General features: G+C 43.3%; 2 protein-coding genes across 3 annotated transcripts in view; one reads left to right on the top strand and one right to left on the bottom strand.

The window, feature by feature from the left end:
• Positions 1 to 25787, bottom strand: part of SMIM14 (small integral membrane protein 14) — a 64905-nt gene extending 39118 nt beyond the window's left edge. Inside the window, exons 1-2 of one of the 2 annotated variants that reach the window (XM_077477621.1) lie at positions 25637 to 25787; positions 233 to 334 (exon numbers count right to left, since the gene is read on the bottom strand). In XM_077477621.1, the coding sequence (XP_077333747.1) occupies positions 233 to 307 (75 nt within the window). In that variant the 5' untranslated portion in view covers positions 308 to 334; positions 25637 to 25787. Of the gene's footprint in view, positions 1 to 232; positions 335 to 18451; positions 18470 to 25636 lie in introns of those variants that run through there. The other variant, XM_077477622.1, reaches the window with a different exon arrangement.
• A 26398-nt stretch (positions 25788 to 52185) lies between these two features.
• On the top strand, positions 52186 to 111128 carry UBE2K (ubiquitin conjugating enzyme E2 K). The gene is made up of 7 exons (XM_077477619.1): positions 52186 to 52427; positions 85448 to 85541; positions 90504 to 90562; positions 97695 to 97777; positions 99057 to 99156; positions 106225 to 106353; positions 108448 to 111128. Exons 1-7 carry the CDS (start codon positions 52365 to 52367, stop codon positions 108520 to 108522), a joined length of 603 nt encoding a protein of 200 aa, XP_077333745.1. The 5' UTR covers positions 52186 to 52364; the 3' UTR covers positions 108523 to 111128.
• Positions 111129 to 112567: the final 1439 nt, after the last annotated feature.

Genomic DNA, 112567 nt, shown 5'->3' with positions numbered 1-112567 from the left:
TATATATTTTTTTTTGTTTTTTTATTTACACTAGTAAACAAAAATGGCCAGAAAAGGCTTGGTCTTAAAGTGGTTAAGAAGTCATAGACTAATGCCTAGGCACTGATGGTATAGGGATCCTGAAGACTGCAAGGAATCTGAAGCAGCAAAACAGATTATCAATTAGCGTACATTGTGTATGAACCTGTAGGAAATAAACTAGGACAACAAAATCAGCCTGAGCAATACGTACCAGAGAAATCAGTCTTCGCATTGCATAGTTATGGGAGCAGATGCATTCACAGGGATCAAAATTGCCCTCTGCCATGTTCACTGTTCATATATGTATAGTTATCTAGGTAAAAGGAAAAAATAAATAAATACAGATTCTGGTCATAAACTGGAGAACACACACAAGAAACAAAAAACAAACAAAAAAACACTGTAAAGAGCCTCTTGTTCCCATGACAACTGAAATATTTGGATTTTTCTCATCACTTTCTGTATGGTGACCAAACACAAACAGAATGGGTGTGCCTCCCCATTGGCAACACAGATAGCAATAATAATCTTACAGGACACACACACACACCTTCTCAAGGGTAAAAGTAGTGAATGTACATTTTGAATAACAGTGTAAATTTGCTGTCCCCTCAAAATAACTCAACACAGCCATTAATGTCTAAACCGCTGGCAACAAAAGAGTACACCCCCAAGTGAAAATGTCCAAATTGGGCCCAAAGTGTGAATATTTTGTGTGGCCACCATTTTCCAGCACTGCCTTAACCCTCTTGGGCATGGAGTTCCCCAGAGCTTCACAGGTTGCCACTGGAGTCCTCTTCCACTCCTCCATGACACCACAGAGCAGGTGGATTTTGGAGACCTTACGCCCCTCCACCTTCCGTTTGAGGATGCCTCACAGATGCTCAATAGGGTTTAGGTCTGGAGACATGCTTGGCCAGTCCATCACCTTAACCTCTTTAGCAAGGCAGTGGTTGTCTTGGAGGTGTGTTTGGGGTCATTATGTTGGAATACTGCCCTGCAGCCCCGTCTCCAAAGGGAGGGGCTCATGCTCTGCTTCAGCAAGTCACAGTGGCATTCATGGTTCACTCAATGAACTGTAGCTCCAGTGTTGGCGGCACTCATGCAGCCCCAGGCCATGACACTCCCACCACCATGCTGGACTGTAGACAAGACTAACTTGTCTTTGTACTCCTCACCTGGTTTCCACCACATACGCTTGACATCTGAACCAAATAAGTTTATCTTGGTCTCATCAGACCACAGGATATGGTTCCAGTAATCCATGTCCTTAGTCTGCTTGTCTTCAGCAAACTGTTTGCAGACTCTCTTGTGCGTCATCTTTAGAAGAGGCTTCCTTCTGGGAGGACAGCCACGCAGACCAATTTGATGCAGTGTGCGGCGTATGTCAGTGCCCGGGCCAGGTTGACCCCCCACCCCTTCAACCGCTTCAGCAATGCTGACAGCACTCATAAGTCTATTTCCCAAAGACAACCTCTGGATATGACACTGAACACGTGTACTCAACTTCTTTGGTCGACCATGGCGAGGCCCGTTTTGAGTGGAATCTGTCCTGTTAAACTGCTGTATGGTCTTGGCCACCGTGCTGAAGCTCAGTTTTAGGGTCTTGGAAACCTTCTTGAAGCCTAGGCCATCTTTATGTAGAGCAACAATTTTTTTTTTTCAGATCCTCAGAGTTCTTTGCCATGAGGTTCCATGTTGAACTTCCAGTGACCAGTATGAGAGAATGAGAGCAATAACACCAAATTTAACACATCTGCTCCCCATTCACACCTGAGACCTTGTAACACTAAACGAGACATGAAACCAGGGAGGGAAAATGTCTAATTGGGCCCAATTTTGAAATATTCACTGAGCGGAACGGTTCGGGTCAGTACAGTTTGGAAAGGTTAGAATGGTCCGGCCTATTCAGGTGAGCGTTTCCACTGCAAGTCAGACCACCAGGGGCCATGCAGGGTTTAGAAAAAATGCTTTTGACGTGTGCATTGATGTTTCTGTCCACCAACCAGTGGAATGTATTGTGTGATGCCAGAAGCTGTGCCTTAACTGTACCGTACCATTTTCTATGGCCTCACATCTGAAGCAGGACCATGAATGGTGTGGTATGGTTTGGTTTTATGAGCCGCTCTCATAATGGAAACACTCAAAATAGCGTACCATACTGAACCAATCCGCTCAGTGGAAACGAGGCATTAGTGTACTCCTTTTCTTGCCAGCAGTTTAGACATTAATGGCTGTGTGTCGTGTTATTTTGAGGGGACAGCAAATTTACACAGTTTTAGAAGCTGTACACTCACTACTTTACATTGTAGAAAAAAAAGTGTCATGTCTTCACATGAAAAGATATTTTATTATATTTACAAAAATGGCAGGGGTGTACTCACTTGTGTGAGAATATGTATTACACACATACACCAAGTGGATGGAAGGGGGGTGGGGTGGGAATCCTACTAGCTCCATGCAGCACCCATCAAGTACTTCACCCACCTCCCTCTGACACACTCTTTTGAGGCAGCTTGCATTCTCTCATATTTCTCTTAATTGCTGTCATCTACCAGTCCCCTAAACCGGTATCAACCTTCCTTGATGACTTCACTGCCTGGCTACCCTACTTTCTCCTGAAATCTCCACAATTATTCTCAGTGACTTAAACATCCCGGTTTAATGTTAACACTACTATTGCTTATAATCTTCAGACTCATGCTCCCTCCAACGGCAAACACCCTTGACCTTGTCTTCTCCCATCTGTACACTCCGTGCAACCCAACAACTATCTCCCACTTTATGATCACTGCCTTATTAGTTTTGCTCTCTCTCCCAGTCTTCCACCTCCTCTCCCTCCAACCGCCTAACCGTTACCCATAGAAACCTTTGCCACCTTAACCCTTCTCTATGCTACTGATCACCTCCATGTTAAACTCTCACCTCTGTCCTGCCCCAACCTACCCACTTCCTTCTACAACAGCTCACTGTCTTCCTCTCTAGACAAGCTTGGCCCCCCATCACCACACGCAGAATCAGGCCCCGACTGCTAAAACCCTGGCAAACAGACACCAGAAGTGTCAGAAAACATAGCCGCGCTCTTGAGCGCCTGTGGCATAAGACGGTGTTCCAGGAAAACGTCAAACAATATAAATCTGGCCTCCTAAAATACTATTTCTACCTCCGCACTGCCAAAAAGACCTATTTTATCACACTCATTAACACCTTTCTCATCCAGTCCACGTCAACTCTTCTCCACCTAACACACTGTACTCTGTCTTCCACCCTCTAATTCACTCACTGCCCAGGAGATCACCAATCACGTCAAAAATAAGACTGATACAATTCAGGAGGAGATTTCCAATATGCAGAAACCTCTTCCACTCAACACCATGTCCACAGATGCAAATCATTACTTCCCTTATTCAACCCTGCTAGTATTAACGAGGTTGCTAAACTTTTACCGAACACCCATCCAACCACCTGCCCCCTGGAACCTGCTCCCTCGCAAATGTTACGCTCACCCTCTGGACTCAATTCTACACTCTCTAACTCACATTTTTCAACCTCTCCCTCTCTTGTGGCATCTTCCCAAACTCTCTAAAAACATGCTCTATTCACCCCCATACTTAAAAAGCCCCCACAGGACCCCACCCATCTTAACAACCTACACCCCATCTCCTTACTCATCTTCTCTTCCAAAACTTATTGAAAGACTGGTCTACAAACGACTGAGACTGACCACGAACAAACTTTTTGATCCCCTTCAGTCCGGATATCTCCCTCTCTCCACGGAAATTGCTCTCCTTAAAAACGCAAATGACCTACTAAAGGCTATTCTGCACTACTTCTCCTGGACCTCTGCCGTCTTTGACACAGTGGACGACCCTCTCCTCAAAAAAACTCCACTCAGTGACTGTATGCTGATGGTTTTCATCCTACCACTTCTTCAGTGTCACAACTCTTCCTCACTCCATCGGGGTTTCCCCAAGGTTCTGTTCTTGGGCATCTCCTTTTCTCAATCTACACAACCTCCCTGGGTCCGTTGATTGCCTCCCATGGCTTTCAATATCAGCTCTACACTGACGACACCCAAATCCATCTCTCCACCCCTAGATCTCTGCATTTGTCTCCTCACGCATCACCAACTTACTAACAGACATATCACCCTGGATGTCACATCACTTCCTCAAATGCAACCTATCCAAAACCGAGCTTGTGTAATTTCCTCTCCTACATGCCACTTCACCCGATTTCTGTCAAGATCAATGGCTCAACTATCAACTTGTCCCCCCCACACCAAGGTCCTAGATGTAATCCTGAACTCCAAACTAACCTTTCAGCCCCACATCTTATCACAATCTAAAATTTGCTGACTCAACCTTTGCAAGATCAAGAAAAGCCCCTTCCTGACAATCACCACAAAGCTTCTAATCCACTCCCTAGTCATCTCTTGCCTCGACTACTGCAACTACCTCCTTATTGGCTTACCTTCAAATAGGCTATCCCCACTTCAGTCCATCATGAACGCTACTGCCAGGCTTCCACCTCTCAAACTGCTCAGTGTCTGCTATAACCTTCTGCCAATCCCTCCATTGGCTGCCACTCAACTAAGATACTAAAAATAACTTGCAAAGCCACCCACAACCTGGCCCCCAGCTATATTACTAACCTAGTCTCAAAATACCAACCTAGTCATTCTCTTGGCTCCTCCCAAGACCTCCTGCTCTCTAACTCCCTTGTCAACTCATCCCGCTGCTCGCCTTCAGGACTTCTCCAGAGCCTCTCCCATCCTCTGGAATGCTCTACCCCAATCTCTCCAAATTTCTCCTACTTTGTCCACTTTCAGACAATCCCTGAAAACTCATCTCGTCAGAGAAGCCCATCTGGCACCCACCTAACAGCTGTACATTTATTTTCTCTATCAGCATATCTCCCAGAGTTATTACCTCTTTTATCTCTTGACCTTCCCTCTTAGATTGTAAACGAACAGGGCCCTCTGATTCCTACTGTTTTAAAGTGTATTGTATTTGTACTGTCTACCCTCAAGTTGTAAAGCGCTGCGTAAGCTGTTGGATAAAGTGACACAACTGAAATATTTAAAGACTGTTGTCCATGAAATCTAGACATTTCCAGAGCACCATATTCTGTGACTGTGGGAGAGAGGTACTTTCCTGTATGAGAGATTCAGCTCTAATATCCACAGCAAGACAGAATAGTGACAGCTGTACAGACATGACTGAAAGTGAAGATTTTGAACGATAGATACCAATATGCCACAGAGATGATGTTTACACCCTGGCAATTTTAACAAATTCCTCTGCCTGGAGTTCTGATTTATATTCAACTCCAACCACCATTCCTGGATACTGTAGGGAAGGGTTAGAACATCTATTGGGCTCTTAGTTGGGTCATTAGCTTACGCATTTGACTCAAGGGCCACAAAGCAAAATGGCAGGAAGAGAGGAATCTCTCCATCTGGGACACATACAGCAAGAAAAGTGTTCTAACCCATTTAAAATAAGTTGGCAGCCCACCTCAATGCAAATTAACACACTGAAAGTATAAGAGTTTCCTTGATGGTTAACTCAAACGCTAAAATGGGTCTACAAAGAAAAAAAAAAATAATAATAATTATATATTGCTGGATGATTAGAAGCATTCCTGCAACCTGAACAAAAGTGCCCAATATTTTTTGTACAAGATTAAATCCTGTATAGCGTGCTCCATTTAGTAGCTAAAAATGCGGTATATTTTCACATTGAGGCATTTCAGAAAACTATACCACATTTTGGCCACTAGATGGAGCCGACAATACAGAAACGAATCCATTACAGACAATATGAGATTCTTTCCTCCTGGATGCATTATTTTTTCTGACATTTGTTCAAATGTTTTATAAAACATACCACTTTGCTACTATGATAATCGTGGCCTCCAACACTAACCAGAGAAGAACTACAAGAAAATGTCCTTACCAAGTTAGGTGTCCGTTTAAGAAACTGAACAGCAGTGATCCTAAGGATCGCCGCTGATCTCAGTCCATTAACTGTTTATGAAACAGATGCCCCCGATCAGGTCTGCACACGTCCGACACAGAAAGGCCAGTTTACGAAGCTGCGATCTCAGTACTTCACTGGCAATTTGTGTCAGAATTCACCCTCCCCGACTCTTCAGCTCCGGTGGTGGGGAATGAGAGAGTGAAGAGAGATTTTCAGGGGAACTGAAGGGGAAGGAGGAAGATTGACCCCCCCCCCAGACAGTTACCATGCCCCTCATACATAAAAAAAAAAAAAAAAATTATAATTCATGGTAACTAGAAACGGAAGTGCCGTATTTCTGGACACGCTTGGTGAACTCCCCATATGTTACCATCTTTTGGACCTATCCAGGTGTCGGTTCCATCACTGTTCTGACACATGGTCTGGAGTCACAAGATCCGTTACTATATCCAGTGTAATATCCGTACAGTATTGTAACACCAGGAATCGAGGTGTTGTGAGCCTTTTTGACCCACTGCCGTACGGTATGTGTCCATCATATCTGGCAAGAGTACCCAACCTTCCATCTGAACCACTTTCAAGTGTACTTTGACATTCGACCGGTATATACAGATTTCATGCCAAAGTTCCATCTGGAGGTTGCTCCCCTTCAATGCACCTGCTTCTATTTGGCCACTTATGTTCACGGTTTGACTTTTGTGTTTTCTATTTGTTTTGAGGTTTTCATTTGAACATATCACGTATGTGTTACCGTGGGGGTTATTTAGGAAAGGCAAATCCACTTTGCACTACACATGTGCCCCTAGAAAGATCAATTTACAATGTTATTTCTCAAAACTTTTTATTTTTTGCCAGTAAAAAAAAGGATTTTAATAAAGTCTGCAAGGTATACAACTCAAACATTTTCTATTTATATATTGTGTGTTTTTAAAAGCAATCCAACCCCTTTCATGAAACAGCCTGCAAGAACTAGAAGACTATTTTAGGTTTCCACATCTTTCAGGCCCCATTCACAGAACATGCAAAAAACGGGCGTTGTGCTTGCAGAGCCATTCATTGTTAACCACTTGCCACCTGCCATATAGCAAAATGACAGCGGCAAAGTGTTTTAAATATCCTGACGTCGCCAGGATATCACGCCTCTATGCACCCCCGTGAGCGATTGTTGTTGCGGTGTGTCAGACTGACACACTGCAACACCGATCGAGATATCTACGTATGATGCAGGAGAGGGAGGGAGAGGAGGACTTTTTTTATTTTTATTTTTTTTTTTTTTATTTGTTTAGCAGAAAATACAAATCCCAGAGGTGATCAAATACCACCAAAAGAAAGCTCCATTTGTGGGAACAAAACAAAAATTTAGTTTGGGTACAGTGTTGCATGACCGCACAATTGTCAAAGTGCGACACTGCTGAAAGCTGAAAATTGGTCTGGGCAGGAAGGTGTATAAGAGCCTTGTATTGAAGTGGTTAATGGCACCCCAGACACATGAGAAATGCACCAAAAATATGCAAAGCTGTACACCCAAAAAGGCGCAGAAGCTTCTTCTGTGTTTGTTGCAGCCCATTCAAATGAATAGATGACTAGATATTATTATTATTCTTCAGGATTTATATAGCACCAACAGTTTGCGCAGCGCTTTACAATATGAGGGCAGACAGTACACTTACAATACAAATCAATACAGGAAGGATCAGAGGGCCCTGCTCGTTAGAGCTTACAATCATGAATGCAGCCTTATGGTAAAGAACCCTTTCCGTATATATTCAGGATAAACTTTTTTCCTCCAGATAATATACAGCATCCCTACGTCCTAGTGCTCCTGTAGTGGGACACAAATGATAGCCCTCATCCGCCACAATAATCCATACACATATGGGAAAGAAGGGGGAAGGTGGAAGGACGGAAGACCAAAATCTTTGCTCACTGAAGAGAAGAATTGTAGAATTTGCAATAGTCTCTCAAAGCAAAACTAGTAATAAACTCATCAAGTTTACAGCAGGCACGTTCGTATGGCAGAATGCCCCATACAGATTACACACCACCCTATACAGTGTGTTTGTTATTTTGTTGTATAAAACTAGATTAAAAAAAATAAAAAATGATTCCTTTAAGATGATCCCTCAACTGCAGTAGAACATTACAAGGAAACACTTGAGCAGATATAACAGGTTCTCCCAATGAGGAATGGATACGTGGATGAACCAGTCATTGTATTAAACAAACAACCAACTGGCCAAGGTTAATGTCATCTCATATGACTAACTTACAGCAATGAAGAGACACACCCCACAGCTGATCTCCCTACAAGAATTCAACTTTATGATGGAGAAAGTTTACCATTACAATAAATCCTAAAGTCCAAAGCCAGGCAAAAAAAAAAAAAAAAAAAACTGAGCTACGAATGGATTTGAACATACAATTGTGCTGCAATCATAATTTATTTAAAGCTTAAAATGTACTTTTAGAACAACAATTAATCTTTAACTCTAAGTGCTCATGCACACGGACGTTTTAAAAAAACTGGCTGCAAAGCTAGCTCCAATGCCTGGAAAAATTGTTGTTAAAAACGTGATTTTTACCGCGTTTTGCATTGGCGTTTTTGCGCGTTTTTTAGCGTTAGCGTTAAGTAGCGTTTTTTAAGAAACACATCTCTTGGCTATAGCACTCAGAAAACAAAGAAAATATGTTGAGCGTTTATGCGCGTTTTCCCGCGATTCACGTTTTTACAGCTCTAGTTCCACGCCACGGAACGCACTGGTCCTGGGTTTTTTTTACAGCTTAAAAACGCCTATGCCATTTGCAGCTCAAAAACGCCTAGGTGGGCATGAAGCCATAGACTAACATGGACAGCAGTTTTTAAGCTGCAAAAAAAAGCTCAAAAAAGTGGCTGTAAAAACATCCGTGTGCATGAGGCCTTAGCGCTCACGCACACTGCAGCTCAAAGAAGTGGCTCCTACAGGCTTTTGAGATCTTATTTTTTTCTGCCTGGAAAATCTCCTGCATGTTAACCAATCTTTCCCTACACACTATGGCTTTTTCAGGCATATGCTCTTACAGGCAAATCCCCACCCCAACTTGCATTTTGAAGAGGAGCTAGTGCCCCAAAGAGCTCAAAAATAAAAACGTTTGTTCCAGACTTGATTATACAGTGGTAAAAAAAAAAATTTAAAAAAAATTAAAAAAAAAACACAACATTAAAAGAAAGAAATTAAATCAAATCAACCAACACGCTTATGCTCAAAAAAGGAGCTTGAAGAAGCTCAAATAAAAATGTGCAAAAAAATAAATAAAAAAATAAAAATAAATAAAAAACACACCACACACACACACACAAGCTTCAAGCTGAAATAAAAGCTCAAATGCCTGGAAAAGCAGCTTGTTATTTTATAGGGGAAAACAACTTGGATAGTGATTATGGGATGCCCAACTTTACTTGAACAGATGAGGACAACTTCTTTCCTAGTACAAAGAAAAGATCCTGGACTGCTTTTTACTAGAAAGACCCATTCTCTTGGATCAGTGGTAAATTCCCTTACAGGCCAGGAGCTCTCAGCTCCCTTTGGAATAATACATACATAAAAAGTTTCCAGTAGCATCTCCTCCCAGCTCTACCACCTGCCGGTACTACCAGCTCACCCGGCCGCTCCAAAGATCTCCCAGGACGAGGCATAACCCTAAGTTCACACCTATGTTTTTAGTGCGTTTTGCACAGTCCATTTAACCACTTACGGACCGATCGCCATCGTTATACATCAGCACTTTGAAGAGGATTATCGTTATGGCAGCAGATGGCTACCATAACTCCGGTATCCTCTTCTACGGTCACTGTCCTCTTTTAGATAAAAGTGGTCTCTGTGGCTGATTCACCATGAGATCACAAAAAAAAAAATAAAATAAAAAAATAAATAAAAAAGGTGGGACCTCCTTCCGGTGGTCTCACCCACTTAACGGAGCCACTGGTAGCGGCGGAGACAATTGCATCCTCTACCCTGTTTGGCTAGCTGCCGAGTGAGGGGGAAAAAGGCCTCCACTCTGCTCCATAGCATTGACTGGCACAATGCTCTTACCACTTCACTACCCGTCCATGGTCATGACGTCCGCAGAGGGGGATCTCCCATCCTGGTCGCGTGTCATATGACGTCCCTGCTTTCTGGCGGTATGGGGGGGGATGCCCTGTGGGCAGTTTTGACTTTGCGGCCACCAGGTACTCGCAATCGTCATGGGTAGTTTTGAAGCGTTTGACTTTGCAGCCGCCAAGCACTCGCGATCGCTCGTGACAGAGCAGGAACACAGATCTGTGTGCAGGTTTACACTGCATGTGATGTCACATGGGGTGTAGGAAGAAGCTCCGAGTGATTATGCAGCCTCCTGGGATATCAGTAGTGTGCCATAGGAAGTCCTGATAACATATAGACAAGCACATAGCGAGTGTGCCGTAAATCAGGGGAGATCTGGGCATGCTCAGTGACATCATTCTAAAGAACAAGAAGGATTACAATAATACTAAGCAAGCAAGGAGATATGTACAAGCAGTGCTCATTAGGGTTTTTTGCCGATTTACATGGGACAAAGTTGTGGGGAGGGTTTACAACCACTTTAAGGGTTTGTTCAAACTTAGCTAAAATTTCTAACACTCAAACGCTCCTATAGCGCATGTATGGGCATCAATGAGATTTTTACAAGCATTAACACCCAACACACCCACACAGTAAAGTTAGCCCAATTTTTTTTGTATGTGAACGATTTTACGCTGAGTAAATATATACCAGTCTCATGCTTTAAAAAATTGTATACACATATAATGGCACCAAACTTCAGTACTTAAAAATCTCCATAGGTGACATTTTGAATATATAAATTTTTTTTTATTTTTTTAACACAGGTTACCAGTTTAGAGAGTTAGAGGAGGTCTAGCGCTAGAATTGTTGCACACGCTCTAACATACGTGGAGATTCCTCACATGTGTGGTTTGAATGGCATTTACATATGTGGGCAGGACTTGCATGTGCTTCTGAACGCAAGCTACCAGGGAACAGGGGCATTTTAATTTTAATTTTATTTTTACATTTTTTTGATCACTTTTAATCCTATTACAAAGAATGCAAACATCCCTTGTAATAGGAATTTATTGTGACAGGTACTCTTTATGGAGAGATGTGAGGTCAATAAAATCCCACATCTCTCCTCCAGGCTGGAAAGCATGAGATCGAGAAGAAAAAAAATAAAACCAATCTCATGCCGACAGCCGTGATCGCGGCTTTCTTTATGTCCAGGAACCCGGGCGTGATGTCATAACGTCGCGCCCGGGCCTCCGAAGGTCATAGAGATGACTGGTGACCATCTGGTCACCGAAAATATCTATCATCGTCTCCGGGCCCCAATGGCACGGGGGAGCCTGGAGAGGCACGAGGGAGCGACGACATCACCTCCCGTTGCCTATAAGAATGAGCAAGAGGCAGAACTGATGCTAGGATTGTTCTTATCGTGCACAGAATCGCCGGCTGGAAAGAATGATATCTGAATGATGCCTGTAGCTGCAGGTTTTTTAATATATATATATATATATATATATATATATATATATATATATATATATATATATATATATATATATATATATATATATATATATATATATATATATATATAGAAAGATAATGTTAGGCAGAGTAAATTGATACCAAACATGTTACGCTTGAAAATTTTACCCTCTCGTGGAATGGCGACAAACTTTTACCCTTAAAAATCTCTATGGATCACGTTTAAAAATTTCTACAGGTTACCAGTTTTGAGTTAAAGGAGCTCTAGGGCTAGAATTATTGCCCTCGCTCAACATGGTCAGCCGCGGATGAAAACCTCTCCATGCAAATACTGTTTATGGTACGTTGACTTATGCAAGTTGAGAGAATATAATTATCAGTTTACATAACTTTTGCCTAACCATGAATCCTTTGGTGCATGTGTGCATGCGTGGTTATTTTTTTTTTTTTATTTAGACCTATTTTTTGAGCTTTGTTGGTAAACTGAAGCGAGCTAGTCCATAAGAGGATTATGAAAATGGAATGTCACCGCTAAACATATGGTAAAAGCTCATGTGAAAACACATGCTCTTAATGCCAGTGTGAACCCAGCCTTTGTGTAAATATGAGATCTGGGGTCAAAAAGACCTCAGATCTCATATTCAAGAGGTCCTATCATGCTTTTTTTCCTATTACAAGGGATGTTTACATTCCTTGTAATAGGAATAAAAGTGACCCAAAAAATAAAATAAAAAACCTTAAAGCGTCCCGTTATGCTCGCGAGAAGTGAATGCATACGCGAGTAGTGCCCGCATATAAAAATGGTGTTCAAGCCCCACATGTGAGGTATTGCCGCAATCAGAGCGAGAGCAATAATTCTAGCCCTAGAGCTGCTCTAACTCAAAACTGGTAACCTGTAGAAATTTTTAAACGTGATCTATGGAGATTTTTAAGGGTAAAAGTTTGTCGCCATTCCACGAGATGGTGCAATTTTCAAGCGTAACATGTTTGGTATCAATTTACTCGGCCCAACATTATCTTTCACAATATAAAAAAATATATATTATTATTATTATTATACTATATAAAATTGGGCTAACTTTACGGTTTTCTTTTTTTAATAAAAAATAAATAAAAAAGTATTTTTTTACAAAAAAAAAAACTACCAACGAGTCATCAACTGGGTTCTCTGCTGACAGCTGAATTGGGAAGGAAGAAATTATATATATATATATATATATATATATATATATAAAAAATTGTATAGTTATATAGTTATATTCCGAGAGTCGGTTTTTGACAAGTCCTTTATTAAAATATAGCGCCGAGCCATATTCTCCCTGAGCGGTCTTCCTGCAAAAAAAAAAAAAAAAAAAAAAAGCCTCTCCTCCTGTTGCTGTCTTTCTCCATTGTGTTGTCGCCCGCTGGCCGGAATCTCTTATATAGCCATGGGGCGTGGCCATCTCATGAAGTCACCTTGTGACGGTAGACAGCCACAGAAGAGGACTTGTCGGGAAGAGGCCCTTGTCCCCATCAAAATGGGGGCAAGGTGCTGGGGGGGGTGGGGTGTGCTCGCTAGTCCCCTCCCCTTTCCTGCATACTTGGATAAGGGTCAGGTCTGGAATGGATTTTTTTTGGGGGGGGGGGGGGGGGGGGGCGCCCTACGCTATTTAAAAGAAATAAAAAAATTTGGCGTGCTGTTGCAGTTTGAATGACAAATTGCGTGGTCATACAAACGCTGTACCCAAACTAAAATTTTGGTAATTTACTTCCCACAAATAGAGCTTTCTTTTGGTAGTATTTGATCACCTTTTTTTTGGTTTAGCAAAAAAGTGTTTCTTCGTTTCGGTTATAAAATGTGGTTTTCTCCTTCACTGACGGGGACAGAAGAGGCGGTGTCTTGTAAAATAGTGTCCCCCATCAGATGCTGTCCCCTGCGTACTGCGCATGCGCAGTACACAGGAACACAGATTCCGAAAATTGCCGAGGACGAACGGCGCCTGCGCCGTGAGTCCAGGTTCTATCCCCACTATCCAAGTGGACATAGAGTTAGAATAAAAAAAGAGCTGAGCGGAGCGAAGCCGAGCCCGAAGCGTGGCGAGCCAAGCTCGCCCGCGAGGGGCCCTCTAAAATTCTTAACCCTATGTCCGCTTGGATAGTGGGGCTACCTCCTCCACTCACGGCGCAGGCGCCGTTCAACTTCGGAGTTTTTCCGAAGCTTCGGCTGCTCCGTACTGCGCATGCGCAGTACGGAGCGGACAGCATTTGATGGGCGGACTGTATTAGGCAGAACAGCGGCAACTGATGGGCACCAATAGGCAGCACTGATGGGTGGCACCAACAAGCGGCTGTGATGGGCACTGGCAGGTGGCATTGATGAGGTTTTGACAGGTGTTACTGTAGGGCACTGACTGGCACTGTGGTGGGCACTATATGGCACTTTATTGGGCACTGATAGGCGATCCTGAGGGGGCACTGACTGGGTACCTTTTTGGCACATCTGATGGGGCTGTGTTAATAATCAGCACAGACCTCCCCCGACAGGGAGAGTCACCGATCGGCTCTCCCTGTCTGCGCGAACCAAGGAATGCCGCTTACCGGCACTTCCTGGTTCACGTGATGATCAGCTGTGATTGGTCACAGCTGATCTAGTGGTAAGAAGTCTGACAGAGGCTTCTTAGCACAATCGGAGATGCAGAGTGTCAGACTGACACACATATGAAGCCCAGTCAGGATAACAGAACCACTTCCCGGCTGTCATATAGGCCGGGCGGGAAAAACAAAAAATAAAAAACCCCAAACAAACCACACCACATGAGGTTTTAAAGATGCACAGCAAAACGTGCCTGAAAAACGCTTCAAGCACAGCTGCATAGATGTGAAGCTAGACTAAAGCCGCGTACACACGTAGCGGACTATCCGGCGGACTTAGTAAAAAAGTATGATGTAAAAATAAGTATGATGTCACAGTCCCAGCATCCTCTGGGACTGACATCATACTGGGCGGGGACATCATCCGGTGATGTCCCTATATAAGTTGCCGCACGCCGTGTCCCAGTCATTGTGAGCAGAGAGAGCGACGAGGCAACATCTGAAGAGAAGAACAGAAGACGGCGACAGAAGACTGGTAAAAGAGCTAGAAGAAGGCGCGGTGGCCCGGCAAGAAGAACCGAAGAGGGGGACAAGACCCCCGAAGTCGGAAGAAGAGGGCAGCGTCAAAGAAGAAAGCCGGGCTCCTTCGCTAGCAAAAGAGCTAGCAGAAGATAGCTGAGGAGTCCAGCGAGAAGACCCCCAGAGCTGTGCAATAAACTATTGTAACCCTTGTGTGTTGTGTTTTTTTTACAGGTGAATGGGTAGGGGTACATTGTACCCCATACTCATTCACATAGGGTGGGGGGCCGGTATCCGGGGGCCCCCGGATTCCAATAAGCCCCCCCGCCCGCAGACCGGCAACCAACGGCCAGGGCTGTCGGGAAGAGGCCCTTGTCCTCATCAACATGGGGACAAGGTGCTTTGGGGTGGGGGGGGGGCGTGCGGCCCCCCCTTCCCCAAGGCACCCCCCATGTTGAGGGCACATGGCCTGGTACGGCTCAGGAGGGGGGTGCTCGCTCGCCACCCCCCCTTTCCTGGCCGGCCGGGTAGCGTGCTCGGACAAGGGTCTGATGTGGACCTGGGGGGGACCCCCACGCCGATTTTTCAGCATTAGGGTCCCCCTTTAAGTCCATACCATTAGACGGGGCCAGCGACGCCTTCTTCGCTGGCCCCGGCTACCTGGAGACGTGCTAAAAATGAGCAGACTTTTTTGCGGGTGGGAAAAGTCGGTTCATTTCAAAAGTACGGCGGACTGGCATACACACGGCTGGATTTCCCGCAGAAATGCGAGTCCGACGGAAAGATTGGAGTGCAAAACTTTCTAAGTCCGCCGTACTTTTGGGTAAAAAAAGTCCGCCGGAGGCTACACACAGAGGGATTTTCCACCGGATTGTTTGATCGTGTGTACGCGGCATAAAAAACATGGCCCTTTGAAAGCTTGCTACATTAGGCAGTTTCTCCCTTTGTGAATCCCAGGGTGTGCTGATGTACTCACTTTGTCCACCTTGTTCCCCTTCTGCTCCTAGGCAAGATTATTCTAAAACTGGACACTGAAAGGACCCACCTAGGCCACAGAGGGCCTCCTCATCACTCCATCTGCCACCCGACTCCCCTGCTGACCAGTCTCCGCCATATGTAAAGGCTGACCCAGCCACCCTGCCAAGCCCTTTGCTCTGGGATTGCCCAGATTCCCTCAGGTATGCAGATCAGGACCTCCTGGCCTCCGCCCACTAACTTCCAGAAGCTTCTCCAAACTCTTAGATCCAGGGGGAGGTACCAGAGACCTGCAGTAAAGAGTCATCCAGCCTGACCTGCAGTAACCCAACAGAATTACAGACTCACATTAAAAATAAAAATCCACACCTTACCAAGAGTCAAACCTAAATTTACCTACACTAAAAACACTAGTAGCACACTAGAGGGTGCTACACTACTGTCTAAAAATGTTGTAATTGATGCACATAATGCTTGACATAACCAAGTCAAGCATAGGTGACATGAGCACTGGGCAAAAATTGCCAGAATTTCAGATGAACTTTTACCATATGTTTAGCGGTGACATTCCATTTTCATAATCTTCTTTTATGGACTAGCTCGCTTCAGTTTACCAACAAAGCTCAAAAAATAGATCTAAATAAAAAATACCCCCCTCCACACACACAGGATTCATGGTTAGGCAAAGTTATGTAAACTGATAATTATATTTACTCTCAACTTGCATAAGTCAACGTACCATAAACAGTATTTGCATGGAGAGGTTTTCATCCGCGACTGACCATGTTTTAACTGCAACTTTTGAGCCACACAAAACTGATCAGCATTTGTTTCAGCACCGAAAAAAATAAAAAAATTTTTTCCCCCCCCCCTGATAGACCAGATAAATCCCACAAATTCTGCAACATTCACAAGTAGTTAGTTGTCAAACAATCAAACAAACTCAAAAAAGTTGTTAGATAGCTTAGTAAACCTTACATTTTACTTTTTAAACCACAGTCTTTAAAAACCATAGGCCCCTTTCACACAGGACGGATCAGTAATGATCCGCCCCGTGATGATCCGCTTGCTCAGCGGGGATCGCTCCGTTGTGCCCGCTGAGCCAGCAGATGACCGCCCTGTCAGCTCTCCGTTCTCCTCTATGGGGGAAATCGGATGAGCACGGACCGTCTGTCCATGTTCATCCGGTCCGCTCTGCAGATGGATAGAAAAATAGGATTTTCCTCAGTCTGCAGAATCGGACAATAGCAGAGGCAGACGATATTGGGTGTCTGCGGATGTTCATCCGCAGACACCCGCTATCCCATAGGGATGCATGTATGTCCGTATTTCATCCACAAATGGATGGATGAAATACGGACATACGGTCCGCATGTGTGAAAGGGGCCTAAGACTGCAAATAACGCAGGGTGGCAAGAAGGTTCTGTCTTAAAAGGGATTCTAAAGGCTGAAGGTTTTGGAACCTTCTGTGTGCTGCTCCCCCCACAGCCCAACCTCATGCTCACCTGAGCCCCCTCTCAATCCAGCGATGTACACAGGACCCTCGGCTGTTCCAGGTCTCGCTCTCCTCATTGCCTGAGACACAGTAGCAGGAGCCATTGCTCGTGATTGCTGTCAATCACAGCCAGTGAGGAGAGTACGGGGGATGGACCAAGCCACACCTCCATGTGTCTTATGGAAACAAAGCAGGGCTCGGGAGTGAGCACGCACTAGTGCCCCCATAGCAAGCAGGTTGCTCTCAGGGCACTGGTCAAGGGGAGGGAGGAGCCAGGTGCACCAGTGTCGGACTTGAGAAGAAGAGTATCGGGGCTGCTCTGTGCAAAACCACTAGACAGTGCAGGCAAGTATGACATGTTTGTTGTTATTTTCTTTATAAGCCTTTATCATCACTTTAATTATATGCCTTTAGATAATATTTACATTTTACTTGGAGATACAGTATCTCAGAAATGGGAGTACACCCTTTATAATTTAATCATTTACAAAAATGTGTATGTGTATGCGCGCGTGTGAGTGTGTGTAAGAGGGCAATGAGTTTGTGGACTCCTGACAGACCCTTCCATCTTTCATCCAGTGATGCACTGATGTTTCTGGATTCTGAGTCATATCCAAATCCACAGAGGATAAAAATAAACACATGTTCTATCACACAAAACCATCCTTAACCATTTCTGTGCTCGCTCTCCTATTAAATTGAAAGCCACCAAGTCAGGTTTTAAAATTAAAACTTCAGAGTAAAAAAAAACCCTTCTGCAGAATCACACTCAGGTTGGCCATGACAATCAAAAGCAATGCCACATCAACTACCTACGGGGCAACGATGAGGGTCTCATGCAAGTCAACATACTCATTTCTTTACACTAATGCCGTGTACACACGGTTGGAATTTCGGCCAGCAAAAAAAAAAAAAAAAAAGAGCTTTTCATCGGAAAATGCAACCGTGTGTATGCTCCATTGGAATATTGCTGGATGAATTTCCGCCAGAAAAAGATTGAGAGCAGGTTCTCAATTTTTTCAGACAGAAAAAAAGTTTCTAGTGGAAATTCCAATCGTGCGTATGCAAGGTCGACGTGCAAAAACTCAAGCATGCTTAGATTCAACTACGAGATGGAAGCTATTGGCTACTGGGTATTGAACTCTTTTCTAGTTCCGTCATACGTGTTGTACATCAACACATTCTGGTGGTCGGAATTTGGTGTGACCGTGTGTATGCAAGACAGCTTGAGCGAAATCCCATCAGGAAAACCATCAGAGCTTTTTCCGACCAAAATTCTGATCGTGTGTACACGGCATAAGATTTATTACTCGGAGTTGTCATCAATATCCTCTCTTCATTACCTGGTGAGTCAATGACCTGAAATAAAGATGTTCAGGTCAAGTGTTGAGATACCGGATATGCTTAAGCTTGTTTTGTGTGTGAGAGACTAACTAGTGAGCAAGAAAAAGGAGTCTTCAACAATACATACATAATCAAAGGCTTATCCCACATTTCTATTATAAGAGATTCATTTATGCCCATTTCCAGGCCAAAATAAAACTTCATCACCATTGTATGCTTACCAGAATCTGCCATCACATTTCCCCTTTAATGCTCCCTCAGTAATGTCATCACACCATGCAGGCTTCTGGTGCCTGAGAGGACCCCAACACTTTTTAACCCATCAATTAGTTGTAGGGGATGGTAAAGGAAGTAGGGTGACATTTACAGAGATCAGCTTTAACCTCAAAACAGCTGGCTTTCAATACAATCTCATGGTTACCAGATGTGGCTAAAATTGAACATACAAATAGTATATACACATGACAAGATCATGAACTGTACACATTGCATAATATGAAATATCTGTGGGTGTTCCATAGCCCTAAACGTCAAGGACACAAGGTTATTATACAAGATTTTGAATGTCAAAGTGAAGGCACAGTCATCTCTCATTTATGAGTAGAACTGTTCCTACAATAAAGTAGCTTTTGTTTATTAAATTGAATTTTTGCCATTAACCTCCCCAAATATACTTTTTTTCTAAAAAGGATTGCTGTAGAAAATTATATATAAATAAAATTTTTTTTATAATAAACACACATATTACTGGCATGATATACAAGAATTATATGTGCATAGGTTGCATTGTATTGTACTTTTTCAAGTACAAAATGTCCAGATCTTGTTTTGCTTTGATTAGTTTAGCCTAATTTCTTTCCTGGCAGTAATTTATGGAGATACAAAGTGAGTGCACCACAAATGCATTAACACACCTTAAAGTAGTATTAATGGCTTTACTTTTTTTTTTTAACCATAATGCATCCTAAGGATCCTGTAAAACCACCTGCTGTAAATTTGCATCCCTCTTGTTGCTTATAAATTTGTTTTTTCGTTGCAGGCTTCTGTTCCTGAAGGAGCAGCTTCCCCAAACTTCTATATAAAAGCACAGCAATCCTGTACTAGGGACAGCATAGGCTCTCTGATGTCAAACACTTGCTTGGGGAGGTAGTTCTATACCCTATGGCTGTAGGTGTCTCTGGTGAACCCTGTAAGAGCAAGGGGACAAATAACAGCTCAGCTATGCTGGCGGAGTTCCACAACCCCCCCGCTTCAGAATCACTGCCAATTTATTGCAATAGGCAGGAGCGTTTTGGGAGCACTTTATATAGCACTCCCAAACCGATGTAAAAGCATTCGGGCAGCATGGGAGGCAGTTTTCAGGCACCATTTCTAGCGCTAAAACACCTGAAAACTGCCTCTGTGTAAAAGGGGTTTAAATATAAGCTAAGAAATGGCATGCAGCCAATGTTTAAAGTGCACGCATGTATAAGTGCCTGCAGGAGATCAGCAGCACGGAGATGCAACAAATAAACAGGGCAAGAGTCTGGGGAAAAAATAAATAAATCCCAGAGTCCAGCTTTTATGGCATATTTGGGCATGATAAATACAGCGTTTATGTCAACACATCCATTGCTTGTAACATTTCATAGTCTTTCCCATATGTTAAAGCACACTGGGGGTTATTTACAAAAGGCAAATCCACTTTGCACTATAAGGGCAAAGTGCACTTGAAACTGTAGTCACTGTAGATTCGAAGGGGACATGCAAGGAAAAAAGAAAACAAACACAAAAAACACAACCTAACAAAAACAAACACGCATTTTAGCTCGCACATGATTGGATAATAAAATCAGCAGAGCTTCCCCTCATTTCAGATCTACCCCTCAGATTTACAGCAACTGCACTTCCAAGCGCACTTTGCACTTGTAGTGCAAAGTGGATTTACCTTCCGTAAAACAAATGTAAAACTCGCACTTTTAAAAAAAAAAAAAAAAAAAAAAAAAAACTTTCCACGCAAAAGGCTCAATTCACAGTTTTAAACACATGGTTAAAGTGAACCTCCCCCTTACACTAATGGTGGCAGATTAAATTGAAGTGTAATACATAATGCAAATAAACCACATTTAAGGGGTTAATAAACAAATTGTTGAATATACCTCATGCCTTGCAAGGGTTGCTAGCCCTCCCCCCCCCCCCTCCTGCAATGCAATCATCAAAGTCTATGCTCCTGGTATATTTTCCTATAGGGTGGCTTCGCCGCCATGCAGTGCGTTTCTCCCTCCTAATGTGCCCACTCTGATGTGCATTCTGCTGGTCAGGATTAGTCAGGCATGCGCAGTGTGGTGCAAGGACAAAGAAGGCCCCCTCAATGCTGACAGAGCAGATGCACATACACAGTATGGGCTGGACCGAGTGATCATGGGACATTAGCACCGATGCAGGTGGCATGCATGCCTAGGTGGGAGGTGGCATCACTCCCTGATCCATGCATTCGGGGGAAGCCACGCTCTGCAATCTGGAACCAGAGGCATTGAAGGGCACAGATTGTAGGTGGTTCAAACATATGTTCTAAATAATGTCCTGGGGAATGTTTCCTTGGTTAAATAGAATGCAGTCATGCAAGAAACTGGACACGTTTCCTACTACTTTGATGATTACTTGCCAAATTTGTTTCTACATACCTATTGTGCCTGTTCCCCTTCCAACCTGCATTGCCATCTTGGAGACATAATTGGTGACCAGCTTTTCCACATTTTCTCCGCTGGCTCACTGATAACAAATGCTGTAATTTGCAGGTGGTCAATGGCTGAGAGCGCTGACCGGAGTGTTTTTTTCCCCCGATGGGGTGGGGGTTGTCAGAACAATAGAACAGCAGGGGAGATCGCTTGTACTAAAGTCGGCTAGTTAGTACAGCGGCTCCTCCTGAGGCATCAGTTTCCTTCCTGTTCAGCCCTGCAGGGTTGAACAAAAAAACAAAACAAGCACAAACTACTACGTGTACGAGGCTTAAGGCTACCTGCATTGTTGCCGAAACTATGGCAACCTATAAAGCAATTACAAAAAGAATGCACAAGATCAGCCGCCTTTCTCCCCAATGAGATCTCAGAAGATATCGCTAAAGCCCACATGTAGAGGATGAGATTTCCTTGGAGGGCACTGGTGATGTAGCCCTCCCAGGGGGCAGCTGTGAGGTTAGGGCTGCAGCATCAGTGCCTACAGAACAGGAAGTAAGAACACAAAATGTACTTACTGGCAAAAAACTCACTTTAACCCCCTTTACGATATCCTTCTAGCTCGTTTTAGACTTGCTGTTGGGGGGGGGGGGGGGGGAGACATTAAAAAATGCTTGGGAGAGCTACATTTTTAGAACCTCCAAATGCCCCCTTTATGCTGCAATGGCAGCAGACAGAGGTGTTCACATGCCACGGTCGTGATGCTATATGATCATGGAAAAACTGATCCAAATATGTTGCACTGGGCTGGCAACAAACTCACTGAACACAACCCATGCAACCAAATGAGGAGGCAACACAAAACCTGCAACGGTGTGCAATGCACATGGTTGCAAAAAAATTTGTGTGGCAATTATGGGGTTAAAACTGGTGGTGAGGAGGCACCACTGTGCAATCTAAACTCAGATCAATTTTCAGAACAGCAGCACGGCTGGTGGGCCCAAACAATGCACGGCTGTGCTGTTCTGGGGTGTGCTCCATCAGCACCCGATAACAGTGACCAAACTTAAAGCTCGTTCGGCTGTACTTCTCCTGTGAATCACAGAAGTGCAGTCTGTTCTGGTTTCAGCAGACTTGGGTTGAAGCCTGCTGTCGGCTGATGTTAGAGCTGGTCCAGCCTCCGGAAAGATTGCAACCATATGGTTGGGATCTGCCCGCATGCCTGGACCAGCACTCAGCATACCACTGAGGTTGAGCTGACCAATTATATACAAAACATTCAACACCATACTTCTCTTTTAAACCAGTCGTAGATAGTTTGAATCTTCAAAGGGTTCAGCAGGGACCAGCCAATACTCAAACCATGTATGAGCAGGCTGATTAATCAACTTGGGTACAACCAGCCTGTCAGATATTTAATGCAAGCGGCTATAGCTGAAATTAGGGATGCACCGAAATTTCGGCCGCCGAAACATATCGGGCGAAAAATGCCTTTTTCGGCTATTTGCCAAAAGGAAAAAACGGCCGATAATTGAGCCGAAAATGGGGCGGGGCAGAGCACCGCCCCCGCCCCTGGTGCCGCCCATCATGGGAGATCTATAACACAGGAGAGCCGCCTCTGCCGTCTGGTTCAGTAGAGCGCCGGGAACATCACAGCTTTAATTTCAATAGCTGTGTGTTCCCCCTCCCCCTTGTCCGGGGAACTGTGATAGACAGATTACCTGTCCAGATTGGGGACAACACACTTATCTATCATGCCGCCAGTCTCTGACCACCTCCTGTACCATGTCCCCAGTCTCTGACCATTGCCTGTATAAAAATATTTTTTAAAAACAGTCATTTTCAGTATCGGTGCTGTTTCAGTATCGGTTTTCAGCCTAGTGCATTTTTCATTTTCGGTATCGGTTTCGGCACCAAAAAACCCATTCGGTGCATCCCTAGCTGAAATGATCACTAAACTTAAACAACTTTTTCACAAAAACTGTAAAAGATGTCAAACTGAAAAGATATAGCCAGATAGCTAAATATTTTGTGAACATTTTAAAGTTTGTTTGGCGTCTTTAGGTGAAAGTATGAAGGAGCTGAAACTTTTGGCAGCGGAAGAAGTTTAAGGATTTTAAGCATGCGCTCATTGACTTCAATGTTAAAAAAAAATAAAAAAATAAGTGTTATAAAGTTTAATATTTTAAAAAGTATAAATAGTAGAGAAAAAAAATAAAAAAAAATAAAAAAGAGTTGAAGAAGAGCACACATCAGCTGAAAGAGCTGAACATTTTAAAAGCTGAAAGTATGCAGAAGTTACGCAGAGCCAAAAAAACGTACAGAATAATAAAAAGATGATTAATAAATAAGAAAACGAACAACAATAGTGGGGCTGCTAAAGCATTCCCACTAATAACAATAGTGGGAATGTTAAAGCATTCCCACTAATAATCCCAGTCTGTGCCTGGCTTCACACCAACAGCTCATGTTCAGCTGTCAATGAAGACATCACTGTGCAGCCACTCACAATCTTGCATGATTGATGGCTCCTCCTACCTCTCACAGCCCACTTAAAGGGTCAGTACACCTCAAAGGGGGGCTTCCCCGTTTACCTTGCAGCTTGTTAGGTAGTCTTTGCCACAGGTGCGAAGCACAGTGACCACAGCATAAAAATACCTACGTCCACTGCTATTTGCAGATTTGATGTCAGTATACAGGCATTTGAAAGATCTGTTAGTTAAATGACTATCTTTTAAAATTTTATTGGACCCAAGTGAAAAATACATGACTTTGGTAAACTGGTGTATCCATGGGTGGTGTTAGCTTAGTGAATTGAGCCCATAGGATCTAATGCTGTCTAATCTAAACAGCCGTATTGGTGGGGGGGGGGGGGTCTCTATATAGATGAGGGGTGATCAGGACACACCATAAAGCTGTATGGGGGGGGTCTCTATATACGTGAGGGATGACAAGTACACATCATACAGCTGTATTGCGGAGGGGGGGTCTCTATATACATGAGGGGTGATCAGGAAACATACAGCTGGATTGGGGGGGGGGGGTCTCTATATAGATGAGTGGTGATCAGGACACATACAGCTGGATTGGGGGGGGGTCTCTATATAGATGAGGGGTGATCAGGACACATACAGCTGTATTGGGGGGGTCTCTATATAGATGAGGGGTGATCAGGACACATACAGCTGTATTGGGGGGGTCTCTATATAGATGAGGGGTGATCAGGACACATACAGCTGTATTGGGGGGTCTCTATATAGATGAGGGGTGATCAGGACACATACAGCTGTATTGGGGGGGGGTCTCTATATAGATGAGGGGTGATCAGGACACATACAGCTGTATTGGGGGAGGGTCTCTATATAGATGAGGGGTGATCAGGACACATACAGCTGTATTGGGGGAGGGTCTCTATATAGATGAGGGGTGATCAGGACACATACAGCTGGATTGGGGGGGGGGGGGTCTCTATATAGATGAGTGGTGATCAGGACACATACAGCTGGATTGGGGGGGGGGGGGTCTCTATATAGATGAGTGGTGATCAGGACACATACAGCTGGATTGGGGGGGGGGGGGTCTCTATATAGATGAGTGGTGATCAGGACACATACAGCTGGATTGGGGGGGGGGGGTCTCTATATAGATGAGGGGTGATCAGGACACATACAGCTGTATTGGGAGGGGGGTCTCTATATAGATGAGGGGTGATCAGGACACATACAGCTGTATTGGGGGGGGGGGGTCTCTATATAGATGAGGGGTGATCAGGACACATACAGCTGTATTGGGGGGTCTCTATATAGATGAGGGGTGATCAGGACACATACAGCTGTATTGGGGGAGGGTCTCTATATAGATGAGGGGTGATCAGGACACATACAGCTGTATTGGGGGGGGGGTCTCTATATAGATGAGGGGTGATCAGGACACATACAGCTGTATTGGGGGAGGGTCTCTATATAGATGAGGGGTGATCAGGACACATACAGCTGTATTGGGGGAGGGTCTCTATATAGATGAGGGGTGATCAGGACACATACAGCTGTATTGGGGGAGGGTCTCTATATAGATGAGGGGTGATCAGGACACATCATACAGCTGTATGAGGGGGGGTCCTCTATATGGACAAGGGGTGATCAGGGCACATACAGCTGTATTGGGGGGTCCTCTATATAGATGAGGGGTGATCATGATACATCATACAGCAGTATTGGGGGGTCTATATATAGATGAGGGGTGATCTTGACACATACAGCTGTATGGGGGGGGGGTCTCTATGTAGATGAGGGGTGATCAGGACATCATACACCTGTATTGGGGGGTCTCTATATAGATGAGGGGTGATCAGGACACATAGGAACAACATGCACTTATACAATCTGTCTGCACAATACCAGACCACACAGGAAGAGAGAATAACAAACAAGCCGAGTAAGCTCCATGCATCCGGAGCCCACACACACAGCGCTCTATAGCCTCCTATGGGGAGGTGGGGTAGTGTCAGTGCAGAGTACCCGGACCCCTCACCTCAGTGCACGATCCAGCCGGGAGCCTCCAGTGTACAGCACCTGCTCTGTTTTGATTCGGCTGTACACGTCATGCTCGTGCACAGAACCCGGATCTCCCCCTCTGGCCGCTCCCGCCCAGTTCCAGCCCAAGCGCGCTCACGCTGCTCGCATTAGCCAAGGAAATGTATGAGTGGGGCAAGCGGGGCGGAGCAAAGGTTAGCCAATCAGCAGCTGCCAGAGCCGGCTGAGCTCTGTGTACTCACCTCAGGAGGAGGGGCTCTGGGATAGAATGGTTTCCTATGTGTTGCTATGTGTTCAGTATTCTGGGGTGTTTAAAGGAAACTTCTCCTGGTGTATGTGGGCTGCCATTGGTAGGCTCTCTTTCCGGGAATGCTATTTGTATGACTGTCAGGGCCGCTGTTAGAAATCATGGGGCCCCGTACAGCCTACCCTTTTAACCCCGTCCTCGACCCCACCCCAGGCTCCTTCCCTGACCTAACATCTGCAGATTTGTCACTGTTTACATATGCACGCATATTGTGTCCCAGGAACTAGATGTTGCTGCTCACATCTTTAATTGTTGGCACAGGAGAGCCAAGTAAAGGTGATGGAGGGACGGTGGTGGAACCCCCTTCCACTGCCTGTAAAAGTAATCCAGGGGCTTCTTAGCCACTAGGATTACTTTTACTTTGTGCAGACTCGTCGCGGCTAAAAAATGATATCTTGATCATTGCTGCAGCAATGACAAAGATAGCACCCTTCCAATCCAGCAATGTACCAGTATGTTGCTGGACAAGAAGCGGTTAAAGGGGGTGGTTGGGGGGGCACATGTTTACTGCCCCCCCCCTCCCAAACGCAAGTGTAAAGTAACATCACACTGCGTCTTATGATTATCAGCATTATGAAAATTGCGCAGGCATCACAGTCAGCATGTGCTCTGTCATGGATCTCACAGTGTCACTCGGCGTTTGGGTGCTGACTTTGTTAACTTATGGCTGTACTGTGTGTTACAAACTATAACCCTATACAGCCATAACAAAATAAGCACCAAACAGCAATAGGAAACACTGTAACAGATCCATGACCGAAAACATGCTGACTGTGCTGCCTGCATAAGTGCCATAATGCTGATAATCATGGCCTGCTATGCTGTACCTAAGTGAGACGCAGTGAAGGATTCAACTTCTGTGCTCCACTTACTGTGTGCAGTGCATGTGACCCCCAGGTTCTTGCTCCCATCAGTGCAGCCTATCTCTCTCATCCACTGAGCCGCCTGTCGCCTTGTCTGAGTCTCAGCAGTCGGCACCTGAAAATGAGAGGCTGAGTTAAGCGGAGCCTCGTAGTATCACTCTGCCAGGGAAGGCAGTGGGCAGCGGAATCCGGGACTAATTAACTAGCAGAACAATGTGCGGGCCGGGTTCATGTACATGCGCCCGAAAAAGGAGAAATAGTCCGAACGCTGCACTCATCTCCTAGGCCCCTCTATAGACCAGATGGGGCCAAGGAAAATGTAATTAGAAAAACCCTTCTCTAAGAAAGTAGTAGCGGGGGAATGGTTTCGAAATTTTTATATGCATAAATGAACTGTAAAGTTGCCCGGGCCCCCCTGTGGAGCTGATGGGGGCTGGGCCCAGTACAACAGGGCTGGCTGTAATGCCCTATCAGCGGCCCTGATAACTGTCATGCTGATCCAGTGACACTGAGCTGTGTGCAATTAAAGTGATATTGAACCTTCATTTTTTTTTATCCCTTTCAGCAGCTAATCACTAAGACTCCATTCACACTTGTGCAACTTCAAAATTGTGTGATTTCCATTGCGACTTTACAGTGTGACAATGCAATTTTGTTGAAAAATGTGGCTTTGACAATGAAAACATGCATGATGTGACAAAATTCCCTTTCCTGCCGCAGTGATGGTTAGGTTTATGGTAGGGTTATGGCTAGGGTTAGATTAGGGTTATGGTTAAGTTAGAATTATGGCTACGCTTATGGTTAGGGTTTTGGTTGTGGCTAGGGTTAGATTAGTTAGGTTAGGCTTATGGCTAGGGTTAGGTTAGGCTTATGGCTAGGGTTAGGTTAGGGTTTTGACTAGGGTTATAGTTAGGGATTTGGCTAGGCTTATGGCTAGGGTTTTGGTTATGGCTAGGGTTAGGTTAGGGTAATGGATAGGGTTATAGCTAAGGTTAGATTAGAGTTATGGTTAGGTTAGGGTTATGGCTAGGGTTAGGTTAAGATCATGGCTGGCGTTAGAGTTTAGGCTAGGTTTAGGGTTTGATTATAGCTAGAGTTAAGTTAGGGTTATAGCTAGGGTTATGGTTAGGGTTAGGCTAGGGTTTGGGTTATGGCTAGGGTTAGGTTAGCATAATGTCAAAGGTTATGGTTAGGTTAGGGTTATGGCTTAGGTTAGGTTAAGGTCATCATGGCTAGGGTTAGAGTTTAGGCTAGGGTTTTGGTTATGGCTAGGGTTAGGTTATGGTTATGGCTAGAGTTAGGGTTTGGTTATAGCTAGAGTTAGGTTAGGGTTGTGGCTAGGGTTATGGTTAGGGTTTGGCTAGAGTTAGGTTTTAGTTATGACTAGGGTTATGGCTAGTGTTAGGATTTGGTTATAACTAGAGTTAGGTTAGGGTTATGGCAAGGGTTATGTTAAGGTCATGGCTAGGGTTAGAGTTTAGGCTAGGGTAATGGCTAGGGTTAGGTTATGGTTATGGCTAGGGTTAGGTTTTGTTTGTGGCTAGGGTTAGGCTAGGGTTATGGCTAGGGTTATGGCTAGGGTTATGGTTAGGTTTATGGCTATGGTTAGGCTAGGGTTATGGTTTTGGCTAAGGTTATGGTTGTGGCTAGGGTTAGGGTTTTGGTTATGACTAGGGTTAGGTTAGGGTTATGGCTATGGTTAGGCTAGGGTTATGGTTATGGCTAGGGTTAGATTAGGGTTATGGTTAGGGTTATGGCTACGGTTAGGCTAAAGTTAGGTTAGGGTTTTGGCTAAGGTTAGAGTCTTGGTTATGGCTAGAGTTAGGTTAGGGTTATGGCTAGGGTTTTGGCTAAGGTTAGGGTCTTGGTTATGGCTACAGTTAGTTTAGGGTTATGGTTATGGCTAGGGTTGGAGTTTAGGCTAGGGTTAGAGCTCATTTCTCTTGGGACACCAGGAACAGAGGTGGATAAACAATTAGCTCGGGAGGGGCTTCTCTGCAGAAGGGATGGGCTGGGACAGGGGTCAAAAGCAGTGATTGTTTGTGCCTTGCAAATTCGCACACACGTTGCATTTATATCACGTAGGTGCAACTTTCATGTGACTTTTGTGGGTTTACATTGATATATGTGGCCCTCAAGTTGCATGAAAGTCAGAGCAACATAGTGCAGGAACTACTTTAAAGTTGTTGTGACTTCAAGTCGCACAGATATGAAAGACAATCATTGGGAAACATGAGGTGCAAATTGGCATGCAAATTTGGGGTTCAAAGCCGCATGACAAGTCGCACAATTGCCAATGGGGCCTTACTGAATATGTGGCTTCATTATCATTTAAATTTAAGCTAACGTTTCACTGTAAGAAACAGTGTGCAGCCAATTAAATGCCCCTACTTGCCTGCTCGCTGCATACGCAGCTCAGCTTCCAATGCTGGCCGGTCCCTGAGTGCCAAGATAATTAGCTCTTGTGCATGCACAGGAGTAACATCATCCCATGCCAGCCAATGAAGAGGCCCAAAGACTGGCACTCAGAAGAAGATAAAAAATAAAAAAGAAGGACTCCGCACTATGAGTGAAGAGTGAAATGAAATTAGGTTGAATTAAGTAAAATCTGCTCCCCTCAAAGTGCTTAGTGAGCAGACTTTGAGCTAGTGGGGGATGTATAATGATAAGGGAGTGCTAATAATTAATAAATATGAGAGTGAAGTACTAATGCTCAATGTTTCATGGTCAATGTGAACAATACCGTACAGAATATAATCATGAATAAATGAAAAAATGTGTATAAAATGATAAATAAGGATAGAATGTGCATCAGTAAACAGCCAACAGATATTATTATGCTCCTAGCAGACACATCACACACCTGCCTGCAGATATATCAAACCAAGCATTCACAAATTGTGTGAAAAGTTTTCTGCACTGCTATACCATCATATGCATCATTGTTATGCATAGTAAAACATTAGACACAAACAATTAAAAAGTGTGCATCAATGAACAGCCCGCAAATGTGCCAAAACAACGTGCATAAATTATGTGAAATTTTACACCATCACCATTTTTGGATACAGCGACACCCAGTGAATAAAGGTAAGTATCCTACTTACTAAACCACCATGACCTCTTTACTTAAAAAGATAGGTCAGATGGGACTTTGTGTAACAGTGGTCTGTAATCTTTACTGGTGCCAAGTGGATATTCCAGGAGAAGTAGAATTATATTTTTAGAAAAAAGGTGGAAAAGGCAATACCATAGAGTGATTCCGTTTATTTAAAGTGGTTCTGCACCTTTAAAAAAAATATTAAAAGCCAGCAGCTACAAATACTGCAGCTGCTGACTTTTAATAAATTGACACTTACCTGTCCCAGCGTCCAGCGATGTCGGCGGCAGATGCTGCCCCCGCCACCATCCTCTGTCAGGGAATCGGGAAGTGAAGCATTGTGGCTTCACTGCCCGGTTCCCTACTGCACATGCTACTACTACCTACTGCTGGTCCCCGCTGTGTCCTGGGAACTGTGTGTTTCCCAGAACACAACCGGGGGGTGGGGCATCTGTGGTGGTCTGCGGCAGTCTTGTCCCGGGAAGTGGGTGCAGATGCCTGGATTATCCAGGTAACTGCACCCCCCTGAAAGGTGCCGATTGTGGCACCGGAGGGAGGGAGGGATCAGATGAGCGGAACTTCCACTTCAGGGTGGAGGACCGCTTTAAAAGAAAATATAAAAACAACAGGCCATGTGGCCACTTACTTTAAAAGTGCCTTTCATCGGCACTAGAGGTAACAGGCTCAACAATGTCAGGTGGAGTGTGAAGCAGCCGCCTCACTTGCTCCCGCTGTGGAAACACACAGTCCCATAGTATAGTATGGCAAGGCACTCCCTTGCTCCTTCACCCTCCCGTCTCAAAACTAGCAGACTAGCTGGAGACTGTACTGCCCATTGTTAGCTCTTTCCTGTGAAGACCGGAAGTTCAGGATAGCAGCAATGAGAGCGCAAGAGCCAGCAGCATTGAAAGTTGTAAACTGGTGCTGGGGTAAGAATTTTAACAGCTTGCTGGGGAATGTATTTTTATTATTGTGCTTAATGTGTTAAACTAAAAAACAATGAGGGTTAAACGTGGTTTTAACCCCTTAAACATAACCAACAAAGTGATTGGCCTCAGGTGATGAAATGAGATGAAACAGATACTCCTACATAAGTTGTGTTTATCTACAGCCCTCTCTAGTCTACAGCTTTTCAAAAAAGAGAACAGGGAGCTGAGTGTAATCTGAGACCTGAGTTAAGGGAAAGGACCCTCTCTAAACAGTTTCATAGGGAAACATGCACCTTTTGTGTGCTGGGGGGAGGGCAGGGTCATCTCCCTGGATTTTGTGAACTGTCAGTAATGACTCAGATAGCAAAGCAAGGAGAGATCAGAGAGAAATCACGCTAGTTGCTTTGGATTAAGGCAAATACACACTATAGAATACATAACTTCCAACTTTCTGAGATGGGAATGAGGGACACCTATTAGCAAAAGTATGTAAGCATAGGGTAAACCTCTCTGCCACACTCCCCTTAAAGGAGAATTAAAAAATGATTAGGTAAACCCAGAAGTGCTCTTTTTTGCCACAACTATTCCTTAATACCGGCTTTTGATTTTTTACTAATAATTTTTACATTTTTCACAAATGCAGCAATTTAGAAATTGGATGAAAGGCTTAGCACTGGGAAACACCTTTTGAAAGATAAAAAGTGCATTTTATATACAACTCTAGAGATTGGCTTTATGTTAGAGTCGAACTTGTGTTCGCCAGTTCAACGAACAGTGAACAATTTGGGGTGTTTGCAGCAAATATGAAAGCCACGGAAAACACCCTTTAAAAGTCTATGGGAGAAATCAAAAGTGCTAATTTTAAAGGCTTATATGCATAATAGTATTGTCATAAAAAGTGTTTGGGGACCCGGGTCCTGCCCCAGGGGACATGTATCAATGCAAAAAAAAGTTTTAAAAACAGACGCTATTTCAGGAGCATTGATTTTAATAATGTTTAAAGTGAAACAATAAAAGTGTACTATTCCTTTAAATTTCATACCTGGGGGGTGTCTATAGTAAGGGGCGCATGTTTCCCATGTTTAGAACAGTCTGACAGCAAAATTATATTTCTCTGACAACACAGAGAAAGCCATAAGGAACACCAAAGGAAGACCAGAAGACCAAAAGAAAGAAGATGGAAGAAGAAGAGGAAAGAAGAAGAAATTAAAAAGTACACCGTCTCTTGTGTTTTTTAACTCTTTTGACACTTTGTGTAATAGTTGGGGTACATTTGTACCCCATTACCAATTCACACGGGAGGGCGGGATCTGGGGGTCCCCTTGTTAAATGGGGCTTCCAGATTCACATAAGCTGCCTGCTGGCAGACCCCCACAACTACATCAAGAGTTGTGGGGATGAGACCCTTTGGGGGGGCTGCTTCTCCAAAGCACCCTCCCAATGTTGAGGGCATGTGGCCTGGTACATGCAGCCTGCCAGGTTGTGTGCTCGGATAAGGGTCTGGTATGGATATTTGGGGGGACCCCACGCCATTTTGTCTTTTAAATTTTGGCACGAGGTTCCCCTTAAAATCCATACCAGACCTGAAGGACCTGGTATGGAATTTATGGGGATCTCAATGCATTTTTTTTTTATTTTGGTTCGGGGTTCCCCTGTGGGGAAATTCAATGCCGTTTTTATCAATGAACTTTTATGTGTACTGTCGGACTGACAATTCATTATAGCCGCGAGTAGTTTTAAATTACTTATTTTCCTTTAGAAATGTCATTTTGCTGTCAGACTGTTCTAAACACGGGAAACATGTGCCCCTTTACAGGCATACTATAGACACCTCCCAGGTACGAAATTTAAAGGAATATTACACTTTTATTGTTTCACTTTAAGCACTATTAAAATCACTGCTCCCAAAAAAACTGCAGTTCTTAAAACTTTTTTTTGCATTGATACATGTCCCCTGGGGCAGGACCCGGGTCCCCAAACACTTTTTATGACAATACCATGCATATAAGCCTTTAAAATGAGCACTTTTGATTATTCATGTTCGTGTCTCATAGACTTTAACGGTGTTCGCGCGCTCGAACAAATTTTTTGCCTGTTTGCATGTTCTGGATGCGAACCAATAAGGGGGGTGTTCAGCTCATCCCTATACAACTCTATATATCAGACCAGAATGAGAAACAAATGAGGAGGAAAGAGGGACAGAGGGACTTTGTTTTAAATCAGAGAAAGTCCCTTAAAACCAGGGTCAATCCCTCGAAACCACGGCTATGTAGAATGATATGCTTTGTTTATTTTTTATTTCTTTTATAAAAGGCTTTATTTTATTAAAAAAATATACACAACAGAACCGATAGGATGACAATTGCATAACATATAGAATGTACACAAGTATAGAGATTGCAAATATAACATTGACGTAGATCCATACAGCTAAAGAAATAAGAACTGCACAACGTCATAATGAGCAAAACTACACTTCATCTAAATGGAGTGATCCTATTAAGGTTAGTTGAGATATCAAGTCAAAGGAATTGTAAATCTGCAACGAAAACATAGAATAAAAAACAAAAAACAAAGAAGAGCCGTAAGCTCAAGCGTGTCATAGCCAGGACACAATTTAGAGACCTAATAGGTCTACACAAAAATTAAGAAATGCAAGATTAAAGAAAGAGAAAAGCTGGTGAGTCGCAAACAAGAGGAAGATTCCAGGAAGGGTAGAGAAAGAGAAAAAAGAAGAGACGGGGATAAAGAGGTCTTAGGCTATGCGTTTTTGGTGCTTTTTGCATTTTGCAGATTTTCACTACAGTCCATTTAAAATGGTTTCCTATGGAACGTGTTCTGTAGTGCAAATCTGCAAAAAGCACTAAAAATGCATAGGTGTGAATCCAGCCTTAGGCCTGATTCACACCTATGCATTTTTAGTGCTTTTTGCATTTTGCAGATTTGCACTACAGTCCATTTAACATGGTTTTCTATGGAACAGGTTCTCTGTAGTTCAAATTTGTAAAATGCAAAAAGCACTAAAAATGCATAGGTGTGAATCAGGCCTTAGAGAACTTTGGACTAAAGTCCTCTGATTGACATAAGGAGGTTATCAAAGCAGGATTGCTGAGCATGTGATATCCAGGGCTGCCAAACTTGGAGGAATTTTTCATGGGTGCCAAGTAAAATGGCCGTCAATTTTTTGTTGACCAATATAGTCGGTCATACGACGCTTGTCTGCTATGAAACTGCTAATTGCCGCTCCAGCTGTAGTAACTCCTCTATAGACTTAAAAAGGAGAGCTTCATACAGATTTCTTTTGATGTCTAAATGGAACAGTGTACGCAGGAGCACATAAATCCCAACCCATAGTCTGCACACCCTTGGACAAGACCACCATATGTGTGACATTTGTCCCCGGTTGGAAACATCCATGGAAGCAGGTCGATTGATAAAATGGGATAAAAAAAGCCATTTATTTTTTATTTCAGAGGTATACACCCTCGACTTTATTTTTATAGTACTGTATAGCTGAAGGCAAAACCTTTTTGTTACTTTTAGATAGGATGGAGTGAGATTACATGTTTTTTTTTCTGTCTGTGTACCCCTTAGGGGAATTCACCATTTTGATTTAACTGGTGACCATTATCACTGAATGTGAAAAAAAAATCACCAAATTTTGTATGGTCACCAAAACAGGAATAGAGGTGATATTTTCCAATGGGGGCACCACTTCAAGGAACAATCAGGGATTATCCTCATTTCATAGGCAAGGATAAATAAAAAAGCTGCATGCTTAGTAAGTGATTCAAGTGATAATAAAGGTAAAGAATATATACAAAAAAAAACATTTTTTGACATACTTACCTGGTCTGTGCAAGGATATTGCACAGAGCGATCCCTTATCTCCTTTTTGCATTTCTCTTCAGCAATAAAGTAAACCTACCTGTCTATTCACAATCCTCTGCAGGACAGCATGCACAGCTCAGTTTACATTCTGGCACACTGCCAGCCCATGGGATGACTTCACTCCCACACATTTGCAAGATCAACGTAATTCCACATCTGCCATTTAAAATGCCCGAATACCAGCACCTGGAAAGACCTGGTTAGAAGATACTGCCGCTATTGCATTTCCAACTGGGCAAGTCCAAAGGTCCAGTTTGAATTAAGGCTGGGTTCACACTGATACAAATTTGATGCGAATTTCCCCTGACCAATTCGAATGACAGGAGAGTGTGAGCGGCTCTCAATGGAGGCTGCGGTCAGTATTGCAGAAGGATCCTGTGCATCTTCTGGTCCATTTAAGGTTCAAATTCAGCCACAAATTCGGACCTGATTTTCATCTGAAACAATGAACAGACACACACCGAACCCCCTGCTGTGAGCCGCAGCCGCAGCTAGTTTGAACCCATCCCATTTTCGCCTTTAGTTTCGCTTTCACCCCCAGTTCTCTCCTTTTCCAATTAGCGTCAAGTGGGTGGAGCCTGGAGCTTCCTCGTTCTACTCCAGAGATGCCAACAGGTTTCCTGGGGCTTCAAAAGCAATTGATAGTGCTACACTGAAGCTCCCCATAGGCAACCTTTGGTGCACCCGGGCCTCCCTGCTGAGCAGATTGGGTCTGGGCCCAATACAAAGGGGCTTCCTGTACCCCTCTATCAGCTGCCCTGTTGGTATGATGCTGTGGACTGTCTGTGCAGCTTATAGCATCTTAGGAACCAATATTGCATCCCCGACCACATTCAGCTGCCACCCAGGAGATTCCCAATCTTGGTCAAATATGGCTATTACCTTATTTGGGTAATGAGGTCAGCAAGCATCCCTGCCCTTTTGTTTACATTTAGCTGGTGGCAAGGGAATCTCCTTGCCAGCAGCTAAATGTGACCAGTGATGTGTCATTGGCTGCTAGGCTGCCAGTCCTAGCAAGCGATTAGCCCTGAGCAGGAAGCTGTCACATTCATGACATCTTCCCATCATATATATGACCCACTCTGAACATTGGTGTCTCCAAATGCTCACGCAGTAGGTCTTAAAGGGGTTGTAAAGGCATGCATTATTATGATGCATTAAGATAAAGAGCATTCTGTGTACCTCAGCCCCCCCCCCCCCCCCAATATTTACCTGAGACCATCTAGATCCAGCGATGTTGCAGGAGCGTCAACTTTGCCTGGGACTCCTCTCCTCATTGGCTGAGAGAGCAGCGTGGCACTATTGGCTCCCGCTGCTATCAATCAAGGTCTGTCAGCCAATGAGGAGAGAAAGGGGGCAGGCTGGGCCACTGCACTTGTCTGAATGGACACAGGGAACTGTGTCTCGGTTTGGTTGTCCCCATAGCAAGCTGTTTGCTGTAGGGGCATTCAATAGGAGGAAGGGACCAGGAGCACCAAAGAGGGACCCAAGAAGAGGAGGATCCAGGCTGCTCTGTGCAAAACCACTACACAGGGCATGCAAGTATAACATGTTTGTTATTTTTAAATAAAAAAAAATAGACTTTATTATCACTTTAACCGCTTGCCTACCAGCCGCCGCAATTATACTGTGGCAGGTTGGCTCAGCTGCACGAATCGTCGTAGGTGTACGTCAGGCTAATGATTACTGTGGCCACATGCGTGCGCCCATTGGTCAGCGGGGGAGCCAATCAGCGGGTCTGGTGGACTCTATGTTCACCAGCCACCTGCGATTGTTCCCCGTAGAGACAGAACGGGGATCTGCCAAAGTAAAGGCAGATCTCTGTTCTGTCAGGGGATGACACAGAGATCCTGTTTTTCTGCTATGCAGGAAGACGGATCTGTGTGTTGTCCCAGGCAGCCCATCCCCCATACAGTTAGTAAACACACCCATGGAACATATTTAACCCCTTGATTGCCCCTGATGTTAACCCCTTCCCTGCCATTGCCCTTACTACAATGTCAGTGCATATTTTTAGCACTGATCACTGTAATAATGTCACTAGTTCCCAAAAAAGTGTCAAAAATGTCAGTTGTGTGTCCGATCTGTCCACCGCTAAAAATCGCAGATCACTGACATTACTAGTAAAAAATTTAAAAATAATAACAATGCCATAAATCTGTTCCCTATTTTGTAGACGCTATAACCTTTGTGCAAACCAATCAATATACGCTTATTGGGTTTTTTAAACCAAAAATATGTAGCAGGGTTATTGGGTATGTTTCATAGCATAAAATAAAAATATATATATTTTTTCAAAATTGTTGTTCTATTTTGGTTTATAGCGCAAAAAATAAAAACCCCAGAGGTGATCAAATAGCACCAAAAGAAAGCTCTATTTCTGGGAAAAAAAGGACATACATTTTATTTGGGTACATGACCACACAATTGTCAGCTAAAGTAACGCAGTGCCGTATCGCAAAAAATGCCGTGATCATTAAGGGGGAAAATCCTTCCGGGGCTGAAGTGGTTAATTACCTCCTCTTTCCGAATCTGTGAACTGGCAGTAATTCTTTTTGAATTTATCGCAGCCATAGTGATAGATTCTAAAAGTGGGGCAAGTAAGACCTAACTGAATCTGTCGCACGCATTGGAACTCTTATTAAACCTGTTGCAAGGCTTTCAAGAAACAGCCACAGGCTGTTTTATAGGACCATGCTGCCAAAAAAAGTGTTGCAAATGCGTTTTTGATTCACTCCCTTTCAATACTTACCTTTCTGGTTGGGGGGGGGGGGGGAGAGGGGTTTGATGAAATAAATCATTGCTCTGTTGAAGAGCTATGAGTGACAGTGCTATTCAATGCTTCAGCAATAATGTGTCCCCCACTATGCAAAGAGGTTCCTCCCACTGACCACTAGGTTACCACTGTGACTGGTGGGAGAAACCACAGCATCCAGTGGGAGGGTCATGCTACCTGGCCACTCAATAGCTCCTTCTGCTGTGTGAGCCAATGAGGGGACAGAGACCTGGGAGAGCCGCTGCTCTCCTGCACATCGCTGGATCGAGATGGGGCTCAGGTTAGTATAAGGAAGGGCTGGGTAGATGCTGCACCCAGCAGATTATATTATATGCATTCTCTGCATTGAGGTAAAAAAACTTTCTGCCTTTAGAACCACTTTAGCAGTGCATTGTTAGGCCCCATTCACACTGACATTCCTGCATTTGGCTTTTTTAATGTAGCAAGGCCTCCTTCAGTCTGATGAGAACCTCCAGAACCAGAGATAGCTGACATCCTTCTGTATGTGGTGGGTTGTGAGTCATAGCAGGTGCAAGATGAAAGTTATTGGGCGCCAGACACTTCTTGAATGCAAAAAAGTACCAGTTACTTACCGGTAACTGTCTTTCTGGGAAATCTTCCAGGACGGCACACCTGAGAGATGAGAGGCTCCTCCCTACAGGAAACACAATCAATCGACAGCTGTTTTAAGTCCCCACCCTTCCCCTTGATCCTCAGTTTGTAGAGAAGTAACTCCTGAACCAGGTTCACAAGGGAAATCATTCCTCATAGGTACTCACCTTCTAGTGTTCTAGAATTTTCCCTCCTCCAACGGGCGGGGAGTAGGCCTGCCGTCCTGGAAGATTTCCCAGAAAGACAGTTACCGGTAAGTAACTGGTACTTTTCTCAAGTCATCTTCCAGGACGGCACACCTGAGAGGATAAACAAGTACCTCAGGCCTACCTTAGGGTGGGGCCACTGCAAGACCCTCTTGGCGAACCTTGGCTCTGCAGTGAGCTTTACCTCCACTCCATACGCTCATATGCTTGATGAAGGCATCTTAGCTGGATCATGCGGCTGATCTGCAGGTCTGCTCCACAGATGTTCCTGCCTTTTCCGCTTCAGATGCAGTATCTAGGTGAAATGGGCTCTTAAAAATGGAATCAGAAAACATGTTAAACTTGTAGGTTAGCAATGTTGCCTATCTCACACATCTAACAACCATGGCCTATTATGCCTGTAGGTGCTACTTAGAACCACTAAAAAGATAAATAAGAGACCTATGTAAGACAAGGACACTACATTAATCAATAAGAGAGCCTGTCTTAACACCATCATGTTGAGGGAAATAAAACTGCTTCCCTTTTATCTTTATGTCAGCAAAAGACTAAAGGGAAGCCTACTTAAGGGAAATAGATTAACAGAAGCTTGAACCCTGGGTTTAAGGCATGCCCAATCTATGTCCTTACTTACGCCTGAGAGCCTTCTTCAGGAGATTAAAGTCCCTAGCAGGAGTAGACTACCCATATAGCTATGTCTAGTTTTGCTAAAAGGGCAAAATGAAGGCCATGCACCGAGCCGAAACCTATTCGATCGGGTATACATCTTTATACTTCATCCTCAGGCCCTAATACTCCTCTGAACAGAACTCTCCAAGTTCTTACTAAACAGGGCGATTCATTATCCCCTTCCTCCAGTGTCCCATAACCCTACAGGGCTTCAACCCTAGGAAATGGTTCTGGCATCCCTGAATGCAAGTGGTCAAGGTTTTCTGACATGTGGCATCTGCAGCCCGAACTCCTGGCCCCTCCATGGAAAAGAAGGCTGAAATACAAAAAGGTGATACATGCATTATTAATATCACAAATAAAATGATCATAGATTGTGGGCACGGCACAATAGATTTAGACAGAAAGGACACAAGCATAGACAACAATGTTGTGTGCCTGAGTGTGACTAGCTAAACCAATATATCAAATATGGGAAGAGACCCAAATCTGAACCTCAATGTAGACAAACAGTCCTCACAGTCTGGTTTTCTGATGTGCTGCCAAGACGTAAAAACATTAAGACTCAAGCAAACCCTAAATGCTGCGTATTTCTTTAGTGCAGCTAGCTAGGTCATAACTGATATATAAATACAGAAAGGACAGGAACCCCCTTTACTGTTGTGCTTTACCTATGTACAGCAAAACAAGGCTATAAATATAAAGACAGAAAGACCCAAACTTCTATGTTGTGTATTTCTGACAAACCACCACAGTTATAAGATTAATATGAACACCAACTCCGGTGTTGTGCATTTCTGCTATGCCACAGGGAAAAATATGGAACACAAGACAATCCTTTCTGTCATGCACTTCTGTAGTGTAGTTCAGATAGAACCAACACTGAGAAAGGACACAAGCGACCTGCAGCATTGTGTTTTTCTGAAACAGAAAGCACCAACAAGCTTCAATCTTGAGTATTTCTGCTGTGCAACAACATAAAAGCAGACACTGAGGAAAAAGACAGACAGCCTTTACAGCTGCAATCTTTCTGGTCTGCTGCAAAATAAAACAATATCGCTATGATGAGTATTCCTGCTGTGTAGCAAAACCTCAATCAGAAGGGACAGATACGTTTAGGGTTCCCACACCCGTGCGACCCAACCTGCGACTTGGGACTGCAAGACGCATGAGAAGTCATATACTATGGCTTCCAATGGGTACCATTTGTGTCTGTGCGACACCAGCAGTCCCTGATTCCTGGATCCACAGACCTCAAGATTACACAGGTCGCAGGGAAAATAAAAAAATAGCAATTTTCAGGTCGAACAAGTAAGGGGTCCCCAATGCTGTGACTCCCTGGAGGATTGCAGCCAACAAACCCCTGCTGTGTATCCCTAAGATGCAGAAAGGTAGATCCATGAGAAACACTGCTCACTGCTGTGCCTGATATACAAACGATAAGGCAGTAAATATAGGACATACAGGACACAAACATTCAATCTTTGTGTATGTCTGATGTGTAGTAATATACCAATACTGAGCAGAGAGGCCACCATCCTCAATGTGTCTCTCAGCTGAGCAGCAAAAACAAAATCAGAAAAAGACAAGCAACCTTCACTGCTGTGTCCTTTCTGATATGCAGCCAATAAGGCAGTATATGCAAGACATAAAAGGACAGACAACCTTCAATCTTGTATATGTCTGATGTGCAACAATATAACAATTCTGAATAGAGATAGCACATCCATATTGAAGCGATTTGGCCTTGCGACTCAACATGTCAAATCGCATGGCTAAAATCAGCACAACACCACTTTGTGGTGCTACATGGATTACCAAAGGCAGTATATGTACTACACCTGGCAGGGGTTCAATTTGTATTCCTGCTATGTAGCCCAACAAATTCGAACCATCAATTTTCACTGCTGCCTTTCTGATAAGGCAGTAATACAGGACACAAAACCTCACAGACCTTAATGCTGTATAAATCTGATGTGCAACAATAAAACACTATGAATAGAGATAGCACATCCATATTGAAATGATTTGTCATGCGACTCAACATGTCAAATCGCATGCTTAAACTCGGCAGCCATTGCCGTTAATAGCACTGTCTGAATCAGCACAATGCCACGCAAATCAGGACCATCAGACTTCACTGCTGCCTTTCTGATAAGTAACCAACAAGGCAGTAAAACAGGACACAAAGCCCCACAGACAGACCTCAATCTTGTGTATGTCTGATGTGCAGCAATATAACCATTATGAGCAGAGATGTCACCAGACTCAATGATGTGCATTTCTGCTGTGCAACACAAAACCAGAAAGTACAGACCACCTTCACTGTTGTATTTTTCTGATCTGTAGCCAAACAAAGCAGTACCTTTAGTATATAAAGGACAGCAAACAAGCTTCAGTGCAGTGCATTTCTGATGTACAGCAATATAGCCCTTATTAAGCAGAGATGTCACAAATCTCAATGTGTATTTCTGCTGTGCCACAAAAACATCCCAGCAAGCACAAACCTTCACTACTGAGGTCTACTGGTGTGCAGCCAATGAGGAGTCATGGTCTATCCCTTTATGAAATAACCAACAGGCAATTTATTTCATAGGCATAGCCTGGGCTGTAGATACTAAACCTTCACCACCAGTGAAGGAACAGATCCTAAAATGGTTGGACACCCTACTATTAGTAGTAGTTGTTGTCCTACCTTACCTCCATAGACTGAGCAAACGCTAGCCAGCACAAATCCAGGTGGTGCCGATTAGCAACTGAAGTCTCAATGAGCCCAGCCCTAGAGACCAATTTAAGACCTCTCTAGAAGAGGTGGTTACCAGTTTAGCCTGGGAGGTAAATAGCTATTTGCAGGCTTCAAACAATCAATTACGTAGCTCTTGCATAGGTTTGCACAGAAAATCCTCAATTAAAAGGATGTAGGGAGCGATCTATGGTGAATCGCCTTTAGATCTGCCACTGAGTGGATTGTAGCCCAAACCAATAAAAAAAGTTTCTTCTTACCTCCTACACTATAATATAAACACAGTGTAAAGGTGGAGTGGGAGGTTGGAGCTTATGAAAGTTAACTATAGCAGGCAACCCCCAAAAGGAGGATCTGTGACAAGGGAACCCCTACTGTGCCACACAGAAGCTTGGTCTCTGCCCATCCTTGAGTGTTAGGTCAGCTTTTAAACATTGTGAAGCAACTTCAGATTCCTAGCAGCTGGGCTAATAGGGCCGGTAACCTAGTGCACCTGCTGACCAGGGGAGCTTCTGAATCCACCAACCACTGCCCAATTAATAACCTGTTCAGTGGTATACCTGGCCTGTAAGTAACTTTGTATCTACCAGGTCCCCTCTGTACGCTATATTCATCCCTACTAAATGTACCACAACTGGGCATGTAGGGAGAGGCTGGCAACCTACTGCTGCGATAACCACAGTGTCTCTGCTGTAAGAGGGAGCTGTGGCTGGTGGTTTTAGCAGTGGCGTCTGCGCTATTTGTATCCCGACCCCAGGTTCTGCACTGCACCAGTCAGTATATACACGGGGAAGGGGGAGCAATGGCCTACCTACCTCTTTCTCATCTGAGGTAGTTTAGGCACACTCGTTCCTCTGCACCACCTGTCCACCATACAGCTTCTCTGATGTAAGAGGGGCTGCAGCTGGTGTTTTTAGCAGAAGCTTAAGGGCTATTTTAATCCAGACCCCAGGTGAGATCTCAAATGCCCAAAAACCCTCTGGCTGGAATTGGGGATTTTGCAGCTAAATTCCCACGGCAAAAGGAACATAAAGTACTCACCGTTGTCGTCTTCCTCTTTTTGCCACAGCCAGCGGGCTTGCTTTTCCATCCTTATGGTCCACACGCAAGGAGGATAGCCGCCAAAGTGCTCCCCCCCCCCCAACTGCTGTCCCCACAGGGAGGTGCCAGGTTAGGCTGTGTCCTGCACTGTACCAGTCAGTCTATATACATGGGGGGGCAATGCCTTCCATTCCTCATTCCCATCTTCATATCTGAGGTGGTTAAGGCAGACATCCACCGTAGTAAACTGGTGCCTCCTCGCTCTAGAGAAAGGAGGATGTGGGCACCTGCTCCTACTGACTCTCAGCCTTCCCTCCTGGGTAAGAACGCCGCCGCCATTTTACCGAAGTTTGAAAATGACGCTGGTGCTTGTTGCCACGCCCTCTCCGGCAGCCCACGCGAGCTACCGGGGACCCAGGAGTCGGGGACAAGATCCCCCTGGAAAGAACCGATGGCCAGCACCCCCATCTGAACAGCCACCTGTACAGGTAAGGAGGGGGAGACAGGATAATGGCCCCTGAAGTTCTGGGTACACCACTGTACCCAGGGTCCTTCAGCTCTCAGGGGGGCTCTTCCAATTTCTGCTGCCCGCCCTGAGGAAAAGATAGGGGAACCCCCCAGGAAGGACAAGAATATCCTACCAGACCCAGAGGCTTCCCAGGCTTGTGGTCCGGCTCCCAGGGGGAGACCACCAGCCCCAGGCTTCGGGTCATTTGGAAAAAAAACAAACAGTTTCGCTGTGTAGGGAGAAACACAATCAAAAACTGAGGATCAAGGGGAAGGGTGGGGACTTAAAACAGCTGTCGATTGATTGTGTTTCCTGTAGGGAGGAGCCTCTCATCTCTCAGGTGTGCCGTCCTGGAAGATGACTTGAGAAAAGATGTTTATTTCTCTTACAAACTTTTATGGGGGAAAGAGGGTTAGGGCCAGGACACCCTTGAATAGTTGCAAGTTCAATTAGCAGACTCTGAGACTTCAATAGGAGGACAGCTGTGCAAGGAAAGAGCCCAGCAAGGTGCCACATCTGCACGTGGAATGCTATCCCCTATGGCAACAGTCTTTAACAGTTCCTAACACAAACGTAACAGTTTTTACAGCTTCACTAAAACTTCTCCTTGTAGTTCTTCAGTTCACTGAGCTCCCGGCCACTCACTTCACCCTATGATTCACTGCCACTAAATCCCCTGAGCTCCTCCAATCATCACTGTGGTATCCTCCTCAAGCGTCACCCCTGCCTGTCTGTTGGGTCCCTAGCTTGGCACTCCCAATACTTCTCAAGCTTCACCCCTGCTGGCCTGCTCGGTCCCCGGCTTGACACACAAGGCTGCTCTGCAAGCGTCACCTCTGCTGCTTGGGTCCCTGACTCGATCACCGTCTGAAGTTTCCCGATTCTCCACCATGCCCGTTCGGTGAGAATACTGCTCTGGCACTTGCTTCAGTTACTCACTGTGGTCCCTGGTAAAGGTGGTTGGTCCCTTACTGGCGACAGCTTACCCTCTACCTCCGACCACAAGAGGTTCTCCGACCGCCAGAACCGCCACTTCTGGTTGGTCTACAAGCCACAATCCCAACTCTGCGCTGTTCTCTCTTACTTCTGGATAGGCCCTCAGATAGCCTAGCAGCCAGATGCCCAGGATAGGCCCAATCTCCGGCCTAGCAGCCTGGGGCCACACAACACACATCAACCCAGACAGCCGTCCAGTTGGCACAGAACTTAGATCACCTGACCTCACCAAATATATAGATGCTCCCAGCAGGCCAAGGGAATCAAGAAAACCCCTGCCCATAGGCTGAGATACCCCATATACCCATAACCTGACCTTGAGTTGCCCTTGTCATATCTAGTACCACCAAGTACCTGACCACCTAGTGGTAGAAGAGGAAAGTGCAACAATGCCAAGCTTAGGAAGAAATGAATAGATCTCTAACAATTGACCAGGATAAATACTCTTATCAAGTAAATTTGTGAGGAACTCCCTGCCTAAACTCCAGGGTGCTACACTAAAAACACAAGGAGAAGTGATCAGGAAAATATTAAAGGATAAGTTAACTTTTTGGGGAAAAAAAATAAATGCACTTTTTTTGCAGGTAAAAAAATGTGCATTTATTATTGTTCTTTTTTTTGGAGCCTGCAAAGCATTGCACCAGCGATCGGCAGATCGCTGGTGCCATGCATGTCTCTAGCAGATCTGCCAGTGTATCTGCTTGCTCATACATCCCGTATGAGGTAAGCAGATACAATCTGGCAGGAAGCATAAATGAACTACCGCTATGCTCCACAGCGCCATGATAGTTCATTGAAAACTACAATGCGACATCTGCAAAGGCTGCTGGACCTTGTAGATTTACATGCACAGAGCCTTGTCAATCAGTGATGCGGCCGCTCGGCCATGTTTTTTTTTTATTGTGACAGCTAGCGGAGAGGCAGAAGAACTCTGCTAGATGTCACAGTGGGGATCAGGAAGGTGCAGAGGCTGGTCTGTTCATAACATGTGACACCCTGAATTTGGGTGTAATATGTTAGAAAGGTGAACTTATCCTTTAACAACTTTTGGTGTCTCCCATATCACTTTTTCCTGCTTTAGCCGTGTTTACATGTGTTAAGAGTGTCCAGAATGCACTGAATTGTATTTTCTCTAAACGCTGCCAAACGCAGGGTGAATGGCACCACTGAAAATCGTTACATGCATTTATATGTAATCCTCTAAACACCTATTTACGCAGAAATTTTTTTTTTGAAATAGTGACCAATCAAAACCATGTTATAACAAAAACATAAACATAAAAGTCGGAAAAGGGCCAGGGGAGACGACAGCAATGGACAAACCCAGATGCTCACACCACCTAACCAATTATTTGAAAAATGTATTTATTTTTTTCACAGATTTGGGTTTAAATGTGCACACACAACACTCATTGGTTAGGTGGTGTGACCATCTGGGTTGGTCCATGGTTGTCACCTCCCCTGGCCCTTTCTCCAACTTTTTGGGGGGTGGGTAATACCCTGCCTCAACTCCGGTTGAGACAGTTTGTTCGGGACCACCATTCAATCCCTTTGCTGGAATTGAGTATAAACTCTGTATTTCTTAGTAATGAAGGCTGTCTCTGATAATTTCCTTTCATTAGAAGGTTCTACCTTGTTAACATTTACCTTATTTTTTTTTTATTTATTTTTTTTGTAAACATGTGCATCTTACCCGTGATGATTGGCAGGAAGCCAAGAAACGCGTCGGGTCTTCAACTAAGGGTGCCTAGCTAAAGCTTGTTTTGATTATGAATTCCATCAATATAACTCTTTTTTCTGTCTGTATCTGTATCATGTTATGTATTTTGATTTGTACATTTTTTTGATATATGTATCTTTTTGATTGTATTAATTATGTCCATGGATTTGTGTGCATTAAATTCATCATTATTACAAATTATATATTAATCTTTTATGAATATATATTATATATTATATTTTATTGTATATGCTCTAAAAATCATAGGTCAATGACATCAAATTAAATAAAAATGTACTTAATTAACTTATACATTTTATTACTACCCACAATGACATGTTTCCTCTAAAGTCCCATTACTATTTCCTATACTTTTTCAAACCTATTTACGCAGGTTAATGCCCTTTCACAGTGGCCTGTGCAGTAAAATGCAGGGTCTTACTGTGCTGGTGGCTGGCAGTTGAAGGTCTGGGAAGGGGCGGCGGGCATCACAGGGTGTGCTTTTTATCTAACTTTATTGAAATATAAAAATAACATTTGATTCATTTCTATGCACTGTAGCTCAGGTGTGATGTTGAGAAACAGACAGTACATAGAGCCTTCAGGTTAGTGGTCCTGTATGGACCACTCTGTACTGCTCAGCACCCAGGGGCTTTGTTGCACTGTGAACAGGGCACACAGAAAACAGTGTAAACAAGCCCTGAAGTTAAGCACTGCCCATTAACAGACATCCCAACCTGCAGATACTCATTTCAGGGAGGTGGCAAACTCATTTCAGGGACGTGGCACTTCACGCCCATAAACGCCCCCCCCCACGGCAAAATATTATTTAAATCATTTTTTCAATATTTTTTCGCAGTGTTTCTGGGGAAGGGGGTGGGAGGTGGGTGGTATGTGTATGTTTTTTTTTTCACAGTTCTTTTTGGGGGGAGTTGGTTGGGGCAGTGGACAGTGTTGGTAGGGCAGGGGAGAGTGGTGTCAGTAGTTTTTTTTTTTTTTTTTTTTTACACTTTTATATTTATTTTTTTACAATTTTTGAAAATATTTTTTGGGGGCTTTGGTGGGATGTCAGGGGTCTAAACAGACCCCTGACATCTCCCCTTTGAGACAAAGGGACTGAGGACACACATTCCCCAGTCCCTTTCTCTGCACTAAAGATGAATGAACAGGAGACAGAGGCTCCTGTCCATTCATAAACTGAGCAGAGTAAACACAGTTTAATCTGCTTATTTATCACACGATCAATCACGATCAATCTCGATCAATCTCGCTCACTGTGTCCAATAACTAGTTGCCGCCGCAGCCGGTGGAGAGGAGAGGAGCCAGCTGTGGGGGACAAGGGGGGGCCGGAGGAGAATGGGGGGGCAGAGAAGGACATGGAGTGGGCCGGAGGAGAATGGGGTTGGAGAAGTACATGGAGGGGGCCGGAGAAGAACATGGATGGGACCAGAGAAGAACGGGGGCGGAGAAGGACATGGAGGGGGCCGGAGGAGAACGGGAGTGGAGAAGGACATGGAGTGGTTCGGAGGAGAACGGGGGCGGAGAAGGACATGGAGTGGTTTGGAGGAGAACGGGGGCGGAGAAGGACATGTATGGGCCCAGAGGAGAACGGGGGCGGAGAAAGACATGGAGGGGGCCGGAGAAGAACGGGGGCGGAGAGGGACATGGAGGGGGCAGGAGGAGAACGGGGGTGGAGAAGGACATGGAAAGGGCCGGAGAAGAACGGGGCGGAGAAGGACATGGAGGAGGCCGGAGGAGAACGGGGGTGGAGAAGGACATGGAGGTGGCCCGCGAGGAGTACACAGAGCAGCTGGGGATGATCGGTGCGGCTGGAGGGACAGCTGTGATCACCAATCTCCCTGTATAGCTTTTTAGCTGACAGCCACGGGAGGGAGAGAAGGAGAAGCATCTGTCAGCTAAAAATCTATACAAATTAGATCGGTGATCACAGCTGTTCCCTGCCACACCGATCATTCCGGGAGATCGGGAGGTGCTTGCTGGTGTGCGGGAGCTGCTGCAGAAATGAGGGAGACTCCCGCACCTCGTCGGATGTTTGTCCATCTTTCATCGGTCCATTTTCAGATGAAAAACAGACAGAAATTCATTCCTAAATGTTTGTGGATGCAGACCGTCCTTTTTTCTTTTTGGTTTAGAAGGATCTGAATGGATGTATACAAATGCTGTCTGGTTACATCTGTTCCATTTATGTCCATTTTTAGGCAAGAAACATATTTTTGTTTACACTTTTGTCACCTATGAATGGTTTCTTTAACAACTCTAAATAATTGGATGGAAAAACATATGCAACCCGAAGTGAACTGAAGTGCAAACTGATGTGAACTAAACTGAAAACAGATATTCATACTGATATAAATTGATGTAACCTGAATCAGTATTCATCAGTTTCCTGACTGAACTGATCATGCCCGTGAGATAAGAACCCCAGCCTGCATTCAGATCGCTGTGTTACGTGAACACGCGTTTTTACACACTACACACATTCAAATGTATAGCCCTATGCACGCCAAAGACATTATTTCATAGCTCCCAATTGTCCCTGATTTTGAGAGACAGTCCCTGATTTGGAACAAAGTCCCTCTGTCCCTCTTTATTTATCCCTTACTCTAATCTGATCATGGCTAGACTATGTTAGACTGCTTTCCTGATGAGGGCTAGACTGTTTTGTGCCCTAGGCAAGATCAGTTACTTAACCCCCCCCCCCAAAAAAAAATGAATAAAAAAAACTGTACACATTGCCCCCCTTCCTGCACATAATGCCACCCCTTTAACCTTCCACTCCCCTTCCTGTACACTCTGCGCCCCCTTCCTGCACACACTGCCCCCCTTTAATGCTACACCCCTTCCTGTACACACTGCCCCCCTTTAACCCTACACTCCCTTTTCTGCACACACTTCCCCCTTTAAACCTACACCCCCCTTTCTGCACACACTGCCTCCCTTTAACTCTACACCACCTTTCCTATATACACTGCCCCCCTTTAACCCTACACCCCCTTCCCACACAAACTGCCCCCTTCCTGCACACACTGCCCTGTATAGACTATACCCCCCTGTGATGTGTGTTGACCCCTCATTGAAATGACCTGAGTTGCCTTGCCAGACACAGCAAACCGCACATGGCTGGAGTACCTGGTCTGTCCAGTTACTCTGAGTTACATGTAAGGACCACTATTGACTGTTGCAAGTTCAGTTACCATAGGAGACAGCATTTCTACATATACAGGGACTGTATCCGGCTGGAAGGCCCTAACATGTATAGCTGTCTACCTATGTTGTCTCAGAGTCTGCCAATTACCATTGTATCTGCCTAAGGGTGTTCTGGCGCTAACCATCTCTCCTTCAGTTCTTGCTAAGATACAATAAATCTCTTCTATTCGCATTCACAAAGTGAGTGTCGCTCAATCATTCCATCTTGCATTATACCCACTATGCCTAGTAACCCACTCTACAAGGAGAGATGTCAGCTCTCCCTGATTCTGGAGGTCACCATTAGGCCTTTGGAGGTCAGGGCCAGTGCTACATTTGTAAATTTCAAAAGCCAATATAAAGAAAAAGAAAAAAGCTTTGGGTCTAACTGAACTTTTTTTTTTGCACATTTCTCCTTTAAGGGGGCGTAGTAGGGGGTGTGTCCTATGCCTACATACTTTTGCTAAGAGGTGTCCCTCGCTCCTATCTCCTAAAGCTGGTTATGCTTTTTGGGCATTTAGCATAGCTCCCAACTGTCCCTGATTTGGTAGAAAGTCATTCTGTCCCTCTTTCCTCCTCATGTGTCCCTCATTTTGGTCTGATCCATATAGTTGTATATAAAATGCAATTTTTAGCTTTCAAAAAGTGTTTCCCAGTGCTAAACCTTTCATCCAATTTCTAAATTGCTGCATTTGTATTTTAAAAGCCAATATAAAGGAATAGTGGTGGTAAAAAAAAAAGCACTTGTGGATTTAACCAATATATTTTTTTTTTGTATAATTCTCCTTTAAGGGGGCATGGCAGGGGGTGCGTCCTATGCCTACATACTTTTGCTAATAGTTTTCATCTCAAAATGTTGGGAGGTATGATTTAGTTATGTGTAGAGATGGGTTCGGACGCATTCGAGATCCCACGTCCCCGATCCTGCAAGGAAGCCGTCACTGCACACCGCTAATCACAGGCACTGAGACCTTTCCCGGTCCAGAGCGGCACAGACCGGGAAATGTCTGGGTGCTTGTGATTAGCGGTGTACAGTGTCCGCTTCCTTGCAGGATCGGGCATGTAGGATTTCAAACGCGTCCGAACCCATCTCTAGTTGTGTGCATCTGCTAGTTACATTTGGGGTACTATTAAAGCGGATCTACACTGCAGCTGAGCTCTACAAACCAAAAATGCCTTTTAATTAATTTGTATTATTCAAAGCTACTATAACTCCCCCATCCATGTAAGTCTCCATTGTTTATTTTGCTGAGAAATCAGTCTGAAATTCACCCCCAAGCATTTCTGGCTGTGACCATCTTGAGTAAGGGCAGATGATTTATGTAGCATTTACTTCCCAGAATCCATCTGCCCTTAGCTCAGGCATGCAGGCAGAAGGGTGTGCTTAGATAAGAAAAACACTCCTGAAGGCTCCTAGGCTGTATGACAGCATTTTCCTAGACATGGAAACCAGGTAACTAGAAATGTAAAAAAAAAAAAGGTTTAAAACAAGTAAATATAATACACTTTCCTATCGATCTACTAGCAGCATAAGGATTAAAAATAGTCAATGTTGACTGAGAGAGTGAAGTTCTGCTTTAACAATGAATGGTACTGCAAGCTTGATGCAAATTTTGATTGTGCGTAAACGTGCACACTTTTGCACACGTTCATGGAGCCTAAGTGTAGCAGTGCTCATTACAGTCAAACATTGTACAGTAGGGGCCCATTCACACCAGAAACTGCACATGACTGTAGGTCTTTGCATGTTTACATGCATGTGGAGCGTGTTTGAAGCGTGCTTTAAAGAGGAAGTAAACCCTGATGGGTCCTCTTTGTCTCCCTGCAAAGGTAAAGCATAAGCATCGCATAATAGCCCATTATGTGTCACTTACCCTGACACAGGAGCCAGCGAAGTCACCACTGTCCCTTGGAGCACTAAGCGTCCATCTTCTTCTGGGTATCGCTGCTCTGGCCACTCTCAGCGCTGGAGCAGCGATGACGTCACTCCCACGCATGTGTATGGGGGCCGCCACTAACGGCATATCGTCGTTAGCAGCGCCATGCTCAGTGCGTCTGCGCGCCGCTGTCTACGGCGCATGCGCCGTAGACAGCTGTGCCTGTCTTTTTGCAAATATCTCCTAAACCGTGTAGGTTTAGGAGATATTTCATGGACCTACAGGTAAGCCTTAATCTAGGCTTACCTGTAGGTCAAAGTGGTCTGTAAGGGTTTACAACCACTTTAGTGCATTTTTCTGTTTTTGGCCTAAATCGTCACAGTGCGGTGCATTTGAGGTGTGCTCCCTGCATTTGCAGCACAGAAAAAAACAGCATGCTCTACTTTTTTAAAACTGCACTGCACTGCAATGATGTGAACTATGCCCATAGGACTACCTTGATTTTGTACCACCTATAAAGTTGGGAGTGTAGTTCAAAATGCATCCGACTGCGTTTGGCATCAAAGAGCCTCGTTCACATTGAATGCGGCTTTGAAATTGTGCGACTTCATCTGAAATGGCGTGATATCAAACTCGCATGTCAGTGCAACTTGATAAAGAGCTGTGTGGCTTGATGTACAGATGTCTATGGAAGTCGCACCCGAAATGGCCAAACGTAGTACATGAACTACTTTCTCAAAAGTCGACATTGCACCAATTTGAACAGTGCCATTGCAAGTGCGACTTGGCATGCAATTTGACCTGTCAAATCGCATGATAAGTTGCTCCGGTGTGAAAGGTGGCTGAGTGTAGCAGTGCTATTAAAAGTTATGTAGTGTAAAATAGAAGTTATGCAGAGAAAAGTAAAGCAGTGGGCAGCAAAGTTATGCAGTGCAAAGTTACTGTCAATGACAAGCTTGCTCTTCTTTGCAGGTAAACCCGCAGCGGAGACAGATTCTGCGCATGCGCACATAGGTGCGGAGTACAGGCGGTGTCAGGTGACGTTACGGGCCCCGATGACGTTGCTGGGGCCCTGTCAGGAAGTTCTTCCTGCGGCCTCCAGCAGACCGCACTGCGCATGCTCGTCGCCACCATTTTACCGTTGAGTGTTGTGTCGGGGGCTCGTTCACCGGGGCGGGGGAGGCTGAGGAATCCGGGCCTGGGAGAGCCGCTGAGTGTCACTGCAGCCAGGCCAGCGCCACATCTATTGACAGGCCGGGGAGAGCAGAGAGCGCAGCAGACATGGCTAATATCGCCGCACAGAGAATCAAGAGGGAGTTCAAAGAGGTGCTGAAGAGCGAGGAGGTGAGAGAGCTGCCATCCGTGCCCCATTCATCCTGGCATCACCCGGCGGGGGGCGGGCACTGCCTAGGCACTCCTCTGCTCCATTGTCAGCCTGGTGCCTTCCCTCCTCCTCCTCATTACATACTATGGGGGAAAGGAGAAGTTGTGTCATCCAGAGGAGTGTGTCACATGGGGGGCTCCTATATTCTTCATAGGGGGTGACCTGTTCTCTGTATATACAATGTACCGTACCCGTCCTCTGTATATATACCATGGACCGTACCCGTCCTCTGTATATATACCATGGACCGTACCCGTCCTCTGTATATATACCATGGACCGTACCCGTCGTGTGTGTGTGTGTGTGTGTATGTATGTATGTGTATATATATATATATATATATATATATATATACACACACACACACTGTATACTACCCGTCCTCTGTATACAATGGACCGTACCCGTCCTCTGTATCTATACAATGGATGATACCCAGCATTACTCCACTCTGAATCATCATGTCTGTTTCAGGTATGGTAGGTGCTGCTGTCTTCAGCGCCATTTTGGACCAACATCAGGACTGGACCCACCTACCAATCCCTGCACCAGTCTAGTCACACTGTTCACATAGATCAGAGCAGACTTAACACAGGGGCACATACATGGGGGTGGTAGATTTACTAAAATGTTTGCAGCTGTGCATAGTAACCAATCGGCTTCTAACTTTTGCTTGTTCAACTAAGATTTGACAATAAAACATAGAAGCTGATTGCTTCTGATGCAGCTGTGCATAGTATTCTGTGTGCACCAGTTTTAGTAAATCTCCCACATTATCTCCTGTATGCTCTGTCCACGTCACCATTTACCACACTGACTTCACTGAACTTTCATTTTGTGACACTGAAAGGGTTAGTTCACTTTAGCCTGTGCAGATTAGGGGGTGTCAGTAGAAAGGGGAAAAAAAAGTGTAAAGCTTTGTCTGACATTAATGCCCTTGTTATAGGCGTAGATTATTTATGCACTTCATGAAGCCTGACTGGACAACTCTCTGGACGTTGCTAAGGATGTTGCTATGAGACACCTTGCCACTGTTCACCATCACAGGAGATCACCACTAAGGCAGCTCTCTCTTGCCAGCTGCAGTAGGGAGCAGTGTACAGCATGATTCCGAGCATCACATGGCTCCCTTTTTTTTTGTTTTGTACTAACTTTATTTGAAGTATACAAAATGTACACTTCATTCACGGCAATGTAGAACAGTGGGATGCACTACATTTCTGTACATTGCTGTGTGATTCAGCACAGTGCGCTGTGATATAATTTAGCATGTCTGCATTTTAGCACAGCTCTGGGCTGCATTGCAGTGAATGGGACACACAGAATTGTTTCCTGCGTGTCCCTGCAGTGGCAGACATTTTATCATGTGTAAATGTCTGTCACCACATTTAATGTGAATTCATCCTCAAACTCCGAGCTACTGCATCAGGGCAGTGAAAGAACATGTGAAAGAGCTCACTCCAGTAAAGGTGAACAGTAACAGCTGGGCCTTGCTTAGCAATGTCCTGGGACTTTTCCAGTCAGTTTTCATGAGGTACATAAATGGCCTACACCCATGTCAAGAACAGTATTCGACTTTAGACAAAACTTCACACTTTTCTTTCTACAGGTGTCCCTTATCTGCATAGACAGTTTTTTTGGTAACACTGAACTATGCCTTTAAATTGAAATTCCAAGTTCAATGTCACTTTAAATAGATCGTTTGGGCCAAGCCATTTTCTTTTACAGAACAATGCAGCCATTGTGTGTGACTGTAGAAGCATTAGCCAGGGCTTGACAAATCCCAGGTGCCAGCTCGCCATGCTGACTAGAAATTGCATCCTGGTGCCTCAGCTTTTGTCTGCCCACTCACTGTTGCAGGGATGTACAGGTCGTTCCCCCCCCCCCCCCCCCCTGCTGTGGGCAAGCATTAGGGCTCACTTGTCCGGTGGAAGCATTCAGGCGGCTCCACTGCCACCTGATTGCTTCTATGCACATGGGTAAAATGACCCCCCCTCCACTTCCCCACTTTGTATTCCGGGCCCTGCTTGCCCATCTGCGGGCCTGGGCCCAGCATAGCGGGTGCTGCAGGGTAGATAGTAGGGAGGAGAGCAGAGGACATACGCTCTCCTCCCCATCTCATTGCTGACCCAGGAGCGACACGTATGCTTTCACTTCTGGGTCCACATTGACAGTTTCCCTGGCCAGCGTGGCCAGGAAAGAATGTAAAGCGCATTACATTCAGGGAAGCACAGGGAGGACATGCAGGGTCTTTTAGACCGTACATGTCTCATTAAAGAGAACCTGTCCCCAAAAATCATCACATAATTTCTTGCCTCTTCTCCTAGTAACTTGATCTCCATTGTCTAAAATATAAACTTTCAAGCTTTAGAAATGTGTGTAAAAATGCTTTAGGAAGCTCAAGCATGAACCTAGCCTCAATAAATAAACCTTGCTTCTGGGACTTTAAAGGTGCCTATACACACTATACACCAACAATGCTCCTAAAATACAAACGTTTACTGGATTCATAAAACAGTTCAAATTTCTGGTCTATTTCAACCAACACGATTGTCATGTTACATACATTTAGGATACATAAAAATTCCATGACCATGTTTTGCAGCTTGTCATAATTCATCCCACACTGCTCATTGTCACTTGGCTCCTCTAATTTTGTTGGAACTCAATAATGCAATTAAGATGGCTCTGGCAGGAGAGAATCATACAATGTTATGACATGTTTCGTGGGTCCCAAGCATTCTACTTTTTTAGGTTCTGTGAAACTTTGATACTGGTATCTAAGTCTGGGATCAAAAGCCCGGTGACCTCTAACCACACCAAACCCCTGGGAGGTTGAACTAACTCCCCACAGGCCTCAATTGTGTTCACAGTAGGAAGGAAAAGAAAATCACAGCTTTATAGTAAAATTCCCCCAGTGGGAAAGAAATTTTAGGGTTATATACCACCACCTAAATGATGTAGAGACAGAATTGGCAACCAACACGCAATCCCCAAGGCAATCGAGGACAGGAATGGATTGTTTTAAAGTTTTTTAGAGTTTTCATTCCATGACTATTATAGTCAGGGAAGCGGTTAGACAAGCACAATCTATGCTTGATTAGCTGCAGTGCTGGGCTAGGGAGACATTGCAGGCTATCCCTGTGACTACCAGAACGAGTTCAACAATTCTAAGTTGACATTGATAACCTGTGGAGGCTTTTAAAGTATTGCATATGGACAGTCTTTAGTACAATAGTTTTTGCCACATTACTGCTCATGCAATTTTATATTGACAAATGCCTACCCTTACCAGAGTGGTAATGTCTGAGGTACATCTGCTGAAAAACGTCCCACTGTTCGAGCTGTCACTCGTGAAATCATATTTTATTCAGCGATATGTGCCAATTTCACACATAAATACAGGAGCGTAAACCGCTGTGGCATTCTTGAAGAGCTTGTTACTGTCGGATATGTTCATACAAAAAACATTAAGGCTGGGTTCACATTGCTGCGATGCGGGAACGCCGCGAATCCGCGGCGTTTTCCCGCATCGCATACCTCCCGCCGGCAGTTCACACTGCCCTATGCGGACGGCTGGGGGTGTCAATGTTATGTTAATGACACCCCCAGATCCGTCGGCATATCGCAGTGCGATCTGCCGACTCGCACAGGAATCGGATCGCATGGTGTGAACCCCCATGCGATCCGATTCTGTTGCGGACCCAAAAAAGGGTCCCGTGCGAGTTTGCTGCGGGACCGCTGCGAGTTCAGCCATACTATCTGTATGGCTGAACTCGCAGCGCTACGGAGATCGGATGTGATTTGCTGTGCGAATCACATCCGGTTCTCCCCCCGCAGCGGTGTGAACCCAGCCTAATAGAGTCTTGTTAAAGGAATTCTCTTTGAGTGAAAAATGCGGACTACCTTTGTTAGTGTTTTTTTTTTTTTTTTTTTTTTTTTTTTTTTTTTTTTTTTACACCTTGATGCACTGTACAGGAGTTTAGAGACTCTCTCCTTCCTCACAGGACAGATTGATAGCTGTGGGAGGCATTGACTCCTGCTGCTGTCCATCAAATTCTGTGATGGAGCGGGGGCTGAGCTGCACGGTCTGTGTCAATAGATGCAGACAGTGTGGCTCGGGAGCGAGCCTGCATGAGTGTCCCCATACAAAGGGGCTTTGTGTGGCGGCACTGGCTGAAGAAGAGGAGCCAGAAGTGCCGGCAGGGGACCTGAGGGGAAGAGGAGGATCAGGGTACAGAACATACATTTCACATTAATATTGAACTATAATAACCAAAATGTGTGTGCTGTAACTTACCTCCAGCGTTGCTCCTGTTTCTTGCCGGAGGCTGCCATTTTGCTGAAGCCCATACTCCCTGAACAGCAGATCCACCTCTACATTTTTCAGAGTGCTGAAAAATAGAGAGCAACCGAGCATGTGCAGAGCAGGGTGAGGGGGTGTATTGCTGGATTTTAAACCGTATAGGCACGTATTTGTAATGTTTTGCAAAAGGGGCCATCCTGAAGATAGATATCTATCTAGCGGGACTTAATTTTATGACTAAAGTTCCACTTTAAGCATCTTGAAAATGCTAGTGTCCTGGCTGTCCTGCGGCTTTATACCTTTCAGTGGCTAACCCAGTGACTAAACTTTGTTTAAAAAAATAAATAAATAAATTCTATTAACGTTATGTCCCAACATTTTAATCTTGTCATAAAAAAGCGTGTGCAGATGTTCCATTGCTCTGGTGTGATTTTAAAAGGTAAATCCTAGTACAGTAACAATCTCTTCTTCTTATTTTGTGTACTTGAATTTAAAAGTACCTCGGCTCCTGAGGAATGTAAGGCGACTGTGTAACCTTGCCCCATGTGTTTCTTTGGAGTATCCTAGCACACTATGACAGACTTGCCTGTCAAACAGAGCTCTCCAGCACAGAGCTGTCAGGACTGGTCCTGGGCTCTTTCATTTCCACCGATCTTCCTTCTGGGTTTCATCTCTTCGGCCAGGATGAGGTCATGTGTATAGGAGTCTCTTCACACAGCGGGTGCCATAAATGCGGTCCGAGCTGTGCATGCACAGCTCAGATTACATTACTGCTGACAGGCGGGGGGGCATTTATGATAGAAGAGACCACTAGGGTCTCTTCTGTTAAAAAACAAAAAAAACCCTGCCTGTCAGCAGATATGCATATTTTGAGTCCAATACCACTTTAAATGTTCTTTTGATTGCTTTTTCTTTGTTGATCTCGTATGTATTTTTACATTGTATTTAAATGTTGCCTAATGTTAGTTTTGAACCTGATTTGTTCATTTGAGGATTACATAGGCAAGGTAAAAACGACTTCTTTAGTAATTTATCTCTCCATCAACTGAAAGCTTGGGAAATGGCGTTTGCCCCCGCCACTATTGTGATTTGGGAAATCCGCTGTGCCCATGTGCAAGGGTAAATGCTGATACCAAAGACATTGGTGTGTAAATAAGTACAACTGCATTCAGTCGTTTTGCTGTATGGGTGGCTGCAGTGGATTTTAGTGAAAGTTATTGTGTGCTGTTGGTGTGACAGTGGGTTGAATTGGTTCCATTGGCTCCCATTACTTTCAATCACAACCAGTGAGCCACTGAGAGAGCAGTGGCGGGGCCAAACCACAGCTGTGTGTGTGTGTGTGTGTGTGTGTGTGTGTGTGTCTGTCTTATGATCACATAGAGCAGGGCTTGGGAGTGAGCACAAACCAGTGTCCCCATAGCAAATGGCTTGCTTTTGGGGGGGGCACTGGAAGGAGGAGGATCGAGATTGCTCTGTGCAAAACTGCTGCAGGTAACGAGTAAGTATGACATGGGGTTTTTATTTTATTTTTTTTATTCGTTTTGAATTATCTCATCACTGTTTTGCAAAGTTAACATTTGTGTGTTTGGAAATGAAAGTAAACTGTGCTGGGGGTTTCCTGGAAAGCTGTAGGGTGTGTTCTCTATCACTTGCATTCCTTTAACCTTTAAAGTGTTTGTAAAGGCACAAGGTTTTTTTTTTTTTTTTACCTTCTATGCATCAAGGTAAAAAAACCTGTATGTAGCCCCCTCTTGATCCAGCGATGTCCAGGAGAGCAGAAGCGAGCCTTGCCTCTGCAGGGACCTGCACTCCTGATTGGTGGCAGTGGAAACCATTGGCTCCTGCTGCTGTCAATCACAGCCAGGGAGCCAATTAGGAAACGGGTGGGGCTGAGCTGCAGCTCCGTGTCTGAATGGACACACAGCAGCTGATCAGCTCCGGTGTCCTTAGAGCAATCGGCAGGATGGGCCAGGAGTGCCAACGTGGGATCGAAGAAGAGGTGGATCCGGGCTGCTCTGTTCAAAACCATTGCACAGAGCAGGTAAGTATAACATGTTTGTTCTTGTTTTTTATTAAAAAAAATAAAAATAAATACTTTAGTATCACTTTAACCACTTCAGCTCCGGACCAATAAATACCTTAAGGACCAGAGGTCTTTTTGCAATTTCGCACTGCGCTGCTTTAACTGGTAATTGCGCGGTCATGCAATATTGCACCCAAACGAAATTTGCGTCCTTTTCTTCCCACAAATAGAGCTTTCTTTTGATGGTATTTGATTGCTTCTGCGATTTTTTTTTTTTTTTTTTTTTTTTTTTTTTTTTTTTTTTTTTTTTTTGCGATATAAATGGAAAAAGAGCGAAAATTTTGAAAAAAAAAGATATTTTCTTCTTTTTGTTATAAGAAAAATCGAATAAACTAAATTTTAGTCATACATTGAGGGCAAAATTTATTCAGCCACATGTCTTTAGTAAAAAAAATGTCAATAAGCGTATATTTTTTGGTTTGCGCAAAAGTTATAGCGTCTACAAACTAGAGTACATTTTCTGGAATTTACACAGCTTTTAATTTATGACTGCCGATCTCATTTCTTGAGGTGCTAAAATGGCAGGGCAGTACAAATCCCCCCCAAATGACCCCATTTTGGAAAGTAGACACCCCAAGGAAATTGCTGATGGGTATGTTGAGCCCATTGAATATTTATTTTTTTTGTCCTAAGGGATTGAATAATGACAAAAAAAAAAAAAAAATTTTTTTTTACAAAAAGTTGTCACTAAATGATATATTGCTCACACATGCCATGGTTATATGTGGAATTGCACCCCAAAATATATTCCGCTACTTCTCCCGAGTATGGGGATACCACATGTGTGGGACTTTTTGGGAGTCTAGTCGCGCACGGCACCCCGAAAACCAATCACCACCTTCAGGATTTCTAAGGGTGCAAATTTTTGATTTAACTCCTCACTACCTATCACAGTTTCGAAGTCCATAAAATGCCAAAATAGCACAAAACCCCCCCAAATGACCCCATTTTGGAAAGTAGACACCCCAAGCTATTTACTGAGAGGCATGTTGAGTCCATGGAATATTTTATATTTTGCCAAAAGTTGCGGGAATATTACAAACTTTTTTTTTTTTTGCACAAAGTTGTCACTAAATGATATATTGCTCACACATGCTATGGGCAGAAGTCAAATTACACCCCAAAATAAATTCTGCTGCTTCTCCCGAGTACGGGGATACCACATGTGGGGGACTTTTTGGGAGCCTAGCCACGTACGGGACCCCGAAAACCAAGCACTGCCTTCCGGATTTGAATATAAAATGCTACCAAAAAACCTGTTAGCGATGGCAGGGATCAGGCCTGACTCTGCGATCGCTGCAGTTATGTGTTTAGTGTTTTGTAAGTGACAGTGATCGATCGATACTGCACTTGGGTGGGCTGGGCAGAGGGGCAAAACGCAGGTGCCAGCAGGTATTTGGGCTGATCCCGCTAACAATGCGTTTTTTTGGAACCCTAAACTGCTGGGGACGCTAGTATAGATCTGATCAGATCAGATATTGATCTGTTCAGATTCTATACCACTACGGGAGGTGTATGCTTTGTGTGTGGGTGTTAGCGGTACTGGCACTAACCTAGCGCTGCCTGGGGCGACGCAGACCCTGACCCTAAAACCTAATTGATATCACCCGCCGGGTGATCAGGGGGTTAAACCTTTATTGGGTAATAAATGGTGGGTGCCCTGATGCTATAAAAAACAAACTAACCAGAGTCACCCGTAACACTTATACGGTGATCAGTGGTGAAAGGGTTAACTAGGAGCAATCAGGGGGTTCAAATTTTTATTAGGTAGTATATGGGGGTCCCTGGCGCTATATAAAAACCTGACGGGGAACCTAAATGACTAACTGGCTAACCAGCGTCACCAGTGACACTTATACTGTGATCGCTGGTGAAAGGGGGTGAAAGGGTTAACTAGCAGAAATCAGGGGGTTAAAACCATTATTGGGTAGTATATCGGGGTACCTAGCGCTATAAAAACCTGGCGGTGAACCTAAAAAAATAACTAGCTACCTAGCAACTGTAGCGACACTAATGCAGCGATCAGAAAAACGATCGCTTAGTGACACTGGCAAAAGGGGGTGAAAGGGTTAACTAGCAGAAATTAGGGGGTTAAAACCATTATTGGGTAGTATATCGGGGTACCTAGCGCTATAAAAACCTGGCGGTGAACCTAAAAAAATAACTAGCTACCTAGCGACTGTAGCGACACTGATGCAGCGATCAGAAAAACGATCGCTTAGTGACACTGGCAAAAGGGGGTGAAAGGGTTAACTAGCGGCAATCAAGGGGTTAAAACCATTATTGGGTAGTATATCGGGGTACCTAGCGATATAAAAACCTGGCGGTGAACCTAAAAAAATAACTAGCTACCTAGCGACACATGCAGCGATCAGAAAAATGATCGCTTAGTGACACTGGCAAAAGGGGGTGAAAGGGTTAACTCTAGGGGCAATCAAGGGGTTAAATCTTTATTGGGGGGTGATAGGGGGCTACCCTGGACCTAACACTAACTGTCCTGACAGTTTTTACTGTCACAACTGACACTGAATGCATTGATCAGTAAAGAAATGATCAATGCAATCAGTGACACTGTGACTGGGGGGGGAGGGGGGGGGGGGATCGGGGGGGGGGTTTGTGTGCCTGTGTGTACCTACATGTCAGTGTAGTGTTGGTGCACACTTACTTTTACTTTTCTCCTCGTAGTCCGGTCAAAAAGACCGCCCCGAGGAGAATGACATCACTTCCTCCTTCCTGTGTAAACAATACACAGGGGAGGAAGCTTCTCATTGGCCAGGAGCGATCCAGAGGGGGTGGCCGAAAACCAACGGCCATCCCCTCATCACAGAGCGCTCCTGGACCGAATCGGACCGCCGTAACCAGCGGGAGGGGGTCCGATCGGACCCCCCACCCGCTGGAAGGCAATCACGTAGATGTACGTGATTGTGCCTGCCTGTGCCATTGTGCTGACGTACATTGGCAATACGGCGGTCCTCAAGTGGTTAAGCAACCCAAGACATAAACTTCATTTTATACCAGTAGAAAAATACTTATGGTAAATAAGCTAGGAACTGGTGTTCTGTTAAGCCCCATACACACTATCAGATTATCTGCTGAGTTTTTCCTTCAGATTTACCAAAACCATATAGTATGAGGACAAACCTTAGGAGTTTCAATGTGTATGCAATCAGGCAGGCCCTTCTACTACATAGTTTTGGTAAATCTGTAGGAAAAACTCAGCAGATAGTGTGTTTAAGAATCGCTGACCTGTCAGATTAGGTAACGGAAGTGACGTTCTGTCAGCTGCACATGCATTCCACAGCTACCGGGGTTGCGAATCTGACAACACATGCAGCAGGGCTCAAGTCCTGCGGGAACTCACGGGAACGGAGTTCCTGTACTTTTTCCACAACAGGAACTCAGTTCCCATTAGCAGCCATGTCCTGCAAGACTTTGAAGTATGCAAGCTGTGTGGCAGGTGCTACACCAGCAGCCGCCGACACAGCTCGCAATAGTAAGTGCCGCACACCTGACCATTCAGGCATTGCCAGTAGGGGGCCCCATGACATCTTCCGCTTCGATCTACCTGTCAATCACAGCTAGCTGACGGGTAGATCAGGTCCCTGCTGCTAAGAGATTGTATTTAGTCAGACCTCTCGTGATGCGCTCCTCCCAGCTGGCCCCTCCTGATTTTCTGTCTCCTCATCCTCCCCTCCTTGTCCTGCATACTTGCTCTGTGTGTTCTGCTGAAACCCCCCCCCCCCCCCCCCCTCCTCTATCTTCAGTGCCATATGATGAGAGAACCCAGAGGAGGAGCACAGCTATTCTACTCACAGGACATGCAGGGAGAGAGCTGAGGGAGGAACATCAGTTTGGGGTGGTAAGCTGAGCATACCTGACAAAGTTTAATGCCAGGAGGGAAGTTTATGTGGAAATATGTGAAGGGTTGGAATAGCAGCAAGTGTGTGTTGGAGCCCTGCAGAGTTTGCAGCCCCCCCAAGCTAACATACATCTCCTAAGCAGGAACACATCACTATCTCCCCAAGCATTCTGTCCAGATAATGTGCAGTTCATTTATGACCTTTCCGTTTAACCCTGTGTTATCCAAACTCTGTTCAATGAAAAGTGTAAACTCACCACATAAACACTCTATATACAAAATCACATTCCCCAATAAAGATCAGAACATGATGTTCACATGTGCATGGAAGCACGATTGAATGAATGCTGATTATTAACAGAATTACCGTATTTATGTTTATTGAGGATTGTTGTTTTTTTAAATTTACTAACAGTTAAGCTTCATACACACAATACGAAAATTGGATGAAAAATACAACTTTTGAAGCGTTTGTGCATATGAGCGTATCATTTATTTAATTTTTTCTTTTTTGGGGTGTGGGGAGTGGATCTTGGGTGTGAGTTCCCACACTTTTTTCCCCAGGACTTGACCCCTGACATGCAGTCAGAAGAAGGCAGTGGACATCTTGCTACACTCGGCAACATCTTGAATTTAACCACTCCAATACTGGGCACTTTCACCTCCTTCCTGCCCAATCCATGTTTCAGCTTTCAGCGCTGTCGCACTTTGAATAACTATTGTACGGTCATGCAATGCTGTACCCAAATTATTTTGTAATCATTTTCTTCACAATAATAGCTTTCTTTTAGTGGTATTTAACCACTTCAGCCCTAGAGGATTTTACCCCCTTCCTTACCAGACCACTTTTTGCGATTTGGTACCGCGTCGCTTTAACTGACAATTGCGCGGTCGTGCGACATTGCACCCAAACAAAATCGACGTCCTTTTTTCCCCCACAAATAGAGCTTTATTTTGGTGGTATTTGATTACCTCTGCGTTTTTATTTTTTTTTTTATTTTTTTTGCACTATAAACAAAAAAAGAGCGACAACTTTGAAAAAAAAAAATATTTTTTAATTTTTGCTATAATAAATATCCAACTTAAGATACACTCTCAATGACCTCCCAATTAGTATATCATCACAGCGCTCACACACCCCCTCCCTCCAGCTGCCACTTAAAAAATTGAATATATCTATCAGAAGGTGGAAAGAAAGCAAATCTATCACTTGAAATGCAAAAAAAGCACCTAGTGGCGCTACTAGGTGCTTTTTTTGCATTTCAAGTGATAGATTTGCTTTCTTTCCACCTTCTGATAGATATAATAAATATCCCATTTAAAAAAAAAAATTTTTTTTTCCTCAGTTTAGGCCGATAAGTATTCTTCTACATATTTTTGGTAAAAAAAATCGTAATTAGCGACTGATTGGTTTGTGCAAAAGTTATAGCATCTACAAAATAGGGGATAGATTTATGGCTTTTTTTTTATTTTACTAGTAATGGCGGCGATCTGCGATTTTCTTTTTTTCGTGACTGCGACATTATGTGGGACACTTTTGACACATTTTTGGGACCATTCACATTTACACAGCGATCAGTGCTATAAAATTGCACTGATTACTGTGTAAATGTGACTGGCAGGGAAGGGGTTAACAGCAGGGGGCGCTGCAGGGGTTAATATGTTCCCTATGGGAGTGATTCGAACTGTGAGGGGAGGGGACTCGCAAGGGGAGGAGACTGGTGTTCCTCTGTACTGGGAACACACCATCGGTCTCCTCTCATGGTCCTGCTGTGTTCCCGGGCAATCGCGGGTGCCCGGCGGACATCGCGGCCGCTGGGCACATGCACCGGGTCCCAAGCGATGCCGTGGGTGCGCGCAGCGGCGCACGCGCCCCCTAGATGGCCGGGAATCAGAGGACGTCAAATGACGCCCACCCAGGATGGGAGATCCCATCTGCGGGTGTCATATGACTATACGCCGAAGTGGTTAATTACTGCTGTTTTTTTTTTTTTGTTTTTGTAACTAAGTATTTTTCTCCTTCACTGATGGGTGCTGATGAGGTGGCACTGAGACTGTGCTGACTGGTTTCACTAATGGGACCCAGCTGGGTAGTGATCCTGCTAAATTGATGAGCAGTAAAGACCTTTTTAATCTCACCTGTGGAGATCTTTGGGTACCATATCATGGGCACATGCAGTTTTAAGACTTTGCATCTGTTTACTCAGTGAAACCCAATCTTTTATGTTTTACCTAAAAATGATTAGATGATATGTATATTTATTTTTCTGATTGGTAGAGGTGAAGACCATGACATCTGCCCGCAAATTCAATTTCATGTATTTGTTAATAAAAAGAAGACGTCCTGTAAAAAGCTGACTAGCCAAAACTTTTTTCCCTTTTTGATTGAGTGGTGTGGGCTTAGAAGACAATTTGACAATTTGCATGCATTTAGTAGTCATCGTACAAGTGCAAATGTCACATCAGGATCAGATACCGTATATACTCGAGTATAAGCCGAGATTTTCAGCCTCTTTTTTGAGGCTGAAAGTGCCCCCCTCGGCTTATACTCGAGTCATCGCTGTCTGCCCGCTCGATCAGCGTGTCGAGCAGACAGACAGCGGCCATTCTATGATTCAAAAGCCGCGCCTCCGGCTCCGCCTTCGCCTGTGATAGGCGGAACACTGAATTTCCCAGCAGCCTGTGTTCCGCCTATCACGGGCATCGTCTCATCCTCGTACTACGGACGAGGATGATACGACGTCCGTGATAGGCGGAACACAGGCTGCTGGGAAATTCAGTGTTCCGCCTATCACAGGCGAAGGAGGAGGCGCGGCTTTTGAATTTTACAATGGCCGCCGACGAAGAGGGCACGGGACGGAGGCAAGGCAAGGCGCGGCACGGGACGGGACGGGACGAAGGCAAGGCACGACACGGGACGGAGGCTCGGGACAAAGGCTCGGGACACAGGTAGGCTGGACACACTCCATTCCCATAGCTAGTTGCTCATTTAAAAGTTTTTTTTTTCCAGCCAAGTGTTGATGCTTTGTAAGTGCTTTATTTGTGCTTGTACACACCTTTTGTTAAAACTCTTATGTCTTCACTTAGAGTAACCTCAAGATTTTCTTCCAGCTGCTTTTCTGATTGCTATTTGTTCTCATCAAAGGTTCTCTGAGTCCTCTGCAGAAGTTGCTTTTAATCACTGGAACATTGTGCAGTCACAGGTCATCTCACTGTAGAAAATACACCCTTGTACTTTTATTTGCGAAGATTTAGTGGGAAGGTCTGAGCCTCATATCTTTATATGAAACATCATAACTATGTCAGAAAACACATTTTATTGTCTTTAATTTACAGAAGACTTGAATAAGAATGCCACAGGCAACAACTGAATGATGAAACCTTCTAGGAAATAAAAATAAATAATACTCTGAGGGTGAAATTATATATACTGAGCCCAGCCCTGACAATACACACACACACACACACACACACACACACACACACACACACACACACACACACACACACACACACACACACACACACACACACACACACACACACGGATGGAGACACACACACGGATGGATGGATGGATGGAGACACACACACACAGGGATGGATGGATACACACACACACAGGGATGGATGGATGGATGGAGACACACACACACAGGGATGGATGGATGGATGGAGACACACACACACAGGGATGGATGGATGGATGGAGACACACACACACAGGGATGGATGGATGGAGACACACACAGGGATGGATGGATGGATGGAGACACACACACACAGGGATGGATGGATGGATGGACACACACACACACAGGGATGGATGGACGGACACACAGGGATGGACGGACACACACACAGGGATGGACAGGCATGTCTCACCCTCGGCTTATACACGAGTCAATAAGTTTGCCAGTTTTTTTGGGGGTAAATTGGGGGCCTCGGCTTATATTCGGGTCGGCCTATACTCGAGTATATACGGTACTTATTTTTTTTTTTTTTTTTTCAACTGCCAGTTTACACTTCTGATATTGCTGATTGTAAAGCTGCAGTAAGCTGCACTTGTCACTCCTGTGAGTACAGCGCTGCAACTTCCTCTAATTTCAAGATTTGACAGTCCCTGCTTCTGTCTACAGCGTTGCCCATCATTGGCTCCAGTGACAGAAACAAACTGTTGCTCTATCCCCGAGTCAGCAAGTTGTCTTTACTCTTCATTGTGATAGCTTAAAAGCAAAGGTTTCTGTTGATCAACGTACTAGAAAGTGAGCTGATTGTCATGAATTCACAATTCAGAGTACAAACTTTACTTTTGGGACATTCATGACTTGGCTTTTTTCCATTGTATTAAAGCGGAGTTCCACCCAAAAGTGGACCTTCTGCTTTAAGCACTCTTTGCCCCCCTTACATGCCACGTTTGGCATGTCATTATTTTTGGGGGGGAGTGGTGCCTACTTTAGAGAGGGACTTCCTGTCCTACTTCCTCCTTCCCCCTTCTCAGCCGCCTAGGTGGCGACTCCCCTTCCCGTAGACGGCCTCTCCCTCTAGGCAATCTTCTGGGACGTCACACTCGGTGTAGCACGACTCGCGTGTGTGCGCCCTGCCGTGAAGCCACAAGCTGTCATGGCCAAGTGCCCACAGTTCCAATGACGGTGCCGCAAAGAAGGGGGAGGGGGAGGAGCAGGGGCTTTGGATGCTCGCATCACTGGACCATGGGAGGTGTGTGTGTGTCTGTTAAGACACTTTTTGTAGCTGCTGACTTTTAATAGATGGAAAAAAGCCTGGCACTCCACTTTAATAATTTAAAGTGATACTAAAGTCTCTTTGCTATTTTTAAAGAGAAAAAACAAAACAAAAACATGTTACTTACCTGCTCAGTGTAGTGGTTTTGCACAGAGCAGCCCAGATCTCCTCTTCTTGGGCCCCTCTTCGGTGCTTCTGGTCCCTCCCTTCTGTCGAGTGCCCCCACAGCAAGCGGCTTGCTATGGGGGCACCTGAGCCAAGTCTCAGCTGTGTGTGTCCAGGAGAGAGCTACAGATCGACCCACACCCCCTCTCCCGATTGGCTCCTGCTGCTGTCAAAGTCAGTTAGCCAATGGCATCGCAGCTGTCTCTGTCAATCAGGAGGAAGTGTCCCAGATGGCCGAGGCACTAGTGTACATTGCTGGATAGAGATGGGGCTCAGGTAAGTAGAGGTCGACCGATATATCGGCCGATATTTGGCATTTTTTAATTAATCGTCATCAGCCGATTGTGCTGATAAAAAAGCCGATTACATGTTCAGCGCGACTTGCAAAAGACTTCTGTAATAGAAGTCAATGTAAGTTGCCTGAAGACATCAGTGAAGGACTTTCATCCTCTCTGGGCAGGCTGCAAAGAAAAGATCAAAGTGATACAATGTTTCTTCTTCAATGGGCTGAACTCCCTGTGTAGAAGTTCTCAGTTTAACTATTTAAAGACTAAATCTTTTCTGACACTTGTTGCTTACAAGTAAAAATCCAGTATTTTCTGCTAGAAAATCACTCGGAAGCCCCAAAAATAATATATATTTTTTTTAGCAGAGACCCTAGAGAATAAAATAGCGGTTGTTGCAATATTTTATGTGACGCTGTATTTGCGCAGAGGTCTTTCAAATGCAAGTTGGCCCTTTTTTTTTTTTTTTTTTTTTTTTTTTTTGTCCAAAAGTTTTGAGTACCTGTTTTTGTGTATTTAATAAATAGTTTTTTTAAATCTAAATTATACATACAAGTGAACTGATTGGAGGTTTGTTTTGTTTAATAAATGTGTAAGAAATTTTCTGCATCACTTATTAAGGCTGCTTTCACACTGGATCGGGCAGGCGTTGACAGTAAAATGCTGCAAGTTTTAGCAGCGATTTACCGTCATTTTAGCCCCGCTAGCAGCAAAATCGCATTGCATGTGCTTCAGCAGTGGTGACCATTCATTTCAATGGGCAGGAGTGGTGGAGATGCTGCTTGCAGGATTTATTTTTATTTTTTTAATGTCCTGCCAGCGCATCTCCTCATTGTGAAAGCCCTTGAGCTTTCACAAAGACTGCAGGGGAGCCGTTCTGAAGGCAATTTACAGGCACTAATTTTAGCCCAAAATCGCCTGTAAAACGCCCCAGTGTGAAAGGTGTCTAACTTAGATTTTATGAGATGAAGGGGAAAAAAAAAGGAAAAAATAAAAATAAATAAAAAATCGGCCTAACATATCGGCCCAAAAAAATCGGCATCATATATCGGCCATCGGCCGCCACGATTTCTAAATATCGGCATCAGCCAGAGAAAAACCCATATCGGTCGACCTCTACAGGTAAGTATTAGGGGGACTGCTGGACAAGGTTTTTTCTTTCTTTTTTTTTTTTTTTTTATACCACTCAGTGTAAATCTATTTAATTGCTATGGGACCACCTCAGCTTTCAGCTCAGTGTCCCTTCCAACAATCACATCATAGTGGTAAGTGTTTTTTTTTTTTTTTTTTTGGGAGTGTTGATACCAGGCTTACTATTTTTCATATTAATCTTCTAATCCCTCTCTGTCCCACACTCCCATCTTCTTCCTCCCCTTTCCCCTAACCCCCCCCCCCCCCCTCCTGCCTATCTGTGGACCACCTTTTTCTATTTTTTCCATAAGTACTTTAATTTCTATCTAAATTGTACCTTGTAGTATCTTGACTGTACCTATTTAGGGCTTCCTCAACCCCTCTGAGATGAGCCATTTCTTCCTGAAATCTACCCAGCACTTCCATTTCCCTATAATTGGAGTAATACTCTGCTCTTCCCGGCTACTTCTCAGACACTCCATTTTATAGGTCTTTTCTACCGAATCCACCCATTCCCACATTGACGGAACTTCCTTCTCTTGCCATTTCTTCGGTATTAATTTTTTACCTGCACTCAGCAGGTGGGGGATCACTGATTCCTTATATTGTCTGAGCCCGATTCTTGTCCCATGGAATAACACTACCCAGGGGTCAGCCTTCACCTCTTTGCCTGTAATCTCTTTAATGTGGGCTATAATTTGGTTCCAATAGGATTTTATTTTTGGACAACTCCACCACAAATGTGCCATCGTGCCCACCTCTCTACATCCTCTCCAACATTCCCTGGCGCCATCCTGCTGAAACTTGCTTTTCCTCTCTGGGGTATAATACCATCTCATCAAACATTTAGCGCTCATTTCCGCCGTTCTGGCGTCTACCGCCGAGCCATGCACTAATTTAAATATTTTCCTTACTATTGTGTTTTCTGGTTGTGATCCTAATTCCCTCTCCCATTTTTTGATGTACGCAGGTACCCCCAGCTCTACTCCCTCTAACAGCATTCTGTACCATCTCGAAACAACTTTCTTTGCTGTCTTTAATGTACAGAGTTGTTCCAACGGGGTCAGATCTTCCGCTGTTCTAACCCGTACAGGGAGTTTTTTGATAAAACTCGAAAGCTGAGCGTACCTCCACTCATCAATTATCATCATCTCTTTTTTTTGTGCCAACTCATGATATGGTGCTAGTCCCTCCCCTTTCATTACATCTTTTAATTTTACCTCCTCTTTAACCCAATTCCCTCCTATTTCCTGACATCCTGGTAAGAAAAAATTATTTTTCTCTAATGCTATAAGTGGTGAATTGTATTTTCCGTTAAATTGCCTATATATCTTATCCCAAATCCGCAATGTGTTTCGTGTGATAGTATTCCCTTCCAAAAATACACTTCTCTCTAAAGGAGGATTCCAAATTTGCTTATCTAATTTTGTTCTACATAAATCGTGTTCCAGTCTCACCCATCTTTTCTCTGTGTTATCCCTTATGCTCCATTCACTCACTCTAGACACCACAACAGCTTCATAATAAGTCTGCGCATCTGGCACTGCTACTCCACCCCTGTTCTTTGGTTGTCGGAGTGTAGCTAGGGCCACCCTGGCTTTTTTATTTTTCCAAACAAATTTCATTAGGATAGATTTTAATTTTGACAAGTAAACATTGGACAGAGGAATAGGGAGCATCTGAAACCTGTATAAGATCTTAGGAAATATTATCATCTTTAATGAATTTATTCTTCCCAGCCATGATAATGCCCTATAGCTACACCTTTTACATTCTGCCTGTATCTCATCTAGTAACGGGATATAATTACAACGGTACATTTTCCTCTCTGTTTTTGCTAATTTTATCCCTAAATAGTTAAGCTCACTCTTCCACGGGAGTTTCCAACTTTGTTGTACCTTTTGTGCCTCTCGCTTGTTAATATTAATATTCATTATCTCCGATTTTGACCTATTTATTTTAAAATTTGAGACCTCCCCGTATTGGTCGAGTAGCTCAAATAATTTAGGCATAGATGTCTTTGGGTTGTTCAAGTAAATTAAGATATCGTCCGCAAAAGCGGAGTATTTATATTCCACTTTTTCCACTTTCACCCCTTCTATCCCCGGATCCCCTCTTATTGCTGCCAGGAGTGGCTCCAAGGAGAGCACAAACAGGAGGGGCGAAAGCGGACAGCCCTGCCTTGTACCCCTCTCCATTTCGAAAGGCTCCGACACATACCCATTAACTTTTATACATGTCTTTGGATGTTCGTACAGTACCTTTATCTTCTGTAACATCTTAGGTCCTAGCCCCATCTTCTCTAATGTCTTAAACATAAACCCCCAGTCTACTCTGTCGAAGGCTTTCTGTGCGTCCAACGACAGGAGCAGACTGGGGGTTCCACCCTGTCGCATCTTTTGAAGCAGGAGGAGTGTCTTTATTCCGTTATCCTTTCCCTCTCGTCCCCCTATGAAGCCCGTCTGGTCTGGGTGGACCAGTGATGTCATTAAGCCCTTCATTCGCTCTGCTAATATTTTAGCATATAGTTTTGTATCCGCGTTTAACAGCGAAATCGGCCTGTAGCTGGTACACTGTGTGGGATCTTTGCCCTCCTTCCGTATTAGAGTAATTGTAGCCCTTAAATCTTCATTACTTATTCTATATTCTTCTCCTAGGCCATTCATATACCGACACAATTGGGGAACAAGGGCCTCTCTAAACGTTTTATAATATAATGTTGTGAAACCGTCTGGTCCCGGGGATTTTCCTGGTGCTGATTTTAATAATGCTCTGACTATTTCATCCTCCGAAACTGGCCTTTCAAGTATGTCCCTTTCCGTGGGGGTGATTTTAGTCAAAGTATTTTTCTCCAAAAATTCCCTGATCTTCTGCTCTTTATCTCCGTTTTTGACCTTTTTCTTACTGTCTGTAACTATCCGCTCAAAGTATAGTCTAAAAGTTTCTGCTATATCTTTGGTAGTATAGAGCACTTTTCCATTTTTATTCTTAATTTCCCCAATGAAATTTTTCCCTTTTTTCTTTTTTAACATTCTGGCTAAAAACTTACTTGATTTATCTCCCCATAAATATTGTTCCTTGGCCAACCCTTTAAACGTCATCGCCGCTTCTTGGTCCAAAAGGTCCTTCAGCTCCATCCTTACCGTTAATAACTTTTTAAATACCAGGTCATTTTGGGGCAGACTTTTTTTTTATGGTCTTGTTCTAAACAATGTATCTCACTCATTAATTTATTGATTTTTTCGGCTCTCATTCTTTTCTTTTTAGATTGCATAGATATCAGTATTCCCCTTATATAGGCCTTATGCGCATCCCACAACGTGTTACTTTTAATTCCCTCTGTATCATTAAATGTAAAATATTGATCGATCTCACTCGCGATTTTTATCCTGTCCTCCTCCCTAAGCAATAGCTCCTCATTCAACCGCCATCCAGAGAGGTTCCTCCCTATCCTTGAGATGTTTAGGCATAGTTTTACCGGGGCGTGGTCCGAAAGAGTCATCACTTCTATCCCTGAATCCATCACATATTCCAATAGCCCATGGTCTATGAATATGTAATCAATGCGTGAATACGTCCCATGGACTGATGAATAGAAGGAATAATCACGTGACAGGGGATTTTTTGCTCTCCATACATCCACTAATTGGTTGTTATATAGCTTTTGAACTATATTTTTGTGTGCTGCGCTTCTCATCTTTTTAACCTCCGAAGAACTATCGACTTCCGGGTTGAGGCCGAAGTTTAAATCTCCCATCATAATTACATAACCTGCTTTAAAGTCCATAAGTTTATATAATATCTTATTTAAAAAACTAATTGGGTTGCTATTAGGAGCATAAATATTTACTAAAGTACACTCCAATTCCTCTAATGTACCTCTTAGGAACAAATATCTTCCCTCTGCATCGCACATTTTTTCCTTCAACTGAAACCTTATTCTTTTGGAAAACCCTATCGCTACCCCTCTACTTCTGGCTGAAATAGTATCACTATAGAACCAGACTGGGTAGTTATTGGAATATAATCTAATGTTTGATGCGAGGGAGATATGTGTCTCCTGTAGAGATATAACGTCAGCCTCATAGCGCTTCAATTCTGCTAAGATCTTATGTCTTTTTATTGGGGTATTCATGCCCTTCACGTTATAGGACATAAATTTCAAGCCGTCTATTTTACTGTTGCCCATCTATTTATCCTACGTTCCTTGCCCTACATAGGTACTTCTTATCTTGTTTACTAAGGTGGACCACATTTTTCCTCCACCCTCCCCCACCCCTCCCTCCACTTTACTTCCCTTCCCCAACCTTATACCTTCCCAGCCTCCCCTATCTACCCCTCCCTCCTTCCCTTCTTTGCATCCCATACCCACCTCCCTCCTTACCTTCCCCCTTCCCCCCAACTCCCTTGGCCTATTTACGGCCTTTGTTAGGTTAATGGTCGTACACCCCTACCATCTCCTAATCTATTTGTTAAGAGGGTTTGGGACTTTTCCACCTGCGCCTCTCCCGCCTCTCCCCATGAGACAGGAGGTATTAAATCCCACAATCTTGTTTAAATTATATATTTTCCTTATTTCCTTCCCCTTTTCCCTCCCCTCCTTTCCCCGGACCCATTTTTTCCCCCTACAATGAGCCCATTATTCCATCTGCCAACCAGGAAGTATAGGCGGGCGTATTCCCAGTTTCTCACAAAAATCTTCCAAATCTTCCGGGAAAACCAGCTTCGCCGATTTACCATCTTTGTTCCCTATTAAGCAAGCAGGAAAGCCCCATCTATATTTAATGTTCTGAGCTTGCAATTCATCTAGTAGGGGTTTCAAAAGTCTTTTCCTTAAAAGCGTCTCGGGTGCCATATCCGGGAATATCTGTATTTCTCTCCCTTCATATACATGTGGGGTTTTTCCCCTTAAATTTTTCCATATTACTTCTTTTTCATCGAAAAATGTGAACCGCACTATTATGTCTCTCGGTCTGTCCATATCTCTAAATCTTGTTTTACCAATTCTATGGATTCTATCAATCCTTGGTGGAGCTCCCATCTCATTTCCCCAGCAAGGGGCGAGAATGCTGTTTAGTATTACTCTTAAGTCTTCGCCTTTTGTTTCCGGGATTGAGCGCAATTTCAAATTTTTCCTTCTATTTTCCTGGTCTTCCAGTTTATACAGCGTATTCCTTTGTGTTTGTTGAAGTGTTCTTAGTTGATCTTTAACTTTGTTTAGCTCTATGGCTTGGAGATCCATACGATTTTCTGTAGCTTCTACTCTCTCTAGTAATCCGCCTAGGTCTTCTCGGAGCCCCCTGATGTCCATTTTGATTGCATTCTCTAATTTTGAAAGCATCTCTGCCATTTCTCCTTTTGAGGGAGGAAGATCTTCTGTCCTTATTTCTTCCGTTTTGCTGCTCTCCCAGTCACTTTCTATTATTGTGTCCTCACTGGTATGTTGTGTTCCTCCACCCTTATGTTTGCCCGATCCCTTCTTGTACTCTGAGATGGTTGATTGTCTTTTATCCAATCCCGCTTCTTTGGGGCTTGCTCCTTGTGTCATATACTGTTGGATCGACGTATCTAGACTCTTATCTTTTTATGTTCCGTGCGGCTCCACTTTTCGCCATCTTATTTGCTGACTTACTCATAGTTCAATCTATCTCAAAATTATGTGGATCCTAAACACCTCAAACTCTTTCCCTTAAGTCTTAATTCATCGATGGAGTCGCTTCCTCCAGCGACTTTCCTTCTATGAAGCTGATCATCCAGTTTACCTCTTTGCTCCCCGCTTTTACTTAGGGAATCTCAACCTTTTTCCACTCTATGTCTATGTTCCGCTGGCAGAGTCCCTTGGGGGACCCCTTGACACTAACTTCTTCTCTCAGAATAATAATACTGCTCCCCGTTATATTTTATTTTAATATCTTCCTCCACTACATAATCTGAGGAGGTTTCTTACCTAAGCGACAGGTAACCTTTAACCGCGCCAATCCTCCCCTAGGTTGAAACCTATGGATCCTGGGCTTGACGGGTCACCCTGATATCTTGTCGAGTGCTTAGCGCCTCCTGTCTTTCGATCTCCAACCTCGCATGGAGAGATAGAATAGCTGGGCTGTGGAGTTTGACCTCTATTTCTTATTCCTGATGTGATTCACAGGCAGAGTGGCAAAAGGTTGTCAATATCTTATCCCAGGGGAGGGGGGACCATTCAGCCATTTAGGAACTCATCTCTATTCTCCACTAAGAACAGAAGAGTCCCTTAAAAGGGGGAATAGGATATCCTGAATTCAAGGAAATTTGTACTGATCTGGAATGCGCACGGCAAGGAGAGAAAAAAAAACAAAAAAAGCAAAAACAAAAAAAATCCCTGTAATCAAATCATGCGATTTTCCTCTTATTGTATAATGTATACGCTATTACAAGCGATTCAGGTAGTCTATTCAATTCCTGTTGCATAAACAATATGTGCTGACGGAGAGGGAAGAAGGAGGAGGAAAAAAAAAAAAAAAGCAAAAAAGGGGACAAACAGGAAGAGGAAAGAAAAAAAACCTCCTCCCCCAGTTATATTCGTCTAGCGTTTCAACCGTAAGAAAAAAGAGCTTAAAGTAGCATTGCAGATCTCTTTGCGATTAATTCCTCCTACCATAATTTCTCTTCTAAGGTTCTTAAAGTCAGGTCTAGGTATCTAGTCCGCTCTTATGTGTATCCGGGTCAGCAAGAAAGTAAGGGTAAAGAAAAACCTTTTTTAATCCCACACCATTAAATCCACACTCTGATGCATATAAACTGCTTTTCTCATCAATGTTTGCTCAATGGTATAAATGCTTCGCCCAGCAAATGCATATACCCCTGGAATAGAGGCAAACCTCATGGACTTCCTCCACCTATCCATGCGAGATTTGTCCTGGCGGTAGGTATTTATCCCTTCATTTTGAACCATGCGACTTTTTCTCACGTATTATTGCACATGTGCAAATGTCGCATGCACTTGCGATAGTCAATGAAGTAATGTTTCAGCTTATTTAAGGGAAATAATGCGTGTTGACCCTGCGGATCCACTACTGTTTAGGGGAACACTTTCCAAGTTATCATCTCCTGGTATACTGAGCATAGCCGTTACCATATGCATATACAATGAGACTACGATCCTGTTAAGGTTTATACAACCCTGCAGTAGCTTTAAATTCAAAACTGTCGATGGAAACATGCAACCAAGGAAAACTTATCCGCAGCCAGGCTTCCTCAACTACTTAACAAGGCTCCTTTTGACCTGCATACATTTAACCCCATAGACACGTTATTTGTTTCCCCTGGTTAGATGTATATTACACAGCAACAATATTGTGACTTTAAGAATGTTACCGTCCTTGTCAATGCTGTGTCTCTTTCACACTGGTCTCCTTCTAGTTTCCGGGCTCTGGAGGGTCTCCTCCAAATTCCTCCGAGGTCCTGCTGCATAGTCAGGGGGTATCCGTTGTGCACTAGAGCGGAGAGGAGGGGGGGGGGGGGAGTGGGCCGGTCGAGGTGATGAGGAGGCTGGGGAAAGCTCCGTACTCAGGACTGCGGGATGTTAGCAGCACCGCACCGAGCGCTTCCACATGTCTGGGCTGGGATCTCTCACCTCCCTGCTCCAAACCATGCCTTGCTGTTTGTTCGTCGGTGCGTTGAGCTTAGCGCTGGCAGGCCCCTCCCCTCAGGCGGACGCTACGTCCTCTCATTACACATCCGCCCTGCGTGTGTTTTTTCTTTATCTTAATGCATAGAATACTTTAAAGCGGGAGTCTGCCGTTTGTTTTTTTTTTTTTTTTTTTTTAAAGCCAGCAGCTACAAATACTGTAGCTGCTGACTTTTAAAATAGTGACGCTTACCCGCCCAGCGCGCCCGCGATGTCGGCACCCGAAGCCGATCTCTCGATCGTCTCTCAGGTGCTGCCGCCGCCATCTTGGGTATGGGAATCAGGAAGTGGAGCCTTGCGGCTTCATTTCCCGGTTCCCTACTGCGTATGCGCGAGTCGCGCTGCGCAATAAGGATGGTCCCGCTGTCTCTGGGATCTGTGTGTTTCCCAGCAGGCAGCGGGGGGCTTTCGGAAAGGGGCGTAGATTCTGCGGAAAGGGGAGTACCTTCTGCAGAATCTACGCCAGAAGTGGGTGCAGATACCTGTACTGTACAGGTACCTGCACCCCCCCCCCCTCCCCTCTGAAAGGTGCCAATTGTGGCGCCGGAGGGGGGGAGGATTCCAATGAGCGGCAGGTCCACTTTAGGGTGGACCTCCACTTTTAAGATGATAAAACCTTCCAACTTCACAACCACTTTAAATACTATAATGTTGCTAGTGGTGCAAGAGTTATGTATGATATTATGTCACCTAATGCAAGAAACACCTGATGCACGGGTTACAGGTACTAGATTCAGACCAGAACTAGAAACATGACCATTGGAGAATAAATGTTTGATTTTGTCCATCATTGTGTGGTACAGACAGACCTTGTTACAGCCACTAAGTTGTAATGGTAAATTGCCTGTATAAATCCAGTACTTTTATTATACAATGTTTTTCCAGTATGGGTTATTCTGTTATACTGACTGCACAAAAATAGTTCTGCCTTTTACTCTGTTGGAATGCACATGCTTTATTTTTCTTCCATGATAATATATAGTTTGTAAATCATAGCGGACCTGATTGAACACTGAATATTGCCTCTGTAGCGTATTTACTGGATTCACTAATTTCACAAGGGCATTCTGCCAGAATTGTGTCACTTTGTATTCTTATTATTGAAGTGTCACTCTCTCCAATGTGGGTATTTCTGTTTTGAGTAGGTGTTGGTAGTATGTGTGATTGCTTCTGTCCCCTAAGCTATCTATACATGGGCTAAATTTCAGCTGTTTCTTGTGGAATTTGAGCCAAGGGTGACCCTGTCAGCACCCCCTGGCTCAACAAAAGTCGATTTAAAAATTTAGCTGAAAAATTATTGGCTGAACAGTGGTTGCGTGATACACGGGTCACTTTTTAGGTTTTTAGGCAGTCACGGTTGATGTGGCTGGCTGAATACCAAAGCCGGGGTTTTATCGGATAGTGCCCGGGACGAATGGTGCATGTGCCGGACAAAACGGCACAACAGCTGATTTTACGATCAGCTGTGGAGACGGCGCCTGCGCAAAATAGCCGACATTTTTCTGCTATTCTTCTTGGACGCTTGCGGGGTGTGTTTAGTCAACTGAAGGGTGTGTGTTTCTATCTGAAAAATGTGTTTTGCAGCACTGCTCATCATTTAATAATCCGCCCCCATCATGTACAAATCCGTCCCTCACCAACATGAACACGCCTCTGCAACGCGAGGCACAATCTGACACAATTTCTTATATTGGCTATTGTGTGCAGGAGTCGTCGCGACAGCTTATCGTAAAATCAGCTGTTCCCTACGGCACATGTGCCGTTTGTCCCGGACTCTTCTCGATAGCGGGCACTATTCGATAAAACGTTGGCAGAAGAGCTTCCTCCATCCCATTGACTGAACGATTCAAAAACAATAAATCTATAGCTATCCTAAAGCTCTGGGCAAAAGTTTTGAGACTGACACAAATATACATTTTTTTTTTTACAAAGTCTGCTGCCTCACTTTTTATGATGGCAATTTGCATATACTCAGATGAATTGTAATTAATTGCATTGTCCCTCTTTGCCGTGAAAATGAACTTCACCCCCCCCCCCCCCCCCCAAAAAAAAACACCTCCACAAAAGGACCAGCTGACTTGTCAGTGATTCTCTCATTAAGGCAGGTGTCAGTGTAAGGCAGGAAATCACCCGATTGAGTTAGAATAACAGACTGGAAGCTTTAAAAGGAGTGTGGTACTTGAAATCGTTGTTCTTCCTCTGTTAACCATGGTTACCTGCAAAGAAACACGTGCAATCATTGCTTTGTACAAAAAGGATTTATTTGCAAGGATATTGCTGCCACTGAAATTGTACCCAAGTCAACCATTTAGCGGATTATCAAGAACTTCAAGGAAAGGGGTTTAATTATTGTAAAGAAGGCTTCAGGGCACCCAAGAAAGTCCTGCAAGTGCCAGGACCGTCTCCTACAATTGATTCAGCTGGGGGATCAGGGCATCACCAGTGCAGCGCTTGCTCAGGAATGGCAGCAGGAAGGTGTGAGTCATTTGCACGCACAGGAGAAAACTTTTAGAGAATGGCCTGGTGTCAAGAGCAGCAAAGAAGCCACTTCCCTCCAGAAAAAAACATCAGGGACAGACTGATATTCTGCGGTGCAGGGATTGGACTGGTAAGGCCTGGGGTAAAGTCATTTTCTCTGATGAATCCCCTTTCCAGTTATTATTATTATTATTATTATTTATTTATTTTGGGGCATCCAGGAAAAAAACCTTGTCCAGAGAAGAAAAGGTGAGCACTACCATCAAGTCCTGTGTTGTGCCAACAGTAGAGCATCTTGAGTGGGATCACTCAAAAAATTTGCCTAAGAACACAGCCATGAATAAAAAATGGTACAAAACATCCTCTGAGAGCCACTTCTTCCAACCATCCAAGAACAGTTTTGTGAGGAACAATGCCTTTTCCAGCATGATGGAAGACCTTGGCAAAAGTGATAACTAAGTGGCTTGGAGAACAAAACATTGCAATTTTAGGTCCATGGTCCGGAAACTCCCCAGACCTTAAGCCCATTGAGAACTTGTGGTCAATCCTCAAGAGACAGTTGAAACCCCCCCCCCCACATATATTCTGACAAACACCAAGCATTGATTATGTAACAATGGGCTGCCATCACTCAGAATGTGGCCCAGAAGTTGATTGACAGATGCCAGGGTGCATTGCAGAGGTCTTGAAAAAGAAGGGTCAACAATAAAAATATTGACTCTGCATAAACTTCACATACCGTATTTATCGGCGTATAACACACACCTTTTTCCTCTTAAAATCATGGGTGTGTTTTGTGTTTATATGCCGATCCCCCGCCAATCTCGGCTGATTGTGAGCGGAGGAGCAAGCTGCTGAGATCATAGCCGAGTGTACTCGGCTAGACTCTGCACTGCACAGTCACGCCCAGTCCTGCCCTGCCCTATGATGGACACATGGCCTGGGCCTGACTGAGCAGAGTCTAGCCGAGTACACTCTGCTATGATCTCGGCGGCTCGCTGTTCCGCTCACAATCAGCAGAGAGTGGCCGAGGGCCACCGAGCCACGCTGAGATACATGGGACATCCAGTTCTGTATCTTGGCGCCATTTTTAAATTGGAAAGTGGCAATGACACTGGAGCAAGGCTACACTGACAAGTCTGCAAATGACACTGGGGCAAGGCTACATTGATGTTTTTTTTTCCCTTAAACTTCCCTCCTAAACTTGGGGTGCGTGTTATACGCCTATAAATACGGTAATTGTTAATAAAAGCCTTTGACACTTATGAAATGCTTTGTAATTATACTTCAGTGTGCCATAATAACATCTGACAAAAAGATCTAAAAACACTGAAGCAGCAGACTGTGAAAATGTAATATTTGTGTCGTTCTCAAAACTTTTGACCAGGGCTGTTGATGGACCAAAGTTCAGCAGGCACCAGCGAATTTTGGTCCATGTATGGGCACCTCGGTTGTACACAGATCTATCTATCGATCGACTTGTGTACAAGCCAGCCTGTTGGGTTTTTCCCCAAATGATTAGTGCCAATAACACTTTTATGCGCATGTGCAGTACGCAACGTCACTCCAGCTGATATGTTGACCAGCTGTAGTGACATCAACACGGTGCATGCGCAGATCGTTGGAGGCAGTTTCCGACGATCTGCTTAGCGCCGAGGAGAATTTAGTTGTCAGATTCTGCCTCGCTATTGCGGGGTGGCTTTTGTGTGTGTTTTAACCCACATTTAGATACAGGCAAAACCCACTGTTTAACGCACTGAATCAGCTGTGCAGCAGACAGAAAACACGGCATTCAATACACGCAAATTTCAATACAAGCAACAGCTAGGCAGACTCTGACAAGTATGTTCTCCCTCTGCTGTTTGTAAAGCGTCGGATAATGCCTCTGATCTCCGCGTGCGCTGTGTTGTCACACTAACTGATCAACAAATCGGCTGGAGTGACATTTTGTACTGAACATGCCTCTACAGTGCACATGGAGGCATTTTTTTGACAGAGGGGCATTTCTCGAAGGAACACTGGTAAGGAAGGCTCCCTGCTGGCAGAACACAAGAGCGCTGCGAGGGGTAACACTGTGTTGATGGGGAATCAAGTGATTTTCTATATAGTCTGTCTTGTCTGTCATCCTGCTACAGTTTTTTTTAAGGAGTTTATTTTGACTTTAACGTATGTTACATTATTGAGGATACAAAAATAAAATAGAGTACCTTTTTTTTATTATTTACAAAGAGCCCTTTCCATACTTGGCTAACTACGTTAAGTATATGACACCTAATGTGATGGAAAGAAATAAGATGTAAATAAAAGCAAAAATATGATGCAGCACCCAAAATAAATCCTTTCCTAGATAATGTGCTTAATAGTAAGTTGCCACTGAAATTACAGTTTGGATTATGGCACAGCTGGGGTGCTTGGGAGTAAGTCGAGTTTTGGATAACTAGAGAAATGTTTCACTCGTACAATTAGAACATTTGGGTCCACTTTGCACTGCAGTAATCATGGTTTCTTCACTTTTAAGAATTGTGTACCCACCCCATACTGGTTGATGGAAATGTGTTAGCACCAACCATTAGTGGGTTGACTTGTGTTGGTACCAATTACTGGTGGCTTGAAGATTGTTAAATGGTATGCAGTGTAACCCACATGCTTGCACTGTTTTCCCATTTGATTTTCTTTATTGTATGTGCACAGATCGGTTATAAATTGATATACGTATACAGTGCATTCATAATGTATTCAGATCTCCTTCACTTCAATTTTTTTATAGTGCGGCTTTATACTACAGTTATTTTTCCCCATTTAATCTTCACTCAGTCAGTACCCCATAATGACAAAGGGAAAACTTCAGATCCACGCTATAGCCGAATGACGTTATAGCCTCCCCTTTGTACACTCCCCGCGTGGTCAGTTGGACTTGGTGATAACAGTAAGGGGTCGATCCTGACCCCCTTACCACGTGATCAGCTGTTAGCCAATGACAGCTGATCATGTGATGTAAACAGAACATTTTTAATCCCTTTTTTTTTTTTTCTGACGCTGACAGTGGGAGGAGAAAAAAAGCTGATCACCGGCTTCGGTTGAAAGGACAGCCCACCAGTACCACCTGCCAGTACCACGAATCAGTGCCACCAATCGCCTCATCAGTGCCACCTATTGGTGCCCATCAATGCAGCCTATCAGTGTAGCCTCCTCAGCGTATATCAGTGAAGGAGAAAAATTACCTGTTTGCAAAATGTATTAACAAAATATAAAACGGTTTTGTATTCCTTTTTTTTTTTTTTTTTATTATTATTATTTATTTTATCAAAAAATAAACCCCAAAAGAAAGCTCCTATTTGTGGGGAAAAAAATGGTAAAAATGTATTTTGGGTACAGTGTTTGTATGACTGCGCAATTGTCATTCAAAGAGTGACAGCTCTAAGAGCTGAAAATTGGTCTGGGCAAGAGGGGGGTTTAGGTATCCAGTAAGCAAGTGGTTAATTAAAAAGAAAAAAACTGAAATGTCCCATTGGCATATTAATTCAGACCCTCTACTCTGTACTTTTCTGGAACACTTTTGGCAGCACTTACAGCCTCCAGTTTTTTTGGGGTATGACCCAACAAGCTTTTACACACTTGGTTCGGGGATGTTCTGCCATTCTTTGCAAATCCTCTGAAACTATAAAAGTCAACTGAGTTAAGCGAAGAATATCCTGGATGGTTTAATAGGGGTGGAGTTGAAAATGTAAAGGAGAAAAAGGTTTGAAGAGATGAATGTAGTCCAGCCTACTGTATGTGGTGTATTGTAAAGTGTAGGCTTTGTCATGTGGGTTTAGTAGATGCCACATGTCATAGGGACTCGAGGTGTGATGGGCACCTTTTGGAGCCTATTCAAAGCTGCATGAGAGGGGACTTGGCAGCAGTAATGGTAGGGTCCAGAGTGAGGTTCAGATCACCCCCACAAAGAAAAATCTTAAAACTGGGAGAGAACAGGAAGACTGAACAAGATGTGCCCATGGTTAGGGAAATACATTTTAACAATTGTGCATATGGCATTATACGAAGAGATTTTAAAGTGTTACTAAACCCACAACAGTAAAATGAGTCTGTATATGCAGTAAAGCATGCTTATTATACTTAATGTGGAACCGAAGGGGTTGATCCTCTGCATTGTCGAAAGGTGGTCTGATCCTGTCTTTTTATTTTTATTTTTATTTTTTTTGATTCTCACCATCCCCAATCTATCTCCAGAGCCCTGGGGGCAAGCTGCACATGCTCAGTTTGGTGTGTAATGCCAGAATTTGTTTATTTTCTTGTGAGAGTACATGTCATCAGCACAGGGCCAATCAGCACTGTCCAGAAAGAGGATCAGGGGTCCTGCAGCCTCATAGGACAGTCAGTGCAGAATGAAAACTCCAGAGACTGATAAAGGTATTTAGCAGTTTATATTTACTAAAATAATTGCATTTCCATTTTCTGTGTACTGTGGGAGACCAGATATACTGAATGCAGGATCATAGGTTTAGTAACACTTTAACAAAAGAGTCTGTTTTGGCCGTCTCCCCTTGATTCAAGCATAATGCATGGAAAGTTTGTATGGAAAGCTATGGAGACGACCTGGGATTTGTAAGTATGGTTAGGGCAGTGAACCCATAGAGGGCAGTATTTATTCTGACAAGTGAGTGGAGTTGTACGTCTGAAGTGGGGCTCCTGTATGAATAGCACATTGGTCTTTGTGTGGCTAGCATGGAATTTTTTTTACCTTTTCCCAGGTATGTTGAAACAACTATATGAACAAATGTTGAGAAAACCATTGCAGGCCAAGAAATGCTATGTAAGGTAGGACCTGCGGCAGGTAGACATAGGTGGGTAATAAAGCCTCTTTACCTCTTATTTGAGCAAGAAGCGATATACTCACTTGTATTTAATGTCCCTTTGTTTCAACAGCCTGAGAACTGGCTTCGGGGCTCGGTGTAGGCTGAGCTTATGTCTGGAATGATCTGGCAACAAATTAATGGGCGTCCCATTGAGGAAATGAGGCAAAATCGCCAAAACCAGTTTTTAATGCCCAAAGAAAGCTTTGTCAAACTTAATTTCCACTTTGCATAGTTCATTATTCTGCATTTTTACTGATATCTTGAATTTCATTATATGTTTAGGCTTGGTTCTTTTAGTTACTAGACACCTAAGGGCTTAAACCCCCTATATAATTTTTAGATTGTAAGCTCTAATGAGTAGGGCCCTCTGATTCCTCTTGTACTGTAATAATGCCTTTATTTTGTTAAGCGCTGCACAAACTGCTGACGCTATATAAATCCTGTATAATAATTGTTCTCATACCTGCTGCATGTATTTAGTAACTCATGTAGCTTTGCATTGATGACCATCTATATAAATTTATGTTTTTAGTCCTGCTTGGCTATCTCTGTCGTGGCCCACGCACCTGAGCAGCAGGTCTATTAGAAATTCACTTTGGATTTTACCTTGATATCTATGGATCTTAGTGGATAAAAGCCTTCTTTTGATCTTCCCGACTAGAGACCTTAAAATGTTTTCATTGTAGAAAGGATTTCCTCCACACTTTCAGCAGATGACTAAAGATGTTCAGGCTGATATAATAAAGCCAGCCATAGATGGTTCAAATCGAATCTCTGATGATCTGGCTGACGTTCAAACCATTTATGGGCAGGCTGATTGTACCCATGTCGATCAATTGACTGTATTGATGGGGGAAACTAGCAATTTTTTTTCTTTCCTGCAATCTGTGGTTGTAGGAAAGAAAATGTTATATCTATGGCCTCACGCTTTTATATTTTCTGAAATGTTATCTGTGGTAGATCGCTTATTGGAGTGTAAGCAGCTGCTGTCAGGCGTTCAGGAGGTGACCCGAATAGCAAATGTGATCCATGTATTTGGATTTGAATGGGTGAGTTTGGGTGGCGACACATGTCAACTCAACATTAAATTTACTGTGATGCAAAGCCCATGTGAAAGACCTAAAGGAGTTGCGAATGTTCACGCATTAAATTCCATGAATAGTCACGTCAGTTATCCAATTATGTGTAGATGAAATAAGAATATGGGAATAGGAAAATGGGGAAATAAAAATATGGGAATGGGAAAACGTTTAGCCTATTGTAGTATTGAAGTAAATCTTCATATAATTGTATGAAAGTTCTTCCCTCCTTTTAGTAAATCTGCCTTTTTTACTGTGTTTTTCCTAAATTGTAAATCTGTTATTTTCTAATACTTCTCTTCTTTCTTTTTTTTTTTTTTTTTTTTTTCTTAGACTAGCAAAAACCAAATCAAAGTAGACCTGGTAGATGAGAATTTCTCTGAACTGAGAGGTGAAATTGCTGGCCCTCCCGACACTCCATATGAAGGCAAGTACTGTCCATTAGATTAACCTTTTATAATGATTATAATATTAGGGATCAGATTATTATCTATCTATATTTGTAAAGTTCTTCAGGTAACGGGGAGTAATGTGATTTAAAAAAAATGCTTGCTTTTCTCATCTAGGTTAAATTAGAGACATCTCGGTCTTTGCTGTTTTTTATTTTAAATCTATCTGGATAACTGAATGATTCATTATGTTATTATTTAGCAAATTTCTTGGAGACAAAGATTATGTAATTTTCCTCTTTCTTTAAAATTCTACTCTTATTAGTATAGTTGGAAAGCAGAGTGATGTATTCTGCTGCAGGATAATCTTTATCATGGTCAATAATTTTTAGCTTTGCAAATAAAGATAATGGAAGAGGCGTATGAAGTCAAAACAATTTTAAGGTTCTTTCACTGCAAGCGCATGTTCCAAATATGTTTAATCCAGAAAATTTTAAATGTGTGTTTTTATCATACTGTATAAGTTTGCTACACTATATCCAGTATAATGTCAGTCAAGTTCCTGTTCAGCACTGGAATCGGACTGCATGGATAGTCGCACCTATGTGATCCAATTCCTGCACCATTTGACAGTTTGCACTTTGATCTGCGAACTGATCTGGGGGTTTCATTAACTGTACATTAACACCCCAAGTGGTTCGTAGATGTCGGTGTGCGATTCAGGTGCGATGCACTGAATCAGGGGTGACCCGGCACTGAATATTAGGGTTTCAAGCATTGCACCACCGTGAACTTTTTAATGAGCAATTTCTTGCCACTGTACAGAACATGTATGCATCTTTAAGTCATTACACATTTTCAAATTGTAGTACATTTCCCGTTCACCATAAATTAACGGCTATAGCCGAGTGTTGGCTGATCCTGGGTCACAGGAGTGCAAAAGTATGATTTTGTGACCCACAAGAGAAGTATAACCAAACTAGCATTGGCCATATTTCTCTTTTTAAGGTTTGGTAAGCTGCAATATTTTTAGTTTTTTGTTTTTGTGTTTCGATACATATTAACACAGTGATGTCACACTTTACTGTACCTCTTTCAATCAGCGCACTTTACTTTTTAATGTGCTCTTCTATTCAGTGCACATTACCTTTTTTTTTATTTATTTTTTTTCTATAATATTTGTTGGGAAAAAAACAATGCAAAACATACAAAATTTTTCCCCAGACACACAGAAACCAACCAAACTCATGATCACAGCGGTATAATAAATGAAACATGTTGAAGTTCGTATCAGCAGGCCCTGACAGAATTGTTTGTGGCGTCAAGCATCCAAAGGGCCAACAAGTAACACTAACATCAGACTAACAAACCTAGCACAATCGTATAAAGTATGCACCATAACATGAAAGTCCCAGTCAGAGTGGCCTTACACTTGCTGTGGAACAATTGGGGTCTATAAGCCTCATGACCAAAACCAACCCAGACAGAATTGGCAACTAGACCTTCCTTTGTCCCCTGAGGAAAGTTGCAAAGCGTTTAGACCTGCCAAACTCTGCAGGCAGCACTAGCAACTCAAACGTTGCAGTGTGAACGCCTCCATCCTCTCCCTATTGTAATAACTTTGAGTAGAATTGATAGACGCTTGGGAAGCGTTTAAAAACGGCCAACCGCCTATTTTCAATGCTGTGTGAAAGAGCCCTTAATCAGCAACCTTTATTAAAACCTCAGGCAAAACTTTGTTCATTTAGAGTGGAAAAGGATTAAATCTCAAACAGTTTTTTTTTTTTTTTGTGTTCACATTTGGGAGATTTTCGCTCATTGCCTTCCTAGAAAGATAGGAAGTGTGCAAATCTCCCTTACAAGGATGCCGACAACAAAATACTTAGCAACCAACACCCCACTATATTTAAAAAATGAAGCTGCAGAATCTGGAGCCTAAGTTAGGACAACCCATATATAGTATAGTATAGTATCTTTACTTGTGGAAATAAGATATGCTTACAACCTTCATCAAATGCCAATTTTACAGCATTCCCTGGTTACACTACTTAAGATGGTTTACTTTTTCTTTTACCGGCTGATGCCTTCTTCTCCTGACCCATCACAGTGACTTCTGTTCTCAGGTACATCAGGTACATCTTGTTTCGATCCTAGAGCAGCGTCAATGGCATTGTGTAGAAATGCATTCACTTTTATTTCCCAGTCAGTAGCTACAAGAGAGAGTGAGAAAGCAGACTAAAAGCCCCTTTTGCAAATGGCCTACAAGTACGGTAATTCCTATTGGAACTGGATGTAAAAAGCATCCACGTGCAACAGACTTTATTATAATTTTCTTTTTTTTTTTTAATTATGATTGTTTTAAAACAAGAGGTAATGCAGGCTGTGTTCACAGATATGACAATACAGGAATGCCCACAACACTTGAAACAAAATCAGCCTATGGCAAAAACCATCTATACCTTTTACATTTGCTGGTAATAGTGAATGCATTTGGAGAGATGTCAGCTTGCTCAGTAGTAGAGATACCCTAGTGTTTATAGCTTAGAGAAGAAATCTGTGCTGATTTCACAGATTTACTGGGATTGCTAGGGGGGCTTTTATTAAGCAGAGACGCTTTCTGTACGTGAATCTTCCAGGTCCATTTGTTTTTTAAATGACAGTGAGTGATTCTCCACTGGAGAATGTTTGGTGTTTCTGCTTTTGAGTAAACCTTCAGTGGTAAAATTATATTTAAGTGAACCCATCACAAACTTGGGCAATTCAGACTGAAATTATGAGAAATATCCTGAATAATAAATTGTGAGTTCCAGAAGCTATCATGCAATTCTTAAATTTGTTTGGTAATGGTGCACTTGGCCTCACCTCCTGAAACTTTCTCTTGATTCCAGGCTGCCTTTCATTTGACAGTAAAATTTGAGAGGGGTTTACTCACACTCGGCTCTTATATGGAAAGTTTGAGATAACTTAAAGCGGTGTTGCACCCACAATTTTTTATTTTTTTTTAAGTCAGCAGCTACAAACACTGTAGCTGCTGACTTTTAATAAGGACACTTACCTGTCCAGGGAGCCCACGATGTGGCGTGGCCCCCCCAGGCCAATCCGTCCATCGGATCGCGTGCAGGCACCAGCATTCTAACTAAGGGAAACCGGCAGTGGAGCCTTGCGGCTTCATTGGCCAGTTCCTACTGCGCATGCATGAGTCACGCTGCGCTTTGTGAATGGCCAGCTGTCTTCTGGGACACACACCAGTCCCAGAAGACAGTGGGGGGGGCCCTCACCACACACAAAGGATATGATGCCCTGCACCGCAGACCGGATGGATCGGAAGTAAACTTAGTACTTATAAAAAGGTACGTTAGAAGAGAAAAAAAAATATAGTTTTTTTTTCATATCCAAAAACGAAGGGTGGTCTTGCGTTTAAGACCACCTCTCAAAAGTGGGTGGAACTCCGCTTTAAACTAAATTTATTGCCCATTTTGCCTTGCATTTTTTTATGCTGTACTTGCATTGCCACAGGTTGTGACCGGCTTACTTTAAAATTAGTTGGCCGCTTTAAAATGAATGCAAACCTCAGCTTCTCTTATTTGCTCCCTTTTAGACTGTTGAATACTACAATTGAAAGCATTTTGTTTTCTTTGTTCAATAAATGACAAATTCAGAGCTGTCCAGTGCTCACTTTCTGTGTTATCTCAAGAAGAGTAATTACTCCTCCCATTCAGTATCTTAGGACTACAGAAAGATTATCCTTTATATTGTGGAAATGGAATAGTGGGGGGAGGTTTGGTAAGAAAACGCTGGGCAGGGCTGAAAATACAGTACTCCTCAAATTGCGTGTTATCAGCCTCGCAACAGGACTTGGGAGCTGAGTACAATTTTGGTAGATCACCAGTTATTTTATATGCAGAGTTTTTAAAAGGGAAGTATGGGTTTTGTTTGTTTTTTGTTTTTTTTGTTTTTTTTATGTTTATAATCATACTTGCCTAGGTAGCTGTCCCCCGGCATCTCTGCACTGAGAACCTAGCCACGAACACCGCCGATGGCAGCATCTCTCCTGCTTTGTTCCTCCACACTCATCGAATCGATGAGCTGTGGAGGAGTGGGAAGCGGCCATCTCAGCGGCTCACTGAGCTGCTGAGACTGCCATCAGTCAAGGCAGCTGACGGATCCAGACTTAGGCAGTCGGGATGACGCGGTGCCTCGACTGATTCCAGTGATGTCAGCAGAGAGTGGAATAAAGACCGCTCTCCGCTGAAAACGGGTCACAGGAGTGCAAAAGGAATTGCACTTCTGTGACCCTTAGGAGAAGCCCAGCCTAAAAAGCTCAGGCTGGACTTCTTTAAAATGTTTGCAACATGGTTAATGCAGAGATGTTAACCAAAAACAGTTAGTCTTTAGGAAGGCCATACATGGATTATAGCGGATTACCCCATTCACACATTCAATGTGGATGGGGGAATCTTCCCACGGTGCTATTGTATTCTACCCACTGAAGGCTCCATACCGACAGAATACAATGATGGCAGCGCTGATCCTTCAGAAAAAACCCAACAGGCTGGTTTGTACACAAGTTGATCAATAGATAAACTTGTGTATAACCAGTTAGCCCATACACTAATTACAATTTTTGGTCAGTCTCTGCTAAACTACCAGAATTTCAATCCATATATAATTGGCTTTAGTATAATATATATATATATATATATATATATATATATATATATATATATATATATAATTAAAGCCAATTATATATGGATTTTTTTTTTTTATATATTTCTGAATGATCTTTTTTTTGCTTGTGTTCCAGTGTGTTTTTCTGCTGTCATTTAAGACGTGTAGAAACTTTTATCTAGTGAAAACTTTTCTCTGTGAATGCCACCATTTTGTCATTACCTTCAGATGACTGCACTATAAATTATATTTTCAAATAAAATGATTCACAGTGAGTTTTTAGATTTGTAACCTAAGAATTGGTAAAAGGATAAAATATTATTTTACAGGTGGACGATACCAGCTAGAAATCAAAATACCAGAAACATACCCCTTTAATCCCCCTAAGGTAAGAAGTAGATGTGTAATGGATTGTGAAGTTGCTGAAAGATCTCACGCTATTGGATTATACTTAAAATGGACCTGTTGAGGGGTGATAAATACTAAAACTAGTACCCTGTGAAGAAAACCTACTTCATAATTACTTGTTCATTGGCTGGTGTGCAGAAACTCTGCAGCACTGGTAGCAGAACTTCGAGCACCGATCCTATTCTGCACCCTGGAGGTGTGTAGCTTAGCCTGCCCCTGCTGGGCTTTATGGTTCCTCATGATGACCATTCTGGCACTATTATATCTTTCACTGGCTAGGGGTCAAAAGAAGTAACCACAGCAACTATTCGGAGGGGGCTTTATTTGGCAAAACCCACAGTCATTGGTAGGTCAGTTTAAAAGCTAAACTACTTCAAACCAGCTACGGATGGTCAAGTATGAAGTTGTTTTTTCTTCACAAGGTACCACTTTTAGATTCTTTCTGACTTCCTTACAAGATCCCTTTTAAATTCTCTAGTTCAAAGTGTTTGTAAAGTCTTTTTTTTATTTTTTTTCTCTAAAAATACAAACCTGTCATACTTTCCTTCTCTGTTGCAGTGGATTTGCACAGAGCAGCCCGGATCCTCCTCTTCTCGGGTCCCCCGAGGTCTCCTGGCCCCTCCCCCCTGTCGAGTGGTGGCACTCGAGCCAAGTCACAGCTCCATGTGTTCATTCAGACTTGGATCTGGTTTTCAGCCCCCTCCTCTCCTGATTGGCTAACTGACTTTGACAGTAGCATGAGCCAATGGCTCCGCTGCTGTGTCTCAGCCAATCAAAAGGAGAGTCCAGAATGGCTGAGGTAGTCGTGGACATCGCTGGAGAGAGATGGGGCTTCAGGTAAGTTCTAGGGGTTCTGGGGAAGCTGCTGCATGCAGGTTTTTTCTATCTTAATGCATAGAATGCCCCCCCCACTTGACAGTACAAGTCTGTGTGAGGACACTTGTGCCAAGGGGTGTGGCTGTTACTCTGCTATGCCAGCACAGAATACTGGAGGATGAGCCAGGAAGTAGCTTTTTAAGTGAAAGGAGAAAGGTAGCTTAAAGTATTTCCAGGGAAAAAAACATTTCAAATGGGCTACAAACCTGAACCCTTTGCTAATCATTAAATATATAGCCGAGATGCACACTGTATATGGTAACTTTTCTGTTATCCAAAATATATGTTGCCAACTATGTTTTCTGCACACTGAATAAACAGATTGCTTGTTTTCTGGATCTGCATTAGCAAATTCATGGGAAGACCTAGTCAAATCACAGGGGGGTAGGCAGCTATTTGACAGGTGAGATTCAATGTAGGAAAATGTAAAGTAATGCACTTGGGAGCTAAAAATATGCATGCAAGTTATGTGATAAGGGGAGAAAAAATGGGGATCCTAGTAGATGGCAGACTCAGCAATACCATGCAATGCCAAGCTGCAGCAAGTAGGGCGAGCAGACTGTTTGTATGCATTAAGAGGAGTGTTTAGTCAAGAGGTAACGCTACAAATCGCTAACATTTTACAAAACTCTGGTTTGGCCACATCTTGAGTATACAGCCCAGTTCTGGTCCCCAATCCTCAGACTGGTGTCAAACTGGAAAGAGTCCAGAGAAGGGCAGCAAAGCTAATAAGCGGGCTGGAGGACCTCGGTTATGAAGAACAACTACAAACATTAAACCTTTTCTCCCTGGAGAAGGGACGCTTAAGAGGGTATATTATAGAAATGTTCAAATCTTTTTCAACATTTGTAACAGCAATTTTTTACAATAACATGTGATATAGGGGTGTGCATCTTCACTGGTCTCATGATTCGAGAGTGATTATCTGGTCAACGATTTGATTCTGCGATACATCACGATTACCAACGCACTCCCACTTCCACTCTGCAAACTTCTGGGACACATCACAGTTCCCCAAAAATTGCCCGGCTATGCAGGACAGCGCAGTGAGACACCTGCACCCGGCTGTGAAGCTGCAAGCTGTGACAGCCAGATGCCAACAGTTTTGCCAGCGCCGTGAACAGGCGTGGGAGAGAATGGAGGGTTCGGGTGGCCACGTCGCTGGATTGTGGGACAGGTGAGTGTCTTTCTATTAAAAGTCAGAAGATACTTTTTTTTTTTTCTAACTGCAGACTTTTAATAAACAAAAAATTGACTGGAGCTCCGCTTTGAATTAAAAATAACCTCACTCCCTTGAAGTGCACTAATCCGGTGCACTACAGGGTACAGGCTTTACAAAAACTGCTGCTGGGAGGTCAGGAGGGATTACAATCCACAGCTGACAAACCATATTTTTTTAAAAGGCACATACAGCGGGGCACTACATTCATTGTAACACTGCATTTATTAAAAGAAAGTAATTTTTAAAAATACGCTTGGAGCGCTTTCCCGGGAGGGGCGGGGAAAGTCGGGATGATGTTGCCTGCAATCGATTTTCCGGTCCTTATGCATTGAGACACCCGAATCGTGATGCATCGATTAATTTCAGCACCCCTAATGTTATACTCACCTGCTCTGTGCATTGTTTGCACAGAATGGCTTGGACCTTTTCTTGGGTCCCCCACCAGTGATCTTGGCTCTGCCACTTTTGTGTCTGCCCCCATACCAAGCTGCTTGCTATGAAGGCAGACATGCAGGCTTGCTCATCTAGATACAAACAGCCCAGCTTGGCTCTACCCCTAGGTGATCCAAGCGGATTTTCTCCTCTCCCTCCCTGCATTCTTTTGGGACATGTCACATGTCCCAGAAGACTGCTGGGAACATTCACCATGGACAGCACGGCTCGCACGTGTGCAGTGGCCACCTGGCTGTGAAGTCACAAGCTGTCACAACCGGTTGACCACAGTTGAAATGATGGGGTCAGATCAATGAGCGAAGAAATGGCTCAAGTGAGCACAACACTGAATCATAGGGCAGGTGAGTTGCTGTTTATTAGCCACTTGCTGACCACCCTATAGCAGTTTTAGTGCTGTAAGGTGGAAGCTGTGCACCAGATCACATGTGTGTGTATAGATACGTGATTTGGCATTTTCGCCTACAGGGTGCACGCCGCTTCTGCTGTGAATATATTACGTTTTTGTAGCTGCTGACATTTAATAAATTGACTTTAGCTACTCTTTTTAAGTTAAGACGCAGCCACACAATGAAGTTGGACGAAAAATGATTCATTCTTAAACCTCAGTTTACATTACAAACCGCACGTCAAACGCATAGGAACTGCATCATATGCCTGTGCAGTTCAAATGCAAGTCGGTGCGATTTGAGCCCATTTATTTTGAACACCTATTGTGGACCTGCATTGTGCATGCATCAATTTTGGAACTGCACTGCAGCCAGAAGACAAAAGTACCATGCGATCCAGTGCAGAAAACTGACTAGCTGAAGCTCGCAAGGGCAGTGCAGTTTGAATGTGGTGTAGAAAACGTGCATGGTTTTCTGGGTTTACCACACTGCAGTAATGTGAACCTAGGTTAAATTGGATAAGGGGTTCTTAACTCTTAAGAGTGATAATGATGTGGAACTCCCTTGAAGAGTTTGTGGCCTCAGTGAGGAGTTGGGGAACACATTGTACAGGGATATGGAAAACCGTAGACACGCACACATCCAGGTTGAACTGGTGGTCTTTATTCAACTTTACCAACTATGCACAGTGTCTGGAAAAAGTATTCATACCCCTTGAAATTTTCCACATTTTGTCATGTTACAACCAAAAGCGTAAATGTATTTTCTTGGGGTTTTATGGGACAGATCAACACAAAGTGGCACATATTTGTGAAGTGGAAAGAAAATGATGAATGGTTTTCAATTTATTTTTTTACAAATATCTGAAAAGTATGGTGTGCATTTGTATTCAGCCCCCCGAGTCAATACTTTGTAGAACCACCTTTCGCTGAAATTACAGCTGTAAGTCTTTTTGAGTCTACCAGCTTTGCACATCGAGAATGTGAAATTTTTGCCCATTCATCTTTGCAAAATAGCTCAATATCTGTCAGATTGGAGAGTATCTGTAAACAGCATTTTTCAAGTCTAACCACAGATTCTCAATTGGATTTAGGTCTGGACTTTGGGCCATTCTAACACATGAATATGCTTTGATCTAAACCATTCTATTGTAGCTCTGGCAGTATGTTTAGGGTCATTGTCCTGCTGGAAGGTGAACCTCCACCCCAGTCTCAAGTCTTTTGCAGACTAACAGGTTTTCTTCTAAGATTGCCCTGTATTTGGCTCCATCCATCTACACATCAACTCTGACCAGCTTCCCTGTCCCTGCTGAAGAAAAGCATCTGCATAGAACATGATGCTGCCACCATGTTTCACTGTGGGGAAGTTGTGTTTTAGGTTGATGTGCAGTGTTAGTTTGAGAATTTGAACAGCACAGCATTTTTCAGGTCTTGACACAGATTCTCAATTGGATTTAGGTCTGGACTTTGCTGGGCCATTCTAACACATTAATATTTTTTGATCTAAACCATTTCATTGTAGTTGTGACTGTATGTTTGGGGGTCATTGTCCTGCTGGAAGGTGAACATCCGCCCCACTCTCAAGTCTTTTGCAGATGGCCATGTCCTGCTAGGTTTGCAGTTGTGCCATACTTTTCATTTTCGGATGATGGATTGAACAGTGCTTCGTGAGATCTTCAAAGCTTGGGATATTTTTTTTTTATAACCTAACCCTGCTTTAAACTTCTCCAAAACGTTATTTCTGACTTGTCTGGTGTGTTCCTTAGCCTTCATGATGCTGTTTGCTCACTAAGGTCCTCTAACAAACCTCTAAGGGCTTCACAGAACAGCTGTATTTATAATCAGAGTAAATTACACACAGGTGGAGTCTTATTTACTTCTGAAGGCAATTGGTTCCACTCGTTTTTCTAGTTGAGGGTGTCGGCGTAAAGGGGGCTGAATACAAATGCACGCCACACTTTCCAGATATTTATTTGTAAAAAATGTGGAAAACCATTTATCGTTTTCCTTCCACTTCACAATTATGTGCCACTTTGTGTCGGTCTATTACATAAAGTACATTTACATTTTTGGTTGGAACAAGACAAAATGTGGAAAATTTCAAGGGGTGTGAATACTTTTTCAAGGCACTGTAACTTTATGTAGCAATACAGTTTTCTGGCCTCGCCACTCGCTGGGTAAATGTGTGGTGGCTAAATTGTTCAGTTCTGTATTCTCCTGTAATGCATTTTCTTTATTGAAAAAAAAAATAATTGTTCAGTAAGCTGGCTTGATATAGGGAGATGACGACAAAAGCTGGTTATGTAGTATTACTGAGCTTCACAAGGCAAGGCTGACCGAACAGATTTTATTTCTTATTTAACAGGCAAAACACCTAATTATTATTATTATTATTCTTATTTTTTTTTTATTTTTTTTTTTTTTTTTTTTTTTTTTTTTTTTGTATTTCAGTTTTGTATATGTAATAATTTTTTTTTTTTTTATTATATTAAAAGGGCACAAGTGCCACCAGTAAGCTGAAAGAAAATTCTTGAGCTCCTTCATGATACAATGTACCTTTTTAGGTCCACCCGCAATGTTCACAAACCTAGGAATGTTCATCTGTGTTTTTCTAGTTCTCAGGCCTTATGTTCAACTGAACAATTCGTTATTGTCAAGTTAACTGACTTGTACTGCTAAAATTGGTCTGGGCATCAGAGCTAAAAAAAAAAAACTGAAAGTGTTTGTTACCTACTCTACGTAATAGCACCAAGGGAGTTAATGTGCGCTTCTAGGTGTTTACTTGGAAAATACTCTTCTCCTATAAAGTGGCTTTGATCTAAATCAAGTAAATTTTAAAATCACAATTTAAATTGCAAGTAAAAAGGCTTGATTTTAAATCAACATAATTTTGAAATTGTCATTTTTGAAGAGGAACTGTCATCTCTGTCCCACACCGGCTCCTCCTCTGACCCGCTGTTGACTCACTGACCGTCTCATTAACTTTAATGGAATGGCTGGTGATGCGGCAGTGACACAACAAGGTGAGGGATGTGGCGGCAGCAGGTGAGTGGATGACCGCTAACTGACGCTGCCATGATGGATATGAAATGACAGGTGCTCTTTAAATGGAAGGACTCATTCTTGCTGGTAGTTAGAATCTCTGAATATTTGTAAACAAAATGAAGGTTTTCTATTTAGAATTTTATAAGCTGTCAGGTTAGTAAAACTGCGATATTGGAACTGATTCAATCATACAGTTGTAGTGTACGTAGATTTGCAAAACAATGGGATAAAGGAATATTCCTGAACTTTGTTTTATCCCATGGTTACTGTGAAATTGTGTGAAAGCATTAAAGCAAGTACATGTTATCTGTTTTCATACCTTGGATTCATTGAATGAGTGTACCAAAAATGTAAATATTTCAGAATATTCAGCCTAATGCTACATACCTAGGCTCCATTTCACACTGAATAAACTCTTTTAGATTTTTATTTCCAAAAGCATTTTTATTAAAATAAATTGTATAAAAATCTTTGATCATTGATCCTATCTGTCCACCGGTGCCTCTGCACTGAGAACCGAGTGATCGAACACTGCCCATCGCTCGGCTCTCACCACTCCCTGAGCACAGAGCTGGTTACTCAGTCAGCAGATCTCTGCTCTGCCCCCTCCTCGCTCACTGGAGCACTGGGCGGATCAGGCTCGCTGAGAGGCTGAGCTGCTTATTTTCCAGGGATCTGGTGGATCCCGGCTTCGTGGTTGTGATCACGCGGAGCCTGGAATGACTTCTGTGATGCTGGCAGAGAGCGTACATCAGCCCACTCTCTGCTTTAAACAGGTCACAGGAGTGCAAAACTAACTGCACTCCTGTGATCCACAGGAGATGTAGAGCCAAACGAGCTTTGCCTGTACTTCTCCTTTAATAGGAGAAACTAATATTTAGCCTTTTCACAGATTTGCAAGACATCAGATGTTAGTTTCTGTTTTCACATGTAATAACTGGAAAATGTGGTCACCACAGACATCATTGAGCTTTAGGCATAGGTTCTTCAGGTTCCCTCTTGTGCCCCAATTTTATAATGCCTCAGTATATTTGTTCTTTGCAGATCTCTGTTGTGCGCTAGAGACAAGTATACTTTGTTCCTTGGTGACCTTTATCTATGGTGCTGTCATTAACTTTATTTGTGTTTTAGGTGCGGTTTATTACAAAAATCTGGCATCCGAATATTAGTTCAGTAACTGGAGCTATATGTTTGGACATTTTGAAAGACCAGTGGTAAGATGACATCTGCTGGATGTGAGTAGTGTACTGATAGGCTAGATAAAAGTTTGAAACAAAGTCTCCTATAGTGAACGAAACTTGGGCCTTAGCCAAAGCCCTTCTATGGGTTCTACCGACAGAGCTGTCTGTATTTAGAATTATACCCAAGTATGACATTTTATCTAGGCTTCTGCCTAATTGCAAAGAAGCTAATCCTTTTTCAGGCATGTTAAAATAATATTTTCCTCTAGATTTGCCTCAAGAACCCAGAAAACCAGTAAACTTAAAGTGGAGTTCCAGTCATAATTTTTTTTTTTTTTTTCAGGTCTGTTGCTAGGGGGTCCCTCGTAATCTTCCTCTCCAAGATGCCTGACGTTATTTCCCTCGGCGCCCATGCTCGCTAGTGCTTCTGGTCGATGCATGTCATCATTTCCCAGGAGACACAGGGCAGCGCCGAGGGCTTTGTTGCCACCACAACGGAGGCGGGCACTTCCAACGCCCATTGTGATGGCAACGTCAGAAGTAGTAGTAGTATATACGGCGCATGTGCGAGAACGGGCAGTGCATGCAGGTCGCTCAGCTGCACCAGAGCCCGGAACATAGTGCTTGTGGGCTTCACATGCCCACAAGAACTATGGAAGCTGCCACGATGGAGGAATATAATCTATATTCCTCTATGAAATAGGCAATCAAGCGCCGATTAATAACACAAAGGTGAGTGCTCTAAACAAGCCTTACAAAAAAAAAGTTTTTAACCGTGGGAACTCTTTAATGTTACTCAAGCCCTTTCTCCATGGTATCACTATTGGTTGGTGATTCTGCCTATCACGGGGATGGGCATAGAGTAATGTGCATGAGGAGGCAGGCCAGACCACAGAAGTGGCTCATCCTTTACTTTTCTGTATGCACTGGTTATTCGGGACTGACAGGTGCTACAGAATGTAAGCACACGTTTTACAATATTTTTAAGCCCACGTATACACTTTAGGATCATTTTGGAGGGAGTAGCTGTCATTTTGTTTCTTGGCCCACTTACGCCTTTGACAGATGTGACATTAGGAGGAAGAGGAGTAGTCGTGCAGCTTTTCATTTTTAAAATGTTCTTAATATGGTTAAGCAGAGATTTTTTTTATTTTTCATCAGAAATGTAGAATATAACATTAATGTAATTAGGTTTACACAATGCCTAGCAGAGTAAACAGAATCCACATCAAAGTGTAATAAATTAGGAATGTCCCTTAAGTGAGTGGAACACTGTGGCTGGTAAAAGAAAATGTGTTTACCTTGTTCTCAGGGCGGCAGCCATGACGTTACGAACAGTGTTGTTATCATTGCAAGCTCTGCTGGCTGCAGCAGAACCAGATGATCCACAGGATGCAGTGGTTGCCAATCAGGTAAGGCTCATTATGTCGTCCCATGTTGCGTTTATGGGCACCACTTTATCTGGGTTAACTGCTGAGCTTTCACCTTCATGTAAATTTAATTCAAACCATACGTAGGTAGCATCTGGAGTACATGCCATGCATCTCTCAGTATAGTGCTAACCCAGCTTTGATTGTCCTGTAGCTGTTTTTATCAATATTTCCTAGATTTTCCCCCCTTAGAATGATGGCTCTTCTTTCAACACATGAAACTTGGGGGAGTGGGGGGTGGTCAGCAGTTAGGGGAAATGTTCTAATTAAATATGCTTTTCTTGATCAAGACCCTTGTTTAACCACTTGATCACTGGGCACTTAAACCCCCTTCCTAACCAGACCAATTTTCAACTTTCAGTGCTCTCACACTTTGAATGACAGTTACTCGGTCATGTAACAGTGTACTTATATTCATTTTTAGTCCTTTTTTCACACAAATAGAGCATTCTTTGGTATTTTGGGTTTTTTTGCACTATAAATGGGGAAAAAAAGGCCAAAAATTTTGTAAAACATTTAGCAAATTTGTAATTTTTCATAAATTTTGGACAAAATTTAAACTGCTGCATATCTTTGGTAAACGTAACCAAAATAAGTATATTATTTGGTCTTTGTGAAAGTTTTATAGAATCTACACAAGCTATGGTGCTAATCTCTGAAAATTGATTACACCTGAAGTACTGGTGGTTGATCTCATTTCTTGAGACCCTAACAAGCCAGAAAAGTACGAAAACCCCCCCCAAATCGCCCCTTTTTGGAAAGTAGATGTTCCAAGGTATTTAGTAAGAGGCATGATGAGTTTTTTGAAGTTGTTGTCTTTTTTTTTTTTTATTTATTTATTTTTTTTTTCCCACAATTCTTTTTATTTTTTTTAACAAAATTGTCATGACAAGTTATTTCTCACACACAGCATATGCTTACCACAAATTACGGCCCAAAACGCATACTGCTATTCCTCCTGAGTATGGCGATACCACATGTAGAGAATTTTTCAAAGCCTGGTCACATACAGAGGCCCAACGTGCAGGGAGCACCATGTGTTCCAGGAGCATAAATTACCCATATAATTTCTAGACTACCTCTTACAATTTTTGAAGGTCCTGTTGCACCGGGACAATGGAAACGCCCTAAAAATGACCCCATTTTGGGAAGTAACACCCCACTGTATATTCTATGAGGCATTATGAGTCTTTTGAACATCTAATTTTATTTTATTTTTTTCACACAAGCTTTTGGAAAACGTGGAAATAATATAAAAATCTTTTTCTTTTTCCTTTTTTTTTTTTTCTCCTAACACAAAGTTGTTCATGTATAAGATATTTCTAACACATAGAATGTACATAACAAAAATTACACCCCAAAATATATTCTGCTAATACTCCTGAGTATGGCGATACCACGTGAGAGCCTTTAAGACAGCCTGGCCACATACAGAGGCCCAACATGCAGGGTGCACCATCAGGTGTTCTAGGAGCATGAATTACGCACATAATTTGACTACCGGTTACACTTTTATGAGGCACGGACGTTGCATGGATGGCTGGATGGGCACGACTGGGCATAGATGGAGCATTAATATGGATGGATGAGCCATGAATGGGCACAGATCAGTGTTGTGGGCACTTCAGATCCAGCCCAGTGCTGCTGCACCTGCCTCCCTCCTCTCCTCGCACATTGTACCGATCGGTGAGAGAGGAGGAGCTGAACAGGACATGTTCCGGTCTATTGACAACTGATCGCTCCATTGGACTAATTGATCACGTGGTAAAGGACCGCTGTCATTGGCTTTTACCCCAGTCTGGCGGACCCGACATTCATGTACATTCCCAGGTGCGCTCCCTATTCTGGGAGGACGTCATAGTGCGCCCTCCCAGAGTTACCGCGCTGTCACTATCATTCGGCTATGGCCCGGTCGGCAAGTGATTTTTACCTACAGCTAAGCCTATATTAAAGCGGGAGTCCGCCGGGACTCCGGGTTTTTTTTTTTTTTTAAAGCCAGCAGCTACAAATACTGCAGCTGCTGACTTTTAAAATAGTGACACTTACCTGTCCAGCGCGCCCGCGATGTCGGCACCCGAAGCCGATCTCTAGATCGGTACTTGGGTGCTGCCGCCGCCATCTTGGGTATGGGAATCAGGAAATGGAGCCTTTCGGCTTCATTTCCCGGTTCCCTACTGCGCATGCGCGAGTAGCGCTGCGCAATAAGGATGGTCCCCGCTGCCTCTGGGATCTGTGTGTTTCCCAGCAGGCAGCGGGGCACTTGCGGAAGGGGGCGGGCACTTGCGGAAAGGGGCGTAATCTACGCCCCTTTCCGCAGAGAGCTATCCCGGAAGTGGGTGCAGTTACCTGGATTATCCAGGTAACTGCACCCCCCTCCCCCCCTGAAAGGTGGCAATTGTGGCGCCGGAGGGGGGGAGGATTCCGATGAGCGGAAGGTCGATTTTAGGGTGGACCTCCGCTTTAAGGATTTCCTGTGAGTAAAAAGATTATCTCCTAAACCTTGACCCTGCATGCAGCCGATAATGTCATCGGGGCATGCGCTCTGCAGGTTTTATGCATATCCTGCTGGAACGAAGGGCTCCCACGAGCATCCCGGAAGAAATTCTGAGGAAACATCAACTCCCTCAGTGGTAACCGGGTGTGCTGCCGGAGATTTGTTCTAAGGTAAGTATTTCATAATGTGCTAGTATGCAATACATACTAGCACATACTGCTATTGTCTTCCAGGTTTTTTTTCAGCAGTTTACTACCACTTTAAAGGAAAACTTTGGGGTTTTAAAATAAAAACAAACATACTTGCCACCATGCTGCAACATCAGTCTGATGCTGCAGATGTCCCCCACCAGCTCTGAGCCTGAAAATTAAGCTATCATATGACTATTGATCTCTGTCTATCTGGAGCAGTAACTTTCTGTCACCGCTCCCTGCCCTACTCCTCCAGCCCCCTAGCACCGGGCTGGAGAGGGGGCACAAATTTAATCCTCGGTCTTCAGCACAAAAACGCACAACACGCCACCAGTGCATAAACGTTGAAAATGCAAGTGTTCTCCCCCACCTCAGTATCCTAGCCGCTCACCTCACGTTCTGACCCCTGTTTCACCAGAAGGTCAGAAAAAGCAGATTCCCTCTCTGGGTTACAAACAGATCAGCTGGTAATGGAACTCCTATTCCGTCCGTGCTGCCTCCTGCTGATTGGATGGATACCAGCCAGTACAAATTCCCTCAATGGGGTCTGGTGCACATAAGAATAGAAAAGGCAAAATCTAGTGCTCTCTGTATATCAAAACATTTTATTTCCTCTTTAAAACGTTACTCACAAATGTAGTACTTAACCACTTAAGGACCGCCGCATGTAAATCTACGTCGGCACAATAACACCGACAGGCACCGGTACGTGCTTGCCTTCCAGCGGGTGGGGGGTCCGATCGGACCTCCTCCCGCTGGCTGCGGCGGTCCGTTTAGCTTCAGGAGCGATCCGGGATGAGGGGATGGCCGTTGGTTTCTGGCCATCCCCTCTCGATCACTCCTGGCGAATGAGAAGCTTTCCCTGCCTGTGTAGTGTAAACACAGGCAGGGAGGAAGTGATGTCACTCTCCTCGGGGCGGTCTTTTTGACTGGACTGCGAGGAGAACACCTAGTAGGTACACATTGGCACACAAATCAAAAAAAAAAAAAAAAAGTTTGTAATATTCCTGCAACTTGTGGCAAAATATAAAATATTTTATGGACTCAACATGCCTCTCAGTAAATAGCTTGGGGTGTCTACTTTCCAAAATGGGGTCATTTGGGGGGGTTGTGCTATTTTGGCATTTTATGGCCTTCGAAACTGATAGGTAGTGAGGAGTGAAATCCAAAATTTGCACCCTTAGAAATCCTGAAGGCAGTGATTGGTTTTTGGGGGGCCGTACGCGGTTAGACTCCCAAAAAGTCCCACATATGTGGTATCCCTGTACTCGGGAGAAGCAGCAGAATATATTTTGGGGTGCAATTCCACATATAACTATGGCATGTGTGAGCAATATATCATTTAGTGACAACTTTTTGTAAACTTTTTTTTTTTTTTTTTTTTTTTTTTTTTTGTCATTCAATCACTTGGGACAAAAAATAAAATAAAAAATTCAATGGGCTCAACATGCCCCTAAGCAATTTCCTTGGGGTGTCTACTTTCCAAAATCATTTGGGGGGGGGGGGGGGTTTTGTACTGCCCTGCCATTTTAGCACCTCAAGAAATGAGATAGGCAGTCATAAATTAAAATCTGTATAAATTCCAGAAAATGTACTCTAGTTTGTAGACGCTATAACTTTTGCGCAAACCAATAAATATATGCTTAATGACTTTTTTTTTTTTTTACTAAAGACATGGCTGAATACAGTTTGGCCTAAATGTATGACAAAAATTTAGTTTGATTTTTCTTTTAACAAAAAGTAGAAAATACCTTTTTTTTTTTTTTTTTTTTATTATTATTTATTTATTTATTTTTTTCAAAATTTTTAGTCTTTTTTTTTCCTTTTATATAGTAAAAAATAAAAATCGCAGAGGCAATCAAATACCATCAAAAGAAAGCTTTATTTGTGGGAAGAAAAGGACGCAAATTTCGTTTGGGTACAACATTGCATGACCGCGCAATTACCAGTTAAAGCTGTGCAGTGCGAAATTGTAAAAAGACCTCTGGTCCTTAGGCTGACAATTGGTCCGGGGCTTAAGTGGTTAAGCAGTGCGGGCTCAGAATGCATAGAAACGACAAGATGCTTGCGGGATGACGCTGCCACTGCGACTCCTTCCCTCTTTGTCCACACTTTCAGAGGCCTGATACAGCTGCTGATCAGGCATCTTGGTGGATCCTGGCAATATGTTCAGGGTCTTTCCAGAGCCTGGAAAGCTGACACATCACCTGACAGCGGGTTTTAGCAAGTAAGTGCACTCCTACAGTGCCTTGAAAAGGTATTCCTACCCCTTGAAATTTTCCACATTTTGTCATTAGAAACAAAAACCTGTATTTTATGGGAATTGTATGTGATAAAACACAAAGTGACACATAATTGGATGGAAGGAAAATGAATGGTTTTCCAAATTTTATACCAATAAATATCCGAAAAATGTGGCGTGCATTTGTATTCAGCTCCCTTTTTATTCTGATACCCCTTACTGAAATCTAGTGGAACCAATTGCCTTCAGAAGTCACCTAAATGGTAAATAGAGTCCACCTGTGTGTCATTTAATTTCGGTATAAATACGGCTGTTCTGTGAAGCCCTCAGAGGTTTGTTAGAGAACCTTAGTGTATAAACTGCATCATGAAGGCCAAGGAATACACCAGACAGGTCAGGGATAAAGTTGTGGAGAAGTTTAAAGCAGGGTTAGGTTATTTAAAAAAAAAAAAAAAAAAACCCCAAGCTTTGAACATTTCAGGGAGCATGGTTCAATCCATCATCCGAAAATGGAAAAAGAGTGGCACAACTGCAAACCTACCAAGACATGGACCTAAACTGACAGGCCGGGCAAGGAGAGAATTAATCAGAGAAGCAGTCAAGAGGTCCTTAATAACTCTGGAGGAGCTGCAGAGATCCACAACTCAGGTGGGAGAATATATCCACAGGACAACTATTAGTCATGCACTCCACAAATCTGGCCTTTATGAAAGAGTGGCAAGAAGAAAGCCATTGTTGAAAGAAAGCCATTCTTGGTTTGCAATTTGTGAGAAGCCATGTGAAGGACACAACAAACGTGGAAGAAGGTGCTCTGTTCACATGAGACCAAAACTGACCAATTTTCTCCTTGAGGCTGGGTTCACACTGCTGCGGCTACGAGAACCGGATGTGATTCGCACTGCAGTGCAAATCGCATCCGATCTCTGTGCGATGCGAGTTCAGCCATACAGATAGTATGGCTGAATTCGCATCGCACCCGCCCCCAAACTCACACAGGACCCTTTTTTTGGTCCTCAGCAGAATCGGATCGCATGGGTGTTCACACCATGCGATCCAATACCTGTCCGAGTTTGCAGATCGCACTGCGATATGCGAACTGATCTGGGGGTGTCATTAACATTTCACTGACACTCCCAGCAGTTCGCATAGGGCAGTGTGAACTGCCCCCGGGAGGCATGCGATGCGGGAACCCGCCGTGGATTCGTGGCGTTCCCGCATCGCTGCAGTGGGAACCCAGCCTAAAGCAAAATCCTATGTGTATGGGGGGGGGGTGGGGGAGTAACCCTGCACATCAACCTGAACACACCATCCACACTGTGAAACATGGTGGCAGCATCATGTTGTGGGGACGCTTTTCTTCAGCAGGGACAGGGAAGCTGGTCAGAGTTGATGGGAAGATGGATGGAGCCAAATACAGGGCAATCTTAGAAGAAAACCTGTTGGTCTGCAAAAGACTTGAGACTGGGGTGGAGGTTCACCTTCCAGCAGGACAACGACCCTAAACATACAGCCAGAGCTACAATGTAATGGTTTAGAGTCCAGACCTAAATCCAATTGAGAATTTGTGGCAAGACTTGAAAATTGCTGTTTAGACACTCTTCATCCAATCTGACAGAGCTTGAGCTATTTTGTAAAGAAGAATGGGCAAAAAAAATCACTTTAGATGTGCAAAGCTGGTGGAGACATCACCAAAAAGACTTGCAGCTGCCAATTTGTGTTGGTCTATCACATAAAATCCCAATAAAATACATTTATGTTTATGGTTGTAACATGACAAAATGTGGAAAAGTTCAAGGGGTATGAATACTCTTTTAAGGCACTGTATGACCCAGAAGAGAAGTATGACCAAAAAAGTGTCCCATCCTTGTCAAAGATAAAGTATGTGAGTAAAATGAGAAGCTGATATGTTAAATGTGTTTGTTAAAAAATGTCCACAGCTGTGATTGTGTTTAGAGATTGGCCATTGCCCTGACATAAATTTAACTGGCGTTCAGCAAGTGAAAGCATTTGTAGTTTTATATCTAGGAATGGAATGGGGTTTTCTACTAGTTTTGACGTGAAAAAAAATGTTTTAAATTGATTACACTGTTACCTTTTTTTTTTTTTTTTTTTTTTCTTTTTAGTACAAGCAAAATCCAGACATGTTCAAACAGACAGCTCGGCTTTGGGCACATGTATATGCAGGAGCACCTGTCACTAGTCCAGAATACACAAGAAAAATAGAAAACCTTTGTGCTATGGGTTTTGATAAAGTAAGTAGTGTACCCGTGTATAATCTACAGTGGAGCAATTTCACAGATTGTTTTGGTCTATTCAGACTAGAGAATGCAACGTTAAATGTTTCATCTTCAGCTTCTATCTAAATAAAGCTTTGTTGCATTATAATACCAAACTGCATGTTTCCTGATCATGTGGTTACCATCTTTATCCAATCACGGTGATTACACTGTAAACACTGTCAGATGCTTATTTTGGCCTCTTTTGCACGGGCCTGTCCAATCAGGTCAGCTCTGCTCTACTCAGTAAGTGGAGACGGATCTGTCATCCACCTGCTCAGTGGAGTGATTCCCCCGCTGACGTCAAAGTGAGGCACCTGTGTGAAAGCAGCCTTAGTTTCTCTATTAACCACTTTCAGACCGGACCATTTTGTTGGCTTAAGACAAGACCACTTTTTGCGATTTGGCACAGCGTCGCTTTAACTGACAATTGCATAGTCGTGCAAAGTGGCTCTCAAACAAAATTGATGTCCATTTTTCCCACAAATAGAGCTCTCTTTTTGGTGGTATTTGATCACCTCTGCGGTTTTTATTTTTTGCGCTATAAACAAAAATAGAGCGACAATTTTGAAAGAAAACGCATTATTTTTTACTTTGTTATAATATCCCCCAAAAATATATAAAAAAACATTTTTTTCCCTCAGTTTAGGCCGATATGTATTCTACATATTTTTGGTAAAAAAAAAAAAAAAAACGCAATAAGTGATTATTGATTGGTTTGTGCAAAAGTTATAGCGTTTACATAATAGGGGATAGTTTTATGGCATTTTTATTGATTTTTTTTTTTACTAGTAATGGCGGCTTTTTTTTTTTTTTTTTTTTTTATTGTGACTGCGACATTATGGCAGGCACATCGAACATTTTTGACACATTTTTGGGACCATTGTCATTTATATAGCAATCAGTGCTATACAAATGCACTGATTCCTGTGTAAATTACACTGGCAGTGAAGGGGTTAAGTGTTCCTAGGGGCATGTTACTAACTGTGGGGGGCTGGGCTTTGTGTTAGTGAACACTGATCTCTGCTCCAATCACATGGAGCAGAGATAAGCGTCACTTGTTGCTAGGCAGAACGGGGAGATGCTGTTTATAGACACAAAAATAGGCAGGGCAATAACTTCACATCAGGATATAGAAATTTTACAGAAAGGTCTGAATAAATTAATGGAGTGGGCAATAACATGGCAAATGCGGTTTAATGTAGAGAAATGTAAAGTAATGCACTTGGGCCAAAAAACATAAATGCAAACTACTCACTAGGGGGAGATCCTCTGGGGAATAGAGGATGGAGAAAGATCTGGGGGTCCTAGTAGATGACAGACTAAGCAATAGCACGCAATTTCAAGCTGTATTGCTGAATCATAGGGCATTGTCACCAAATATGGACTGCATCTTCTGTTGAGCAGCGCCAAAAGAGTTCAGTAGGGAGAGGCAAAACTTGGAGAGGAGAGGGTGTTCTATACAATCGGGTACTGGGTTTTATTCCTACACATTGACATGTGTAATAATGTACCTCCATCACATTGATGGAGACTCCCCTCCACCCTCAAAAGTTCTAAATGGGGGGGGGGGTGTATTTAGCAGCGACTGTGAATAACTTGCATTGCTCAGAATTCCTGTCCATTCAATAAAACTAGTATGCTTCTCCCATAATGCAATCCATTCTGTAAATAGATGGGGGGCAGATGAACAGGAACTCTCATGCCCGTTTACAGAGTGCTTTTACATTCTGGAGGACGAATGCTGGAAGTTTTGTAAATGGCTGAGAGGACAGAAAGTGGGAAGGGTGCAAGTCCTTTGTAATGTCACTGCTAGTGACTCCTACAGAGCTGTGAGTTCACAGCTGTGGGTGGGTCTCTGACATCATTGAGGTGATTTTTTTTTTTTTTTTTTTGTAAAAAAGAGCCAGCAGAACAAGGGCTATATAGATCATTTTGAGGGTACATTATTACATTGTTGCTGTATGGCCAAAAAATTATATATAATTTTATAAGTTGTGGGCTTCACTGACTGTAACACACAGAGCGTGATTTTTTACAACTCTCACTGCTTTTCCTTTTCTTTTTCAGAATGCAGTAATAGCAGCTTTGTCATCAAAAGCATGGGATGTAGAAACTGCAACAGAATTACTCCTGAGTAACTGAGAGGTCACCTGATCCTGCTCGCCCCTTCCCAAACAGCACGCCATCTGTTATTTTTAGGATTCTTCATCAAAGGAAAATCCACAACACAAAAACGGCACTCCTGCGTGACAATGCTATTTAAACCATTCTGGAGACTGATGGAAAAAGAAACTGCTCTGTAAATAAGGCAAATTAAATGTGTAAATTAAACAACAACCAAACGGAGGGGAGGGGGGGTGAGCATCCTTTAGTTTTTTTTTTTTTTTTTTTTTTTCTTTAATATTGTAAAAAACGGAAAACAAAAAAAAAAAAGAAAGAAATCTCGGAGCTGAACCAATGGGAAAAAATATGCATTTGTGTTTTACCGTGTTACCGGGAGCGGCACAAAAGGCCCATTATGTTTTGGTTTTCTGCTTTGATCTCCTCCATTGGAGGGGAAACCCTAGCAGACTTATTCTTTGGAGAGCTAGGCCTCCATTTTGCCATTAATGTCTACAATACTGCTAGTACCAACCATTCTTTGTGTCTGTGGACTTGCATGCATGTACACCGTATGGGTTAAATTCATTCATCAGAACAATTCATCTGTAATATGTTTGGTATTTTTGAGTTTCGACTGATCATTCTTTTTCTGGGTTGCTGGAGACAAGAAGATGATCACAATGACAAATTCATACATCTGGCCACGGTGGCTTGTTTTTTTTTTCCCAGCTGGAATCCATCATGAGGGGGAGATATGTGGTGGAGAAAAAGATTCCATACACTAGCACTCTCCTCAACCTCTACCCAACTTAAGGGCCGAAATGCTAGGTCAGTAGCTGTGTTCTCAGTCCCTTCTGGGATTACTTTATCACAGTTGGAGATGGTGAGCTGTTGGAAATGATCATAAAACCATCCCACTTCACCTCTGACACAGATAAATAAGGACCAGTGAAATGGTGGGAGTTCATCTTTACTGCCTCAAAGCTAGGGTGTAGGCCAAGAGTTCAAGAGTGGCCACTGTTTTCAAAGGAAGGAACTGCTTGTCAGTTGCATGCATTTCTTCCCCACAGATTCCCTTTCTCCAAGTCCCAGCTGTTGCTCAGGAGTGCTGGAACTTGTAAACCTGCTACAATACAAATTGTCAAATCTCACAACACAGATAATGCTTTAAGGTTGGAAGGAGCCAATTAATGAGAAAGCAAATTCAACGATTGGTCTTTAGCTCTAAAACTGACCCCGCAAGTACAAGTAGCTCATAGTTAATGAATTTATAGGGTGTATTAGCAATGGTTTCCTAATGTAGTTCTATAAGATGCACTTGATTACTGTAGAAACGACTTCAGCTCTGCAGTCATTGACTAAATGAATCTGAAGTTTTCAAGATGTTTAAAAAAATTACAGACCCTTGCTAAGGCTGAAGGGTATTTATGTGCTGAATAACTGTGTTTGGTACACTGTTCAGTCACTGCTTGGGAGATGCCCAGTTGGGGCAGCATGCCCTCTTTTTTAATGCCTTAAATAAGATCATTGCTTGCGCCTGACTACCTGTGTTCGAATACCAGACCTGCAACGCACTGGAAGGTATATGTTTAATTGTGCATTAGTGTGCGCTGTGTATGTGCTGTTGTGCACCAGGTCTGATAGTCTCACATTGTCAGCATAGCCACTGATTTCCGGCAAATTAAGATTACAATAGTTAAATTATGCTCGCAGTCGATCTTATGACTGAAAGAACATAGCACTTATATTTGAAGTATCGAACACATAAAAGAAAAAATCTTGCTGAAGACTTTGTGTTTTAAAGTATTTGAAAAAAAATAAAAAATTAAAAACCCATAAACGCTTGCGATCGTTATTAAGCTCCACTGAGAAATGAACGGAAGTGTCTTTTTGCTGTTTGATCAGAAGCCCATGGGTTCTCTTGAGTTGTCCTTTGGGTCCCAGCAGTAGTACATGCTCTGAAAATTTTTCTTCAAGAGCATGGATGAATAATCCAGTTCTTGAAGTAAGCAGCTGGATTTATCTGTACTGTTGCAAGAAGTACAAAGCATGCACAAACAGTGAGCCACCCTCAGGGCAAGTGTAGAAACCTATGTGTACAATCCAGTCTCGGGCCTCATTCTCATTGTCTCGCATAAACAGAAAAGCATACAAGCAGTGCATCTTCATGGGCAGTGTTCGGACTGCAGTTGGGCCACTCGGACTGCAGTTAGGCCTTAGAACACATAAGGCATGACCACTATATTACAATTCCCTGACCCTCAGCTTCAAAGTGTGAGCTGAGCCAGTTCAATACAGAGTATATAATAGCTTGCGTGTGCAGGGTTATTGTCAGGTTAGAATTGTTTGCAAAGAATTCACAAACTGCCTGGAAGGGCCCCAGTGGGGATGAAGCCCTTAATACAAGTGCTTACATAACTGAACAGGTGGAAACCATTCCCATACATATGCCATATTTCTTTTTTTTTTTTTTTTTTTTTAACTTGTCTGTTTGCTGTTCTTTCTTAATTGTGCAGATAGACACCAGATTCTATAAAGATTTAGGGTTCGCTGATTCATAAGCGAATCCTTGCATTTTTAATGAGCTGCTTAAAATTACCTGAATTCCCAATTCCTCTTCTGTAATAAACAGTTGAATGAAATCATGTAAGTCTTTGATGCCTAATTTTTATTTTGAATTTAAAGTTTGCTATAAGACATAAACAAGACCATTTGCTTACTCATATCTTGGCCTTTCTCTGACATGTTGCCAATTGCATCCCTTAAGGTGAATATGGTACCGAAAGTATGTTCTTTACCTTCATATTTTGTAGGTCTGTGCCATTTGCAGTAGCCCAAATAACTGTTTTAAACAAAACATTAAGCTTTCAGATTATTGGAGTAATTTACATACCTGTGGTACATTCCACACCATCTGACAGAGGTTTGGTATGTTTGGAATAGTGCAACAAATAAAGTTTAAAAAAAGAAAAGAAAAAAAAAACTTCCAAAAGATAAATGTGTGTGATTTTTTTTTATTTGACTATTGAAAGATTGTTTAAAATATCACAAAAAAACAATATTGACAATCTATGAATATTTTTCTTGTCTAAGTTGCAGCAAATCGAAAAATATGGATTTAATGGCTTACCAATTAGGAATGTGATATTATATCAGATTTTGGTTTATCAGGTTGAAAATGAAGTCCATTGCTAAAGAAATGGCAAAAACCTTTCAATATAAACTTGTTTAAAAATATGTTGTTGCTTTTATAACTTGAGCATCTGGAAGCTGCCATTCCTGACCTGAAAATGCTAGGTGCCTGACTATCTCAATCCAGCAAGTCATAACTCCATGGTTGTTCTGGGTCAGCAACTGAGTATTGATTCCATTGGATCAGTGTGACCACCAGGCAACAAGGATTTTCAGAAGGATACTGAAGCTGTGTTTTTTTTTTTTTTTGTTTAATAAATGTTTCTTTCGGGGCCCATGTACACCTTTCCATTTGAGCATTGCTATAAGGCAGCCCATTTTGAAAGGGTTGCAAACTCACAAGAATAGACAAAAAAACACACATAGCTCATTGTTTTCAGCAAAACTTTGCACCACAACACATAATCGTGTGGCACACGGGTGCTAATGCATGTATGTTGTGTTTAATGTGTGTCACAGTGCAGGTGTGAATAGTCGTCAAAGAAAGAAAAAGTGCCAATAAAATCTGATGTTTTAGCTTTGTTATTGTTAATAGCTGCAAGCATGGTATTTTGGCATCAACTTGGACTGATTTGTTTGTGTTCATAAATAGTGTGTATTCTATTTTTTTTATTGGGCTTGGTATGTACAATGAAGACATCAACACTATGCACTTATTGCTGAAACTCCATCATGAAGAATAACAGATGTGCTCTTATGAGAAATGCGGTGTTCAGGATATGTAACCTATTGCTTTGTTAGTGTGGTGTTTTCTTTGAGATATATAGATAATATGGAGTGTTTTACACTTGGGGAATAACAGTCATATTTGGACTAAAAATGTATGTTCTATACTTTATTTCCCACCCATGCTAATTAATGAAATATTTATATCTCCCCCTATATTTTGCTT

Source organism: Lithobates pipiens, unplaced genomic scaffold (assembly GCF_037356315.1).
Source record: "Lithobates pipiens isolate NorthernLeopardFrog02 unplaced genomic scaffold, aLitPip1_a1.2 Scaffold_13, whole genome shotgun sequence".
Taxonomy (NCBI): Eukaryota; Metazoa; Chordata; class Amphibia; order Anura; family Ranidae; genus Lithobates; species Lithobates pipiens.
The sequence above is the reverse complement of the archived record's forward strand: the minus strand, read 5'-3'. Positions and strand labels throughout refer to the sequence as shown.

Bases quoted from the DNA above. Each gene is read 5' to 3' on its own strand.
- UBE2K (XM_077477619.1), top strand. From the start codon at position 52,365: ATGGCTAATATCGCCGCACAGAGAATCAAGAGGGAGTTCAAAGAGGTG. The intron at 99,157-106,224 runs GTAAGGCTCATT...TTTTCTTTTTAG, and splicing joins ATGCAGTGGTTGCCAATCAG to TACAAGCAAAATCCAGACAT. The intron at 106,354-108,447 runs GTAAGTAGTGTA...TTTCTTTTTCAG, and splicing joins GTGCTATGGGTTTTGATAAA to AATGCAGTAATAGCAGCTTT.